The sequence below is a fragment of the Chiloscyllium plagiosum genome, unplaced genomic scaffold (assembly GCF_037043375.1).
Source record: "Chiloscyllium plagiosum isolate Xiang-an unplaced genomic scaffold, Cpla_swu_hap1 HiC_scaffold_8, whole genome shotgun sequence".
In the NCBI taxonomy this organism is placed as follows: Eukaryota; Metazoa; Chordata; class Chondrichthyes; order Orectolobiformes; family Hemiscylliidae; genus Chiloscyllium; species Chiloscyllium plagiosum.
In genome coordinates, this window is record NW_028270146.1 from 34,087,731 (window position 1) to 34,231,909 (window position 144,179).

The 144,179-nt window shown below is 42.9% G+C and overlaps 1 protein-coding gene across 1 annotated transcript; it reads right to left on the reverse strand.

Moving 5' to 3' along the window:
• Window positions 1-1,200: 1,200 nt before the first annotated feature.
• Window positions 1,201-116,625, reverse strand: rin3 (Ras and Rab interactor 3). Its single transcript, XM_043697207.2, has 10 exons — window positions 116,163-116,625; window positions 115,721-115,892; window positions 84,056-84,170; window positions 52,461-52,533; window positions 44,060-44,151; window positions 41,207-42,652; window positions 38,612-38,920; window positions 16,782-16,913; window positions 12,533-12,696; window positions 1,201-3,011 (listed from the first exon to the last, which is right to left on the reverse strand). The coding sequence occupies exons 1-10, from the start codon at window positions 116,210-116,212 to the stop codon at window positions 2,700-2,702; spliced, it is 2,865 nt and encodes a 954-aa protein (XP_043553142.1). The 5' UTR covers window positions 116,213-116,625; the 3' UTR covers window positions 1,201-2,699.
• Between the last annotated feature and the right edge of the window lie 27,554 nt (window positions 116,626-144,179).

Sequence of the window (144,179 nt, forward strand, 5' to 3'; positions counted from 1 at the left end):
CTCCCCTGTCGTGTACAGTATATACCCACCGCCCGTCATGTACAATATATACCCACTCCCCCGTGTACAGTGTATACCCCCCCGACGTGTACAGTATATACCCACTCCCCCGTCATATACAGTATATACCCACTCCCCCGTCATGTACAATATACACCCACTCCCCCATCGTGTATAGTATATACCCACTGCCCCTTCGTGTACAGTATACGCCCACTCCCCCGTCTGTACAGTATATACCCACACCCCTGTCATGTACTGTATATACCCACTCCCCCGTCGTGTACAATATACACCACTCCCCCGACGTGTACAGTATCTACCCACTTCCCCGTCGTGAACAGTATATACCCACTCCTCCGTCATGTATAATATACATCCACTCCTCCGTGTACAGTATATACCCACTCCCCCGTCATGTACAATATACACCCACTCCCCCGTCGTGTACAGTATACACCCAATGCCCCGTCATGTACAGTATATACCCACTCCCCTGTCATGTACAATATACACCCACTCCCCGTCGTGTACAGTATATACCCACTGCCCCGTCGTGTACAGTATATACCCACTCCCCGTCGTGTACAATATACACCCACTCCCCCGTTTTGTACAGTATATACCCACTGCCCCGTCGTGTACAGTATACACCCACTCCCCTGTCGTGTACAGTATATACATGCTGACCCGTCGTGTACAGTATATACCCACTCCCCCGTCACGTACAATATACACCCACTCCCGTCGTGTACAGTATACACCCACTCTCCATTGTGTGAAGTATATGATGTATGTCCCATGCCAACTGTTTATGTATTGCATAATCCTGTATTGTGAAATGCCCAGACTAGGATTGAGACTGATATTGATGCTCACGTCACTTTTGTTTGAACGTTTTCTTAATGATAGGGATTGATTGTAATTGCTGAAGTGGACATTAACTGTGCAGCAACAATCTCAAATCAGGTCTGACAACTTACCCTCCTGAATATTTTAGCCAGCACCATTCGAAAGAGGATCTCCTATGGTTGGTCAGAGTGCTGTCTGTCTCATGTGTGAAGTCTCTTTACAATGCACTTTGTGAAGTTTCTTGAGACAGCTAGATAGCTGACATGGTGAAAAGGTTATCCAAAGCCTATTCCACTCATCCCAGTAATTTGTATGTGTTAAAGGAAACAACAATAATCATATCAGAGAGTCATTTGATAATACTTTAATTTCAGGCAAAAAATGCCTCCTGATATTTACAATCCAATGTCATTAAGTGAAATACATAATTTTGCTAAGTGTGCAAGACCACCTTGTGTTGGTTTTTAAAAGTGAAGCTTTGGTCATTTCTTGTTCATAAACATGAGAAATACTGTAATAAAATGGAGTTTATAACAATTATCTCTATAACAATGGCCATTTCTGCTGTTTCAGTATATCTGCCACCTTCATTCAGGATTTAGTTAAACCCAGATTTGACCAATTCTCTCCTGACCAACCCTCCATCTTCCATGTTTCAAAACCCATATCTCGTTCAAATCTACATTCCCATACCTTGATCTGTTCACCCATGTGCATACAAGTCCACCAATGCCTCAATTTTTATTTCTGATCCTGTGGTTCAAATATATTTGTGGCTTTGGCGCCATTGTCTCTCTATCCATCTTTGGGATTACAATCGTTTAAGAACACAATGGGTCCTCCATACCTGGGCCCTTATTCATTCTTCCATAGACAGACGTCACTCCAGACATCTCTGTCCTAAGAAATTCCACCCTAACACTTTATCCAGCACTTCTCCTTGTTTAAAGATCTCCTCATAACTAACCTCTTTAACCAACCTGTTGCAATATACTTTGACCAGTAAAAGGTTTGTCTGATTTCAGTGGCTATGAAATCCCCCATTAGTATATCTTCCTGCTACAAAGTTACCATGGAACAAATGAAACATAGCAGGCTGTTGCTGTGCACCACTGTCTTTATCAAACTGTCCCCACTAAAGCTATGAATACTGGTGACGCACATTGCTAGCAGCAGACCACAAGGTACTTTCTTGTCTGGCCTATCAGCATCACTGATCAGCCAAACATGTCACCACTCAAACAAACAGGATCAGATAATGATTAACCACCTGAAGGTCACACAGCCATTCCCTTGTGTACCAACAATGACAGGACCAGAACTGCATATCCATCAGGGCCACAGAAAGTCACTTTACTGATGCTGTCATTATTTTGTGAGTGGACCATAATATTTGAGGCAACCATAAAGTTAGTTTTAAACACGTGTTCCTCACACCGTCCCTCAAGTCTACCTTTGACAAACTCTCAAACGCTCCCTTCGATGTGTCTCCATTTACAATAATGAAGGTGGAAAGCAGAGAAATACAACTCTAAAGACAAATGTGACCGTATAAAATGTATAAATAGTACTGGTTTAAAAACATTCCAAAATATCAAGGAAAAAATCCAGAAATATTTAATATTTCCTAAACTAATACGAAAATTAAGTTGAAGCTCTGATAAAGGGTCAGATTTGAAACATGAATCGAACTAACCCCTTTCAGATGCTCACTGGGCTACTGCGAATTTCCAGGATTTCTTGCTTTCACGTAGGACTCCAAGCATTTTCAAGCAAAATATTGCATCCTTTTCCTTCTCCTGATTCTCAGAAAATTAATGCAGCTCTATCACTTCATTGTTATAAAGTCAAAAGGTCGGGAGGTTCTTTATTGGAGGGTTTGTTGCTTGCTCCAACTGGTCGATCTGCTTGTATATAAAATAATAGTCCCTTTGTGGCTGGCTCTTGTGAAGGATGTTCTTGAGGCAGTGAGGCATCGCATCAGCAGCCAATTGCAGGCTCCTCTGCTCCACGACAAGATGCAAGCAGTAATCCTCGGTCTCTGAGATGCCAAACTTTTCAGCACACTGACTGGACAGCTTCTCTGCGGTTGTCTCTGAGCTTATGGCAAATGTTTTGACATTAGATTCAAGCTCTAAAAAGTGTATACTCAGGAAATCCTACAAAAAGACCAAAGGGATTATGTATAAATCACTGGAAACAAATGAAGGCATAATTGTAGCAAGCTGTTGCAGTTCTGACCAGCAGAGGGAGCCATACACCATAACTAGAATAGCATCTCATTAAAAAGGACTCTGGTGGAGCCCCTACCTCTGAGTTGGGGGTCCTCAGTTCAAGTCCTACTTGCACCTGAGGTGTGTAATATTGTACTTGGTCAGGCCTGATTAGAAATATCAACATCTTATAGAAATTTGTCTGCATTGAACATTCAGCATCATAGGACTGATCATTCATTCATTTTCAAAGAAAATCTACTTTTTTTTCCAAATTTGGCAAATGTTTGGATGAATATTGTTTGAGAGGGACAAAGGAAGACCTATTAGAATCGAGATAAGGAGAAACGTCTTCAGCCAGAGAGTGGTATATCGATGGAATGTATTGCCACAGAAGGCTGTGGAGGCCAGATTATTGAGTATATTTAAGACTGAGATAGATAGGTTCTTGAGTGTCAAGGGGATCAAGGGTTATGGGGAGAAAGTGGGAGAATGGGATTGAGAAACTTATCAGCCATACTTGAATGGTGGAGGAGACTTGATGGGCTGAGTGGCCTAATTTCTGCCCCTATGTCTTATGGTCTAAGTGAGAAGCTCTAAAAACAAGTAGGTGCTAGAGTCCAGAGGACATCTTTCTTGTCCAAGATCATGATGGGAGAGGCTGTTACCAATTTTACCCCTGTACCAAGTATGTTAACACTCCCTTTATTAACACACAGCAAACATTCCATGTTGCGACCTTGTGATCAGAAAGGCCACGGTAGACAATCTATCATACCACACAGTCAAGTGAACTGAAGTATGAAGGAACACATATGAGGAAGATAGGTTTGTCAGCTTGCAATGCTGCAAAGTAAAATGTAATTCTTGCCTCCTGCACAGACAGCTTTTCAGCAAAGGTTGAAAAGCTTACGTGGAATTGAATAGTTCCAAAACTCTGCCAAGAAAGCAATGCCTTTCTTACATAAGTGATTACAGCTGTTACACTTCAGGACCCCAGGGGAGTATTGACATGGTGCATATGCAGTGGAGGTGTCAAGGAAGTTGAAACTTTGAATGGGCTGATCTAATCTGTATATGATCCTCTGAAACCGTCTCTGAGCTCAGTGTTAGAGACTTGGATTTACTATGTGACACTTACCCCTGCAATTGTTACATTGCTCGATTGCTGGCGTGCCTCAGTGATTACGAGTGTAACTTGAACATGCTCCTTGTTCATATGTGTATAAAAGTAGGCCACTCTGCCCTTTTGAGCCTGCTCTGACATTTAACAAGATTGGGCAGATCTGATTTTAACCTGAACTGTACTTTTCTGCGTACCTCGATAACCTTCCCTCCCTTGGTAATTGAGGATCTATCTCCCTCTAAGGTAAAAACATTTAAATATTCTGCATCCACTCTTTTTGAGGAAGAGAATTACAAAGACTCACAACCCTCTGAGAGAATATTTCTTTCCTCATTTCTGTCTTAAATAGGTGACCCCTTAGTTTGAAACATAAGAATTAGGGGCGTTCCGCCTGTCAATTCTGCTGCTGCTCCATTTGATATGATCATGGCTGATCTCATCTCAGTCTCAACTCCACTCTCCTGCCTGCTCTCCATTACCCTTCACTCCATTACAAATACTGTTTATATTTACTCAAAGTCCCAGCATTCATCACACCCCCAGGGGTAATGAATTGCACAGATTTATGACTCTTTGAGAGAAGCAATTTCTCCTTATCTCATGTTTTAAATCTGTTATCACTTACCGTAAAACCATGATCTCTCGTTCTTGATTGCTGCAGATGAGAAAACATCCTTTCTATATCTACTTGGTCAATTCCTTTTAGCATCTTATATCCTTCATTAGGTCTACTCTCATTTTTCTCACCTCCAGAGGGTATAGGCTTAAATTGCTCCATCTCTCTTCATATAAGATAGACCCCTCATCACTGGAATCTCTGAACCTCTCGTTCTAGGATCTCTAACAAGAGGAAACAGCCTTTACACATCCACCCAGTCGAGTTACCTCAGGATCTCACATGTTTCAATTAGGTCACATCTGACTCTTCTAAACTGCAGAAGATACAGGATTTGCCTTTCATCATAAGGCAATCTGCCAGGTAATTGACCAGTAAAACATCTCTGAACTGCTTCCAACACATCAACAAGAGAGAACAGATAGACTGGGGTTGTTTTTCTGCGGCTTGAGACTGGAGGTGGGGTTTGAGCATGAGTGAAACGTATGAAATTATGAGGGGCATAGATAGGGTAGTCAGGAAGGCCCTTCTTCACTTGGTGGAGGGATCAATTACTGGGTAGCACAGATTTACTGTAAGGGGCAGGAGGGGATCTGAGAAAAATGCTTGGTTTTCCTTACCCAGAAGGTGGTGAGAATCATTGCCTGTAATAGCAGAAAGCCTCATTGTATTTAAAATGTATTTAGATGTGTACTTGCTCTGTAAAGTTATGCACTTTGCGAGGAAGAATAGAGGCATAGACTATTTTAGAGATGGGGAAAGGCTTCAGAAATCTGAAGCACAAAAGGGTCTTAAGATTCCTTGTTCAAGATTCTCTTAAGGATAACGTGTAGGCTCAGTTGACGGTTAGGAAGGCAAATGTAATGTTGGCGTTCATTTCAAGACGGCTAGAATACAAGAGAAGGAACGTACTGCTGAGGGTCTATAAGGCTCTGGTCAGACCGCATTTGGAATATTGTGAGCAGTTTTGGGTCCAGTATCTAAGGAAGAATGTGCTGATGTTGGAGGAGATCCAGAGGAAGTTCACAAGAGTGATCCTAATAATGAGGGCTTGTCATATGGAGGAGTGGTTCTGGTGGATCTGTACTCAGTGGAGTTTAGAAGGAGGAAGAGGAACCTCATTGAAATTTACAGAATACTGAGAAGGCTGGATAGAGTGGACATGGAGAAGATGTTTCTACTAGTAGGAGAGACTAGAACCCAAGGGCACAGCCTCAGAGTGAAGGGATGACGCTTTAGACTGAGATGAGGAGAATTTCTTTTCAGCCAGAGCGTGATGACTTTGTGGAATTCATTGCTGCAGAAGGCTGTGGAGGCCAAATTATTGAGTATATTGAAGACAGATAGGTAGGTCCTTGATTAGTAAGGGGATCAAGAGTTATAGGGAGAAGGCAGGAGAATGACGTTGAGAAACATAGTAGCTACGATCGTATGGTAGAACAATTTTGATGGTCTGAATGGCCTAATTCTATTTCCTTCTCTTATGGTCTATGGTAATGCCAATGCTATGGGCCAAGTGCTGGACATTGGGACTAGAACAGTGAGGTGGTTGTTTTTGACCAGTGCAGGTTTGATGGGCTGAAGGGTCATTTTCCATGCTGGAGATCATTATGACTCTATGACATCCTTCCGTACAGTAACTAGTGCTGTGCACGTTATTCCAGATGTGATCTCAAAATGCTCAACACACATGAAGCATAACCTCCTGACTCTTGCCTCAGTTCCCCTTGTAATAAAACACATCACTCAATTAACTTTCCTGATTTCTTTCTGCACTTGCACGCTTACCTTCTGCGATTCGTGCACCAGAACATGCAGGTCCCTCTGTATCTCAGAACTCTGCAACCTCTACTTTGATAATATGCTTTGTTTTCATTCTATCTGCAAAAACTTCCCATTTTCCCACATTATACTCTATTTGCCAGGTCTCTGCCCACTCACTTAATTAATCTATATCCCTTTGTAGGTTCCATGCAATTCTGTTTCCTACTTTGTGTCATCGGTGAATGTAGCAATGTTAACTTCAGTCCCTTCATCAAAGTCTTTTATATAAATTGAAAAGAGTTGAGGCCCCAATATAATTCTCATAACTCGTGATGCCCAGCCAGTCTGAGAAAGATCCATTGCTCAATCTCCCACATCCCGCATATAGGCTCCTACAACCTCAATCAGGCCCCCAAACAGATCACACTCCTGATGCAACTACTTAACCCATTGATCCTTCCTGACCTAACTACCTAACAACTGACTCCCTCTCAAACTGATGGCCCATCAATCAGAGTCCCCAACAGCTATCCAACTCCACCCCCTCGCCACCCCCAACCATATTCCCTAATGCGATTAACCCACAACCCCTTACTTAACATCCGCCAATGAGACCCCTCCAAACCACAACCTGCTGCAAACTCCTGACATGATTGTTCACCCGTGGGCACGACTGGCAACACCCTTCTGACATCTTTCAACTCTTTCCTGAATGCCAGAGCTGATGTGGTAATTAGAAGGGGTATGCCCTGTGTGCTCCTCCTCTTCACTATCCTTGCCCATGATAGCTGCATGGAAGCATCAATGCTACGGGTGAGACTGGAAAACCCAGCTGGATGCAAACGAAGCCTTCACAATTCGAGGCCCTGAACTGCTGCTGACTGGCAGATTAGGAGCAGCCAGATCTCACATTAAAATCATAACGTTCTGCAGTTACAGTCGATTGAATCTGCCTTAAATCCAACTCTGGAGTAAAGGCCTAGTTCAGTCTGGAGGCTGGTAGCCAGCATAGACTAGGTTCCAAGAAGTGTTATTCTATTTTCTAATTTCAAATTTATTTCTATGATTTTGAAAATTGGACTTTTTATTTCTTTAATTTTTCTATTCTTTTCCCAAAAAGGTTGCACTGAAGAATCTGTACCTAGGTACCTTATACCAAAGGTGGCACCGTGAATGGCAACTTATAAACGTTTCATTGTGCTGATGTGAGTACATGTGATAATAAAATTAATTAAATTAAATTCAATTCAAACACTCAAATTTTCCACATTGAGACTTCAATTGTTTCTTCAATAAATCTGCTGTTCATTATTTATAATAAGCAGGATATGACATGTACGTACATCCCTTGGATCGAATAAGTGATGTGCAGGATGCAACTATTTAGATATAATTGTGAGGCAGACCTAGCCACAAATCACTGTGTGTTACACTCAAGTCTTTTTCCCTCCTCAGCAAAAATCTTTCCATTTAAAGATCATCTGGGGATGATTTAACTACAGCGCCTAACGTTAACATTGTTTTTATGCTCATGCAGCACAGATTGGATTCAGCTATTGTCCCTGCCAACTTATTCAAGTTGTTTCTCGATTCTGACATTTGCCGTCTATCAAAGCTCTCCTCAGTGAGGGGGAAATGAGATAATAAATTAGCGGTAAGTACATCTAACCTTGAAATGGGTTGGCTTGAAAGCAGAGGGAAAGCTTCCTGCCAAAGTCAGCGTTGATTCTGAAGACTATCATTAAGATCACTCAAATGGGGGATTTCCTGTGTGGATCTTAAAGATCAATGGGTCTATCCACTACACTGCTTATTTGTCTCTGCTAGTTACTAGCAATTTAGAGTTCCTCCACTTAGTCAACCACCGTCCTTCAGTTCTCCGCAAAAGCTGTCAAGATTATAACTGGACAAGATGGACAATTACTAGGTTGAAATGAGGTAGGTCACTGTGAGGTTTCTGCGAAGATTAGAAGAATAGCAAGCCCTAGTGTCCACATCTTAGAATCCCATGACTGTATATTTGACATCTTAGTATTCCATTACAGCATCCATAAAATGTGCAGGATTACTTACACGGAGAATTGTATTTTCCCCTAGAGATGGGGAAACAGTACCCTATCTGATTAGAACATCTAAACTGTGTAATTAAAAAAGTTGTTTTGTCTCCTTATTTTGGTTTTGAACTGAGTTACTAATCATTTTAAATGCTTGCATCCTGAAATATCAATATAGTAAATTTTCACAAAAATATCTTTATTTCTTACAGTGAAACCTTAAAATTGCTTTGAAAAGTAACGCTGTACGTTATGTTGTGAATTGTGTGGTTATCCTCCATTTCATAGGATATGACACACGTGGCCATAAATACTGTGCTCACAGGAAACCTCTTGATGTAATCAACTGGTTTGATTGCTGCTTCAAAAATTGAGTTTAGCCCTTTGAGAGTTTAATTTGAGCTCACAACTGGGTTGGCAGACTCTGCTTTGTCTTGTGATTAAACTGAACTCTTGCCCAAATTTCCAGCAGTGTTTCATTACTGTGCATGGAGTTATAACTTGCAGATGTACGCAAGGCAGATAAATGTGCTCAGATTTAACTTTATGAGGCCTGGATCTGATGAAGAGATTTTCCTGCTTTCAGGAATGTTCAGTGCTCCGGTGCAGAGAGAACGGGGAGGAGAACCATTGTGTCAGTTCTCTACATACGGTGCACGATCCTTGGATGCCTGGAGCTCCCCCATGTAGGTTATAAAGGGGACTGACAGGAGCCAAAGTAGGTCACTCAGTCATCTGAGCCTGCATCGTTATTTGATAAAGCCAGACCTGATTAGATCTTAATCTTAACTCCATATTCCTGCCTACCCCGGTAATCTTTCACCCCTTTATTTATTAAGAAACTGTCTACCTTTGCCATAAAAATATTCCTGAAGAAGGGCTTATGCCCGAAACGTCGATTCTCCTGTTCCTTGGATGCTGCCTGACCTGCTGCGCTTTTCCAGCAACACATTTTCAGCTCTGATCTCCAGCATCTGCAGCCCTCACTTTCTCCATAAAAATATTCAACAATTTTGCCTCCACTGCCTCTTGAAGAAGAGAGTTCCAAAGACTCAGAACCCTCTGTGGGAAATAAATCTCCTTATTTCTGTCTTTGATGGGCGACTCCCAATTTTTAAATAATTACTCCTTGTTCCAGATTCTCCCATCAAGGGAAACATTGTTTCCACACCTACCCTGTCAAGTCTTCTCATGATCTTGAACTTTTCAATCGACTGCTGAACTCCTGCAGATGCAACCATAGCCAGTCCAGCCTTTCCTTAAAAGATGCAAATGCAAGTCAATGACCACCTCCAATAAGAGACAATCTAACCACCCCTCTTGACAGTCAATGGTGTTACCATCACTGAATTCCTCTGGATCAACATTCTGTGGTTACCACTAACCAGATACTCAACTGGACTTACCACATAAACACAGTGGCTACAACAATAGGTCAGATGCCCGAAATATTGTGGCAAGTAAATCACCCCCGGACTCTCCAATGCCTGTCCATAATTTAAAAGGCACGAGTTAAGAATGTATTGGAATACTCCCCGGTTGCCTGGAGGGATTTAGCTCCAACAACATTCAAGAAGCTTGACACCATCCAGGACAAAGCAGCTTGCTTGATTGGCACTGCATCCACTCCCTCCACCATCAATGCTCAATAGCAGCAATGTGTGCCTACAAGATGCACTGCATAAATTAACCACAGATCCTCAGACAGCACCTTTCAAACCCACAACCACTTACATCGAGAAGAACAAGGGCAGCAGACACATGGGAACATGACCATCTTCAAATTCCCCTCCAAGCCACTCACCATCCTGACTTGGAAATATATTGCCGTTCTTTCACGGTCACTGGATCAAAATCCTAGAATTCCCTCCCTAATTGCAGTGTGGATCAACCTACAGCATATGTTGGGGTTCAAGAAAGCAGCTCAGGGACAGTTAGGGATGGGCAATAAATGCTGGCCAGCCAGCAATGCCCATGTCCCATGAATGAATAAAAGAAACACCCTATTCCAAGTCAAAGTAAACATTCTCTAAACTGCCTCAATGCGTTCGTGTCCTTACTTAAAAAGGAAGACCAATACTGTGCACTGTACTGCAGATATGGTTTCAACAATGCCATGGATAACTGAAACGTTATCTGCACATATGTGAATTCAATTTCTTCCCATGAAAAATAGCATTCTACTTCATTTCTGAATTACATGCTATGCTTTCATTACTGACCCTTTGTGATACGTGCAAGAGGTCAGACAGATCCCTTGGTATCTCAGAGCTCTGCAATCTTCCCTATTTAGATAATAGGCACTAAAACAGTTTTTCGATGTTAAGTCCAAGCGGTTTTGAGTTTTCTGGGCAGATTTCTGCCATGAGGCCCAAATGTGGCATTACTCAGTCTTCAGAGCCTGCATCGTTATTTGATAAAGCCTAATTTTTAAACAATGACTCCTTGTTCCAGATTCTCCCATCAAGGGAAACACTGTTTCCACACCTACCCTGTCAAGTCTCCTTATGATCTTGAACTTTTCAATTGACTCCTGCAGAAGCAAACCTAGCCATTAACGACCTCCCCTGCCCCATCTCTCACACACTATTCTGGTTCCATCTCAGAACCTGCTATTCCCAGAGCAACCTACCACTCAGCGGATATCCGCCTAAAGACCCTTGCACCTGATGCTCAATATGCTGTGCATCTGGATGAGCACTGGCATTCTGAAACTATCCCCGCCCAGTCATGGCTGCTTATGGAAGACAACAGCAAAGGGGAAGATGGTACTATGACTGGGACCTGAGGTCATAGTTAGGGGGTAGTGCAAAGGGAGTTGTTCTCATTTTCTCAGGGGAAGAGCAGAGGAACACCTGAACCTGGCAGCCTGGTCACCAGCCAGGTCAGTGCCATCTCCAGTATACGGAGGAATGTCCTGTACTGCCAAACAATAGGCTGTGCCAAGTTAAGCACCAAGTTCTTCTCTGCTACCTCACACTCACTCCATCTCTGCTACTGCACCCAGCTGCCAACCAGATTCAGGCTCTTCCAAACTCTAGTCCTGCAACATCACCTTTTACCAGCTCTCACCCATCCCTCGACCTCCCCGTCACTAACTCTGGTATGGATTTTTCACTGTCTCCACACCCCTCTTAGAAAACCTCACCATTTTTCCCCTGCCTGCGCCTATAGGTACAGGTGTACTACCCGCCCTCATCTCACTCAACTCCTTCCTTTCTCTCCTTACATTAGAAGACAGTCTGTAACAGGACACAGTGAGTATGCAAGGGCAGAGGGGTGCATGAAATCAGGCTCCTCACCCCATGTGTGGAGAGAATCCTGGCCCCCACACATGAGGAGCTCCAGAACCACCTCCGTGGGGACACTGGAACATCCATGACCTGTCATCTCAGGACGACTCCTCATCCCTCTGCAAATTTCACATCAACACTACTGTCAATGTTATTCACTGCACATTACTTCTAACCACTGGCTGTGGCGATTTCTCTCTCCTTCTCCTTTGGTGCCACGAGCATATCCAAGCTCATGGAAAATGATCTGCCATCAACGAAATATTTTAAAGCACTGGCAAATGAAATTGCCCTTGGGGAAGTGCCGACAAGGTGGATTAAGCTGGTGACGGGATAATAGGGAGGTTGGTGAGTTTGGTTGGTTGGTTTCTGATGCAGAATGATGCCAACAGCGCAGGTTCATTTCCTGTACCTTCCTGACCCTGCTGGGGTATGGACAACCCTCAGGTTAAACTCAACAGTTGTCAAATCTCTCCAATGAGAGCGCGGTGCTCTAGGACAATGGCAAATTCACTTACAGGATAATGTACTCTACACTCATCATGATCTTAGATATATTCGACTTGTGATTCCTTTTACTTATAGATTTACCAGGCTTCTGTTATAACACTAACCTGCATGGATGACCTGGATGTTTGTTTCATGTTCAGAGTTCGTCTTCTGTGCCATTGGTGGATTGAGTCCTGGATCTCGTGACTAAGTTGGCGAGTGACAGTGTGTTTGTCATAGTGTTTGATATGTTCTAGGGCGCCATAGGTAGTTGTTAAGTAATAATAACCTGAAACAGAACAAAGTCCATTAACTCACAACAATATTTAGCTATATTAAAGGATGATTTATTGCTGGATATGATAATTGTATTATTTTTCATGATGTTATTTAACATGCGTGTTAACTACATTTAAAGCATATAGCTGTGAAAACTATCCATCATTTTAAATCAATAGTAGTGCAAGTCCATTAATTTCATTACTGCTCCTTGGTTGAATGAACTCTTTCACTCTAGCTACTTAAGTAAGTTCTATATATATTACATATCTGTGTTTACAGTCATCTGTCTCGATTTATTATTCGAGACAGATGACTGTAATATTATTCTTTAAATCTTATTGAAGTTTCATGTTATGTCCAGTTAAAAATCTATTCTTGAATCCTTGTTCCTTCAACTACTGTGATACCATCTTATTTATCTTTTAACCAAAGCTGTGTATCCATGTTTGTTTTTTGGCTGTCACTCTGGCTGAACAACCACTTCATGACTTCAGTGGGCTCTTCTACCTAATGCTAAAAGCAAAACCCCACAGCACATCCATTGCCAAGACCAGTTACTCCATCTCAGGAGTTTGTTCAGCTTTCTTGTCCACATCCTTGTCTTCCATAGTTCTGGCTCAGTTGGTAGGACTCTATTCCCTGATATTCTCATTTCAAGTCTCATTTGAGGATTTGAGCTTAAAAACCATGCTTTAACACCAGTGTAGTATTGAAAGAGTAATGCCCTGCTGAAGGTTCCTTCTTTTGGATGGGATGTTAAACTTCTGCTTGCTTGGATGTAAAAGATTTCATCGCATAATTGTGAAGAGGAATGGGGGACCTATCTCCTGTACCCTGATCATTGTTTGTGGGAATATACTTTGCACACATTGACTGCTGCATATCTTACATTACAACAGTAACTGCACTTCAAAAGTACATCACTGGAGGTATTTTGAGACATCTGGCTACAGCAAGAAGTATTGTATGAATGCAAATCTTTCTTTTGGCTTTTGTTGTTCTCTCCTACCCTTTTCAACTCTGCAACTAACCAGCATTAGGACTGGAGATTTGTGAATCTGTAAAATGGTGAAGGACATACAACATCTGTCAACTCTAAGGGTGGCTAGTTCCATAAACATAGCTGAATTTGCCAAATAGACACAGCTGAGTGGAATGATTTTTCGATTAGAAATGGAAACATTGTTGTTTCTTGTTTAATTTGGCGACAAATTATATTAACTGCTATAACTGGCTGCATGTTATAAATATTGACCTTTAACATGATGTTGCAATTGGAAGCTTTAAGTTTTCCACCCTTATAATTCTCACTTCTAATACCAATTGCTTTTTTTCTTTATTTGTTGATGGGATGTGGTGTCGCTTGCTGGGTCAGCATTGCCCATTCCTAATTGCCCTTGAACCAAATGGCTTGCGAGGTCATTTCAGAGGGCCACGTGGTCATATCTGCCATAGTTCGATTCAAACCCATATCCTCAGAACATTACCCTAAGGTTCTGGATTACTCGTCCAATGAGATTATCACTAGGGCACCCCTTCCCCATATCTGTCCACTCTCATTGTTGATGGGAAGAAATGAAAATACTAAAAACCAGACTTAATATTATTGAAGGAAAACAAATATTTCTGCATTTCTAAACGGCAAAATCTGAAAGAGTAGTGAATTGTGAACAGAATCACGATAGACTTCAAGAGGGCGTTGACAGGTTGGTGGAATGGACAGATGGTATTTAATGAAGCGAAGTGATTTTTCTTGGTAGTAAGCACGAGGTGAGGTAATGTAAAACAATCAGTAAAAAAAATCTAAAGCAGAGGCAGGAACAAAGAAACCTGGGGATATATGTGCAGAAGTTGTTGCAAGTGGCAAGGCAAGTTGAGAAAGTGGTTAACATTGCATTAGGCATTCTGTAGAAGCATAAAGATTAAAAACAAGTATAGTGAACTTCTAAAATCATCTGACCTTTCCTACAACTCTGGGCACCACATTAGAGGAAGGGGGTGAAGGTTGTAGGGAGGGCACAAAAAGATTTCTGGGAATAGTTTCAAGGATAAGGAGTTTTAGTGACATGGATGGATTGGAGAAGCTAAGTTTATTGCCTTAGAGAAATGACGGTTGAACAGAGATTTGATAGAGGTCTTAAAATCATGAGATGTCTAGCTACAGTAAATAGAGAGGTGCTGGTCCCATTAGTACAAGTGGGTTGGACTCAAATCACTGATTTAAGGAGTTTGACTAAAGCATCATGGATGGCTTGAAGTAAAATGTAGTGTATGGTTATGAACTAAATGCATTGCCTGAAAGTGTGGTGCAGGCAGATTCAACAATAATTTTCTAAAGAAGAACCGGAAAAGCACCTAAATGGAGATAGAAAACACTGGACTATTGGTGGGGGAATGGGACTGTCTAAGTTACTTTTGCAGAGAACTGTAACCATTTTCTGATAAATCTACAATTTTATTCACTGTGTTTCTTTTTCAAATTGCACGTAAAAACTAAGAAAAGGTAATCAAAATCTAACGCCATCCAAATTCAATTCCAATGTAGCCAATTATCGCCCCATCACTCTACTCGAAATCATCAGTAAAGTGATGAAAGGTGTCATCAACAGTGCTATCAAACGGTCCCTGCTCAGCAATAACCTGCTCAGAGATGCCCAGTTTGGGTTCCACCTGGGCCACTCAGCTCATTACATGGACAAAAGAGTTCATCTCCACAGGTAAGCTGTGAGTGACTGCCCTTGACATCAAGGCATCATTCAACTGGTTGTGGCATGGAAGAGCCTGAACAAAACTAGGATCAATGAGAATAAGAGGGGGAGCTCTCTGCTGGTTGAAGTCACACCTTCACAAAGCAAGATGATGTGGTTGTTCATCTTAGCACCAGGACATCTCTGCAGAGTTCCTCAGGATAGTGTCCTAGGCCCAACTATCTTCAAATGCTTCATCAATGACCTTCCCTCCATTACAAGGTCAAGAGTGAGTCTGTTTTCTGATGACTGCATAAGATTCAGTACCATTTGCAACTCCTCCAATTTTGAAGCAATCCATGGTCAACTGAAACAAGACCTGGACGATATTGAGTTTGGGCTGACAAGTGGCAAGTAAGTGTGAACCACACAAGTGACAGGCAATGACCATCTCCAACAAGAGAGAATTTAACCATCACTGCTTGGCATTTAATGGAATTAAGATCACTGAAACCCCTACTATCAACATCCTGGGTGTTACCGCGGACATTAAATCGGAACTAGAGCTGTCATATAAATACTGTGGCTATGACAACAGATCAGACAGAGGCTGTGAATCCTGCAGTGAGTAACTCACCATCTGGTTCCCCAAACCCTGTCCACATCTTCAAGGCGTATGTCATGAATGTAATGCAATATTTCCCACTTGCCTGTATGGGTGTAGCTCCAACAACACATAAGAAGATTGACACCGCTCAGGATAATCCCACTTGACTGGCACCACATTCACAAATATCCACCTCCTCCACTACTGATGCTTAGTAGCAGCAAGTACTATCTATAAACTGCACTGGAGGATTTCACCAAGTCTCCTTAGACAGCACCTTCTAAATCCACGACCTCAACCATCTTAAAGGACAAGTACAGTGAATACATGGGAATGCCACCCCTTATAACTTCCCTCCAGGCCACACTCCATCCTGACTTGGAAATATATTGCCATTCTTGCAGTGTCACTGGGTCAAAATCCTGGAACTCTCTCCCTTCCTAACACCGCCTTGACTTGAAACAGATCAAGAAGATGAATCATCACCACCAAGAAATGAGCGAATGTGGACAGACAGCAAATGCCAGTCTTGTGTGTGCCTACACCAAGTGGACTTCAAGAAGGCAGTTAGTTCACCACTAACTTTCTCCAAGGCAGTTAGCAATAGGCACTAAATACAGGCCCAGCCGTCAAAGCCCATCTCACCTGAATGAATAACAAAAAAGTATTTGTGTTATGAAGTCAAATTTAAAGTAAAGAAAGAATGAAGTCAATTTATTTAACATGTGTTCCTCACTAATCCCCATCAGGGAGTATAGTTGGCACACCATACTGCACTTTAAATGAGAGTAACGTTACCTTCTCCTAAGTGTAATGAAGGATCCAGCAGCTCCATCATATATTCCACATCCAGAAGCAATGACGTCAGGTTACTCCTTGCCAGCACGTACATTAACACAGGGAGGAAATCGTCAGCACCATATGGCTTTGCTAAAACAGAAGGAGATTTGGAAAGTGAATTAGCATCTTCTGTTAGTTCATAGAACTGTCAACAGATCGCTGCAGTGAAAGAGCAATGTTCAAAGAAAATGATATGTTTTGAAAGCGTTGCACTGCTTTTGGATTTATTTTATGTGCACGTTTGTATGTGTAAACAGACCTTCAGGAATTATCCCAGATAAAAATCCTCAGCATGCTGCCTATTACAGAATATGCTTGAATTTGATTTTCAATTTGCTGGCATTCTTCTCAAATTAAAATCTGCCATTGGTGACACACTAAAAACCCATTCTTCAAACAATCTGAAGGTGCCAATAAAATGCAAAACTTGAAGTCTGTCAATAAAGATGCAATTTATGTTAAATATTATCAACATAAATCAACTGTCTTATTCACCAAAGCTAGCTTCTAGGCAACACTGAGGAAACTATTCTGTATGTATTACCATAAACAGGTCGTTCTGCAATAATGTGGCAGTTCTGTTCCCCTGCAACCTCGCAGTATTGAGAATCACACTATGGAAAACACGCTATACCCATTCAGCAGAAAGTTTGTGTTATGCAAACAAATTTGATAATTAATCAATCGCATTGTAGCCAGGTCACACTGTCGGAACGTGCATTATAGCAGAACAATTTGTGCTTAACAATTTATTTTTATTACAAAATCTCATGTTAATGCTCATTAAATGTTATGGCCTTTCCTTAAATTCTTTCTTGAACACATTACTGTATAGGGTTTGTGATTGCAAATGGCACTGCTTCAAAGATGGGCCACAGGTGTGAATGTCAGTAGATCCATTAACTGTGGGGGCATCTCTCAGCCAAACCTGAACCTGTCCTTACCAACTTTCCTCCGTGTGATATCTCCATGAAGGAACAACTAGTGATCAAGCAAATGAGTACAAGTTGATTTTTGTTTTTGTCTCTTCTCCAAGGTTCCACCATGTGGTACCGTATAAAATGCAAGAGATTATTCTATTTACATGATGAAACTGACTGAAACGGGGCTGTCTTCTTATTAGGACAAAGTCTAATTGCTATTGTCGAGAGAAACTGGCAATCATTTGAAAATTTTCTGGGTTTGGATAATGAGGAACAACAATAAATAACTACTTTTGTCTCGTCATACTGGTGACAACTTGAAGACGGATGTCTGCACTGTGGAGGAAGAATGCTAGATATACTGGCCCGGATTTTGCTGTAGTAATGATAATGAAATTGTCAGTGTTTTCCTTTATTATGTCTCTAAAATTGACAGCAACGTCTGGAGTTTGTACACATGCTGCTCGTAGTTCTATCTTTCTCCAGAGGAGCAATGCTGAAGATCCCTCAGATTTCAATCAATTTGAAGTCACTGAACTGATAAGAACATGCTTTTCTACTTGATAATCCTCGATGTAGAAAGCATTGAAAAAGTTACACATTATTGAATGAGATTTTACATACCACACAACACTCATAATTACTGCTGGAAAATCTCCCTTGGCCTTGAAAAACTCTTCACAATCTTGGAATTTCAAATTTCCACAGCATGATTAAAAAAGTTATCAAAATATTGTTTAAAATGGTTGCTTTCTTCACCTTGTTTTAATTCTTTATTGCACTTTCTGCAAAATGTGACTGCAAGTGAAATAAGTGAGTGCATACTTTGGACTTCTGTGTGAATTTCTGCAGTGTGGTTGACTGCCCACCCCACTTGATGATATTACTATTGCTGGATGCTGGATCCTGTTGACTTAGCACCAGATTCAGACTGACATTGGGAAAGGGAGAATCCAAGCTAAGAGAGTGCTAGAGTTTTGTGAATAACTTCATTCAATTAAGCAGCAAGTGCTGCTCCTTCACCATTAACTGAGAAACCTGGACCATTTGCTAGACTTTCATGATTTTTTAAATAATAATATTTATGGAAAGGCTCACTGGCCCTAATGTAAGCTGCTTGGAGCACCTCACATTTGAAAGGACCAGTCGACAGTCAGAAAATTTTGAGAACCTTTGATTTTAATAATTAACTTAATGATTTCCTTAATGACTGCTCCACATAGCCGACAAAGAGACAGCCATAGTTAGCTCAGCTATCTCTCCATCCCCGAGGCTCCCAGCCTCATTCCTGATGAAGGGCTTTTTCCTGAAACATCTATTTTCCTGCTCCTCGGATGCTGCCTGACTTGCTGTGTGTTTCCAGCACCACTCTAATCTTGACTCTGATCTCCAGCATCTGCAGTACTCACTTTTGCCTTAATGATTTCCTTATCCATTCTAATATTACCTAAAAGGTATTATCCTAAATGTAAAAATGGAAGAAAATTGCTAACACAAAATTTATTCATCATTACGCGCTTAATTTGCATCTTCCGTCACATAAACAACAAAGCCCAGTGGAATTGTGAATGTGAATCGCAATATTATGGGTCCTCTTATTTAGAATGTTGACCTAAACCTCTCTAGGAAACTGAATAAATTTGAATAAGTTGCCTTACGGTCTGACTTGCCTATGCAGAAATAGAACATGTTTCAAACTACTGTGGTATCTTTTGGATTCTGCACCAACAGCCTGTAAGTGGTCCTATTCCTGTTGGTAAATCACATTTAGGCTACCTATTCAGAAATCTCACAGAAAACCAAGTATTTCAACAATAATTTACACTTAATTGCATTTAGCAACCAAACTAAGACCCCTCAAGTAAGAAAGTTAAACCTCACAACTCAACTTAGCTATTACCAGATTAATGATGGAATTTGGCTATGATTCCAAACAACAGTGTCTGTCTCTGGATGTATCCAGGGTTTGATCCTTGTGTCATGTTGTTGTCCAGAATTCTGCTAAGGGAGAGTTCTAGAATTGTCCTCTTATTCAGTTTTTTGTTCTTCAGGTACATGATGTGAAAGTATTGATGATTCTTTAGATTCCTTGCATCTAAAATACTGGACTGCAGCTTCCTTCCTTATCAGAAGTAGCTTCTTCATTCCTTGTTATATTTGGCCTTAAGTGTCTATTTGAAGACACAGCTTTCCCGTGATTAACTCCTTAAATTCCTCAGCAGGGCAGACATTTATCCTTGTGGTGTGAGGCATCCAGTTATCAAGCTGGTGTCAAAATAGTTTATGGAGCCACAACTCCTTTTTTTCTCAGACATGGCTAATTGTTTTCAATCTGTTTGTCCCTTAACAGCTTATTTCCGTGCAGAGTTATTGTTGCTTCTTTCCATGTATAACAGTTTATTCTTCAGTCTATGAACAGTTATTAAAGTTCTGAAATCTAAAATATCACACTACATTCCTTGTGCTCAGGAAGAAGTTTTTTGGCATCCAGATATTTGAACTCCTGCAGCAGTTTAATCCCCTTGCCTTCTATGAATTAAATGCTGTAATCTTGCACTTACAAACATATGCTAAATAACTTGCCCATCTGTGTTAAATATATTTATCTCCCCTCAGGCTATGCTCAGTCACATGCAACACATATCTTATGTGTTACATGTGACTTAACAATAATATAAACCAGACCAGCATCCTTCAAAAAAATGTTGATGAGATATATTGGACGTTATTCCTTTTAGAAACTGATCATATAGACTGGGTTGTAGCAAAGAATGACTCTTGGTTCAGTTAGATTCTAAGCCCCTGAGCTTGTGTGCATGCAAAGCTTTAACAAGCTTATTTACAGCTTCAGATTAACACGGCCAGTTAAAGATGTTTGGAAAAATGGCTTGTGTAAAATTAAGGTGTATGAGTGTGGCAGGGACTTGGAATGATTTGTGAGATGGTTGGTTGGACTATTGCATTAAATGAGCAGGTTGCTTTTGACATTTAGGATGAACTGAGACATTCTGCATTATATGTGACTACTACATTCATTCATAGCATGATACTCGAAGTGGCATCATTTATTAACAGACTGGATGCACTCCATTACAGTCTCCTTCACTTACTTTATCCATACTAATTTAGCAGAGTTACTAACAACAGGCACATAGCACGAAGCATCTGCCAGTATGTAAGGGTCAATTAGTACACATTACACATCAAACACTCTAGAGGTTTAGGATAGTTCTTTGTATCTCATTAATCACGCTCACAGTATTTCTTAACGTATGATCTTTAGAATTTATTTCTGATAAGTGACTATGGGTTTAATTTGCATTACTTCATACTTCTTTGGCAAATTATGCAGAGTGTTGGAAGCATTTTGGAGAATCATGAACACAGTTACACTTCTGCAATGAATGGATTTTTGAGTAGCATTTGAACCTAGAGCTTTTCAACTCAGAGGAATGAGCACTCCCAACTGAGACACTCAGGTCCCCAACCAATCCGAGGAAGTGTCTCTCCCACAATTTTCTCATCATGTCTCTTGCCGGTACTAGAAATCAGGGGATGCAGGATCTGACAGCAATCTTTCTTTAATGTGCTCATAAGATTGCTGCCTGGGCCAACATTCATTGCCCATCCCTAATTACCCTGGGGAAGGTGATAGTGAGCTGCCTTCTTAAACTGCTGCTACCAACACGGTGTCGATCCATCCACAGTTTTGTGAGAAGTAAATTTCAGGATTTTGACCCAGCAACAGTGAATAAGTCAGGATTTTGAGTGGCTTGGAAGGGAACTTGCAGGTGGTTGTAGTCCCTATGCATCTGCTGTCCTTATGACTTCTGCCATCTAGAAGGACAAGTTTGGAAGGTGCTGTCAAAGAAGGCTTGCTGAGTGACACATCATCTTGTAAATGGTTAACATTGGTACAGTGTGTAACAATGGTGAAAGGAGGTCAAATATGAAGATTGTGGATGTGGTGGTGCCAATTAAATGGGTTATTTTGCCTGGGTGGTGCAGTGCTTCTTAAGCGCTGTAGGTACTGCACTCATTTGTTGGACATCAAAAGGGTCTAAAGGTATCACAGCAGTGGAGATCAGGTTTACCATTCATTGTTTATAGTAAATAAATTACATTAGTGCTAATGCGGCCACTCCAAGCAGTGGGAATGATACAAATAACATCTGAGATATTGTATTACAGGTTGGGGCTCTCTCTGAGGCCTATACTAGATTGACACAAGATGTATTCTGCTAAGACTTGTTGTAGCTAATAGGGTCTAGCAATGAAGCCCAAGGACAAATGGAACTGGACCCTGAATAACCAGCATTAACTTTTGGCATTTAATAAGGCTTCGCAAGGCCTTAAACAGAGCAGTCTCCACAGACAGACTGTGAACTCATGAAGAAGGGTCACTGGACCCAAAATGTAAACTCTGCTTTCTCTTTACAGATGTTGCCAAAACAGCTGAGTTTTTCCAGCAATTTCTGATGTTGGTTTATACAGGGAACTCCCCCTGACTTGGCCTTATGTTGCGAAGATGGCTGGGAAGTCCCCCACTGCTATTTAATGGTTCAGCCTAAATGAGGTCCGGCCTGGCTGGCCCTGTGGGGTTTCCCTGTCGGTAGTACTGGGATTTCACCCCCAGGGATTTAGGTTCTTTGGTGTCTGGGTCCATTTATTAGATGCACCAGTTCTTTGTTCCAGCACAAGCTGTCTTTATTTCTCTGAACATGTTGGTGCCTCGTGCAGGATGGAGAAAGGCTACAACAAGGGTTGATGTTTGTGATTTCATATGGCAAGCTCCCAAATTCAGGCACACTGTCCATGAGAGGCAAAGCCTGTGCTCACAACATAAAAGAGAGAAATGATTGAAGACTTTTCAGACCAGCTCTGTTTTATTCTATTGGAGTTGGGGTGTGTGTATGTGTTTGTTGTGTCTGTGTGTTATGCATGTATGGTAAGTGTGTGTGTGTGTCTATGTGTATGTGTGTATGTGTATGTACATGTGAGTGTTTGTGTGTGTGTGTAAATGTATGTATCTGGGTGTATTTATGTGAGTATGTGCATGCATATAATGTATGTATGTGTGTGTGTGCGTGTGGTGTGTGTGTATGTGTGCCATCTAGAGACAGTTAAAAACTAACACTTAAAGCTGAGAGGAAAGAAACTGATAGGCTGAATTTTCTCATTGTGTCTGGGGAACAGAGATCAGCACTGAATCTGGATCGTGCACCTGACCCTGGGTTGGGTGTAACAGTTCACTTGCTGTAACATTGACCAGGCTACCCTCTTCATTGGCATGGAGCCAGTTTCTGTGAATAAGAAAAGACTGGCTGCAGGCTCTTGAGACTGAATGGCCCACCAGAAATGCTCCAACTTCAGAGCAGCACCTGACTCTAGTGCAAGATAAAAAGATACTCCCACATGAAAGTGCCTGCTTAACCACCTTTTCAAAAGTAAGTGTAAAGATAGAGAAAGCAGCCAGGTCCACCACCATGGAGTGAGACAGGTACCCCTTCTTTGGTCTGCACCTTCTTCACTGGGTACACTCCCCCAGGCCATTGACCTGCTACCTTGCCACATGGAGAGTCCCAGTTGGCTTTCTTAAGTTATCTTCAGCAAGTCCTTAAATGAACCTTATGTCACCCGGAGTGGGCAGCCCTGCCGCCCCTGAACCTGCCTTGGCCAAAATGGCCAGTGCCTAGACCGGAGCCAAGAAAGTGGCACAATGCTCACTTCAGATGTTTTTAACCCCAAGCCACCTGTGTTCCCAACATAATTGGCTGGGTCTGAAATTCTTGCCCAATGGCCAGCATTGCCCAGTGGCCAGTTTGGAAGTGACACTTCCTTTACAGTGTCTACGCGTAAGGAAAAATCTAAGTAAAGGGAAAAAACAAAATCAGAAAGTATGATGCTAAAATGCTAGCAGGTAAGTCATACAATTCCTACAATGTGGAAGCAGGCCATTCAGCCCATTGAGTCCACACCGAACCTCCAAAGAGCATCCAACTCAGACCCAGTGCCTTGCCCAATCCCTGTAACCCTGCATGCCCTATGGCTAACCCACTAGCCTGCACATTCCTCGAGACTATGGACAATTTAGCATGGCCAACCCATGTAACCTGCACATCTTTGGACCGTGGGAGGGAACCGGAGCACCCGGAGGAAATCCACATATACACAGGGAGGATGTGCAAACATCACAAAGATAGTTGCCTGAGGCCAGAATCAAACCTGGGTCACTCCCATTGTGAGGCAGCAGTGCTAACCATTCAGCCCTTGGTGTGGTAAAACAACTTAATGAACATCCTGGATCAATTCAATGACAGCAGGATGTCAGTAGTTTTGACATTAAAATTCCAAATGAGAACTTCAAGACAACTTTCCACAAGTTGAAGAATTCTGTTTGTATATTTAATCGTCAATCCTACAGCTGCCATTTCTGACTGTGGTAACTATCTGTTCCCAATGATGACCAAGCTAAAATTATGAAGGTCCTCCAAGTCTTTTGCAGGACAAGCTAACACAATGGAATTTGGGCAATTGGTTAGAAATAAATGATTCATTAGGCCACTCACAGCATATTAAATAATTTCCATTAATTCCAGGTATTTTCTTTGTGCTGAGCTCTAAATACAGATTGGGGGATTGCTTTTCTCTTTGAATGGACTTCTAATAGCATATTCTTTTGGTTAGCTTGTACAAAGTCTAATCTGAGTGGAAATGGTCAGCGTGCAGTGTTTGTAAATTGTTAGGGCTAATTAAAACAAATAGTCAGCTTGAGCATAGAAATTACAATACAGAAACAGGTAATCGACCCATTATCCACTTTCAATGAGAACTTACATATCTAATTACATGTATTTATCCTGTTCCCATGTAGCTTCAACCTCTTCTTCTTCACCCACTTATTAAATCTAAATATTTTTAATTGACCCATTCCGACATGGTCATGAGAAATCTCTGGGGCAGGTGGAACTTGAACCTGTGCCTTCTGTTCCAGAAGTAGAGACACTACCACTGCACATAAAAGCTCCACTTAACCTAATCTTGAAATTTAACATAGTTTCTGCCTCACAGCTGGAAGTGAATTCAACAGTCACATAATTCTCTGTAAAAACAGCATTCTCCTGCCTCAGTATAAAATCGTTTATTTTTAATTTGCAACCTATTTTTCCTTTACTGCTTCAAATTTCTCAACAATTGATACATTTTTGTAGTTTATCAAATTATATTTTATTAGAACATGACTTTAATAGCTCCAGCGTTGAAGATGTGAGGCATGTTTCTCAGTTCTCTGCCTGAAGTCAGCTACAAGGGGATCATTTGCCATACAAAGCAAAGTGCAATTATTTAAACTTATAGCAAGAAGTTATATGGAGTCTGAAGGTACAGCCTCAGTGTGGGTAGAGTTGAGGTACCACAAAGGTAAACAAGACCTTGATGAGAGGTATGTGCAGGCCACCTAACAATAGTCAGGATGTGTGGCAGAAAATAAATCAGGAGATAGAAAAGACATATAAAAATGGCAACATTACAATAATCAAGGGGGACTTCAAATAGCAGGTGGACTGTGAAAATCAGATTAGCAGCAAATCCCATGAAAAGAAATTAATGGAATATCTACAATATAGTTTTTTTTGAGCAGCTTGTGGTGGAGCCCAATAGAAAACAGGTTATTCTGGATTTGGTGAATGGGTAATAAGGCAGGCTTAATTAGGGAGCTAAGATGGAGGAACCCCTAGGTGGCAGTGCCCACACTATGATAGAATTCACCCTTCAATTTGAGATGAAGCAACTTGAATTAGATGTAACAGTCTTACAACTGAGTAAAGTTAACTACAAAGGCATGACAAAGGAACTGGCCAAAATTGATTGGAATGAAAGTTGAATAGGAAAGACAGAGAAACTGCAATGGCAGGAGGCACTGCAGAAATTCATTCAAAGGAAGAAAAAACATACTAAGGGGAGGGCGAGGCAACCAAGGTGGACAAGGGAAGTCAGGGACAGCGTAAAAGCAAAGGAAAAAAACATACAACATGGTGAAGATTAGTGGGAAGCTGGAGGATTGGGAAAAACCAGCAGCGGACAACATGAAAAGCAATATCTTAGGGAGAAGATGAAACGTGAGGGTAAGCTAGTTTGTAATATAAACAAAAGTTCCGTTTTTCGATATCTAAAAGGTAAGAGTGGGGCAGGTATTGATAGTGGACTACATGAAAATAAGGTTGGAGAAATAGTAATGGCAAGCAAAGAACTGGTGAAAGAACTGAATATGTACTTTACATCAGTTTTCCCAGTGGAAGACATGAGTAGCGTACCAGAACTTGAATAGTCAAAGGGACCATCACTAAGGAAAAGCGGCTGGGGAAGCTGAAAGATCAGGAGGTGGATAAGGCACCCAGACCAGATGAAGTACACATCAGGGTTCTGAAGGAGCTAGCTGAGGACATTGTCGCAGCATTGGCAGTGACCTTTCAAGTATCACTGGAGTAAGGGAGGATCCCAGAGTTTGGAAAATGGCTAATGTAACACCCCTGGGTAAGAAGAGAGGCTGGCAGAAAACAAGAAACTATAGGCCAGTTAGACTGACCTTGGTCATTGGCAAGGTTTTCGAGTTAATTATTAAGGATGAAATTGTGGAGTACTTGCAAGCGCATGGTAAAATAAGATGGAGTCAGCATGGCTTCATCATGGGGAGGTCACGCCTGACAAATCTGTTAATTCTTTGAGGAAGTAATGAACAAGTTAGACAAATGAGAGCAGTGAATGCAAGATAACAGCTCATGGTGTTAGGGGCTAGCACTGGCATGGATAGAGAACTGATTGCTGGGGATGTTGATAAAGGGTTATTTTTCAGGAATGCAGCTAGCGACTAGTGTAGTTTCACAGAATCAGTGTTGGGACCACAACTATTCATATTGTACATTAATGATCCGCATGAAGGAATTATGATCGAATGGTGGAGCAGAATCGATGAGCTAAACTAAATCAACTATATACTATGATGAATTATAAATGGCTTGCAGTGAATCCTGGACAATGTTTTGAAACTAAAATTCTATTGCTATTTCTAAACCACGTAATGCTTTCAAGGTGTATACTCTGAAAAAATTAATAAAGTTTCTGCCTTAACTTTCCCTGTAGCTCATCTGCACAGTAGTTCGAAAAGTATTTGATCCCGTGCCAGGAAGTGTTTTACTTTCTCCGACTGATGTAACTATGAGTCAGGTAGGTTAATTTCAGGAGCCAAGCAGAAAAAGATATCTCTGCCTTCTTAAATATTTTTCTTTCTCAGTAACATGAATCAGCTTATGTTGTAAAGTTTACAAAAGAAACTACAATACTTTTACTAACATTTTCTTTTAAAGTAGTCAGCTGTCTGTAGGCCTGAGCCGGGTGGGATGGCCAGTGGTCACAAGGCTGGAGGGGACTGGGGTAGTGAGCTGTTGGTAGGCGTGAGGTGAATGGGATGGCCAGTGGTCATGGTGCCAACTGTTGGTAGGGCTGAGCTGAGCGTGATGGCCAATAGTCACAGGGCTGGAGCAGAGTGGGATGGCCAGCGGTCACAGGGCTGGAGCAGAGTGGGATGGCCAGCGGTCACAGGGCTGGAGCAGAGTGGGATGGCTAGCGGTCACAGGGCTGGAGTGGAATGGCTGGTTGGCTAGGGACAGAGGGTTTGGGGCCCAGTGTGGTTAGCCTGTCACAGATCCTGAGCACGGCAGTGGGGGGAGGAAGAGTGAGACCTTGTGTAGAAAACCAACTGCATGGAGAGACTGCAAGCTTTCGGGACTGTAATGTTTCTCTCTGAACTTTATTTCTTTATCTTCCTAGTTTCTACTCTGATGGACTGTAATGTGGAACTTTTAGCTTTTCTCTTCATTTTTCTATTTTTGTACCTAATCTATTTTAGTACGTAAGATTTGGCACCATGTGTAGTGGCATTGTACACATTTCACTGTACTCCTGTACTTTGTAGTTGAGTACATGTGACAATAGCTCCCCCACATTCCTGATGAAGAGCTTAGGTTCGGAATGTCGACTCGTCTGCTCCTTGGATGCTGCCTGACCCGCTGTGCTTTTCCAGCACCACACATTTTGACTCTAATCTCCAGTATCTGCAGCCCTCGTTTCCTCTGAAATGTGACAATAAACCTCATTCTAATTCTAAAGAACCTGTGTTGCAATAATGCTGTCCACTGAGGCAAAGAAACTGAAATTTTAAGTTAATAAATACATTCTGCAGAGTAAGAGAGTGTGGCTGGGGTTTAGAGGCCAGCTTCTGTTGAGAAAAGTGACAGGTATTGGCTCATGTGTCAAAAAAATATGGTTTTCAACATATAGTGTAATTCGGTATAGATTAAAGCCGTGATCAAATACACCCTTGGGTTGAAAAAAAATTGCAACACTTATTTATGTTCCTCTATTAATTGCTCGGTTTAAAGCAAAAGGGGAACACATAATTTTTCTTCCCTCTTTGCATTCTTATCTATCACTTCAACAAGGACATTTTTCAAACATTTTAGAAAATCTATTTTGCCATTATGGAGCTGTTGTAGAGAGCATTGCATCGGGCAGTTTCATCCAATAGGTTTCTAGGTCATCCAGGGAATCAAAGGCTGCTTGTAATATTTGAGGGCTGCATTAATCCATGTTCCATGGGATATAAGAGATTCCAGTTCCACTTCTGTTATCAGAATGCACTGCCAATCAATTTCTGGCTATAGCTAAGTCACACTTCTGATATTTGACACCCAGAGTGTTGAGAGAGGTGGGAAGGTTGGAGGGTCTTTTGTGTTTAAAATCTTGGTCGAGTGGCCATTATTTGTCAACGACAGATACAGCCAGTGGGACTGGTCACTGGGGCAGCCTGACTCTCTTCTGTGGCTATGCCAGCACATGGTTAGCCCTAGTAACCCTAGATGAGATGCATGCAGAGTCTCTGAATAGAAAAGACAAGAAACTGGCAGATTCTCGAAGTCTGAATTAAAACAGAAAGCACTGTAGAGACTCAGCAGGTCTTGCAGCATCTGTGGAACAGGAAACAATTAATATTTTGAATCAAGTATAGGCTGGGGGTTGAAGAAGGGTCATTGGGCTTGAAACATTAATTCTGTTTCTCTCTCCACAGATGCTGCCAGAAGCGCAGAGATTCCTGCTACAGCAGATTTTGTAACCAATGGGCACTAGACAAATTATAACACACTGCAGTTATTGAAATAACATTCCCATTTATTTTAGTATGTCTGATTTTCTGAGGAGTGATAATTTCATGCAGATTACCACTCCACACTTTCATTTTACCAAAGTAGGAAGTTCTGGTCAGGGCTGCCTTAGAAATGCAGCGCTGCACTTCCATATTGACAGTTCTGTAGTGTAAGCCTTGCAGAGGGAGGCAAACCATGGCCCCCTTCCCCTCTTTCACAACTGTTAGCTGCTGTGGTCTGAAACTTTAAGCCACATTGGCAGCTGCTGTCACAGGAATATTATATACAGTAAGCATGATGCTCAGGTGCTTGGAGGAGGGTGCTCAGATGGACTCAGGGTAGGAGTGGGTGCCATGTATGTAGGGAGACAGCTGGGGAGAGTGTCAGGTGCCAGGTAGGTAGGGTGCTAGTCTAAATAGAGTATGAGCACAGGAGGGGATATAGTATCAGAAGTATAATGCCAGGTGAGTAGGGGGTAAGGTGCCAGACATAGGGTATCAGATGGGTAGTGAGTAGGTTGCCAGCCAAATAGGATGACAGTTGGTTAGGATGTGGTGGAAAGGATTGGCTGCCAAGTGGGAAGGTGCCAGGGTTGTGAGGTAAGTAATGCACTGATTCGGGTAGGTCAGGACTGGTAGGAGAACTCGGAACGTATAGCAGGGGGGGCAGTGTCGGTCCAGTCTGGTGGACGGAATGGGGTTGGGGGATGGTGTAGAGCCAGGTCCAGCAGGGTGGGAGAAAGGACAAGCCTGATGAGTGGGAGGGTAAATATATGGTATGTATGGGGTTATTTAATAGTTACTTTGGAGATAGGCGGTTTATTTAAAAGATTAACATTTCCTGCACTACTTCATTTCAGTGGATATCTTCGATTTAAATTTATTGCGGGTGTCTCTTTTTAATAGGACATTCTTATTCAAAGCTTGAGGAGCCATATGGTCTTTTTCTGCTCAACATTCTTTGTTAATTATGCTCTTAATATAAATAGGTTATCGCACAGTCTGTAAACTGTCCCAACTGTGAGTACATTGTATCATAAGCCTGACTTCGGACTTGCAGATAGTGGGCAGGCTTTGGGGAGTCAGAAGGCGAGGTACCACAGTTATACTCAGCGTCTGACCTCCTCTTGCAGCCACAGTATTTACATGGCAAGTCCAGATTTCCATTTCTGGTCAATGGTAACCCACAGGATGTTGATAGTGAAGAATTTGGCAATGGTTTTGGTAATAGATAAGAGTCATAGAGCTTTTTGCAACAGGGAGAAAAGCCCTTTGACCTATTGTGTCCATGTAGTCATCCAGCTCTTGGCACATTGCCTTTAATATGACAGGGCTTCAAATGCTCATCTAAATAGTTCTCAAAAGTTTTGATGGTTCCTGCCAATACCACCCTTTTAGGCAGTCTGTTCCAGTATTCACCATCCACAAAGTGAGGGCAAGGCTTTTCTCAAGTCCCCTCAAAACTACCTTAAAAGTGGACTTCCTGGTTATTGACTCATCTACTAAGAGCAGGGGTTGGGGGTGGGGGGGTGGGGGAAGGAGGGGGTTGCAGGGAACCATCTTTCTATCGAATCTACCTATGCCCCTCAGAGTTTATACGCCTCAATCAGGTCCTTCCTTGGCCTTCCCTGCTCTCAGAAATCATCCCCAATTGATCTCGCCTCTCTTCATAGCTGAATCACTCCAGCTCAGACAACACCCCATTGAATCGCTTCAGCATCCTCTTGTGCAATCACGCCCATCCTATAGTGTGGCCACTAGAACTGCACTAAGTACTGCAGTTGAGGCCTAATTAACATTACATACTTCTCCAACATAACCTCCTTGCCCTTGTATTCAATGCCTTGACTAATGAAGAGAAATAATTCCAGGAGCAGCAATTACTGTTTTATATGCTGTTGCATTGTTTTGGAAATTCGGAGAGAAAAAAAAAGTCAAAACAACAACACTTTTAAAAGGGAGAGGAACAGACAGAGCAGCACATGGTCAGGTCAGTGCAGGAGACAGAGAGAGAAAGAAACCCACACTGTTAACTGACACAGCTGTGAACCTGCACAGTTACTGCCTTGGCTGTTGAATTCATGTATCACTGGACATCGGAGTACATCTCGGAAAATTAACAAACAGTGAAATTCACAACTGATCTTGGAGAAACCTGTTTGGGAGAGGTCACAGCACAGAGACAGATAAATGAATAGTTTTAAATGTGGCTTTGGGGCCTTACCGTATGTCTGCAGTAGTGAATAGAGTGTGTTCCTTCTTGATTATATATCTCTTGATTAAACTTAAAAATATAAGCCATAAGTATTAAGTTAGCCTGGAACAGTGTTTTGTAGAGGAATAAGACGGTGCTATTTTCTGGGTCTGCAGATTGGAAGAAGCAAAAATGGCCTTTAGTAGAGTGATATATGTTTCTTGTCAGATGTGGGAGTTCAGGGAGAGTTTAGGTGTTACTGAGGATTATATCTGCAATAAATGCCATTGGTTGCGAATCCTATCAGATCGAATGGAAGAGTTGTAGCGACAGTTAGAGGCAATGAGGAATTTACAAGAGCAAGGGGGTGTGATGGATAGTAGTTATAGGAAGGGAGAAAAGCCACAGATATAGTCACATCGATAGGTTAACTCCAGGAAAGGTAAGAGAAGTAGGCAGGTAGTATAGGAGTCTTCTGTGGCTATCTCCATTTCAAATAAGTATGCCGTTTTGGAAAATGTAGGGGGTGATGGATTCTCAGGGGAATGTAGCACGAACAACCAAGTTTATGGTATCAAGACTGGCTCCAATGCAATGAGGGATACATCGGGTTCCAAGACATCAGTTGTGTTAGGGGACTCTCTAGTCCAAAGTACAGACAGAGGTTTCTGTGGCCAGCAGCAAAAAATCAGAGTGGTGTGTTGTTCCCCTGGTGTTTAAAAATGTGTTGCTGGAAAAGCGCAGCAGGTCAGGCAGCATCAAAGGAACAGGAGAATCGACGTTTCGGGCATAAGCCCTTCCTATGCCCGAAACGTCGATTCTCCTGTTCCTTTGATGCTGCCTGACCTGCTGCGCTTTTCCAGCAACACATTTTTAAGTTCTGATCTCCAGCATCTGCAGTCCTCACTTTCTCCTAGTTGTTTCCCTGGTGCCAGGATCAAGATGTCTCAGAGAGGATGCAGTATGTTCTCAAGGGGGAGAGGGGTCAGCAGGAGGTCATTGTACACATTGGAACCAATGACATAGGAAGGGAAAAGTTTGAGATTGTGAAGAGAGATTACAGAGAGTTAGGCAGGAATTTACAAAAGAGATTCGTGAGAGTAGTAATATCTGGATTACTCCCAGCGCTACAAGCTAGTGAGGGCAGGGATAGGAGGATAGAGCAGATGAATGTATGGCTGAGGAGCTGGTGTATGGGAGAAGGGTTCACATTTTTGGATCATGGGAAGCTCTTCTGGGGTAGAAGTGACCTGTACAAGAAGGACAGATTGCACCTGAATTGGAAGGGGACTAATATACCGGCAGGGAGATTTGCTTGAGCTGCTCGGGAGGATTCAAACTAGTAAGGTGGAGGGTTGGGACCCAGAGAGATAGTGAGGAAAGAGATCAATCTGAGACTGGTACAGTTGAGAAAACAAGCGAGTCAAACAGTCAGGGCAGGCAGGGACAAAGTAGAGAGCAAGGTAGGATTGATAAATGAAACTGCATTTATTTCAATGCAAGGGGCCGAAGAGGGAAGGCAGATGAACTCAGGGCATGGTTAGGAACATGCGACTGGGATATCATAGTTATTCTTTTTTATTCCTGATGAAGGGCTTTTGCTCGAAACGTCGATTTCGCTGCTCCTTGGATGCTGCCTGAACTGCTGTGCTCTTCCAGCACCACTAATCCAGTATCATAGTAATTACAGAAACATGGCTCAGGGATGGACAGGACTGGCAGCTTAATGTTCCAGGATACAAACGCTACAGGAAAGGAGGCAAGAGAGGACAGGGAGTGGTGTTTTTGATAAGGGATAGCATTACAGCTGTGCTGAGGGAGGATATTCCTGGAAATACATCCAGGGAAGTTATTTGGGTGGAACTGAGAAATAAGAAAGGGATGATCACCTTATTGGGGTTGTATTATAGACCCCCTAATAGTCAGAGAGAAATTGAGAAACAAATTTGTAAGAAGATCTCAGCTATCTGTAAGAATAATAGAGTGGGGGATTTTAACTTTCCAAACATAGACTGGGACTGCCATAGTGTTAAAGGTTTAGATGGAGAGGAATTTTGTAAGTGCGTACAATAATAATATCTGATTCATTATGTGGATGTACCTATTAGAGAAGGTGCAAAACTTGACCTACTGTTGGGAAATAAGGCAGGGCAGGTGACTGAGGTGTCAGTGGGGGAGTACTTTGGGGCCAGCAACCATAATTCTATTAGTTTTAAAATAGTGATGGAAAAGGATAGACCAGATCTAAAAGTTGAAGTTCTAAATTGGAGAAAGGCCATTTTTGACTGTATTAGGCAAAACTTACAAAAGCTGACTGGGGACAGATTTTCACAGGTAAAGGGACGGCTGGAAAATGGGAAACCTTCAGAAATGAGGTATCAAGAGTCCAGACACCGTATGTTCCTATTAGGGTGAAAGGAAAGGCTGGTAGGTGTAGGGAATGCTGGATGACTGAAGAAATTGAGGGTTTGGTTAAGAAAAAGAAGGAAGCATATGTCAGGTATAGACAGGATAGATCGAGTGAGTCCTTTGAAAAGTATAAAGGCAGTAGGAGTATACTTAAGAAAGAAATCAGGAGGGCAAAACTGAGACATGAGTTAGCTTTGGCAAATAGAGTTAAGGAGAATTCAAAGGGTTTTTATAAATACATTAGGGACAAAAGGGTAATTCGGGAGAGAATATGGCCCCTCAAAGATCAGCAAGGCAGCCTTTGTGTGGAGCTGCAGGAGATACTAAACGAGTATTTTGCATCAGTGTTTGCTGTGGAGAAGGACATGGAAGGTATATAATGTAGGGAAATAGTTGGTGACATCTTGAAAAATGTCCATATTACAGAGGAGGAAGTTTGGATGTCTTGAAATGCATAAAAGTGCAAAATTCCCCAGGACCTGACCTGATCAGGAATACCCTAGAACTCTGTGGGAAGCTAGGGAAGTAATTGCTGGGCCTCTTGCTGAGATATTTATATCATCGATAGTCACAGGTGAGGTGCTGGAAGACTGGAGATTGGCTAAGGTGTGCCAATATTTAAGAAAGGTAGTAAGGACAAATCCAGGAACTATAGAGCCTGACGTCAGTGGTGGGCAAGTTGTTGGAGAGAATCCTGAGGGACAGGACATACATGTATTTGGAAAGGCAAGGACTGATTAGGGATAGTCAACATTGCTTTGTGCATGGGAAATCATGACTCACAAACTTGATTGAGTTTTTTTGAAGAAGTAACAAAGAGGATTGATGAAGGCGGAGCGGTAGATGTGATCTTGATGGTCTTCAGTAAGGCATTCGATAAGGTTCCCCATGGGAGACTGGTTAGCAAGGTTAGATCTCATGGAATACAGGGAGAACTAGCCATTTGGATACAGAACTGGCTCCAAGGTAGAAGACAGAAACTGGTGGTGGAGGGTTGTTTTTCAGTTTGGGGGCCTGTCACCAGTGGACCCCACAAGGATCGGTGCTGGTCCACTACTATTCATCATTTATATAAATGATTTGGATGTGAGTATAAGAGGTACAGTTAGTAAGTTTGCAGGTGACATCAAAATTGGAGGTATAGTGGACTGCAAAGAAGGTTACCTCAGATTACAATGAGATCTTGATCAGATAGACCAATGGGCTGAGGAGTGGCAGTTGGATTTTAATTTAGATAAATGCGAGGTGCTGCATTTTGGGAAAGCAAACCTGAGCAGGATTTATACATTTAATGGTAAGGTCCTAGGGAGTAATGATGAACAGAGGGACCTTGGAGTGCAGCTTCATAGCTCCTTGAAAGTAGAGACACAGGTAGATAGGATAGTGAAGAAAGCATTTGGTATGCTTTCTTTTATTGGTCAGAGTATTGAGTACAGGAGTTGGGACATCATGTTGTGGCTGTACAGGACATTGGTTAGGCCACTGTTGGAATATTGCATGCAATTCTGGTCTCTTTCTTATCGGAAGGATTTCGTGAAACTTGAAAGCGTTCAGAAAAGATTTACAATCACCCTTTGTTTCTTGCTACTAAGCAAATTTTATATACAAATTGGCATACTTCCCTGGATCCCATGGGCTCTTCGGTTCTTAACCAGACCTTCATATGAGACCTTGTCAAAAATCTTATTTACTTCCACGTGGACTATATCAACAGCACTGCTGTTATCTACATACCTATTCTGATCCACAAAAATTGTATTTTTTATAGACATGGTCTCTTCTGAAAAAGCCATGCTGACTATCCTTGATTAATCTTTGTCTTTCCAAGTGATGATTAATTCTGTACCTAAGATTTCTTTCCAATACAGTTCCTCCTACAGATGTTAGATTTCCTGATTTATTCCTGCCACATCTTGAATAATCGTACCACATCTATTACCTCCGGTCCTCTGGACACCTCCTGTGGCCAGATGAGATTTGAAAATTAATGTCAGAGCCCCATGTACTCTCCTCCTTTGCCTCCCAAAGCAGCTGGGATACATCTCATTTGGGGTTTATCCACTGTCGGATCTGCTAAAAACATGAATGCCTCCTCCCTCTCAGTGATAATTTGTTCAAGTTAATTATAGTCCCTTTCCGGATTTCTAGACCTACATCATCCCTTTCTATTGAGAACGCAGATGCAAAGTACTCATTCAAAATCTCAGCTATGTCTTTGAGCTCTACACACAGATTACCACTTTGGTCCCTACTCTTTTCCTGGTATTGCCTCTGATATATTTCCAAAATGCTTTTGAATGATCATTAATGTTACCCACCAGTGTTTTCTTGTGTCCCTTCTTTGCTTTTCTGGTTTCGTTTGTATGTAACACTTTGCACTTCTATACTCCTCTAGTGCACCCACTGTTTTGATACCCACTTTGGTATCTGCCTTAAGTTCTTTTTTCCTTCCGTATCCAATCCTGTTCACTCCTTGACATCCAGGGTTCTCTGGACTTGTTGATCCCACCTTTCACCTTTACTGGAATATGTTGACTTTGCAAGCTCACAATTACCATTTTGAATATCTTTCACTGCTCTGTTGTATATTTTCATGCAAATAGATGTTCCCAGTCCACTTTGGTCAGATCCTGTCTCATCTTATTAATATCAGCTTTCCCCCAATTCAGAATCTTTACTGCAAGTCCATTATCCATAATTATCTTGAACCTTACTGAATTATGGTCAATATCACCGATATAGTCCCCAATATCTCTCACTTGCATGGCTTTTTTCCCTAAATTTAGGTCCAGTGCTACCCTTCCTGCTTCCTAGTTTTAAAAAATCTCCTGGACACATTTTAAGAATTCTGCAGCCCATGCCTCTCACACTTTGTCAATCCCACTGAACATTGAGGAAGTTGAAATCCCTGACTGGGATGATTGTTAGTTTTTACATTTTCCAAAGAATGTTGTTTTTGATATCACGTACAGTGAATTGAATTGGCTAAAGCCTGGCATCTGGGATGCTGGGGACAGCTGGAAGAGGCCGAGATGGATCATCCACTGATGTGATGGTCAGCCCCTACATTGAGAATGGGGATGCTTGTGGCACCTTCTCCTCCTATGAGTTATTCCATTTTCCACCACCATTCATGACTGGATGTGGCAGAACTGCACAGTTGTTTATGAGATCTCACAGCTCCTGCCTATCGCATGCTGCTTGCACTGCTTGGCACGCAGCACAGTGATGTACAGTTAGGAGGGAGTTGCCCCGCGAGTCCTGTTTTGGAGCTTCTGCAGGTTGACACCTCATACTCAGAAATGCCTGGTGTTGCTCCGGGCTCGCCTTTCTGCCCTCTCTATTGAATCAGGGTTGATCCCCTGGCTTGATTGTAATGGTAGAGTGGGGTATATGCTGGGCCATGAGGTTACAGATTGTGGTTGAATACAATTCTGTTGCTCATGGATTTAAGTTGCTAGATCTGTTCAAAACCTATCCCTTTTGGAATGGTGGTAAAGTCACACAATGTGATGGAGGGTATCCTCAGTGTGAAGGGAGAACTTTTATCTCTGAAAGGACTGTCCAGTTGCTAGTCCTACTGATACTGTCATGGACGGATTATAGCCACTGGACAGATTAATGTACAACAACTCATTTGGTGATGTCAAGATGGAGTAGGTTTTTCCATCACGTTGGTTCCCTCAACACCTTCTGCAGACCCAGTCTTATATCTATAACTTTTGGGACTTGGTAATGTATTTTGTATTGAAGTCCCTCACCTAAAATAAATTCTGTGCCTTCGCCCCGAGTCATGTTCAAAATGGAGGAGCACTCAGGGAGAGGAACGATTGTTGGTAATTAGCACTTTGTTTCCTTGTCCATGTTTGACCTGGTGCAAGAGATTTCATGTGGTCCAGAGTCAATGTTGAGGGGTCCCAGGGCAACTCCCTCCTAACTGTACATCACTGTGCTGCAATCTATGATAGATTTGTCATGTGGGTAGAACAGGACAAATCCAGGGATGTCTTGAATATTGAATGGCAAGTTCTGTGAGAATGTGTGTGATGGGCTGTTGGAGAAACTCAGCAGGTCTGGCAGCATCTTTGGAGAGAGAAAACAGAGTTAGCATTTCGAGTCTGTTTAGAAGAAGTCGGTTTCTTTCTCCACACTTGCTGCCAGACCCCTGATGAGTTTATTCAGCACTTTCTCTTTTCATTTCAGATTTCCAGCATCTGTAGTATTTCACTTTTATATATTAGCCTATTGCTTGATTAGTCTGTAGGGCAGCTCTCCCAATTTTGTTAATAATAAGCTCTGTGTGTCATTGAATTTAAGGACTTTTTGAAAGATCTTGTCAGACTATAACTCACAACAATTAACCTTCTCTGCCATTCAACAGGATCATGACTGATCTGACATTCCTCAAATCCACCTTTCTGCGTTATCTTCATAATCCTTGATTCCCCTAATGATCGAAACTTAAACTGCCCCACAGCTCTCTATTATAAGGAATTCCAAAGACTCACAATCCTCAGAGAAGAAATTCCTCCTCAACTCAGTCTTAAATTGGTGCTCCTGAATTCTGAGACTATGCCCTCTGGTCTTAGGTTCTCCCATGAGAGGAAACCTCCTTAACATTTACCTTGTCGTGCCCTTAACAATCCTGTACGTTCCAATGAGATCACTTCTCATTCTTCTAAACTCCAGTGTTTCGGACTGGGCTACTGAATGTCATAGAGATGAAGACTAACAAATGGTCAGTCAGAAAAAGCAAGCGTCATGTTCCGAGCAGAGGTGGGGCCAATCATTTTCAATATGGCTAATCAGCAATAATGTGATGGAGCAGAACTCCGCACCTCAGACCGTGCATCCCACATCTCCCCTGCCTCCAAACTGTTAGACAACCAATCTAAATTTCATCATACTGGAGTAAATGAAATAAAATGAAATCAGTATTATAATGGATGTAAAATTAGATGGCTAAGTTGAAACCTCCCTTGCAGAATTTCTATTTACATGTACAAAACAGTCCAAAGGTACTAAAACATATTTTCCATAAATGAGAAATTTTAAAAATGATTACCAGTATTTCCAACTGACATCGAATCATAAATCAGCTTGCAGGACTTGAGCAGATAGGTGACCTTCTTGTCTGGTGAATAAGCTTGGTGCATGGTACTGAGTTTCTGCTGTATTTTCTCCAAGACGCTAACTTCAGGTACACTGGTAGTTACACCCAAGTCGGTGGTAGTTGTGTTTTGCATAATCTGTTGGTTCTCTTTCAAAAGCTTCAGATTGCCATTTTTGGAATGAATTTCCTTTAGTTGCATGTTGATATGGTCTTTTAATGGTTTGAGAACACATTTACACAATGCTGATTCCACAACAGCTTCTAAAATAGATAAGAAGTTAGTTAAGCAACACACATTGCAAATAAAAATTGACAGAAGGATTAGAATTAATTGGTGTAATACATAAATTATATGAATTTTATTAAACTGCAACTAATCTCTCTGGCTCCATGTAGTGAACTTACTGAATGCCTCATAATTTGCTTTAAGTCCAATGGCTGTGAATTTAGGAAATCTGAGGCAATGTTTTTCCTGCTTTTCTGTTTTTGCATTGAGACTTCTTTCCTGTTTACTTTTCCTTTCTTATTAAATCCACCCTCTAGAAGATAACTTCTGTCTCTAGTCTAATTTTCACAAGGTACTGATTTACATTTGTGTATTTATAAGACATTCATTACAAAACTTCTTACTCCTTACAAGACTTTAATTAAGCCTCTGCTGTCATGTTGTGTTCAATTTTGTCTCCTCACATGGTCAAGATATTGAGACTTTGGAAAGAGTGCAGAGGAACATCAATAGATTAATCCTACTTTAAAAAAGCACAGATTCAGAGATGATTTGATTGATGATTATTAGATCACAGAGGACCAGATGGTGTCTGTATAACCAGATTATTTTTAAAGCATATATTAGAGTGGACCGGAAGGTAACCCCACAAATTACATGAGGGTTGAATTAGATATGATGCTAAAAGGGTTTTCTGTTCTCTTGAATAGCATGCAAGCTCATAAAACAAAGACTGAAATTGATTCCTTCAGCTGAGAGATAGACTTGCTTTTAATTGACACCGAGATCACTTCATACAACTTACATGTACTTTGTAACATTAATTAGGTTCAGTGTGGTCTCTGGACCAGAACTGATCACCTAAGGGTCAAATGATTTGTCCTGAAATTGTTTTCTTAATTGTTTTGGTTTTTAATCTATCTTTTGCTTTTTGCCTTTATCAGGAGAGTATCTAGCTCTGAGTGGGTTAAGGACTGGATGTATTGTGAAGCGCTGTCACAATGGTCAAAGTTCCCCTGGCTTCTGGAACTGTTGCATGCTTATCAAACACAATAGAATAATAGAATCCCTACATTGTGGAAAGACACCATTCAGCTCATCGAGTCCACAATGACCCTCCGAAGAGCATCACACCCAGACCCAGCCCTCCACTCTATCCTCAAAACCCCACATTTCCCATGGCTAATCCACCCAGCCTGCACATGCCCGGACACTATGGGAAATTTAGTATGGCCAATCCACCTAACCTACATGTCTTTGGACTGTAGGAGGTAAGTTGTGGGAGGGTCCCAGCCACTTTAAGGCAGCAGTGTTAACTGCTGAGCCCCTGTGAAATAGGTTTCAGCAAGCTTATGTCTCTTTAGTGGCCTAAATGGAGGTGAAGTGTGGTCTAATGTTGATCTGAAGTGTTTGCTGATCACCTCTCATCACCACAATCTCTAGGGATTTAATGTCACTCTAAATGCCCACATTCTCTGAATGCTAGTTGGTCTTTGGACATCTGCCTAGAAAAATGATCGAATACAAAAACAGGAATTACTGGAGAAACTCGGCAGGTCTGGCAGCATCTGTGGAGGGAAAAACAGAGTCAATGTTTCGGGTCCAGTGACCCTTCTTCAGAACTAAGAGTTGTGTTGACATTATTAACACACAAACCTCCTGCCTGCTTCTGACGGTGATTGTTTCAGGAAAGACATGGCAAGCACAAACAACCCAGAACCCAATGTTGCAAATCTTAATATCTAAGACCTGGTACTCAGAGGGCATTAGGCAGGTTTGTATTTACTACAAAACGGATTCCTGTTTCACTATCAACCAGATTTACTGCAAAGTCTTGACTGTACAATGTTAAAGGATGGATTTCCTACTCAAAAGTCAGAGGAGAGTCAAAAATAAAACATTGTCAATTCAGGTGCAAAGCTTCCTATTCGATAGCATTGTTCAATTCTTTGGAGGCAAGGCCTTTACCTCAGTTATCATTGAGCAAGAATTTCTTCCAGTAAGTAATGATAAATTCACAGACTGTACAGAAATATGATTTTCAGATCATAACATTTGTGCCATACTTTTTCACCATCTACAGTATTAATAATCTCACTCTCATGGACATTCCCTGCTGCAGCCTCCACCCCCACAGCTAGGAAAATCTCTTTTAAGAAACTTTGTCAACATGGTTTCAACAACTGTTCATGGTGCAGAATCCAATGTTATGACCATTACTGTGTAAAGAATCACTTTTCTAACCCCTCCTTAAATTCTTACAGTGGTCATCTTAACCTTGTGCCTCACAAATTAGAAATACAGCAAAAATCAATCTTTACCCAGTTTTTCTTCAGATTGGTAAGATGAATCCACCATTTGGGTCAACTCTGTACTTTGTAGTAAATAGCTCTTGAGCTGTGTCATCATCTGCCGAATCTCCTGCAACATTTCTGTGCTAGAGGTATGATTCTGCATCACTTCCATTGTGTATGCTTTGTAATCCTGAACCAGGTGACCAAAATATGACTCCTTCTCTTGAGCCAGTTCTGTTATTTTCTTCTGAATTTTTCTGTCTGTTGAACGGAAAGCATTCAAAACATTGCTTAATGTCACAATTGACAGTCTGTTTCTTGCTTTGTCCAACATCATAGAGTGCCGTTGCTTCCTAGTTCGTGAATGAGTGTGCACTGGATCTTGCTCTTCCTCTGTGCTGCTGGTGGAGTAAGAATCTGCTTCGGAAATGGGATTGGATATGTTCCCTTCAGGTGAGTACAACGACCCATCAGCTAGTTTCAAATCCGTGGAGTTACATGATTGCACACAATCGCTCTGCATTGAGGAGTCAGAGACATCTTCTGACTGATCCTTTATTGTAACTAACTTAACTATCTTTGACGCTTTGTTTTCCTGACCTCTGGTAGTGTGTTCTTGGTGGGTGTCTTTGCTGGCAATTTGGTTGGATAATTTTTTTCTTCTTGGAGGAGCAATAGGTGTAGACTGACCTAACTGTTTCCATTGCACAGTATTGGACATGCCTGAAGTGCTGTTATTCAAACCATCAATACTTTGCGATTTGTCACTCATCAATTCCTGCTGTTCATTTGCAGCCGATTTAATGGAGTCTTCAACCGGCAGCTTATCATTCCCTGTATTATCAATGCTTTGTTCAACTTCCTTAGCCTCCTTCCTTCTCTCCTCACTCTGGCTGCTGTCAATGTCTGCAGGTTGCTTTTCTGATGGCCGTCGTCTTGGTGGAACTGGTGGGAACTTATCGCGAATTGGAGTTCCTATATAGTCCACATTGTTTTCAATTTCTTTTCTGCCCTGTGGCAAGGCCTGAACCTGCTTGATTAAATTGTCATGCTCCCTTCCAATTTTAATTTCATCATCATTTTTCTTGAGCACTTTGTCGCACAGTGACTGGTTTCTATTTCCACAGCTATCAGACAGCACAGCAGTCAGTTCTGATGGCTTTGGTCGGGGAGGGAGTGGTGGGGGTCTCTTCACTTTCAGATCCATGTTATTTGTAGAGCTTGGGCGTTGGTCTGCTGATGGTTCTGTTGAAGGGCCAGTGCTGCAGCATTCTTTTATAAACACAGGATTGACAAACCACAATTTGTCATTTCCTGCTGACAACTCAACTTCGCATGAACATTGCCTTTTATCAGCAGATATGTTTGGAGTCATTTGATGGCCTTGAATCTGGTTGTTAATGGTATTCAAGTCTTTCAAAACTGAACGAGTTTCTTCCTGACTTGGTTTATTTAAATATGAACTCCAGAAATCTATCACAGAGGACACAATAAGCAGCAAAACATTTCAGTCAAAGAAGTACAACATAAATTGCAGAATAATAGCCAAAAGTAATCATGTGCTATACATTTTAAGTATTTTACATGTGATTATATGTGAGTCTAAATAGACACCTTCTATATGAAACTTTGCATTATATGCTTCATCATTTACATCTACGCAAACTGCAATATATCTCTTTGCTGAATTTGCAGCATACCATTTTGAAAGTGTTAAATCTAATTTGGTGGGCCTACTAATTGAATAAGTCCTGGTTGGGACCATTAGTTTGTGATGTTTCCAATTTCCCATCTTGTTAATGGCAAGGAAATGGGCTACACCCTGCACAGGGTGTACTAACCTTTGCGTGCCATTCCTCTTTCTTTAATAATATGCCCCCTAGTGCTTAACTCCCCCATTCTAGGAAAATGACCTTTGTTATTCCCCTCATGATTTTATAAACCACTGTAAGGTCACCCCTCATCCTCCTATGCTCCAGTGAAAACGTCTCAGCCTATTTTTATAACTCAAACCCTCCATTTCCGGCAACATCCTGATAAATCTTTTCTGAACTCTCTCCAATTTATTTATATCTTTCCTATAACAGGGTGGCGCGAACTGATTATGGTATTCCAGGCAGAGGCCTCACCAACGTACTGTACAAACACAACATGACGTCCCAACTCCTACTCTCCATGTTTCCCCAAATTTGATGCTGATGTCAGGGCTTCCCAAAGGGAATGGATCACAAACAGAAATTTGAGGGTTGCGAGGTCCAAGGCAATAATGGCTACCATTGAGCTCTGACTGAGTGAACCTCTGCTGTGAGACAGTTTAAGCCCTTGTATTTTTCACACGTAGAAATAGCTTAAATATCGTGAACCTCGTGTTCTGGCTCCTGAAGCTGTAAACATTGTGTACTTCAAAAACATTGAAATATCCTGATAACTCTCTGTATTCCACCTCACTACCTGCCCTCCTCGTCGTTCTCTCTCAGGGGGGTCATGCTAATTTTCCAGCCTTGAAAAAAAGAGAGAAATTTTGGGAACCACTGCATTACATGTCTTGGGGACCATTTGAAAGGTGTTTTTACTGAATCATTAACATCAAATAATTGCAAAGAATTTGAAATTAAATGGAATATTATTTTGTCTATTTCTCTTCACTGTGCGTTCTGAAAGAAATATATTTGTTCTGACACAAAGCCAATGATGTAATGGGGAGGAAATGGTTTGTGTATGTTGCTGGAAACAATAATGTGAAGGAGCCAGTGAAAATGTAATACTTCTGGATTGTGGAATGTTGTGCACATCCGTTGTAACAATACAGTCAGCTATCATTATTATTCAAGATGTCAAACACAGATTCTACAAAAGACAAAACTTTCCATCAGTGCATACCTATCCCCAGATGTGAAACAACTTGTAATTCTTCAGAATTTGTTGCTTCTGCTATTGCTTGTGGTAAAACCAGTGTCGATGGCAATATATCTCTGTACACAAAAAAAAGAATACAAGTAAGATCTTAAAAAAGTATACTCAAGATGAATGCCAGTCTGTTGAAAGATATTGTCATAATTGTCATAACTTTAAAATCTATATTATATTAGACATGCACCATTTTAATTTAAAAACTGCTCTCATTCTCACTGGTGAAGAGAATGTTAAGTGATGATTATATTTTCTCGATTATGAAGGGGAACATATCATTTAGATTAAGGCGAAATGAAGTAGGTAGGATGGTGTGGGACCAGAACTTTCACCACCCATCCCCTTCCTTCCTTTGCCTGAATTTGGTTTTGGGTGTGAAGGACCAGACTTTGCCTTTTTGTTGAGATCTTTAAGTGGTAACTGAATAAAATTTAAGGATTGTTTGCCTGTGAGATGCAATAATTTCCACTCCAGGCAGAATTGGAAAACATTGGCCTAATTGACTGGTAAAACAGCACAGGCAGGATGTCAGTTGAGGTGCACTTGGGTCTCTCAAATTACAGCTGAAGGACTGTTTATAGAGGATTGGCCACGAGGATTCCCATTACCCTTCTATCCCACCCCCTTGGCCCCTTTTTCCATGCCACCAGCACCCTGCACGATTCTCCCCTCACACCCTCAAAACAACATTTACCCTCTATTTTGGCAAGAGTGATCCCAATTCTGAGAGTTCCGATGGTGTTGTCCCAGCAGCAGCCATGACTCTGACAAGTTTCGGAGTTCTCAGCCTCCCACAGGCCAGCAGTGCTTTGTGGCCAGTATAACCTCATAGTATTGGCTAAAAGCCCATTGAAGCCAATCAGTGGACTCATTGCAGTAAGATCCAGCAAGCTTTCAAATCCTGCTATCCCGAAGGAAACACCAACAAAACTTACGAATGATCCATACCGGTCCAAACTTGTCTTATTTACTTCAAATACAGAGCTCCAGTATGGCCGGTAAGTTTAGTTACAGCTATTACGTTTATCGAAAGAAATTGTTTTTTTCACTTCTTGGGAGACTCTGAGTTTGGCTTGTGTAAAGTGCTGAGGGGAAAGCATTGTGTGGTCTCTTTAAGAGCTGTCAGGAGAATATGAAGAAGTAAAAAAAGGCTATTTTGAGTGCTCACGGATAGGTACCAGAAGCATATAGACAATGGTTCAGAAATGTAAGAAAGGAACCAGATCAGACCTATACTAAGTTTGAAAGAATTAAACAGAGCAATTTCGATAGCTGGATGACAGCATTCAAGATAGAAAATACATATGAGGCTCTTAGAGATATTTTCTGCTGGAGGAGTTGAAAAACTCACTTCCAGAAGTGATAAAAACTCGTGGCGAGGAAAAGAGAGTTTCAACAGTGAGAAGACTTACCAGGGGAAAGCAGTGGAGCACAGGACTCTGGCACAGAGTCTGTCCCTGCTACTCAGAAGGGAAGGGTGAAGAGAAGCAGAGCAGGACTCATTGGGGACTCCATAGTTAGGGGGACAGATAGGAGGTGCGGTGGGGACGAGAGAGACTCACGGTTGGTGTGTTGCCTCCCAGCTGCCAGGGTTCGTGATGTCTCTGATCATGTTTTTGGGATCCTTAAGGGGGAGCGGGAGCAGCCCCAAGTCGTGGTCCACATAGGCACCAACGACATAGGTATGAAGAGAGATGGGGATTTAAGGCAGAAATTCAGGGAGCTCAGATGGAAGCTTAGAGCTAGGACGAACAGAGTTGTTGTCTCTGGTTTGTTGCCTGTGCCACGTGCTAGTGAGGTGAGGAATAGGGAGAGAGAGGAGTTGAACATGTGGATTCTTGAATAATTGGGGCTCTTTCTGGGGTAGGTGGGACCTCTACAAGCAGGATGATCTTCATCTGAACCAGAGGGGTACCAATATCCAGGGGGGGAAATTTGCTAAGGCTATTGGGGTGGGTTTAAACTAATCCAGCAGGGGAATGGGAACCAAAATTGTAGTTTGAGTATAGAAAAGGTTGAGAGTAGGGAGGTCCGAAATCAAGTTTCAGGGACCGGCAAGCAAGAAGTTGGTTTGAAGTGTCAGGGGCAATGCCAGGAGCATCCGGAATAAAGTGGGTGAACTTGCAACATGGGTTGGTACCTGGGACTTTGATGTTCTGGCCATTTCGGAGACATGAATAGAGCAGGGACAGGAATGGTTGTTGCAGGTTCCAGGATTTAGATGTTTCAGCAAGAACAGAGAAGATGTAAAAGAGGGGGAGGTGTGGCATTGTTGGTCAAAAACAGTATTACAGTTGCAGAAAGGATGTTTGGGGACTCGTCAACTGAGGTAGTATGGGCTGCGGTTAGAAACAGGAAAGGAGAGGTCACCCTGTTGGGAGTCTTCTCCGAATAGCTCCAGAGATGTAGAGGAAAGGATAGCATAGATGATCCGCAATAGGAGTGAGAGAGACAGGGTAGTTGTCATGGGGGACTTCAAATTTCCAAATATTGACTGGGAACACTATAGTACGAGTACTATAGATGGGTCAGTTTTTGTCCAGTGTGTGCAGGAGGGCTTCCTGACACAGTATGTAGACAGGCCAACAAGGGGCGAAGACACATTAGATTTGGTACTGGGTAATGAGCCCGGTCAGGTGTTAGACTTGGAAGTAGGTGAGCACTTTAGTGATAGTGATCACAATTCTGATGTTTACTTTAGTGATAGAAAGGGATAGGTGTACCACTGGGCAAGAGTTACAGCTGGGGGAAAGGCATCTGAGAGGTGGCAAATGGAGTTTAATGCGGACAAGTGTGAGGTGATTCACTTTGGTCGGAGTAACCGGAATGCAAAGTACTGGGCTAATGGTAAGATTCTTGGTAGTGTAGATGAGCAGAGAGATCTTGGTGTAAACACAGATCCTTGAAAGTTGCCACCCAGGTTGACAGGGTTGTTAAGAAGGCATACAGTGTTTTAGCTTTTATTAATAGAGGAATCAAGTTCCGGAACCATGAGGTTATGCTACAGCTATACAAAACTCTGGTGCGGCCACACTTGGAGTATTGTGTACAGTTCTGGTCACTGCATTATGAGAAGAATGTGGAAGCTTTGGAAAGGGTGCAGAGGAGATTTACTAGCATGTTACCTGGTATGGAGGGAAGGTCTTACGAGGAAAGGCTGAGGGACTTGAGGCTGTTTTCGTTGGAGAGAAGAAGGTTGAGAGGTGACTTAATAGAGACATATAAGATAATCAGAGGATTAGATAGGGTGGACAGGGAGAGCCTTTTTCCAAGTATGTTGACAGCGAGCATGAAGGGGCATAGCTTTAAATCGAGGGGTGATAGATATAGGACAGATGTCAGAGGTAGTTACTTTACTCAGAGCGTAGTAAAGGTATGGAATGCTTTGCCTGCAACAGTAGTAGATTCGCCAACTTTAAGTACATTTAAGTCGTCATTGGACAAGCATATCGACGTGCATGAAATAGTGTAGGTTAGATGGGTTTCAGATTGGTATGACAGGTTGGCGCAACATCGAGGGCCAAAGGGCCTGTACTGCGCTGTAATGTTCTATGTTCTGTGTTCTATGACTCTGTGACCAGTTTTAGCCATGCCAAATTTCTTGAAACCCTTCAAAGCCATCATCAACGCAAGTGATGTTGGTGTTGGAGCTGTGTTGTTACAAGAGAATGAGTGTGGAATTGAAAGGTCAATCAATTATTTTTCAAAATAACTGAATATCCATGAGAAAAAATATTCAACCACTAAAACAGTGTTATTGAGTTTGGTACTGGCCTTACAACATTTGAATGTTTACATTGCAAACAATGCATCAGTGATGGTTGTGTATACTGATCACAATCCTTTGACATTTCTGGAAAGATTTAAGGACAAGAACACCAGATTAGTTTGTTGGAGTCTCAAGTAACAAACCTTTAATTTAACAGATTGTAACAGGTTGCCAAAATATTATTGTGGATGGTTTATTGCAAGTTTAAAAGGAAAATGCTTATGTAAGATAGAAACAGTAGTGTTCAATTTTATATATAGTATAAAATGTGTAACTCTAGATTCATGGATTTAGTAATATAATGGAGTTACGGTTTTAAAAGAAGAGTTTTTAAAAAAAAATTATGGTTCATTCTTTTCTTAAGGGGGAGGTGTTGCACATTTGGGTAGAGTATTTGTAGATTGGGATGCAGGAAGTTAGAATTTGGTGTTAGTAAAGTGCTGGTGGGAAATCATTGTGTGGCATTTTCTTTGTATGTAGAGATTTACAAAGGATGTCTTTGAGCAGTAGATCGCAAGTACACAGAGAACCTGAATTGAATCATTTGTATTGAAAGTCTGTATAGTTAGCAGACCAAGCAACAGTTTTTACCAAGACAACAGTCTTTTGAATTTAGCCAATCAATTTGAACCAAATACTTAGATATCAAAAAACTATTAAATTTAAATCTGATTTGATAACATAGGGATAATCCTATTGTACAAAATATTGATATGTCATCATGGGTAAAAAAGAAGGGGACCATTGGACAAAGACCACAGAGCTAACTGCCATCCACCAGAGCTAACGGCCTTCAGCTCTTAAGAGAGAATCGCTGTCTCTCACAGCCTCCTCTCTGTCTTAAAGAAAGCACTATCTAAATAATAACAATACTGACAACATGACTAGTGAATATTCCTGACAGAAAAAATGATGGATTAGGCATTCCTGACAGAAGGATCACAGGCGAAGGTATTCCTGATAGAAGAATCGATAGAGAAGGCACAGAACATTCTGGAAGACACGTAACCTGGCTGTAATTTTGAGAGTCAAAATTCTATCTTTTTGTTATATGAGTGGGACTTGTATTTATTGGAACAGCATACCATTAGAATCTTGTTTGGTTTGGGAATAGTTAGTAGTTAGAAGAGATTTATTTTGTTTGTTATAATTCAATTAATTTGTTCACTGTTAGAGTTAGATAAATAGATTGTTACTTGTTGATTTTCAAGCGAGTGTCAGGGATTTATTTTACTTAACCATGAGAAGTTGCTGAAAAGCAGGTTACACCACTTTTCACACTCTTTACAGATTATAAGGTGAGGTACTTCTCTTTGGGTGTTTCAGTTTTAGTGCTCGGGGGAGGGTCAACCTCCGCTTTATAACAACAACAATAAGAGGACAGGGATGATGAGATTTTTGTTTCTCTTAGACATTCTCTTCCAGGTCAACAGTTAAGGCTGGGTCAGTGAATTTACTTAAGGCTGAGTTGGATAGGGACAACAGCAGAAATTACTGGAAATGCTCAGCACGTCTGGCAGCATCTATGAAGAGAAAGCAGAGTTAACATTTTGAGCCCAGCACCCCTTTTTCCAAACATTATGGCCAGTGGACTTGAAATGTTAACTCTGCTTTCCCTCCACAGATGTTGCCAGACCTGCTGAAAGTCTCCAGCAGTTTCTGTTTTGTTTCAGATCTGCAGTTCCTTGTTTTAATTTATTTGAGTTAGTTAGAGCTTTAATAGAAAAGGAACTCTAGGATTATGGAGGCAAACAGGAAAGTCTTGTTGAGACCACAATCGGACTCGCCATGATTTTATTGAATGGTGGAGCTGGCCTGAAGGGTGGAATGGCCTTCTTCTCCTCTTAATTCCTCTGTATCTGTATTTTCAGGTCCCCTGAGAGGTTAGAATGCCAGCACTGTATCAAGATGAATGCTAAAGTTAATCAAATTTATCTGACAGGAAGGGCTTCAATGTTTATTAGTAATGTTATAAGATGATTGGTAATAATGTCGTTTCCAAGATGAACTAAAAGTTGAGGCTATTACTTTACTCCTGTTATAACTCATTTCTGGTTATCCATCATACATATTGTGGCTTTGCATTATTTCTGCCGATTCATGTGGCCTTTCACAATTGGAACCGCTTAACCCATTGGTATCAATTGGGCTATTGTTGCAAGCATGCTTGTTTCAACAAGTGAGTGACATAAGTTGTACATGTCAAGTGCGAGTCTTAAGATCATTTATCAGAGGTTGAATTTCTTGAGTTGGAACAGTGTGTGACAACAAATGAATATGGGTTCTCATCCTGAGAAAACATGACAATAAAGCTTAAATAAAATCAAAATTTACTGAAAAATGCAGAGCAATAAACAGTGACGCAAACTAAATACATTTTGTGCATTATCTTGCCAATATGCCCCAATATAGAGTCCATAATTATTTTAAAATAGAGATAGTTGAATGAAAAAGAAGAATTTGAGAGAGATCAGGAGAAGGATGTTAGCCTGGGTGTATGACATGGATGAAAGCATCATTTTGGACTCAAATGGCTGTTTCAATGTCTGATATGACATGACCCTATCAGGTCAATGTTTAGTTTACGGCCACAACAGGCAGTGAGCAAGGGAATTCTATGATTCTATGAAGGTGGGAATGGGGAACGGGGGTAGTTTGGGGAATGAGAGGCAAGAAAATATGATTTGTTTTTGTGTTCCTATTCCAAGAAAGTTTTCAGAGAGTCACTTAAGGAATCCTGGTTAGGTTGCTGAAAATTAGTGCAAAAGGAACAGAGCTGTACAACCCATTTATAACTAAGGCTTATAACCAGGATCGTAGCTACATGACTGGACCCTGATTACATGCAATCCCATCCCTCATTTGAAACTGGAGTGGATTCGAATGCCCTTTTTCAAATAATATGCAACAGGGTCATAAATATCATAACTATAGTAATAGCTACTTACCCATCTGCACAGTGGCAGTACTTAAAATTGTTTTGTGTTGCTCTTGCACTAGAGTTGGTGCCTGGAACCAAACCTTTTGGCAGCAGAAATTCAAAGTGCAGAGAACAAATGCGACTTTGTACTGACCATCAAATGGAGTACAGCAGTACACATATTCATTAATGAGAGCAGTATCATTGTTCTTGAAGCCTGAGCACTCAGTGCTGAAGAAGTGCCTTAGTAGATAGCCCTTTACATTGGTTTTGTGCGGGGTGGTTTATGGTAAATTTCTAAACGCAGATTGTGAAATATCATGCTTGCAATGCAATTTGTGCATACTGATTCTCAAGTAAAGTCTAAGCAGTATTTTGCACAGGGCACATTATGATGTTAACAGGTTGGTTATATTCCTTCAATCAGTTTTTAGTCTCCCTGAATTTTCTTGCTCAGGGAATTTTCTTGAAGTGGACGCTGAAGAGATCTCTATATTTAGGCATCATTTGAATGGCAGGCCACATTGGACTAGATTTGTCCTGGCTCCAGTTCTAAGGAGGCAGTTTCCAACATTTGTTTAAAATGGGTTCAATGGAGTATCAACACTTCCTGCCCAATGCCACTGGAACAGACTCAAACCAATTTCAGATTCAGAATTCAATTTGTTGGACCTAAATGGGTATGGTCACATGATTCTTCTTGTAAAATTGTTCACTCAGGGGATATGTGTGCTATTGACAAGGCCAATAGTTATTGCCCATCCCTAACTGGGCTGAAAAGGACTGGCTTGCTGGGCCATTTCAAAGGACAGTTAAGATCGAACCACATTACAGTGGGTCAGGAGTCACATATAGGCCAGACCAGGCAAGGATGGCAGATTTCCTTCCCTAAAGGGCTTTAATGAATGAGCTGGGTTCTTACAACAATAGGTAATGGTTATATGGCCAGCATTAGGTTAGTTCTTAATTCCAGATTGTTATTAAATTTAAAAGAAACCGAAAACATTATTTTCAAGAAAAGGGCTACATCTAATTGCTAGGAAAATTGCAGCCTTCCATTAATCTGTGCAGTGCAATTAATTTGGAGATTCCAAATCCAAAGAAAAGCCAATGCAGCAGCAGTGGTGGCATCAAATATAGAATGGGTCCTATTTGGGTTATGATGCATTTAGAAAGAGGAACTCTCTGTTTACTATACAGTGATACTAACGAATCATGGTTTCTGCTGTAACATAGTTATTCGTCATTATTACAAGAAATACTCACTCACTTAGAATCCTGATGATAGGCACATGGCTCCTACTAAACTCATAGCAGAAATATTGTGCAACCAACCTCTAACTGTGAAGAGTTAGATGATGTCAATCCATAGCTTTCTCATACAATTCCTAAAGCCTCCATGTTGAAAATTATTGCTGTGAAGTCTCACTTGAAAATGGGCTCATACTGTTTACTTAAGGATAACAATGGACAAACGGCTGGTCCACCCAACTGAGAAACAGCAGCATAAGCATAAGCAACATATCAAGGCAGCAGATTTTGTTAAGAAGTGGAAAAAATAATCACATTAAACACACAACATAGTTTTTATTATGACATAGCACTGAGCACATTGGGATTCTGGGAACAGATAGTAAAAACTTGCATTGCACACCATATGGATCAGTCAAACATTAACTTACCTGCTCACACAATAGAATGCCACCATTTTGAAGATATCTTCAAAAACCAATAAAGAGCCATCCAAATACATAACTGAAAGGAAAGAATAAAATAATTGAGAGCTTCAGTAACCCTGAATTAATGGTGTTATATTTGTAAACAGCCAGGAACTATTTGTTTTGTGAATATATTTCCAAGATTGCCACATGTTAAACAGACGTCATGTGATGAGCACAAATGTCTATCAGTCCGCCAACCACAGAGACACTGCAAGAAATACATCCTTCCCTTTGCTGAAATCAGGTACTGACTGCCTTTAGCCAAGGGCTCCCCTCCATCCAGTAGCTCTTGAATGACCCCATTGAGTGAACCACCCTCCTGCTGCTGACTCAATATTAGTGGTTGAACAATTAACTATTTTTCTAGCTGATTAAATGACACCTGCCATCAAACTTGTCACAAGGGAGGACACAAGATTTGATCTGATGAGAGCACTGTGGGCATAGAAACCCCAACACTGCATGCAATGGCTGGGTGTGTCAGCTTCACAGAACCATTCAGATCAGCAAGAGGCTGCTTTATAAACCTGCAATCATAAATCTGAAGCTGCAGCTTCATGAATTGAACAGATAGTTTGCATTGGTCTTCACTATTGGAGGATACAAGTAATATTCTGGAAATAACTGTAATTCAGGAAATGGAAGGGAGAGACAAATGCAGGAGAATTACAATCACCAGGGAAGTAGTACAGATTCCATCTGAGCACATTGCTGGAGCTATGGCCTGTGAAGTCCCTGAGTCCTGATGAACTTCAGCTTTGGTTCTTAAAGTAGTGACTGGTGAGACAGTTGATACGTGACCTTAATTTTCCACACTTGCCCACTTTTGGGAAAGGTTCAATTAGACTGGGACATAGTGAATAATGATTTAATTTGCAAAGAGAGGGAGCCATCAAACAGGAAACTACAGGTCAGTCAGCTTAACATCTGTCACATTGAAAATGTTAGAAGCTTATATTGCAGAAACTATAGCAGAGCCACTGAGAAAAGTTCAAGGTAATCACACAGAGTTACATTAAAGTCAAAGAGTGGGGTGCTGGAAAAGCACAGCCGGTCAGGTGGCATCCAAGCAGCAGGAGATCAAGATTCCTGATGAAGCGTTTATGTTGGAAATGTCGACTCTCCTGCTCCTTGATGTTGCCTGACCTGCTGTGCTTTTCCAGCACCACACTCTTTTACTCTGATCTCCAGCATCTGCAGTCCTCACTTTTTCCTAGATGGTTATATTAAAGGATAATTATGTTGAACCAATTTATTGGAGATCTTTTTGGAATTAAAATATGCTGTGAATTATGGAGAATTGCATTGTATTTAGATTTCCAAAAAGCATGGAGTGATAAGGTGGCTTATTAAAGATTATAATGGAGAATGAACTGTGAAACATTTGGCATTTGGATAGAACTCTGCCTAGCTAACAGGAAACAAAACAGTCATAAAATGGTCATTTTCAGGTTGGCAAGATGTAATGAATAGCGTCATAGGGATCATTGTTAGGAGCTCAACAGTTTACAATCTCTATGTAAAATGAGATAGTAATTTTCATTATGGTTGCTAATTTTGCTAATGACAAGAGGAGAAAGACTTTAACACTAATTCATTATAAACCTACTTCATATGGGGTTATTACACAAAGTATGAGGCTACCTGACAGAAACATTATTGCTCTTCTCTCTCTGGAAAAACCCATATAAAGTCTCTAAAAATGTTAAAGTCTCCTAGTTTCGACTTCTATAATGATATTCCGGAGTTGACTTATACTCTGTCATCTACACAAGTGTCTCATAAAGGCTAACAAATAACTCCAAGCTTGAGGTAAACTAAAAGTGATGGATAGGGGAAGTAGTCACATTTTGGGTACCTGACCTGTGGCCGTGAACCAGAAGTATTTGAATAAGTGACTGATACAGGGAAAACAGCTCCTAGAAATGAAGTTTACCAACAGATGCAAGGAGGCAGGGGACAGTCCTCACCAGGCAGCTGCCATTTTCTGATTGAGGAAGCTGAAAATGTGTTGCTGGAAAAGCGCAGCAGGTCAGGCAGCATCCAAGGAACAGGAGAATCGACGTTTCGGGCATAAGCCCTTCCTGGATGCTGCCTGACCTGCTGCGCTTTTCCAGCAACACATTTTCAGCTCTGATCTCCAACATCTGCAGACCTCACTTTCTCCTCTGATTGAGGAAGACCTGGGAATGTAGAGGAAGACTGGACAAAACATTTGTTAACATTTTGGCTACAGAACAGAAGGCTGCTTCACTCTGCGCTATGTGTCCTTTTGTCCTCCGGCTTGTAACTATTATATGCTTTTCCTATTTATACAGCTTATGCCTTATGTCTGACTGAGCCTTTACGAGACTTACTTGAAATGACTAATGAGTTCTGTACTGAAGTTCTGTACTTATAATGGAGAACGAAGCATGCAGTGTATTGTGAAACATTTGGCATTTTGATAGAACTCTGCATTGAAAGCTAGGCTTTCAGAATGATAACAGTTTACAGCCACTGTTTTGTCATATAGTTACCACCATCTACCCACCATTCATATTCAACAGATGCCATCACCAAACACGTCTTCACAGCATGTCCCAAAACCCCTTCGCCATTTGGGTGATGTGTGACTCCCAAATCTTACCAACAATCCTTACCTACAACTCCAGTCTAAAAAGAAGAAGTGGTGAGTTAATGTCTGATATTGTTGAACTCAATGTAAAGTAGGTTGGATTGTGAGTTTACGAAATTAAAAGGATTGCAAGCAAATCACTGTTTCACTTTGAGGGAGTCAATGGGAAGAAAGAATCTAAAAAAGCAGGTGCTGTATCTCTTGTACTTGCAGAGGAAAATGTCGTGAGATGAGAATGGAAAATTGAGGTTTTCCGAGTTGTCAGAGTTTTAGGGAGGGAATAATCCATTTGGAATGACGAAGGGGTTTTGGGACATGCTGTGAAGATGCGTTTGGTGATGGCATCTGTTGAATACGAATGGTGGGTAGATGGTGGTAACTATATAACAAAACAGTGGCTGTAAACTGTATCATTCTGAAAGTTTAGCTTTCAATGCTTTTTAACAACAGAGGCATAGAGTACAAAAGCAAAGCAAGTTTGCTGAACTTATACAGAACAGTTGCTGTCACATCTGATCTTAATTCTGGCAACTCTTGGAGAGGAAAGCTCTGTAGTGGGTTAAGAAGACTTACTAGAATAGCTCTGGACTTGATGGACTACAGAGAATCTGGAGTTGTTGACATGAGACCAAAAGACAAAGAGAAATAGGATTTGGCATTTGGTCCCTTGAGCCTGATCCACCACCCAACAGGATCATGACTGATCCAATGCTCATCATGTCTGCTTTCCTGCCCTTTCCCCATAACCCTTGATTCCCAACTGACCAAAAATCTATCTCAGTCTCAATTATACACAAGGACTCTATCCCACAGCTCCGTGAGGCAAGGAATTGCAAAGACTCACAACCATTTGAGAGAAGAAATTCCTCATCACCTCCATCTTAAATTGCCGCCCCTTTATTCTGTGACTATGCCTGTTGGTCCTAAACTCACCCATGAGAGGAAATATCCTCTCAGCATTTAGCCTGTCAAGCCCCTTAAGAATCAAATATGTTTTAATTGATCACCTCTCATTCTTCTAAAGTCCAATGAGTAGAGTTCCCAAACTTTAACCTTTGATCAGAAGACAATCCCTCCATACCAAGGACTGTCCTAGGAAACTTTCTCTGAGCTGCCTCCATTGAAATAATATTTTTTTTTTAATAAAGTTACCAAAACTCACCAGCACTTTCTACAATTGCAGTAAGACTTCTCTAATCTTATACTCTAACCCCCTAGAGATAATGGCCAACATTCCATGAGGCTTTCTGATTACTTGATGCACCTGTGTGCTCACTTTCTGCGCTTCATGTACAAATAAGTGGAAGTCCCTTTATGTGGTCATTTCCTGCAGCTTTCTCTATTTAAATAATACTGTTCTTTTGGTCTCCCTTCCCAAATGATCAACTTCGCATTTTCCCACTTTATATTCCATTTGCCAACTTCTTACACACTTACTTAACCTATCAATGTCTCTCTGTAAACTTTCTGTATCCCTCTCTCTACCTACCTTTCCACCTCAATATTTTCTGCAAATGTGGCTACAGTTTATTTGCTTCCTTCATTGAAGTCATTAAAATATATTAAAAGCAGTAACAGTTCCAGCACTGATCACTGTGGAACTCCACCAGTTACAGACAGAAAATTACTTCCTGCCCATTCATCAATTCTTAATCCATGCCAATATACCATCTCCAACACCATGGGCTCTCATCTCAGCCAAGAAGCCTGAAGAATTTGATGGAGGTGTACAACTTTAGGAAGGATCCGATAGAATAAATAGAAACTGCTTCTAATGGCTGAAGGTTCAATTAATCAGATGACTCATTTAATTTTATTAAATTTGATTGGCAAAAGAACTAAAGGCAACTTGAGGAAAAGCCCTTCCCCAAACAGTGGTCAGGATTTGGATTGTACCTCACCTCCAGATATTGTTATGGATATGGATTAAATTAGGGTTTGAAAGAAAATTGGTCTAACGTTTGGAGAAAGCGAGGACTGCAGATGCTGGAGATCAGAGTCGAGAGTGTGTTGCTGGAAAAGCACAGCAGGTCAGGCAGCATCCGAGGAGCAGGAGAATCGACGTTTTGGGCAGAAGAGCGTCATAGGCTGCGGGGTGACCTTATAGAGGTTTATTAAATCATGGGAAATCTGAAATAAGAACAGAAATTGCTGAAAACACTCTAAGTCTGGCAGCATTTGTGGCGAGAGAAACAGGATTCACCTTTGAGACTGATGACCTTTTCATCAGAACAGGAAGAAAGTGGAGACGGAGATTTAATAGAGGTGGGATCACAATGGAAGTACAACAGGAATATCTGTAGAGGGCAGGAGAAGCAAAAAGAAGAAAAGAGATGATGGTGCAAGGCAAAAAAAGATAATAATGAGACAAGTAAAGAAACAAAGACTGGATCCAGAAGAGAGGTAAACAGGACAGGAGAAACTGACTAGCGAAAGCGCAGTCAAATAGAACAAAGAACTGCAGATACTGGAGATCTGAATATAAACAGAAATAGAAGGAGAAACTCAGCAGCAGCTCAGATTTGGTTTGGACACCCAACAGCCTTTAGGACTCAACATCGAGCTCAATAACTGTTTCTGTCCTTCCATGATTTTTCACCCACGCCCAAACCCTGGTCCTTAATGACGTGGATTGCTTTCAGGACAGCCTGATGGTTCTCTCCTTCTCTCAGCTCAATCGGCTTCACTTCTGTCCTGTCTTATTATCAACAATGTCCTTTCATATCTCTCTGTCTGGGTTCTGTCTCCACCTATCCACTCACCTCATCAGGCCATGACACCTCCCGCCCAGCTTCGACATAAATACTACTTTTCCTAGCTGATATCAGTTCTGATGAAGAGTCACTAGACTAAAAGTATTAACTCTACTTCTTCCCCACAGATACTGCCTGGAATGTTGTCAGTGCCCATAGCTGTTGCACTACCCAGTGCCTCCAACCGTTTCTTGATATCACGTGGAGTAAACCGAATTGGTTTCAGACTGGTATCTGTGATGCTGAGGAGTACTGGAGGAGGCTGAGATAGATCATCCACTTGGCACTTCTAGCTCAAGATTGCTGCGAAAGCTTCAGCCTTATCTTTTGCACTGATGTGCTAGGCTCTTCCATTATTGAGACTTGGGATATTTGTGGAGCCTCCTCCTTCAGTGAGATTTTTAATTGCCTACCATGATTCATGACTGGGCGTGGCAGTACTGCAGAGTTTGGATCTGATCCGATCACTCAGCTCTGTCTATCATGTGCGGCTGATGGTGGTTGTATTAAAAAGCTGATTCCTTTTTTCCACAAGCTGTTCCTTGATATTTTTTTTCAGAGGGGTCATAAATGGGCTAGGCTCTAATTAAACTAGCTTGGTACAGGGATGAAGAGGATTTTGAAAGGGTTTTTGTTTATATGTAAACTGATGAGATTTCAGGTCAAAGTGGTCATGTTTTAAATGTGACCTGTATAATGAAGGGGAGCGGTCAGCTCTCTCGCTGAGCAGTTCTGTCCAGACCTAGTTGGGAGTTCAACAGTAAGCTGTGTGAAAATAGTCTGTTTTTCTCTCTCTCTCTCTCTTCTTCTGCCCTTCTAACTTCAACCTGTAAGCATCTGTTCCATTTTTTAAATTGTGTTTCAACAGGGTTTGCTTAGTGGGTCTGTTGTGTCTATTTGGAGCAGCATAATTAAGTCTAGTTTGGATAGACAGGGTTCTGTAGAGATTCTTTATTCTGTTCTTTTGTTTCATTGTGTAATTTTGTTAATAAATTTTTGTCTGTTTTAAACCCTGGTAGCCAACTTTGCTAACTTAATCCGGGTAATTTTCACTGTGCACTTTGTGAAACAAATTGCAAAGTTATGGTCTGAGTTACCTGCCTAAGAGTGTCTTGAGTGGTCCGGCCTAGATCATTACAGTTGGCATGCAAGTAGTACTGTTTGATAGTTTCAACAGGTTGAGACCTCATTTTCAGGTATGCCTAGTGCTGTTCCTGGCACGGTCTCCTGCACTCTGCATTGAACCAGGATTATTCCCCTGGCTTTACAGTTATGGTTGAGTGGAAGACATGCTGGGCCATGTAGCTACAGATTGTGCTGGAGTACATTCTGCTGCTGATGGCCCAAAGCACCTCATGGATGCCCAGTCTTGATTTGCTACATCTGTTTGAAGTCTGTCCTATTTAATATGGTGATCGTGCAACACAACATAATGGAGGACACAATGCTGCAGTCCCAGTCATAGAGTCATAGAGATATACAGCATGGAAACAGACCCTTCGGTCCAACCTGTCCATGCCGACCAGATACCCCAACCCAATCTAGTCCCACCTGCCAGCAGCTGGCCCATATCCCTCCAAACCCTTCTTATTCATATACCCAACCAAATGCCTCTTAAATGTTGCAATTGTACCAGGCTCCACCACTTCATCTGGCAGCTCATTACATACACGTACCACCCTGTATGAAAAAGTTGCCCTGTAGGTCTCTTTTATATCTTTCCCATCTCACCCTAAACCTATGCCCTCTAATTCTGGACTCCCCCACCCCAGGGAAAAGACTTTACCTAATTATCCTATCCATGCCCCTCATAATTTTGTAAACCTCTATAAGGTCACCCCTCAGCCTCTGACGCTCCAGGGAAAACAGCCCCAGCCTGTTCAGCCTCTCCCTATAGCTCAAATTCTCCATCCTTGTAAATCTTTTCTGAGCCCTTTCAAGTTTCACAACATCTTTCCGACTGGAAGGAGACCAGAAATGCACGCAATATTCCAACAGTGGCCTAACCAATGTCCTGTACTGCCGCAACATGACCTCCCAACTCCTGTACTCAATACACTGACCAATAAACGAAAGCATACCAAATGCCTTCTTTACTATCCTATCTACTTGCGACTCTACTCTCAAGGAGCTATGTACCTGCACTCCAAGGTCTCTTTGTTCAGCAACACTCCCTAGGATCTTATCATTAAGAGTATAAGTCCTGCTAAGATTTGCTTTCCCAAAATGCAGCACCTCGCATTTATCCGAATTAAACTCCATCTGCCACTTCTCAGCCCATTGGCCCATCTGGTCAAGATCCTGTTGTAATCTGAGGTAACCCTCTTCACTGTCCACTACATCTCCAATTTTGGTGTCATCTACAAACTTAATAACTGTATCTTTTATGCTCGCATCCAAATCATTTATGTAAATGACAAAAAGTAGAGGACCCAGCACCGATCCTTGTGGCACTCCACTGGTCAGCTACTTTATCTACTTTACTAACTTCTTGTTACACCTTCAGGTTGACCCCTCATTATGATTCATGTTTCATTAAAAAAAATTTCCTGAAAGCGAGTTTGCCATTATAGCATCCATTGGTGGCATATAGAGAATGGAACATACAGTTTCTTTTTTTGCACACCGTTTGGCACAATCATTGGCATAAAACAAGTATTTTACCTTCATTGAAACCCAACACAGTACTCAGAATAATAGTTCAGCCTTTATCCTTAGGCACTAACAGTAAGAGAGGAATAATATCTGACCTTTTCACTTCACCCTTGAATGACTTCACTGTGCAATTTTATTATGGCTATGTGGGCACCATCTAGTCAAAGAGCAGCAGATCATAATGCCAATCCAGTGAAGAAGAATCAGCCCTTCTGAATGAAATGAGAGACAAAAAACACAGATTTGGCTGTGCAAGATCCTTCCAGACTGTTACGCTTGCCTGAAGGGAGCTGTCACTCATCAACAAGGTACTAGCCCAGTGCAGAAAATAATCAATTAAATTCAAAATGGCTGGCAAGGTCATGTTAAGACCTAGAGAACTGATACGTTGTTATTGCTGTAGGTTGGTAGCAGATTGAATGAATGTCGCCATTTGCACACGGGGGAGAAGGAGATCAAGGTGAGGTATCAACATTAAACTGAGTTCTGCAAAACCATTAATGCAACACTCAGTGGAGATTCCTCTGAGTGTACATCACTCTGATGGTCTGCCTCCAGTATCTTCGATTCACCTGGGAAATGATATCTGCATCAATCAGATCAAAGTGCAGTACCTCCTGAATTATGAAGTTCAGAAAGTTAAAAATCACACAACACCAGGTTATAGTCAAACAGGTTTAATTGGAAGCACACTAGCTTTCGGAGCGACGCTCCTTCATCAGGTGAGCGTCGCTCCGAAAGCTAGTGTGCTTCCAATGAAACCTGTTGGACTATAACCTGGTGTTGTGTGATTTTTAACTTTGTACACCCCAGTCCAACACCGGCATCTCCGAATCAGAAGTTCAGAAAGGAACTGTAAGGTATTGTTATTTCTCTGAAGGCTGAATGCAGATTCTTGATTTGAGCAATAATATGCTTTGATCGCACTCATTGTTCATCTCTTCTACAGTTACTGCAGCTTCTATATTTTGGGTCACTAAGTGTGCAGACGGAAGGCTTTGAATAGCTTTGTCTCTATCAAGAGGTCAGGGAGGGGCCATTGCCAAGGGATGAAGCCTCATCGGCCACTTTTTGATTGCTGCTACATGCTTGCTCTTCACATTGCCTGAGAGAACACTTCATGTTACACATCAATTCGACCTTGGAGTTTAGAGAAAGCAGCAATTCCATAAGATAGAGCTATAGAGTCCTTTCTCACAAAGACAGGCCTCTTGGTCCAAACTGGTCCATGCTAACCAAAATGTCCATCTATGCTAACAGCATTTCCTTGCATTTAGCCCATATCCTACTAAACCTTTCTATCCATGTATTTGGCCAAATGCCTTTTAAATGTTGTTAATGTAGCCGCCTCAACCAATTCCACTGGCAGCTTATTCCATATGCATACCAGCCTCTGTGTAAAAAGGTTGCCCCTCAGGTTCCCTTTTATTCTTTCCCCTCTCACCTTAAAATGATGCCCTCCAGTCCTTGATTCCCCATCCTTGGGAAAAAGACTTGAGTGCATTCACCCTATCCATGCCTCTCATGATCTTACACACTTCTATAAGATACCCCTTCAGTCACCTATGCTCTAAAGAAAAAAGTCCTAGCTTGTCCAGCCTCTCCCAATAACTCAGTCCCTTGAGTCCTGGCAACATCCTTGTAAATATCTTCTGCACTCTTTCCAGTTTAATAACAGCCTTCCTATAGCAAGATGACCAAAAATGAACACAATACTTCAAATGCAACCCCATCAATGTTCTGTACAACTGCAACATTACTTCCCAACTTCTTTATTCAATAAAGGTCAGTGTGCCAAAGGACTTCTTCACTGCCCTGTCTACCTGTGACTCACTTTCAGAGAACTGTGCACCTGAACTCCCAGGTCCCTCTGTTCCACTAAACTCCTTAAGGCCCTACCATTCACCATGAAACTCCTACCTTGATTTGACTTTCCACAAGGTAACACCTCACACTTACCTATATTAAACTCCATTTGCCATTTCTTAGCCCATTTCCCCAGCTGATCAAGATCCTGCTGTAATTCCTGACAACCTTCCTCCCTGTCCACAAGACCACCGATTTTAGTGTCATCAGTAAATTTACTAATCATGCCTTGTGCATTTTCATCTAAATCATTGATAGAGATAGCAAACAGCAATGTACCCAGCATTAACCCCTGAGGCACTCCAGTCCAACAAGCATCCTTCCACTATCACCCTCTGCTTCCTCCCATCAAAACCAATTATGTATGCAATTTTCAGCTTCCCCTGGATTCCATACAATCTAACCTTCCACAGCAGCCTAACATGTGGAACCTTATCAAATGCCCTCCTGAAATCCATATAGACTATGTCTACTGCCCTGCCTTCATCTACCCTCCTGGTCACTTCATCAAAGAATCCTAACAAATCTGTGAGGCATGATACGCAACGCACAAAGCCATGCTGACGACTCCTAATCAAACCCTGTCTTTCCAAATGGAAATACTTCAGAATCTCCTCAAGTAACTTACCCACCACAGATATTAGGCTTACTGGTCTTTAGTTCCAAGGTTGCCAAGATCCTGTGGCTCTAGTGTTCTACTATCTAGGTCCAATTTCTAAACTTGTAAACTGGGTTAGCCTTGTGCAAAACAGCATGACAAATTTATGCTTGAATTCTGTCCGGTTAATAGAACATAGAATACAGAACAATACAGCGCAGAAAAGGCCCTTCGTCCCTTGATGTTGCACTGACCTGTGAACTAATCTAAGCCCATCCCCCTACACTATCCCATCATCATCCATGTGCTTATCCAGGGTTGTTTAAATGCCCCTAATGTGGCTGAGTTAACTACATTGGCAGCAGGGCATTCCACGCCCTTACCAGTCTCTGAATAAAGAACCTGTTTTTGACATCTATCTTAAATCTATCACCCCTCAACTTGTAGCTATGCCCCCTCATACAAGCTGACATCATCATCCAAGGAAAAAGACTCTCACTGTCCACCCTATCTAATCCTCTGATCATCTTGTATGTCTCTATCAAATCCCCTCTTAGCTGTCTTCTCTCCAATGAGAACAGACCCAAGTTCCTCAGCCTTTCCTCATAAGACTTTCTCTCCAGACCAGGCAACATCCTGGTAAATCTCCTCGGCACCCTTTTCCAATCCTTCCTGTAATGGTGCGACCAGAACTGCACACAATACTCCAAGTGAGGCCACACTGGCATTTTGTACAGATGTAGCATGACATCGTGGCTCCGGAACTCAATCCCTCTACCAATAAAACTTAACACACCGTATGCCTTCTTAACAGCACTATGAACCTGGGTGGCAACTTTCAGGGATCTATGTACATGAACACGAAGATCCCTCTGCACATCCGTATTACCAAGTATTTTCCCATTGACCAAGTATTCTGTCTTCCTGTTATTCCTCCCAAGAATAAATGAATCACCTCACATTTATCTGCATTGAACTCCATTTGCCACCTTTCAGCTCAATTCTGCAGTTTATCAAAGTCTCCCTGCAACCCATAACATTCGACCACACTGTCCACTACTCCACTGACTTTGGTATCATCTGCAAACTTACTAACCCATCCACCTATGCCTGCGTCCAAGTCATTTATAGAAATGACAAACAGCTATGGTCCCAAAACAGATTCTTGAGGCATACCACCAGTAACCGGACTCCAGGCTGAATACTTTCCTTCAACCACAACTCGTTGCCTTCTTACAGAAAGCCAGTTTCTAATCCAAACTGCTAAGTCACCTTCAATCCCATGACTCCGCATTTTCTCCAAAAGCCTACCATGTGGAATCTTGTCAAAGGCTTTACTGGAGTCCATGTACACTATGAGGAGAAAGTGAGGACTGCAGATGCTAGAGATCAGAGCTGAAAATGTGTTGCTGGTAAAGCGCAGCAGGTCAGGCAGCATCCAAGGAGCAGGGGAATCGACGTTTCGGGCAAGGGCTCATGCCCGAAACGTCGATTCTCCTGCTCCTTGGATGCTGCCTGACCTGCTGCGCTTTTCCAGCAATACATTTTCAGCTCCATGTACACTACGTCAACTGCCCTACCCTCATCCACATGTTTGGTTTGTGAGATAGGACCTGCTCTTGATGAATCTATGTTGACTATTTTCAATCAAATTGTTGCTTGCTAGATGATTATAAATCCTATCTCTTATAATCCTTTCCAAAACGTTTCCAACAATAGGCTCACTGGTCGATAATTACCTGGGTCATCTCTGCTGTCCTTTTTGAACAAGGGCACAATATTTGCAATCCTCCAGTCCTCAGAGACTAAACCTGTACACAATGATGACTCAAAGGTCAAGGCCAAAGGCTCAGCCATCTCCTCCTTCCCAGAGAATTCTTGGAAAAATCCCAACTGGCTCAGGGGACTTATCTACTTTCACTCCTTCTCCTCCTTACTAACCTCAATCCTTTCAAGTCTAATAGCCCGTATCTCAGTCTTCTCCTCAACAATGTTTTCCTTTTCCTGAGTGAAAACAGCTGAGAAATAGTCGTTCAGCACATCTCCGATCTCCACAGGGTCCACACACAACTTCCCACTTTGGTCTTTGACTGACCCTATACCTACCCTAGTCATCCTTTTATTCCTCACATACCTATAGAAAGCTTTAGGGTTCTCCTTTATTCTACCTGCTAAAGACTGCTCATGTCCCCTCCTTGCTTTTCTTAATTTTTTCTTTAAATCCTTCCTAGCTACTCTTTAACTCTCCATCACCTCATTTGAACCACCTCATCTCAAAGTAATAAGCCTCCCACTTCCGCTTAACAAGAGATACAATTTGTTTTGTAAACCACGGTTCCCTTACCTTATCACTTGCTCCCTGCCTGCGAGGAACATACCTATCAAAGACACACAATATCTGTTCCTTAAACCAGCTCCACATTTCGATTGACCCCATCCCCTGCATTTTGCTGCCCCATTCTATGCCTCTAAAATCTTACCTCATCGCATATTAATTGCCCTTCCCCCATTTATAACTCTTGCCTTGTGGCATGTATGTATTCCTTTCCATCATTAAACTAAACAGAACTGAATTATGGTCACTCTCTCCAAAGTGCTCACCTACCACTAAATTCATTACCAAGCACCAGATCCAGTGTGGCCTCTCCTCTTGTCTGTCCTTTGACATACTGTGTCAGGAAACCCTCCTGCACACATTGGACAAAAACTGATCCATCCAACGTACTTGAGTTATAACATTTCCAGTCAATGTTGGGGAAGTTAAAGTCCCCCTTAATGACCACGCTGTTCCTTTCACTCCTACCCAGAATCGATTTGCCAATCCTCTCCTCCACATCCCTGGAACTTTGCGGAGGCGTATAAAAACCTCCCAGCAATTTGACCTCTCCTCTCTTGTTTCTAACCTCAGCCCATACCACCTCAGTAGACGAGTCCTCTTCAAATGTTCTTTCAGCCACTGTTATACCGTCCTTGACTAACAAAGCCACATCTCCCCCTCTTTTACCACCTTCCCTGATCTTAATGAAATATCTCAACCCTGGAACATGCAACATCCATTCCTGACCTTCCTCCACTCATGTCTCAGAAATGGCCACAACATCAAAGTCCCAGGTACCTATCCATGCTGTGAGCTCACCTACGTTATTCCGGATATTCCTGGCGTTGAAGCAGACACACTTCAAACCAGCTTGCTGTCTGCCAACACACTCCTGTGACCGTGAAATCCTGTCTATGTCCTCCCTACTCTCATCGCCCTGCATACTGGAACTACCACAACTTCCCATCCCCCTGCTGAGCTAGTTTAAACCCACCCGAACAGCACCAGCAAATTTCCAACCCAGGATATTAGAGCCGCCCTGGTTCAAGTGATGGCCACTTGTTTGTAGAGGTCCCATCTTCCCCAGAATGAGCCCCAATTATCCACAAACCTGAAACCCTTCCTCCTGCACCATCCCTGCAGCCACATGTTCAGCTGATATTGCTCCCTGTTCCTCACGTTGTTATCATGTGGCACGGGTAACAAATCAGAGATAACAACTTTCTTTGTTCTCGCTTTTAGCTTCTACCCTGGCTCCCTGAAATCCTGCCTTACATCCTATCCCTCTTTATACCTCGGTAGTTTTTAACCTATGTGGACTACAACTTGGAGCTGGTCACGGGGCACACCTTAATACTAAACAGAACTGAATTATGGTCACTCTCTCCAAAGTGCTCACCTACCACTAAATTCATTACCAAGCACCAGATCCAGTGTGGCCTCTCCTCTTGTCTGTCCTTTGACATACTGTGTCAGGAAACCCTCCTGCAAACATTGGACAAAAACTGATCCATCCATCCATTTCCAGTTATAACTTAATACTAGCGACGCTATGAAAGCACAGGTCCAGAGGTTCCTCTGAGAGGTTCCCTTCAGGACCCCAAAGACATGATCTGAGACATCACAGACCCTGGCACCTGGGAGGCAACACACCAACTTCTGAGTCTCTTTTGTTCCCAACAAGCCTTCTACCTGACCCTCTAACTATTGAGTCCCCAATGAATAACGTTGCAAATGCTGCAAACATCTACCTGTGGTTACGCAAATGTATCCTGTTCAGTAGATGTTTTAAGCCGTGGTCAATTCAATAGCATTTGAAGGCATAGCACAGGCAGACTAGTGTGGTTACATGTCATATGTAAAAGATCACGTAGATATCTAATTGTCTCTGTGGTATATAAACTCTTCTTTCACCATGCTGACACATCCTACTGGTGTAGGGAGGAAGGGAGTTGAGGCTTTTTTTATTCATTCATAAGATGTGGGCATTGCTGGCTGAATCGACATTTATTACCCATCAACCATTATCTTTGTCCACCCAAGTTTGGATATTCTCCAGATCTTGCTGCATTTGAACATGGACTGCTTCAGCATCTGAGGTGTTGTGAATGGTGCAGATCATTACGCAATCATTGGCAAGCTTCCCCACTTCTGCCCTAATAGAGGGAAGGTCATTGATGAAGCAGCTGTAGATGGTTGGACATAGGACACTACAAGAGGTACTCCTGCAGAGAAGAACTGAGATGACTGACCTCCAAAAACCATAACCATTTTCCTTTGTGCCAGGTATGACTCTAACCAACAGAGAGGTTTTCCTTGATTTCCAGTGACACCATTGATGGGAATGACTGAACAGATTGGATTTGACCTGCTTTAGGTGTATAGGACACACCTGCGCAATTTCCCACATTGTTGGGTAGATCCAGTGTTGTAGCTGTACTGGAACAACTTGGCAAGGGGAGATACAAGTTCTGGAGCACAAATCTTCTGTACTATTGCCAGAATGTTGTCAGTGCCCTTTGCAGTATTCAGTGTCTCCAACTGCTTCTTGCTATCATATGGAGTGAATTGAATTGGCCAAAGATTGGTATCTGTGATGCTGGGGCCCACTGGAAGAGGCCAAGATGGATCATCCACTCAGCACTTCTGAATGAAGATTGCTGTGAATGCTTCAGCCTTATCATTTACACTGATGTGCTGGGCTCTTCCCTCATAGAGGATTGGGATATTTGTGGAGCTTTCTCCTCCAATGAGTTGTTTAATTGTCCACCACCATTCACTATGAGATGTGGCAGGAATAAAGAACTTAGATTTGACCCAATGATTGTAGGATCACCCAGGTTTGTCTATCATTTGTTTCTTATGCTGCTTGGCACGCAAGTAGTCTTATTTTGTAGCTTGACAGGTTGATGCCCCATTTTTCGGTATGCCTGCCGCTGTATCTGGTTTGCACAACGAAAAATGCTGGAAACCACAGCAGGTCAGGCATCATCTGTGGAGAGGGTACAAGCTAATGTTTTGAGTCTAGATGACTCTTCATCGGACCTGACATGATGTGTGGAGGGGGCTGCATTGATTTTGTGTGTGCGTGTGTGCAGAATGTTCATGGTTCAGAGTAAGTGATAGGAATGTGAGAATGGCAGAACACAACTGCCAGACTGGAAGGTACAGATGGTCTTTCTGTGGGGAGAGGGAAGAGAGAACATGGTAACAGACATTGCATCAAGTTAAGCTAAAATAAATGGAAGGAATGGGAGTGAGTTTACAATCTGAATGTGTTGAACTCAATCTGAAGTCCATAAGGTTATATAGTATATTCTGGCTACTGCATTATTAATTTAAGATAATGCCTGACTCTCAATAATTCCACCCTTTCCCACTACTGTTTTTCTATGATAATAACCATCTGAAAATCTTTCCTGGCTCCTGTGATGCCATGACTCTGCATGTCTGAGAAGAGTGAATGGACTGGCAGTGAAAAAAAAAAATCCTGATATATCCAGGAAAACAGACTGAAAAGCTCTTCCAAATTATAAGCTTAAACTCTCAAATCCCTTCAACTTCACAAAGCCCTGCCTTGATCAGATGATTGTAGCAGCAGCTTGGCTTGATGTAACTTACCCTGGAAAATTTAACAGCAAGAATTTAACTAAAAACTGAACAAAGTCTATTAAATCTCCCAAGCAAAGAAACAAACATCTACTAATCTAAAAAAATTGAAGTAAAACAATTGCCAAATTCAGATTAAGACTCCTAAATTAAAATGCCGATTACCTACTGGAGCTGTCTTCTGAGTATATGTTTAGCTTGCAACCAAAGGTTGGGAGGTACTTTCAAAAGACTGAAGCTGTTCATTTGCATGCACAAAAAAGTAATAATTTTCAAATGTATTTACAAACCCTCTTCAATTAAATGTGAGAGAAGTGAATTTAGAGAATTCAACTTTGACAGACATGTGTTAACACAGGTAAAGTTGTCATCATCTGAGAGGAGTCAAGAGTGAATACTGACTGAAGTCAGAGTGAAGTCAGGAATCGAGAGTGATTCCTGACTGAATCAGGAATGCTGTTCCTGATGAAGGGCTTTTGCCCAAAACATCGATTCTCCTGCTCCTTGGATGCTGCCTGACCTGCTGTGCTTTTCCAGCACCCCATTCTCGACTCTAATCTCCACTATCTGCAGTCCTCACTTTCGCTCCTCATCTGAGAGAGCCATAGGGCTATTCTCTCATTGATTTGTAAGTTTAAATTGAGGGTTACTATGCCTCAGGCAAGGGCTAAAGTTGAGAAGGTTGGTCCTTCAGGGTGACCTTAGCCAGTCCAGGATGCTGGTATCACTCTTCTTGAACCAGCCTGCCAGCCAGCCAACTGAACTAAACTGGCATCATTGGTCTTAACAGCAGATTTACAATGTAATTCTGGCTTGTGTTCGGTGGCTGCAAGTTTGTATTGCAGCAAGGTTGAAGTGTGCTTGTATGCTGTCTGACTGAAACTTTGCAAAGCATTAGGAATCAAAGTCATACCTGTGTGGTTAATAAGATTTATGTAAATCATAATGCCATAATTGATCATATAACTCTGATGCCTGTAAGAGAGAAGGCCCAATTTGAGAGTGAGCATGTAAAGAAATAGGTCTTAGACAAGAGAGATATATTTGATAAACTATTATGTACAGAAGGAAATATTAGGAGTGTTACAGTACAAAAAGAGTTAAGAACCTTTGTGATCAGGAGCAAGCAGCCTCAGAATCAGGTACGTGCTTGCACCAACAGCCCAGAGATGCTTTGGACCAGTATTTCAATGTGCAGTTAGCAGTGCTGGCTTAAAGCACAAGATACAACAGCTGTAGTCTTCATTGACTGTACTCCTATTCTTGGTGGTGGCTGGGTGGTGACAGGAAGGATATTGAATCTCTCCAACGTCACTTAAATGCAGTGGACACCTCTTAAAAGGAATGTGCCCACCCCTTTGATTATAGAAGAACAGCTACATTTGAATGGAGCAGAAAATTTGCCAGAACTGCAGATTTTGCCCATGGTTTCAGGAATGCTACCTTTGGGTTGCTATCCAGATGTTGCTAAGGATGGGGACAGGAATCCCTTCACATTTTAACTCTGCTGGCAGTGGGAAAAGATGGAACAGGGAGTGAATGTCAGGAGCTTAGGCTGAAATGCCAGTTCATTGTCAGCAGAATTGTCAAGGTAATAGTGCTCTCTTACCCTATGCATAGCTCCACTACTTCTAGCCTCACTACTCAATAGATTCCCCTAACTGCTTGCATTCACTCACCCACTAGATGCCTTATTCTCTTTTTTCCCTTTGTTCTATTTGACCCTACTCAGTCAATGAGCTGAGCAGAGCATGGATTGTTCTGTGCAACATGGACCAAGTGGTCCAATCCATGAATGCAGCAGTGGCCCCCTGAATACTAGAGCCTTGGCTGACAGTTCTGAAAGCTTCTAGGCCTATCATCATTGGAGTTGTCTCTGACAATTACTGTGGCAGCTCACATCTGCTACTGAACCATAGACAACTACCATCTTGGCTCTGGGTGCCAGTATTGACAGGGGTCTGCAAGGAACAGAGGGCACTAATTTATTTCAGACATTTATTCCTTTCAATATGATTACCGTGTGCTTCTAATGCCATGTGCAAAGTTTGAATCAACATGACAGGCAGGAGAGTGTTCCAGCTAGAAATGAACATGCAATTTCAGACAGCCTTATTACAAACCTAAGAAGTCAATTAACACCCAAAATGGGCAGTACGTAACCTAACTTTTGGAAAATACATTTATGTTGAGGTAGAGTAGGTTTAAAAGTTCCCAATGTCTCCAATACTTCAAAATACCTGAATAATTTGTAACTCAGCTTTGACCTCACTCTGGACTTAAATGTTGCAATGCTAACTGAAGTGAAACTGACCCTACTCGAGTAAGTCTCACATTAGTCTGCTGCAGAATCAGGCCAAACGTTAAGTAGTGTTATAATTGATGGCCATGTCTCTCTATTTTAGTGTCCTCCTAGTCTCAACATTATGTGAATCAGTTGTTCCCAAAAGAGAGCCCATTCTATTCTATATCTATTATTTTGCTGAACTCACGAAAGCTCAGTCCATGTGAAACTATTTGTCAGCAAATGTGTTGGCATGTGGTTTACAGATGTCACAGTTTGGCGACTAATTTACAGGATATATGCTGACACAGCCTGGAAAAAGTCAGTTCTCATGCAAGACCATTTCCCAGGGATGTAGTGAAGAATAAATAGAAAGGAGAAATAAAACTGTTGGTGGCATCAGCGGAACCCACACAGAAAAGAAACTTCTAGTGCGCGTAATCTACATTTTGTAAAACACAACTTGCTGAACAATTTGCTTCTGTAAGACCTGCCCCCACATCACTGTGTCGTACTGTGGTTTTCACACTGTTAGAACATCCGTATTTGTCGTCATGGTAACTCAGCAGTGGTCACTGAGAGCCGAACTAATTATAAGTTTTATTTTTTAAGGAAGTTAACGGAGTTATTTGTTTGCACTTTTGTTCTGTTTTTTTCAGTGATTTGTCATTTTATATAATAGCTTTTATAATTCTTGACTTGGCAGCAACAGAATCAAGACCAATTAGCTGATAATTCCTATTGCAAAAGGTGAATTACGCCCGCATTGCGATTTTGTTAATAGACTGGAAATACCTCCGAACACATGGAGCTCACTTGGCTGACTGTACTAACCCATTCTTGTGACTTGATTCATTATACTACTCTTATCTAGTTGATAGATCATCACAACACTGAAGTATTAACAGTGCTTTTCTTTGGTTGAGATATCCACTCAACTCCTCCCTCTCTGAACACTTTATTAGATGGAATAATAGCATTATGGGGAGGCAATGACCTAGTGGTATTATCACTAGACTGTTAATCCAAGAGATCCAGGTAATGTTCTGGGGCCTGAGTTTGAATCCTGCCATAGGAAATGATGGGATTTGAATTCACTAAAACGAAAATCTGGAATTACACCTCTAATGAGGACCACTGTCAGGTAAAACCCATCTGGTTCATGAATGGCCTTGAGAGAAGGAAACTCCATGCGGTCTCGTCTGGCCTACATGTGACTCCAGACCCACAGCAATGTAGTTGACTCCTAACTGTCAATGGGCATTTAGGGATGGGCTGGCCTAGTCAGCGATGCCCACAATGTTTAAAAAAAGAGAAGTTTTTCCAACACCAACATTTATTTAACAACCTAACACCACCAAAAAAAAGAGAATGATCCAAACATTACCATTTTGCTATTGGTTAATCATGTTGTGTACATACTGGCTGCAGGAAGAAACAACTTTGAAAGAAATTTTGGACAATTTTCCAGGTTAGCTGAAGCTTTTTATTTCCAACTTGTGGGAGGAGGAGCCACAAACAGGCAGGGCATTAGGCATGGAGCAACAGTGTGATACATCAGGATTCAGTTCAGGACCTTCAAGAGTTAGATGGGAGGCACGGTGACTCAGTGGTAAGCACTGCTGCCTCACAGCGCCAGAGACCTAGGATCAATTCCCGCCTCGGGTGACTGTCAGTGTGGAGTTTGCACATTCTCCCCGTGTCTGCGTGGGTTTCCTTTGGGTGCTCCGGTTTTCTCCCACAGTCCAAAAATGTGCAGGTTAGGTGAATTGGCCATGCTAAAATGCCCGTAGTGTTAGGTGAAGGGGTAAATGTAGGAGAATGGGTCGAGGTGGTTGCACTTCGGCGGGTTGGTGTGGACTTGTTGGGCCGAAGGGCCTGTTTCCACAATGTAACTAATCTAAAAAAAGTAGCAAAGGTTCTCTCTATCAGTAACACGTGCAATACAACCATGTCTCTCCTGAACATCCACCGCCTTCCTGCATCTTTAACCAATCCTTTCCCTTTATCACCAAGCACAGGGACACTTTAGGCCACTTCTCATTCCCATTACATTCAACACTTTATTCCTAATTCAGCAATGGGTGATGTCTCAGAATTAATGCTTTGTGACTGCTGCCAGCAAAATCTGCTGCAGATACCTGTGATGATCACACATCAGTTGAACATTGTGGGGTAAGAGCAATCTTTACTGCTGGAACCTAACTGTTTACAATAGAATCAATAAATTCAGTAATGCTAGCGCACGTTATGGAAAACTGGAACCAAATAATAAATAAAAGACACATGCTACATCGTGCAGTTCAGTTTGATCTATTTCTGTATATTTGAATGTGATGGGGAACAGGGCATAAATTCAACAGATTATTGATGTGTAACCACAACTCCAATGCCAACATCAAGCAACATACAGATGTGGTGTGAAATCTGGAACCGTGGATTAGCACATGGTTGTGTTTCATGCCAGCACTATCGAGGAAAATGTTCCAAATCCTCTCATCCCTGCACTCAGCCAAGGCCCCTCACATCAAGTCGAGCTATTTTCATACTATCTTACTTTCTGCCTCTTGACTCAGCTGAAATTGAAATAATTCCACAGGGGCCATTTCCCAGGGGCACTCCACGGATAGAAAAATATCTATGCCCACTGGGGCTTTAATTGCCAATTCCATCGTGGAGGCAGCAATTCTGAATCAGCTGCCCCACAATTTTCCTGGACCCCTGCCAACATCCCTGCCCCCATGGAGCTGGAAAGATCCATCACACAGATTCTGTATTAATTAGTATCACCAAAAATTGGCACACTTGTTGCTGAGATGCAGCATGTGCTTGGGAAATTGGAGGGGATTCAAGGACATGTCCTTTTCCTGATGGAAAAAATGTAGATGGAGAAGTTATTGCAACTGATTCTCTGGTTATGATTCCATACATAGAAATGGACCAAGTGAGAGCACACTCACCCAGTTGGACAACAGTGAACAGGTATTGTAGGAGGATGTTGTAGTTAACTGTGACAAAAAATGTAGTGAGTTAGTGAAGAATGTGAAAGACAATTAACTTTGTCTTTGGTGCATAGGATTCCATTCATGACTTTGATAAGAGCTGTTTTTATTTTGAGGCAGATAATAAAATCTGGAGAGATACAAACCAGAAAGATGGGCACTGATATGGTAGCTAAGAAAACTTCTGAGGATTTGGAGAGAAAAGGGAGTTTGGAGTTGGGTGGTATTTGCAAAGACAATGGCATCATGGAAATGTTTTGGAGAAGGTGATGACAATCTCAAATGTGAAGGATAGAGGGACAGTGCCTACGCAGGGAGGATCATCATTAATATTGGTTAACAATATTGGTGAAATGGAGAGGATGTTGGGTGGAAGTCAGCAATTTATTGTGAATAGAGTCACAGGAATGGGAAACTAGAGCAAGAACAAGAATATAATAAATAAGAACAATGGGAGAACACATGGGCCCCAAAGCCACCTATACCATTTAATATAATCATCACCCCTTTTGGGCTTTGACTGTCCTGACTACTCTGCATATCACTTGATTCACTAAGCGACCAAAACTCCATCTCTCTCAGTCTTGAATATAAAGTAAGATGCCATAGGCCCAGAGGGCTGTTCTCTCATTAGAGAGAGATGACTGGTGGTGAGTTTAGTCTAAGGGTCATCACACCTCAGGTGAAGGGCAAGATTGAGAAGGCAGGACCTCCACTATTGTAGGAAGTATACCATGGCACCGCTCTGCATTTTAAATCAGTCAATTCAGTGAACCTATCCTCCACTGTGTATGGGCAGGAGCAGAGCACCCACAAACCACTAGGGTGGAAATTCCAAAGATTTGCAATCCTTTGACTGAAGTCATTTCTCCTCATCTCTGTCCTAAATGATTGGTTTCTTATTCTAAAAATGTGCCTCCATTGTTTTAGATTCCCTGGTCAGAATAAACAATTCCCCACAATCTACACAACCAAATATCTTCAAAATCTTATACAGGTAGACAACCCTTTATCCAAAATCCCAAAATCTGAAAAGCTCCGAAATCCGTGGGACTTTTCGTGAAGTTTTTTTCTCATCAGCAATGCTGTTTGGCATGCAAACAGTTAGCCCAACTCCATACCCACTCGATGCGTGTCACTCCGATGCGACGTGTGGATCCATGGCCCAGCACTGGCAGGCCTCAATCCTGTGTTAGGGCCTGTAGTACTCACAGTGCATCAGCTGGTGGTAAGATTTTTAAACATTTCCCCATTAAGTGACACTTATTCTGAAATTTGAAAAATTCTGAATTCCGAAAACCAGTTAGTCTCGAGCATTTTGGATAAAGAATTGTGCACCTGTACTTTTTTAATAATCACTTCTCATTCCTCGAAACTCCAGAGAATATAGATGTAATTTAGATAAGATTACTTACCGTGTGGAAACAGGCCCTTCGGCCCATGAAGTCCACACCAACACGCAACCCACCCAGACCTATTCCCCTACATTTACCCTTCGCCTAACACTACGGGCAATTTAGCATGGCCAATTCACCTAACTTGCACGTTTTTGGACTGTGGAAGGAAACTGGAGCACCCGGAGGAAACCCACGCAGACACGGGGAGAATGTGTGAACTCCACACAGTCAGTCGCCTGAGGTGGGAATTGAACCCAGAATCCCACTGCTGTGAGGCAGCAGTGCTAACCACTGTGCCACCGTGCCACCCATAGGACTCTCATAGGACAGCCCTGTCATTCCAGGGACCAAGTTAGTGAACCTTTCCTGTACTGTTTCCAATGCAAGAGGAATGTTGTGAAACTTTAAAGGATTCAGAAAAGATTTAGAAGGATGTTGCCAGGTTTGGAGGATTTGAGCTACATGGAGAAGCTGAATAGGCTGGGGCTGTTTTCCATGGGGCATTAGAGGCTGAGAAAATCATGAGGGGGATGGATGTGGTAAATCGATGAGGTATTTTCCCTGGAGTGGGGGATTCCAGATCTAGAGGGCATAGGTTTAGGGTGAGAGGGGAAAAATTTAAAAGGGACCCAAGTGGCAACTTTTTCACACAGAGCATGGTGCTCGTATGGAATGAATTACCAGAGGAAGTGGTGCAGGCTTGTACAATTACAACATTTAAAAGGTATCTAGATGGGTATATGAATAGGAAGGGTTTGGAGGGATATGGGCCTAGTGATGGCAAATGAGACTAGATTAAGTTAGGATAACTGGTCGGCATGGATGAGTTGGACCGAAGTGTCTGTTTCTGTGCTGTACTTCTCTGACTCTATGCAAGACAAGCTCAGAGAGGGCATGATGGCAGACTGGACAGGAACTAAGGCAGATCAGAGTTCAGGACAACGGCAGAGGGAAGACTTACAGGAGGCGTGGCATAGTGGAAGTGAGAAAACAGCAAAGGCCACTGAGCAGTTAGTCTCAAACAGGCCTAACCACAACTCCAGGCCCCACCCTGCCTCCTGGTTACAGACATCCCTTCCATCTCTTGCCATGGGTTGCCCCACTTGCCTCATAACCTGGCCTCCAATGCCAATTCCTGGGGCCAGGCAATTCTTGGAAGTGGAACATCCTCCCAAATGGGGACAACCTTAGTCAATTAATTCTTCGACAACCATCAAATACAATCATGGCTTCCTGACCTGGTGGAGACAAGCTCAGCCCTGAATTATCAGCCATTGGGACCAATGTCGCTGCAGAAAAGCTATGGCCACCAGTTCAAATCCCATAATGGTAGCTAAGGAAGCTACCATATGTACCTAAGAAATGGTTTATCACTATGAAAGTCAACTTCTGGCTTTTGGCTAAATATCTTTAATGTTTTGTACACCATAGTTTAGGGCAAAGAGCTATCTGTATGATATTTAAAATGGCATGACCCTTCCCTTTCCTACCCTTACCCTGACCCATGGGCTGCCCTGAAACTGCAAGCCCAGTCAATGCCACCTGTTGTCCTGTGGGGGTTAGGAGAGACTTGTGTTTCAGAAATTGGACTTTTGCACAAGTAAATATAGTAAGTTCAATTTTAAACTTTGAATAAAAATCTCGTAGTCATGAAAGTACTGGATGTTCGTAAAAACCCATCTGGTTGCCTATTCTGCTTTGCAGAACGAAATCTGGTATTCTTACTCATTCTGGCCTCTGTGCGACTCTAGACCCACAGTCATGTCACAGACTTTTAACTTCCCTCTTAAATAGATTACTTAACCAGTTACATCAAAACTCTGTGGAAAGATGAAGTGGGAGTAAAACTGGATCAACCAGCTAGCAAGGGTAAAGTTACCAGAGTCTTATTAGAGAATGATGACTAGTAATTTAGCCTAAGTGTCACCATGTCTCAGGCAAGATGTTACGAATGAGAATCTGTCATGCTAACCTCCAATAGACATAGGAATTGAACCCCTGCTGTTGGCTTCACTCAGTGTTAGAACCTGTGCTATCCAGCCAACTGAGCTAAACCAACACCTTTCCAGCTTGTATCAGCACAGGCAATGTTGAAGACACACTCTCCCTAGTTAACCCCACAAAGGCTTATTCACCAACTTCTTGGGACTTGTGCCAAATTTGGAACTGCTCCCTAGATGAGTCATGCAGCAACAACCTGGCACTTTCATGAATCGTTCCTTACAGCCAATGTCCCAGGCTAATCCATATGGGATAAATCACACATTAACATTTCAGTCATGACAGAATTTCCCCACTATCAACATCCTGGGAGTTAAAATTGACTAGTAACTTAACTAGTCCAGTCACAGGTCAAGAGACTAAGTCACCAGTAGTGAGTAACTCACCTCCTGAATCTTAAATTCTATCCAACACCTACAAGGCACAAGTCAGGAATGTGATGGGATATTCTACATTAGCCTGTATGAATACAGCTGCAATAAATTCAAAAAAGCCTGACATCTACCTAAGACAAAACAGCCTACTTGATCAGCAGTCAAACCTTAAGCATTAATTTCTTCCACAAGCAACAAACTGTGCATTCAATGTGTATCACCCACAAGATGCATTGCGGAAGCTCACCAAGACTCCATCAACAGCACCTTCCAAGTCTGTGATCTATATCACATGGAGGGACAAGATCAGCAAGTGCATGGGAACACTAATACTACAAGTTATCCTCCAAGTTACTTCAACTTTGAAATATATCACTGTTACTTCATGTCATTATATCATGGTATTCTCTGCCTGACCCGCTGTGGGAATACCTACATAGATGGAACACAGATGTTCAAGGTTTTCTGCCACACATGCAAGGGCAATTAGAGATTGGGAACAATTATTGGTCATTTACTTCATTCCCATATCCCAGGAACAAACAAAAAACAAAAAAAAAGCATGACATCAATGTTGCTCTCTCTCTACTTCTCCTAAATGTTCTTCTGATGCTGGCTTTCTCATTGAGCAAACAGTCTGCTTTTCAAAACATGCTCAATGTCAGGCAGGAATTCGATAGGAAAATATTTAAAAGACATCCTGTTGTTAAAAGGTACAGGATATTCAGAACATCTGAACTTCTAGGTATCCCATCTGTAATCCCTCTTCTTCTGGACCTATCACTCCTCAGTGATCATTTTGTTTCCCACTGTTTTAAAAAAAGATTTGGTGCCTGTGTGGAACTCGTACTGTGTGTGACCTTAGTTAAGAGGTCAATGAAACCCAGCTTTTGTTACATTGAGGACATGGGGAATCATTGTTAAGCCAACATCTCCTCAGGGCAGCTAGAGTACCAGATGATTAGAAGGTTTCCCAGTAAAAGCTTGATATTTCATTAAATCAATTGAAATGAACAATGCATTAAATATGGCTTTGTATATTTCCAAATGTGACCTAAATCACCGAGCTTTCTCAAGCTTTAATTTTTCTACTTCCCAACAATTTCCTCAGGATACCTTAGGTTACCAAGCATTAACCTCAACTGCTGAAAAATCACATACTACTTTGTATGTTTTGATAATCATAAAGCAACCTATTGTAGATCCCCTATTCCAGTGTGGAAGTAGGCCATTTGGCCCATCGAGTCCACATCGACCCTCTGAAGAACATCCCATCCAGACCCACTCCCATACTGTATCACCTTGCCTTTCACATGCTTAGTCCACCTAGCCTGTACATCCCTGGACACTATGGATAATTTAGCACAGCCAGACAACCTAACCTGCATGTCTTAGGACTGTGGGAGGAAACTGGAGCACCCTGGAGGAACTCCATGCAGACACAGGGAGAACATGCAAACTCCACATGGACAGTTGCCCAAGGATGGAATCAAATCTAGGTCCCTGGCACTGTGAGGCAGCAGTGCTCACCACTGTGTCTCCATGCCACCCAGCTGACTTATTGTAAGTAATGCAAGAGGATGTCTACCAGTAAGTATAAAACAAGGAACATTAATGTGAAGGTGGAGGTGGGGGGGGGGGGGGGGGGAAGTATATTAAAAAATATTATCATGATAAGAGATTGATAGAATAGGGAATATTAAATTAATATGGAATTACAATAAAGGAAGGAAGACATAGATTTTATTTCAGAGCTACCTTGCATGTAGTGAATCCAAATTGTAGGCACAAATTTCCAAGCGGAATTATGATGTTGTGGCAATAGTAGAGAAATGGCTCAATGAAGAACAGGAGTGAGTATTAAAAATTGTTACATGGTGTTCACAGAAAATAGGAAAGGAAACAAAAAGGTGCGTGGCAGATCGGTTAAAGAGAAACGTATAGTGCTACAAAAAAAGAGAATGCCCCGGGGGATTCAAAGACAGAGTGGATTTGGTGACCTACAGACACAATGGGTGTAATTACACCACTCAGGGTGGTCTAGAGAGCACCAGCAGGGATGTAAAACATCATCGATTAGTAATAACCAGGACTTAAATTACATTGGAATATATACTCAAAGTGATAGCCAAAAAGGCAGAAGGAAAGTTGTGTTCACAAGAATTTTGGACATTCAGAAGAATGTTTCTGGTCCAACACAAAAAATAGGCACTGCTAGAACAGCATCTTGGGAATTAGGATAGGACAAACAGAGCAAGTATCAATGGGGAGCATTTACGGCACAGTGATCATTGTATTGAGGAAAAAGGTGGAAAAGGACAAAGGATGATGCAGAATAAGAATAATTAAATGGGGGAAGAGCTTACTTCAATGGAGCAAGAGCAGAGCTGGGCCACATAGACTGGCTCCATAGGTTGGTGGAAAAAGAGTAGAAAATGCAGTTTGTGAAAAAATCTAGCAGCGCACATAAAGGGAAATCCTTAAGTTTTCTATAGGCATATTAGATTAGATTACTTACTGTGTGGAAACAGGCCCTTCGGCCCAACAGGTCCACACCGCCCCGCCGAAGCACAACCCACCCATACCCCTAACCTAACACTACGGGCAATTTAGTATGGCCAATTCACCTGACCTGCACATCTTTGGACTGTGGGAGGAAACCGAAGCACCCGGAGGAAACCCACGCAGACACGGGGAGAACGTGCAAACTCCACACAGTCAGTCGCCTGAGGCGGGAATTGAACCCGGGTCTCTGGCGCTGTGAGGCAGCAGTGCTAACCACTGTGCCACCGTGCCACCCACATATAAACTGCACAAATCTGGTAATAGGCCAATTAGTGACCAAAAAAGAGGATTTAACACAAGGAGATAAGAGTGTTACGGAAGTCTTACATGCCTACTTTGCATTTGTCTTTCTGAAGGAAGGAGATGTTACCCAGGCCATGATGTCAAAGGAGGAAACACAGTCACAAGAAAGATTTAAAATTGATAAAAAGAAAGTATTGAATAAACTGTCAGTATTTAATTTGAAAAGACAGTGTAACCAGACGCAATACTTCCAAGGAAGGATATGATCATTTCAATTGAAGGAAGGGAGAGTGGAAAATGCAGAAGCAATGGTAATTTCTTTTCAATCTTCCTTCGACTTAGGGTAGTTTCAGAGGACTGGAAAAATACAAAGTAACACTTTTGTCCAAAAACACTAAGGATAAGCCCAGCAAATGCAGATCAGACAGTTTAACTTACAATGGTGGGGAAACTTCTTGAAACAACTACTCTGGTAACATTAATGGTCAAAATGGAAAAATATGGGTTAATTAGGGAAAGCCAGCATGGAATTCTAAGGAGAAAATTAAATTTAACTAATTTGTTGGAGTATTTTGAAGAAGTAACAGAGAAACCTGATGAGGGAAGGCTGTTGATGTGTTAGATATGGATTTCCAAAAGGTATTCAACATATTGCCATACAACAGATATTTAGGAAAGTTATTGGTCATGGAATGAAGGAGACAGTAGCAACAAAGATACAAAATTGGCTGAGAGATATGAAACAAAGAGTATTGTTTAATAAATATCTTTCAGACTGCAGGAAGGCTTATGGTGGAGTTCCCCAGGAAAAAGACCTTGGTGTGCTGGAGACACAAGTTTACAGATGATACAAAACTCAGAAGCATTGTCAACAATGAGGAAGACAATGTAAACATTTAAAAGGATATTGACAAATTGCTGAAATGGTTGGATAGGTGGCAGATGAATTTCGTTACAGACAGTGTGAAATAATGTCAGCTGGAGTATTCTGCACAGTTCTAGGTGCCATATTTTAGTAAAAATGTACATGCTCTGTAGAGAGTACAGAAGAGATTTACAAAATGGATTCAGGGATGAGAAACTTCAGTTATGATAGATTGGAGAGGTTGCAACTGTTTTCCGTGAAGGAGAAAAGGTGAAGAGAAGATTTGACAGAAGTTTTCAAAATTATGACGGTCTAGTCAGATTAGATCAGGAGAAACCATTCCCACTCACAAAAGAATTGTGATTGAGAGGGTGCAAGTATAAGGTAATTTGCAAAAGAAGCAAATGTGACCTGTGAAAATTTTTTTCACAGAGCACGTAGTTAGGGTTCAGAATGCACAGCTTGGAATTATGGTGAAGATAGGTTCAACTGAAGTATGCAAGAGGACATTAAACAGTTATTTAAATGGAAAGAACATTCACAGAATTGTGAAAAGGCATCAGAATGGCACAGAGTCACAATGCTCCTTCAGATGGTCAATGCAGACAAAAAGGCTCAATGGCTTCCTTCTGTACCATAACAATTATGTGTGAACTTGTATCCTACATTGCTATTATGGGAAGTAGATGATGATCTTGGAAGTCAATGCTTCCCAAAAAGGACAAGGAGCATGCAGCATGCAAGATAGCAAATCAATTGCATTTGGATCCAATCGTCTATTGCAAACACAATCCTATTCTTTCAACGTATCATGAGGGGCATGGACAGGACAAATAGACAAAGTCTTTTCCCTGGGCTGGTGGGAGTCCAGAACTAGAGGGCATAGGCTTAGGATGAGAGGGGAATGATATAAAAGAGACCCAAGGGGTAACGGTTTCACACAGAGAGTGGTGCATATATGGAATGAGCTGCCAGAAAAAGTGGTGGAGGCTGGTACAATTGCAACATTTACAAGGCATCTGGATAGATATATGAATAGGAAGGGTTTGGAGGAATATGGGCCGGATGCTGGCAGGTGGGACTAGGTTAGATTGGGATATCTGATTGGCATGGAGGAGTTGGACTGGAGGGTCTGTTTCCATGCTGTACGTCTCTACGACTATGACTCTAGAATCTGAAACATTGCTCTAGTATTCAGTGTCACAAGATTCAATATACGTTCAGTAGACAGATCACATGGAAGCAGATCACAAATCACTAGAACCGATTCAGCACAAACCACTGACAAGTGCATGTCCAGCCTGCACAAATTCTAGAAAAAGTGCAGGGACATGATTTGATGCCTGCTACTTAACTGGTTCTAAAATAGCTACACAACAGCACAGGGACTAATTGTCACTAGCAGAGATTGTGTTTGAAAGACAAGTTAGACAGACACAGCCAAGTCATCACCTTACCATATTTTCAGGCTTATTTAAAAACAAGAGGAAATTAAGATGGTGCATGACCGATGTGCAGTTCTGCCCAATCTGTGCATAGGACAGCACATAGTCATAGTGGTATACAACACATATAAAAGCCCTTTGGCCCATCAAGGTCAGAGATTCACATCCCACACAGAGAGCATGGCCACATGCAGAGTTACCCAAAGTTTGAACAACAATGAAGCAACATTGCAAACATAGGAAAACCAACTCAGTGAATTGTACAATGTTCCACTTCTGCATAAATCACACAAAAAGTGCTTGGATAATGAAGGTGAGGAAGACCCATGAAGACAACAATTAACACATTAATAACATGCACGATTCCGACATATCTACAAAATGAGAACATCAAAGTGTGCAGTTTCAATCTCTGGAAGGTTATACAATCACAAGATCCAGAATGATTGTAAAATTGATTCCTTATTCTTCAATGTTTCAATTATTACTTCTGTTTTGAAAATACTCCAATGTCCACATTTTTCATTCTTAGTTTTATCTTGTGGAAAAAAAAGGGTGATAATGTTATTGATTTCAGAGTTGTGTTACTTTAAGAGCTAGATATGTGAATGAGTCAAGGAGCAAGATGAAACCACATGACCAAGTACTATGTGCGGTCCAGCAGCATCAAGATAGAGGTGGATACATACACAGTTATCCATAACTGCAACTTGCAGTCTGAGCTCTTAAGTAGATCAGTAAAACAATCCGTGCTCCATAATCTGTTACTTACTGATAACACAAGAAATACAACAAGTAGAGTACTATTTCTTGAATGTACTATAATTAGTTCACTATGCTGAAATGTAAAGTGTTTGTGGTTATTTAGCTGTTCCAGTGACCAGATCTTGCAACATGATAAAAAGATCTAGTTATTTGTCATTATCATAGCAAGCAACCTGAACAGATAGAGAAAGGATACTCACTCGTTTTATCTTCTTTTATTGAGTAATCTTGAATATTAGGCATTCCACCAAGTCCAGGAAAATTGACTGAAAGTACCATATTTGAGAGGGAGCAATCTTTCCTCACCATGAATCTCTGGAAATAGGAATGAATTATGCTAAATTGTAGTAATTGGGTGATAGGAAATAAGGCACAAATAGAATAATCAGTCAGTACTTAAGTCAAGCTGAACTGGTTAAAAAAACCCAGAAAGCTAAGTTTTGGAAAATCTGCCCAAGTCACCATCCATTTCATGTGTATATTGATGTGTAGTATCAGTGAACATAATTCCAAAAAGGTCAGATGTACAGCATAATTACGAAAAAACAATATCCATCTGTCAAGTGCTGAGTTGTGCATGAGTGGTTCCATTTGAAAGAGCTCTGCATCACTGGATTAGAAATGGAGCATGACAATTGCAGCTAACACCTATTTTTCTGTAAACTGAAACAGATCGCTCAGTGTTGCTTTCCAAGAAGAATTTGCAGGTATAACAAAGTGGGGAATACAATTTGGTCTATTTAAACTAAGGGGAGAATTCAAGAAGTGGAATAGGGTTTAAACACAAGGCATGGACTTTGATGTAGGAGTATTTTGTGTCCATTGGTATAACACCTGGTAGTACATGATTATGTGCCACCTGCTGATTTCAATATTTTAGTGTCTAGCCAATCCCATAATTACTTGGATGAGTGCATGGCAGGCAAAATTGTGAATGATTCGCACAACTTAAAGGATAGGCATATTGAGGCTGCAGCATGCACTAACAGTTGTGTAAGAATGTGTGCTGGAAACCTTTCAAAAATACTACAACACAGGAGAAGAGTGGGTTTCAAATGTTTTGGACGCTGCACTGAATGAGATGACAGGAGGGAATGAAGGGAGAGAAATGCTTGTATTCATCAGAAACCGCAGAGTCGAAGGTTATTGAGGGTAGGCAGGTAGGGAAGTTGAGGCCACAGTCAGATCAGGCATTTACTTATTGAAATCCCAGCAGACTTGTGGGGATGAATGGCCTACTCCTGCTCCTAATTTATAACTCAATCAAATTTGTCAAAATTTGGCTTTATCAAATCTGTGCTTTCATTTATTGACCCATCCATTTCCTCGTGCCAATTCATTTCATCCTCGATCATTATCTCTACATATTTCCTCATCACCAACATTAGGCTAATTGTGTGGTCTGTCAATTCCATGTCCAGCATTTTTCAAACAGGGGTGTGTAATTCTCCATAGCTGATGATACCAACCCCATATCCACTGAGAGGATTGTGGCCAGAGACTCTCCAGAGGCCTCCGTACTTCCTCTGGGAACCTAGAATCTGGATTTAAGTGATCATTCTATTTTTGAGTACTGCCAACCTTTCAAGTACCATGGCAGTGACCAAACTACATTGCAGCATCCTCTTCTCTAATGGAGCCAACTGCTAATTAATTACTTAGTGCCTTAGCCATGCCTACATTAAAAAAATCTCTTCAGTCCATAATCAGCTAAACCCTCCCTTTGACTCCTCATTCACTATATATGTTTATAAAAGGCTTTTGTGTTTTCTTTTATAATCTATTTTCATAATCTCTTTGGCTTCTGACTCCTTTTTGTTTTAGACGTCCTCTGTACTTCATTCTCCAATCATCTTGGCCTTTTCCTACTATGCATTTACACATGTTTTCTCTGCCCCATTTCAACCTTTGTAACTTTTGTCATTTGGCAGCATTAACTTTGCAAGTCTTTCCTTCTCATGGGAGTATATCTACTCTGTACCCATTCAGTCTCCTGTTTGAAGGCATTCCAATGTCCAATTACTGCTTGTCTACCAAATTCAGGAGTAAGAGTCAAAATCTATGATTAAGCTGCATTCAAAGTAATGCAGACAGAAAGCAAACTTCCTGCTGCCTGCTAATTATCTGGATGATGCTGATGAATGGCGCCAGATCTCAGCAGGAGACGCAAGGCTGTCTGAGGTCAGCATCACTTAAAGCTAGCCTGCATCATTAAACTGCACCTTTTAAGAATTTAGCATAGTCTAGCTGTAGCTGGGATCAGAAATCATGAAAGAGGAGCTGGAGATTAGGGAGAAATAGTTCAACAAGTTAACAAATCTGCACCTTGGTTTTCCAAGACAATGCCAGAAATGCATGAAGAAGACAGTAGAAGCGGGTGATTGTCATTATCGACATCAACAGAAGAACCACATGGAACTGGAGGAAGTGCCACAGGTTTAGTGACCTTATCGGAGTTGTCTAGTTCAACCCAGCAACTGTAGAGAGTGAATCAGATTGGAACCTTCCACTGCCCTTGAAGGCTTCAGCCTTAAATACAGGCACGCAACAGACAGACCAATGACAGACACAGTGGCTCAGTGTTTAGTACTGCTACCTCCCAGCACTAGGCATCCATGTTCAATTCCTACCTTGGGCTGATGCATTGCTTACTGTATGCTGTTCACCAGTCTATCAATAATCTTGATCAAACACAACTCATACCTCAGTCCTATTCTTATTTAACTTTTACCAATTTAGCATAGATATCTCACAGCTATTTGATCATGGCATGCACTTCACCAAACCACACTGCACAAAACTCACTGACACACTTCCCTTTCTTTTGCAGGACAAGTTGAAGGCAGTGGAATTTCACTAACGGAGGACTGATACTGTTGCATGTCTCTGCCTCTGTGGAGGAAACACTGCTGGGAATCATTAGAATCCCTCCATGTAGAATCAGACCATTTGGTCCATTGAGTCCACACTGATCCTCCAAACCGTATCCCACCCAGACCCACACGCTCCTACTCTACAATCATGCATTGCCCATGGCTAATCCAACTAGCCTGCACACTCCTGGACACAATGGGCAATTTAGCATGACCAATCCACCTAACATGCACATCTTTGGGCTGTGGGAGGAAACTGAATCTCCTGGAGGAAGCCCACGTAGATATGGGGAGAATGTTCAAACTCCACACAGACAGTCACTCCAAGGGTGGATTGAACAAGGGTCCCTAGCACTGTGAGGCAGCAGTGCTAACCACTGAGCAACCATGCCGCCCATTGGTGTATCTATGGTTGCCTGTGACTAAGGCTGAAGCCATCAAGGGCAATGAAAAGTTCTTATCTGATCCACCCTCTTATGTCCTACTCCCCACCTCTGCCCACAATCTCTATTAGCTACAAGCTGGAGGTGGTGTACCTGTGGACTGCTTACAATTTTCTACTTCCCCTCAGAGTCTGACCCTGTGCCTTCCTTTCTGATTTGGAACTGGGTCAGGCAGTGGCAGGGAGGTGTGAAGTCTCAGAGAGCAGGAGGTTGGTCACAACAAAACATGGCCAGTTGGTCTCACACCGACAACCATCGGCTCAGACACTTCCTGTTGTTTGCAGAGGAACAGAACTGGGATTATGGCGTTACGAGTCTTCAGTGGGCTGCAGCTACAATGTGGGAAGAGGTATCAGTCCCCTCAGATGGCAAGATCATATGCTGCAGAGGGCTTTGATGGGACTAGCCTGAGAGCGAAAGCCCAGTAGGTCATTGTCAAGGAGAATGGAAGATTCTGGCATCAACCTGAAACAGGGTTTTGCACAGAGTCTGGAGTGCATCCTTTATGCATGAGAATGCATGCGGGATCAATCATGATACAATGACTCACTGTGTGTTTCAGCAATAGCTCAGTTGCTTGTTCTCCTGCCTCTGAGTCAGAAGGTCCCACTCACGGAGCCCACAACCTGAGGCTGACATTTCAATGCTGTACTGTGGAACCACTGCTCAGTCAGCGGGGCTGCCTTTTGGATAAGACCCCAGCTGCCTGCTGGGGGAGATGGAAAACATTCCATGGCACTCCTTCAAAGAAAAGCAGGCAAGGTGTCCCCAAAACCTAGCCAATATCTATCCCTCAATCAACATCGCAACAAATTGATTATCTCGCCATCACCACACTGCTGGTGTGCTAGTCTGCAAAATGGGTCTCGCATTTCCTGCATCACAACTGTGATTACACTTAGGTGACACAAGAAAACCCGTTCAATGTAAAGTATTTTGAGATATTTTTTGGTCACTAAAGGTGCTACACAAATAAGAGCTGTTCTTTCTCCATCATTATGTTTCAGCTTCCATTGCAGCACACCCAGACTTAATGCCTTATTGCCACAATGAGAGATCAGGCTTCCACAAACTTGCCTGAAAGCACTCAGGCAGCTGTCTTCCTGGCTACGAGTATCGAAATTCCTACCGACAACATCTATAATTCATTCATGGCCTCTTTTACTTTGTGTTTAAAGCTATTATTATATTACTAGAAATAACTCTTCAGAGGCTGGCATCCCTCACAGTTCCAGGTACCCGGGTTCGATTCTAGTATCAGGCGACTGTCTTTGTGCAGTTTACACATTCTCCCTGTGTCTGCCTGGGTTTCCTCCGGGTGCTCTTGTTTCCTCCCACAGTCCAAAGATGTGCAGATTAGGTAAACTGGTCATGCTAAATTGCCCATAGTGTTCAGGGATGTGTAGGTTAACTAATTAGTCAGGGGAAATGTAAATAGTAGTGGAATGGGTCTGGGTGGGTTATGCTTCAGAGGGTTGATGTGAAGTTCGTTGAGCCAAATGGCCTGTTTCCACACTGTCGGGATTCTATGATTCACCAACAACAAGACGCAAGTCAGGAGTGTGATGGAATACTCCCCACTTGCCTGGATGGGTGCAGCTCCAACAACTCTCGAGAAGCTTGACACCATCCAAGACACTGAATCCACAAGCATCCACTCCCTCCGCCATCAACACTGAGTGGGAGCAGTGTGTACTATCTATACAGTGCGCTGCAAAAACTTACTTAGATCCTCAGACAGCACCTTTCAAACCCACGACAACTTCGGTCTATAAGCACAAAGGTAGCAGACATATGGGAATGCCACCACCTTCAAGGTCCCCTCCAAGCCACTCACCATCTTGACTTGGAAATATATCACCATTCCTTCACGGTGACTGGGTCAAAATCCTGGAATTCCCTCCTTAATAGCATTGTGAATCAATCCACAGCAGTTCAAGAAGGCAGCTCACCACCACTTTCTCGATGGCAGCTAGGGACGGGTGATAAATGCCGGCCAGCCAGCGATGCCCACATCCCAAAAATGATTTTTTTAAAAAACCAATCACCCTTCATTTACAAATGCATAGCCTTTGGCAACAGCACTGTCTTTCACTGAGTCAAGCATTCAGGGGGTCCAATATACCTGACAGTCACCATTTTATGTCAGCCAGATTGGACTAGATTAACAGCCCCAATAGGAGAACTCATACTCTACGATTAGTATATTGCTTCCAATACAAGTGAATAGTTGACTTTTGTATCCAAGACTGTTTTTATGAGGGGATGAGAGGGGATGAGAGCAGTTGCATCCTTCTTCCACCCCCACCTCTGAAGGAAAGTAGGCTGGAATGCATGTTCCAGGGACAGGGTTTTGAATCACACAATAGCAGATGGTGACATTTTATTTCAATAAAAACCTGGAATAAAAAGCTAGCCTAATATGACACAGTCAATTGTTGTAAAAACCCATATCCTCATTCCATGAACAACCTTTTAAAAAGCTTGCTACCAAATTTAAATATCATATAATTACTTACTTCAGTAGGGTATGTGGGCTGCTAATTTCAGAGTGCTCCCATCTACCATTTGCAAGGGATGCTTAGGGACAGGTAAGATGATGGTGGGCATGTCTCTCACCCAACTGATGATCATGACCATGCCAAAAATATACCTGGTTGAGGTACACAGAATCAGACACCTTCTGGAAATAAAGAGTGCTTTCAAAGCCCTTGCCTTCCTACGTGCAACTCCAGACCCTGTACAGACATTTCTAACTGTAGCCAACATCTTAGAACACCTATACCATAGCATAAACCTAAGTTGAGATTAATACAAGTTGCTGATCACCCCTTTCAATAGCTCTGTTAGTGGGAGGCTCCTTCATGCAGTTGAATGGTTGTTTGGCTGTACATGCCTAAGCAAAGGTGTTAACTACAGCAGTGAGGTACGAAATGGAAATGTTCATCTCACATTCACATTAGACACTGATAGATGTTGGGATCGGCCTACCCTGCATACTTTCATTGCATGCTCACATCTTTCGCACTATACCTTCATTGAGATGGCATTTGACATAGGATGCCAGAGGACAGCAGATTTAGCACAGACACCATTTTCATAACACACAAAGCATTGACACTACTGGTGCTATAGAGCGGAATTGCTCCCATTGAAAGTAATCTTCCGTCAGTTAAGTATCTTTATGCTTTATTGTTCCTGTTCTTTCAGAGCCTGCGTTGTAGAGTCATATAGTCATACAGCAAGAAAACAAATCCATCGGTCCAAACAGTTCATGTTGATCATGCACCCAAACTAAATTAGTCCCACTTGCCTGGGCTTGGCCCATACCCTTCTCAACATTTCTTATTTGTGTACATATCCAAATGTCTTTTAAACATCGTAACTGTATCCATATCCACCACGTTGAAAGTTCATTCCGCACATGAACCATTCTCCATGTAAAAAGGTTACCCCTCATAACTTTTTAAAAATCTTTCTCCTCTAACCTTAAAATATGCTGCCTGTCTTAAAATCCCCAACCCTAGAAAAAACACATTTGCTATTCACCTTACCTATACCCTTCATGATTTTATAAACTCCTATAAGGTCATCCCTAACCTCCTACGCTGCAGTGAAAAGAGCTCCAGTCTCTCCATTATCTCCTTATAACTCAAACCATCCATTCCTGGCAACATCCTGTTAAATCTTTTCTGAACCTTCTCTAGCTTAGTAATATCCTAGTTATTATCCTTATTTCTAAACCCAGTTTGAACCTCAGCTGAAAATAAACTTTTAAATCCCAATCGCTTATCATTGTTGTATTTTGGAAACGGTCTGCCAGCCATCTTCAGTTCCTGTTAGACTCAAGAGAAAACTGTGAAACAATCACTGCTTCCTCTTTATAACCATTCACAAGCATGACTGTGTGCTCTAAAAATAACAGTAGTGTTATGTTAATAGGAACAGGGTGGTGTTTATTGTAGTATTTACAAAATGTTAGCTGAACAAAGGAATATTAAAATCAATAGCAATTGCCTTCATCTGTTCATGTATGTCTGATCTTGGGTTTGAATTATTTCAGATTTGTTTTGTGTTTTTCGGTAAATTAGTGGGTGTGTGTTTTCCTGTGTATGCATGAGTGCACGTGGCTTCTTTTAAAACTCATTCATGGGAGATAGGGATTGCGGGCTGGGCCAGGGCTAGGTACTACTGCCTATCCCTAGTTACTCTTGAGAAAGTGGTGGTGAGATGCCTTCTACAACCACTGCAGGCTATTTCATGTAGGTAGCCCCATGAAACTCCCCATGAGGGAGTTCCATGACAATGAAGAATGAAAGATAAGTCTGCATCGTGAATGGCTTGCAGTGGAAGTTAGAGGGGGTGGTGTTCCTATGTGTTGCTGTCTTTGTCCTTATGTATTTGGAAAGTGCTTTCTAAGGAGCCTTAGTGAATTCTGCAGTGCACTTGGATACAATGCACACTGTTGTATTGAGCATGGTGGGGTTTATGTTTGTGGATATGGGGCTAATCAAACAGACTGCTTTGTCCTGGATGGTGCCGAGCCTCATGATGCAGTTGGAGCTGCAAGTGTTTAGTTTTCCATCACACTCCTGACTTGTGCTTGTAGACAGTGGGCAAGCTTTGGAGAGTCAGGAGGGGACTTATTTACTGCCAGATTCTTAGCCTCTGATGTGCTCTTGTAGCCGTTGTATTAATATAAAACCAGTTCAATTTCTGGTCAATGGTGATTCGCATCGAATGTCAAAGGGTAATGGTTAGATTCTCTCTTTTTGAAGATAGTAATTGCCCGGCATGAACCTGCTTGTGTGTCTTTTTGATCCTATGTTTGTTTGCAATTGTCTGCTTACCTCGCACTGTGTATATCTATCCCAAATTATCAGACCAAATGTTATGTAGCTGCATTCACAAATCATTACAGCTACCTATGTCGAATGGCATAGGCTGACTTGTCTAACTGTCGTGATTTGATGCTACACAATTTCTTAAATGTATCATGCTCCAGCAGTTACAATGAAAATAACACAAAATAACTCTTTGTGTCATGAGAGAATCCCCACTAATGAAGCTATTAGATTTTAGCAAAGGTTTGTAGTTTATCACGGTTGATAGAAGGAATTTCCTCAGTCAAGTGAAATGGAAATTAGAGCTGTCTATAAAAGGGCAATTTTTTGATAAGAAGCAGTCACGTAAACTGTTTAGATAATGCTACTTTTTTAATACTGAAGTGCTAGTAAAAACTGTAAGATAAATTGGCTGGTTGTGGTTATTTTTAGTACTAGGGCCAACTATTTTAATAGATTTACTTTTTAACTATTTTGTGGGCGGCACGGTGGCACAGTGGTTAGCACTGCTGCCTCACAGCGCCATGAGACCCGGGTTCAATTCCCGACTCAGGCGACTGACTGTGTGGAGTTTGCACATTCTCCCCGTGTCTGCGTGGGTTTCCTCCGGGTGCTCCGGTTTCCTCCCACAGTCCAAAGATGTGCAGGTCAGGTGAATTGGCCATGCTAAATTGCCAGTAGTGTTAGGTAAGGGGTAAATGTCGGGGTATGGGTGGGTTTCGCTTCGGCGGGTCAGTGTGGACTTGTTGGGCCGAAGGGCCTGTTTCCACACTGTAAGTAATCTAAAAAAAAACTATGAAGAGTCTCATGACACTGGTACTGGTCAGATTAAAATGTAATGGAAAGTAGCATTTGTGAAATAGTAAATAACTAACGCACATGCTAAAATAACCAATAAACTAGATTCAAGATACAATATTTAACAATATGCAATAGCATTATTTTGAACAAATTTGTGCTTCATTTCTTCTATTCATTAAAGAACACATGCAACTCTACTTATAGTGTAAAATGCAATCAACATCCTGGGGCTTACCATGGACCAGAAAATGAAGTGGGTCAACCACATAAATAGTCTGGCTACAAGAGCAGGTCAAAGGCTGACAAGTTTGTGGCAAGTAACTCATCTCTTGTTTCCCTAATGCCTACAAGGAATAAATTAGGAACATGATGGAACGCTCTTCACTTCCCTGGATTGCTGCATCTCCAACAACAGTTAAAAAGCCTAGCAGCACACAAACATACAAGATACAGAAATATGAAAGAAGAGATGCAACTGAACATTTCACCCCTCAAACCTGCTCCACCATTCAATTGAATCATGGCTGACCTGTTTGTGTTTCAAATTCCACATTCTGATCTAAGCCGGATAACCGTTTGATTCCCTGCCCAACTAGAACCTATCTAACTCTATCTTAAAATTATTCAATGACTATAGTAGGCAATAGACGAAATGCAGGTATATGGGGTTAGTTTAATTTGGGGTTTGATGACTCTGTGATTCTGTGATCCCACTTCCTTTACTTTCTGAGGCAGAGTTCCAGAGTCACACAACCCTCTCACAGAAAACAGGTGTCCTTATCTCTGTCCTAAAAGGGTGACCCCTAATTTTAAAACCATGTCCCCTACATTTAGAATGACCCACCAAAGCAAACATCCTTAAATTGTCCTTCTTGTCAAGAGTATTCTTATACACTTTAATTAGATTGCTCCTGCTCTTCTAAACTCCAGAAAAACAAGCTTGGACTATCACTTCATATCAGGTGTCAGTCTAGTAATCACCCTCTGAATCACCTCCAATGGCACTTACATCCTTTCTTGAATAACCGAACCAGTATTTGAGATGTGGCCTTATCATAGCCTGCTTAAAGCATAACATATTTACTTTGGTATTTCAATTTTAACACCTTCTCCATGACAGATGTCAAGCTAACTTATCTGTCATTTCTTGTTTTCTGCCTCCCTCCCTTCTTGAATAGAGGGATTATATTTGCTGCTTTCCAGTCTGATGGAAATGAATCTAGGGAATTTTGGAAAATTAACACCAATGCATCTGCTACTTTATTAGCAATCTCTTCTAAGACACTTGGATGAAGTTCTTCTGGTCCCAGAGACTTGTCAGCTGCAGTTCCATCAGTTTGCTTACTACCACTTATCTTGTGATTACAATTTCACATAGGTCCACTCTCCCTTCTATCTCCTGATTCACAGTTATTACTAGAACATTTTGTGTATTTACGTAGTGAAGATAATAGTAAAATATTTGTTCATCTCATCTGTAATTTTGTTATTATCTACAAATAATCCCATTCTCTTTCTCTAGATGACCAACACTAACTTAACTTACTCTTTTTCCTTTTGAATAACAGTAGAAATTGCTGCTATCCATTTTTTTTTTGCAATCGTAGCTGTCTTCCTTTCATATTCAAATGTAATCTCCTGATTAATCTTTTAGTGATGCCCTATTGTTCTTCATATTCTGACCAATCATCTATCTGTCACCCATCTTTGTAAAGTTATATAGTTTTTCTTTGTAAAGTTATATAGTTTTTCTTTGGTATGATGCTTTTGCTAACTTCTTTAGTAAACCATGGATGGCGGATTCTTCATTTAGAATTTTTGCTTTTGGTAGGAATGTTAACTATCTGTATACTTATTCTGAAATGGTCCCTTAAACATGTGCCGCTACATCTTTACTGCTTTATCCCCTAGCCAAGTATACCAGTTCATTTCAGCTATCAAAATGTTCATGCCTACATTATTGCTCTTAGAGTCATAGAAATGTACAGCATGGAAACAGACCCTTCGGTCCAACCCGTCCATGCCGACCAGATATCCCAACCCAATCTAGGCCCACCTGCCAGTCCTAGGTCCAATCTTCCCTGTCAAGAAAAATGTAAAATTCAATCATGTCGTGGTTGCTACTACCTGCTAGTGCTTTACTCTGAATTAATGAATTATTCCTGTCACACTGTATGATGTAATCTGTCCTTTGGTTGGTTCCATGATGTGCTGCTTTAAGGAACTATCCTGAAAGCATTTTAGGACCTCCTCATCAAGGCTACCATGACCAATCAGACTTTTCCAGTTTATCTGCAGTTGTGGTAGCACAGTGGTTTGCACTACTGCCTCAAAGCACCAGGGACTTGGGTTCAATTCCAGTCTTGGGAGACTGGCTGTGTGGAGTCTGAATGTTTTCCGTATGTCCGTGGTGGGGGGGATTCCGCTAGGTACCTTGGTTTCCTTCCACATTCCAAAGATATGTGGATTGGCCATGATAAATTGTCTTGTAGATTCCAGGGATTAGCCATGGTAAATGCAGGGTAGGGTGGGTGGTGTTGGTTTGGGTGGGATACCTTTCCTGCAGACTCGATGGGCTGAATGGCCTCTGCCTGCACTTTAGAAATTCTATGATTAAAGTTGCCCATGATTATTGGTGTCCCTTTAGCACAAGCATCCAATATTTCTCCGTATGTACTTTGTTTCCATTGAGGTTCTGTTAAGAGTATCAGTAGACCACTTTCATAAATGACAAAAACTGATCATACATCCTGATCTTCTGAATAAAAGTGACCTCTAACAACTGGACAAATACTGTCCTTGATTATCAGTGCCACTACTCTTCTTTTGCTCAGCTTTCTAATCTTCTTGAATATGATATGCCCCTCATTATGTAAGAAGTAATTCTTGCTATCCTGTAGCTACTTCTCTGTAATGGCTGTTGAATCATATCTATTTACCTGAAAGAGAGTTAATAAATGTGTTTACATTGTTATGTATGCTACATACATTCAGATACAGACACTTTAATGTTGTCACTTTTTATCTTTGTTACATTCCCCAAAGCTTGAACGTTGGTGTAATCCTCGATTTTTCTTCATCCCTTACTGCCATTCTCTGAATCTCTCTTCCCACATTGCTACTTTCCTCTTATATATCTCTAACCTTCAATGTACCATATTCTTTTACACATTTAACCTCTTGACCACACAGTCTAGTATACAGCTCTCTTTTTGCGAAAACACAACCCAGAGCAAAACATGCTATCTGGTATACCATCGACCAACTTCAATATATACCTTCAAGCTTCACAGTTGCAGCAGTGTGTTTCATCTACCAAGGCTGCTTAGACAGCACCTTCCAAATCCATGACCTCTATCACCGAGAATGACAAGGGCAGTAAATCCATGGGACCACTATCATTTACAGTTGCCTCTCCAATCTACTCACCATCCTGACTTGGAAATATATTGCTGTTTCTTCACTGTTGCTGAATCAAAATCCTGGGAACTCTCTTCATTACACCCCTTTGATGTCCCTACATCCAAGAATTGCAGCAGTTCCAAAAAACTCAGCTCAATAGCAACTTCACAAGGGCAGTTAGGGATGGAGAATATAAACTGGCCGAGACAAGAACACCCACGTCCCATCCTCTCAATGAGTGAATAAAAAAAAGACACGAGGTCAATCAAATAACTTTTTGGAATTTTGTGTGCTATCATTCAGTATAAATATTTACCACTGGTTTTGTAATAGTAAAAGGATAATTAATAAAACAAGAATGGCATGATTAATTTTAGTAACTTTTAGAAATGCTGAACAATCTGGAAAAGGGGTGGAACAAAATGGTTGACTATGATACACCTTTGACCCTCATTACCACTCACTGCATTAGTCTGACTTTGCAAGTTTGGCACATTTTGTTTAAATATTATCATATTGATAAGAAATCATGTAAATCAAGTGGGAATCCCCTAGGATTGTTACTGACTAATTCTGTCTGAAAGAGAGTTGTAGGTTGATCTTCTACTCAGAATGATGGGGCCCCATCTGCTGAATTCATCTAGATAAATTAGACAAATCCTTAAAAAAAAAGAAATGTCCTTAGTTTAAAAACTAAGCTAATTTTAGTATTTTTAATAGTGGTATTGTTGCCAAAATTAATGACTATCTGTTTCTCTCCCGTGTTACAGTGACAATTGGTGTATGTCCACCAATTCCTTCCCTTTACCTGGACCTTCTAATCTGCGGGGCACTTGATTTATTGTAGCAGGTACTCCTCCCAATGTCTTAGCCATTACTATAGCCTGCAGGCTGGTTGTATGTCTCCTTTAAGTTGACTTACTACAGTTATTCTTTGCACTTCCTAAAGTGAAAACAAAAGATTGTTAAATAGGGTTTGTGTATCTGAACAGTTGTAGCCAATATCACGGTCGACCTTCCAAATCTCCAACAGCACAACCTTCAAGGCTTCTGCCTCCCTGCTGTGCAGTCCAGGGGCACCAATAATGTATTTGGAACTCAGTGGCTTGATAATAATTATTGTATAAGGAAAGGAAAAAAATTACTGTTCATGTTACATTGTGCTCTGCCCAATCTGATGATGGCACACTATCTTTGGGTGGAGATGGTTCCAAATGAATACCTAAAGGGAGCAGATGTATCCTGTAAGCTTCTGCAGGTCAACAGAATTATACCTAGCAAGTTAATGTAACCTGTACCTATTGCTATGATTCAATAAACTATCCTATTTTGTAAGTCAATAAGCTTTTCTGTTTGCGATTACTAGTGGTCCATTGCCTACCACTGATGATTAGTCAGGGTCTAAATTCAGTGGAGAGAATTGTTGGTTGCAAAATACCCAGATCAGAAATGGACAGGTTGGTGGAAATGATATTTGAAATGTCATTATGCTGCTAGTGGTGGGATTGTGAAACATGGCTGAGTTCCTTGATAAAACAACAAGGAAGCCTTAAGGTCCAATGATCGGTGCTAGTGCACCTTGAGCTGATCAATGCACATTGCTCCCTGAGCTCAGGTCTACCCTTCCCTGAGTCCTAACCTCCCATCTGTCTGTTTCAGACACAAACAAATTTCTTCCATCTTGATTTATCTAGCCTTCTTGGTCAGTCCTGATTAAATCATGCATCTCCAAGGATTTTGTAATTTATTTGTCCTAATATAGGATGAACCTAATTTCTTGACTTATCTCTATGCCTTCTTGAGGAGCATTGGATTTTCTACACATCAATCTACTGGCACAATTTTGACTTTAAATGAATTCTGGAAAATGACTGAACCACTATTACTTCGTCCTAACTTTCCTCAGAGCCGTCATATTCAAAGCATCAAATCTTGGTGAATGTAGATCATATACATAAAATAAAATTCATCATCGAGGCATATGTTTTTAGTGCCTCTACCCACAGGCTATTTCAGTAACAGTGCTATGGTGGAATAGAGGGGCACTCATAGTGAATTCTTCCTCATAGCCCATGAGAATAAATCAGGTGAGCACTGAGTGCCATTCAGACACTCTCATGCAATTTTCCTCTTCATGCTGTTGAAATTTCAGGCAAGTATGAGGCCGAAAGATAAATCTAGGGACAGGCTGAGGGCAACTCTGGGAAAAAAAACCCCAGCAAACCTGCCATTCTTTTGCAGAGCTAGGAGAAATATGCTAGCTCCTTCTAATTCTGCAAGATACATCACAAGAGACAATCTACAACACATTTACTTACTTTTGGTTCCATTATTTTCAGCAGAATTCATTAAGAATCGAAGTTAAATGGTGCTGTTATTTAAGAACTCCCTCCGATAATTCCCCCACCCCATTTGAAGGTGGTGAGTGTGTAATGGGAAGGGTGTAAATAAAATTGTGGCCTTCTTTGTGTCTTCCAATCTGTCCCCCATGTTACAGTGGGTGGGTAACACACCAGGCAGGTAATCCACCCATGGGCCTATTGATGGCCATCTACTTAATGACTACTTAGGGTTTTTTTTGATTAGATTAGATTCCCCAGTGTGGAAACAGGCCCTTCGGCCCAACAAGTCCACACCGATGAGTAACCCACCCAGACCCATTTCCCTCTGACCAATGCACCTAACACTATGGGCAATTTAGCATGGCCAATTCACCTGACCTGCACATCTTTGGACTGTGGGAGGAAACCCATGCAAACACAGGGAGAGTGTGCAAACTCCACACAGACAGTTGCCCAAGGCTGGAATTGAACCTAGGTCCCTGGTGCTGTGAGGCAGCAGTGCTAACCACTGAGGCACCATCCTGACCATTATAGAGTCATAGAAATGTACAGCACAAAAACAGACCCTTCAGTCCAACTCATCCACGCCGATCAGATATCCTAACCTAATCTAGTCCCATTTGCCAGTACTTGGCCCATATCCCTCTAAACCTTTCCCATTCATATACCCACCTAGATGCCTTTGAAATGTTGTAAATGTACCAGCCTCCACCACTTCCTCTGGCAGCTCATTCCATATACTCACCACCCTCTGCATGAAGCAGTTGCCCTTTAGGTCCTTTTTAAATCTTTCCCCTCTCACCCTAAATCCTCTAGTTCTGGACTCTCCAACCCCAGGGAAAAGACCTTGTCTATTTACCTGATCCATGCTCATGATTTTATAAACCTCTACAAGGTCACCCCCTCAGCCTCTTAAAAGCATAATTCTACCCCTGCTGCTAAAACATCAAGTAGGGGAAGGCAGAAGCGAGGTGGGTCGCCAACAGTTTGCAATGCACGGGCAGGAAGATGGATATCTCCTCTGGAAGGGATCTCCTCCGCCAGTTGCAGGCAAATCCCACTCCCCAATCCCCCAGCAAGATTGCAGCTCCCATTGAAACCTGCCCTCCCAGCTTCGAAAACACAGACCACCTCCCCTCCACCCCACCCTGCCTCTCCAACCCTCTGGGGTGTGCCAAGTTGACCCAGTCATGTTTCCAAAACTGGGCAGAAGTCCACGATCCAGACGTCTTCTTCACTGGGAACTGCTTGTGGTCACAACAGTGGGCCATTATTTGATCCTGGTGCTGCTGGGTCTGGCTAAACTCTGTGGGGTGAGGATTCCTCTCAGATGGGAATAGATGTTCCAGTTTGATTTAATCAGGGTTACCCCCAGCCTAATATTACTGCAGGACGGCAGAGTTTCAGGTGGGCCATGGAGCTTTTGGTTAACGCACTTCACCTGCTTTGTGTAACCCACCCCATTGTTTCACATCTACCAACAAAGCTATTGAGACTTCCACATAAATCAAAGCTATTCAACCAATCTGTGCCAATTGTGACTTTTGCAGCAGATCACACCATTTCATCTCATTCCCAGGCAGCAGGATCAGTGCCACAGACCAGGCTGTAGGAATCAGCATATCTTGTTGCAAATCCGAGAATGAACATAGGGACACACGTTATTTATCATGCTTGTACTGTAACAGTTATACTGTCGGAATTCTAAACTGCAGTATCAACTCCTTCTTTGGGAAGTATATCTGCATCATTCCCGTCTCATCCCAGGCGCATAACAGAATAGACTACACGCATTGCACTGGGCGAGCCATATCACAATGCTGAAGAATTCATCAATAGATGGTATCAATAGTGATCTGTAAAATGCTTGTCGTTTAAGATGCAAGCAGCTTTTTTTCGTATGAGAGAAGGAGATGCAAGCTCTGTTGTTTTGATTTCTGTTCAATTTTGGTTCCTGTGAAAAAATGTTTATGCTATGCCTTGTTTGATGGCCTCCCTCTCTGTGATGGTCCTACAGTGAACAATGATGAGATGTTGGGCTCCAGTGGGCATTGCACACAGAATACTGATAGAGAAGACTCGGAGACTACAGACTGGTGAGGCACATAGCCTGGTGTTTAAACAGCGATTGGGGTAGGTCATGTCCAAGCAAGTGTCAGCTGTGCCACCTCAGTGCCTTGAGTAGCATTGGGTGATGGCTGCTGTGCCACTATATTGATGGTGAATGGCAATTCTGGGATTGCCAGCACTTGACTGGGTGTACGGTCTGGGTTTCAAATGGTGCTACATCCAGGGGTGAGAATCTATTCCAGGATATCCCAACAGTAGCCAGTTCATCAGCTATGGTGAGTGGGAGAATTGAGCTAGCTTTGGAGGAGAGGGGCACCACATGCTTTGGACAGTTAATAAGTCGAATTTGTACAAATTGCATGAGTAAACCTATTAGGCCTCATGGAGTGAAACATCAATAAATTCAACAAAAAATGACACAGCCAAAATAAGGTGTGATTCAATCCTTTGTTTTCTTTTCCACAGACGCTGCCAGACTTGCTGAAATTCACACAGCCTAAGAATTGCCAGTATCTTATTACAGCCCAAAAATCTACTCTCTTTAATAGCTCATTAGATATTTTACCAAATGATTTGCACTTTTAGGACAATGCCCAGAATGATACTCAGTACCCACAAGGTCAACCTGCACTCTACAAAGTCCAGCATTTGTTTCCTGTGCTCTTTCTTTGACTGTAACCAGAAGAACAGCTTATCATTGTTGCATTATTTCTGTACTAAAGTTGATAATGTGCCATATGCCAGTACTCCCACATCCTGCCAGCTCTGGCCAATCACAGGCAGTAATAAGTAGATGCTCATGGTGCAGATAGACTTCCCATAGAAGGAGTTGATACTAAAATTTAGAGTTCCTACAATATAACTAGCATGGTAAATAATGCAAGTCCCTATGCTCATTCTAGGATTTGCAACTAGATATGCAGAAGTCCTAGCCCACCACATTGCCACAAATACAGCAGAGCTTCTGTAATCTCTCCCCTTGTGCTTTTGACAAGCCATGATTGGAATTTGCCTCCTTCAGACTTGCTGCATATGTCTATCATTGGCTTGTAAGTTTGGAGACAGACTAGTTAAAGCCATAAAACACAGATATTGACTCAATGTAACTTGGCTGTTTTGGAGATTAAGCATCTTTGCAAACTTCCTTCTTTTCTTCACATGATTTATTGCCTTCCGCCCTTAGTCATCAGGATAATTTAGTAACTGCCATGTGCAAATAAAAGACAGCAAAAAATGCCTCATGGATTTTTCATGAGAGTTTTAATTTAAGGTCTGCTGCTTGTTTGGGTGAATATAAAAAGTCCTGTGACACTATTTACAGGAAATGATTTATTGTTTATTGCCATATATTCATATCTCAACCTACACCATAAAATCTTCCACTCATCTCAGTGGGAATGTCAACTGCTTGAGATATGCCAACCAACAAAATTTCCAACCAAAAAATGATTAACCTCATTTCAACCAGACCAGGATTCCAGTGGGAGATAAATTAACAGAGAGATTTGAGCTGTAATCATAACTAGGGCTGAAATCAACACCAATTAATTTACAATTTGGCTTCTGTCCGACCTGCTTTTATCTTTATTTAAATGAGCAGTCACTTAGTCTCATTTTTGTGTTAATTTTAAAAGAAACATTTTGCATAATTAATGTAGTTTGAATTATTTTATTGCATATTTAATAGCAAGGAAGACTTTCTAACTAATGGTTGCGACCACCTTAGAATCATTAAATCACCTTTGGTACCTGCTTCATATCATAATTCATCCCAAAATGACTTTGCCCGTTCTTTTGATAATTTTTGTAGGTTTGTGCTGTTTGTGCAGACACAAGGTGTTGGAGTATTGCTTCTGTGAACGTGTTAATCAAAACAATATTTTATTAAAAGACTTGGAATCAAAAAGCAGTATTTTTCTTACTCATAGTGGCATTCTTCCTCCATGAGTCTTGTCATGGAAATAGATCATTACTCCAATTTACTTATGGATATACTGAACTCCTAAGTACAACATGTGTTTATTTAGAAAGATCTACAAGCCAAAAGATGGCTGAAGTTGTCAATTCTTTGGCTGTTGAAAATTGCTGCGTGGATTACAGTGAATCCAAGAGGAATCATGGAATGTTACATTTGAAGTCTGTGCTCTGTGTGAAACACATGTTTGTGTTTTATCATTCCAGGAGCACATAACAAAGAGGGTTAAAAACCAAATTGCAGCCTCTGGTCTCCGTATGCTGGCAGGCTCATTTGCTAGCTTGTGTATCCATTGTACTCAAGTCTGCAGTGAAGGGGCATAGCTGGGAATTTCTGCTAAACAACCCTGAGTATGTAGCTAAAAAGAAATAAAGTCACTTTTATTGCTGAAAATAAATCGTCAGCAAAATCATTGCTGAAGGAACTTGACCATCTCTGTTCAGCAAGTGACGGAAACAAGAATCTCTAAATAATCACTCGACTGCCAAGGTCAGTACAGTACTAGTACGATTCTTCAGTTTAATAGACGCAATATTTTGCAATCCATTCATCATGGGAAGGCCAAAGTCTGACTTGAATACTCAGGTTTCTTTTAACTTCTGTTTTTTTTATTTCCCCTCATATTTCTAACCTGTGTATGCGTGTCATGTTTCATTATCTTTCTCGCATTTTGTTAGGTTAAAAAAATCACTTTTTCTTTAACTCAAGAAAACTTAGTTAAATTGGATTTTTTTCAGAAGATTAATATATTTGGATTGGGGAAAGGTATCCATGAGAGAAGGACTTCTTTTTTATATCCACCTTGTTGCAGACAACTGAGCGAAGAGTTGCATAAAGAAATGAAGTCAATTGTTGCTCCTCATGCACGAGCTTATCCATTTATGAGTATCCCCATCCCATTCGGAATTGTAATTAGTGAGGGATACTTGCCTGGGGTCCCATTAAAGCAGGCACCTCGTGGAACCAGGGTACCTTTGGATTTCATCTAACATTTCCCACAACCCACATATGAAACTGTTTAATTTAGTGAACAATACAATTTGCTGTACATTTTTATTTTGCTGGGTAATATTGTGTCCCCATTTATGTTAGCACAATATGCAAGCAGCAGAAAGATATGGGTTGTTACTTTTTTTAAAACAACCCGGAAGGAAATATTATTAAAATAAGCATAGAGACTCATTTCCAGCTCATCTTGTACACGTCAGAAAGCACCTTTATGGCCAGCATGTTAATTTCCAAACACAACAGGTTTATTACTGGTTTTGCCATGGCGTAATATTTTTTTCTAGTCAATTCTGGGTTATTAGCAAAAGGGAAAAAAATGTTCATTTTAAAAAATGAGTAATTCTTGAGCAAGTGATTTCAGTAGGGTCACCAAACGGAAAGTTTATCACTTCTATTACAGAGATAGGATTTAATGATAAGCCTCTGAGGTACACTCTGACACAACCGAGATGCCAGTTGTCATGTGCTAGGAGTCTGCAGGAAGGTAGTAATTGGAGCAGCACGGGGCACAGATGTAGAAGAAACTCAGGTATCAAGTGTAAATAAATAACTCTTTGAACAAAAATCTTGGTGTCTGGCCTGGGTCTATCTGAAAGAGAACCCTTAATAACGCAAGTATGATTTCTCTCACATTCTCTGCATATGTCACATTTTTTCACAGATCACACATTCCTTTTTGATGGCTGCTTGTTGGTTTTACTCACAAATAAAACAGCTAACTAATAGATAGAAGATTCCTATGGACAGCAGTGAGATAGACACTCATCTTGGTCTCTTTGGAGGGTTATGGTGAGGATAGGCTACAAGAGAACTCCTTGTTCATCTTCAACACAGAGGACACTTGACTTCACCTGAACAGGGAGAAGGGATTTAAATGCCTCATTGAAAGACATTATCTCTAAAATTACAGTAATTTCCTATATGGCTGCCTTGGCTAGGCACTTACCACTCTAGAATGGTACTTTGATCATGACCTTCTGACTCATGGGCGAGAGGGCTCTACTGAATGGCTGGTAAGTTATATGAGAAAAGGAAATGCAAAAGTACTAACTAATCATAATGTTTCTGGAATGATTTGGAGATGCTGGTGTTGGACTGGGGTGTACAAAGTAAAAAAAAATCACACAACACCAGGTTATAGTCCAACAGGTTTAATTGGAAGCACTAGCTTTCGGAGCGCCAATTAGTGCTCCCAATTAAACCTGTTGGACTATAACCTAGTGTTATGTGATTTTTAACTTTGTTTCTGGAAGAACTTTCTTTACTGACTCTTGAGCAACTTGTGAACTAGTTGGTGCCTTAAAAACCAATGGAGATTGTAAATTTTAAACTGCGATATCGTTCAACAGGAGGCCACAAACTGCCAATTTACTAGCCAGGCTCAGCACATTTGGATAATCTCTACAATAATGTATTACAAAAGATATTTTGTGAATGAAGGGAGGAGGATGCCCTCTCTCTCAATACATAAAGATTGTGATAATTATAGGAGTACATGATGGAGACTGTAAATGGCGTAGGAAGTGTATCAGGAACCAAATAATTTACAAGAAGTACGCCCAGGTGTTCTAGACCCTTACGAGAAAGCAGCAACTCTATTCGGATTAGAAAGTAATAGTTAAAAAAACTGTGGTTCAAATGCTAAAAACATTTGAAACAAGCATTGCGCTTCAGTGAGATCAGCATGGTTATGCAAATTATCTCATACACTATCTCAAAGAATTAAAAAAAAGAAGTTTATAAAAAAGGCCCCTGGGGCTCAGCTCACTGCGTATCAGTCACCACTATTCTTACACTCAAAGACAAAATTAATCCTAGGATAAAGCTGGTGGCCTTCCACCCTGGGGATGCACTGATTCTATCTGAACAAACTGCTGTCAATGGTGTCTCAAGTCAAAGCCTGGAAGACAGATAGAAACTGAAGGATTGTTCTGAACCTTTTGTGTATTCAATGCTTTAGTGTCTTCCAAGTTTTCTGTGGCTTGTATGATATATCACACGACTGTCTACAGACATAGAGATTCTATTCGACCATATTGAGCATCTAATGAGAGTGCAGTGCCACTTGGTGATACTTGTTTAGTTATACTACAATCAGATAGCAAATAGAAAATGCTAACCCTGTATCTGAAAGTGAAAAGCCATGTTTCAAATTAGCTACCACAAAATACGGACTTCTGAAAAAGTAAGTGGCAATTCAGAATGAATCACAGGGTGAGGCACCAAACCTCCAGTTGAGAAAGCATAGGTATGTGTCTCCTGAACTGCACAAGGGTAGAGGCGACAGTAGGGTCAAAATGGAAAGTGCTGTAGTACCCAACATACTGCTGTGTCTCAAATAAATGATGTTTTGGAGCCACAGTTTGCATCTGTTACCTGTCATTGTGCAAAGACCCATTTCATATGGAGAATGGCTACAAGCAAATGTCAGGCTTCAACTACAAGAGCCCAGAATTGCCTCTGGTGACGAAACTCATTCAAATAAGTAGGAATAGCAAGTAAATGTCCTCCAAGTAAGGCATATCTGGAATACTGTAAATATTGATGAAGTCAGATTGTGTATGTGGACTTTAGCAAAGCCTTTGACAAGATTCCACGTGGTAGATGCATTAATAAAGTTAGATCACATGGGAATCACTGTGAGCTGCCAATTGGATACAAAATTGGCTCAATGATAGGAGATAGAGGGTGGTGGTGGAGGGATGTGTTTCGGACTAGTACGGTGTTCATTAGGATTGGTAACGGGTCCAGTTTTGTTTGTTATGTATATAAATGACTTAGATGAGAACATAGTAGGCATAGTAGGTTTGCAGATGATACCAATGTTGACGGTATAGTGGACAGTGAAGAAGTTATGGGAGAAAGTGAGGACTGCAGATGCTGGAGATCAGAGCTGAAAAATGTGTTGCTGGAAAAGCGCAGCAGGTCAGGCAGCATCCAAGGAGCAGGAGAATCGATGTTTCGGGCATAAGCCCAAAGGGCTTATGCTCGAAACATCGATTCTCCTGCTCCTTGGATGCTGCCTGACCTGCTGCGCTTTTCCAGTAACATATTTTTCAGTGAAGAAGTTATCTAAGATTACAAAGGGATCATGATCCCTTGGGTCAATGGGCTGAGGAGTGGCAGATGGAGTTTAATTTGGATAAAAGTAAGGTATTAAATTTTGGTAAAACAAACAAGAGCATAGAACAAAGAACAATACAGTGCAGTACAGGCCCTTCGGCCCTCGATGCTGCACCGACCTGTGAAAACGTTCTGAAGCCCTTCTAACCTACACTATTCCATTATCATCCATATATTTATCCAATGACCATTTAAATGCCCTTAAAGTTGGCGAGTCTACTACTGTTGCAGGCAGGGCTTTCCACGCCCTTACTACTCTCTAAGTAAAGAACCTACCTCTGACATCTCTCCTATATCTACCACCCCTCAGTTTAAAGCTAAGTCGCCTCATGCTAGCCATCACCAACCCAGTAAAAAGGCTCTCACTGTCCACCCTATCTAATCGCCTGGTCATCTTCTATTTCTCTATTGGCTCATCTCTTACTCTTCTTCTCTCTAATGAAAACAGCCTCAAGTCCCTCAGCCTTTCCTCATAAGACCTTCCCTCCATAGCATGCAACATCCTAGGGAATCTCCTCTGCATCTTTTCCAAATGCTTCCACGATCTTCCTATAATGCAGTGACCAGAATTTTACACAATACTCCAAGTGCGGCTGCACCAGAGTTTTGTACAGCTGCAACATGACTTCATGGCTCCGTAACTCAATTCCTCCACCAATAAAAGCCAACACACCGAATGCCTTCTTAACAATCCTATCAACTGGGTGGCAACTTTCAGGGATCTATGCATGTGGATACAGAGATCTCTCTGCTCATCCACATTACCAAGAATCTTACAATTAACCCAGTGCTCTTTGTTCCTGTTATTCCTCCCGAAGTGAATCACCTCACATATTTCTACATTAAACTCCATTTGCCACCTCTCAACCCAGCTCTGCAGCTTATCTGTGTCCCTCTGTAACCTGCAACATCCTTTGGCACAGTCCACAACTTCACCGACTTCAGTGTCATCCATACATTTACTAACCGATTCTTCTACGCCCTTATCCAGATCATTTTTAAAAATGAAAAACAGCAATGACCCCAAAGCAGATCCCTGTGGTACACCACTCGTAACTGAACTCCAGGATGAACATTTCCCACCAACCACCACCCTCTGTTTTCTTTAAGCTAGCCAATTCCTGATCCAAATCATTAAAAAACCTTCAATCCCATGCTTCCGTATTTTTTGCAATAGCCTACCATGAGGAACCTTATCAAATGCTTTACTGAAATCCATATACATCACATCAACTGCTTTATCCTCATCCACCTGTTTGGTCACTTTCTCAAAGAACTCAATAAGGTTTGTGAGGCACGACTTACCCTTCACAAAACCGTGTTGACTATCCCTAATCAAATTATTACTTTCTAGATTATTATAATTCCTATCTCTATAACACTTTCCAACACCTTACCAACAATGAAGTAAGGCTCACTGATCTATACCAGGGTTGTCTCTACTCCCCTTCTTGAACAAGGGAACAACATTTGCTATCCTCCAGTCTTCTGGCACTATCTCGTCACTGTCTATAGGAATAAAGATCAAAGCCAAAGGCTCTGCAATCTCCTCCCTAGCTTCCCAGAGAATCCTAGGATGAATCCCATTCAGCCCAGGGGGGTTAACTATTTTCACACTTTCCAGAATTGCTAACACCTGTGTGTTGCCTGTGTGAATACTGATGAAAATTATTCATTAGCGCTTCTCCTATCTCTTTGGACTCAACACACAACTTCACACTACTATCCTTGACAGAATCTAATCTTTCTCTAGTCATTCTTTTATTCCTGACATACCTATAGAAAGCTTTAGGGTATTCCTTCATCCTACTTGTCAACGATTTCTCATGTCCCCTCCTGGCTCTTAACTCTCACTTTAGGTCCTTCTTGGCTAACGTGAAAAATTCACGCTAACTGAGCCTTCACGCCTCATCTTTACATCAGCCTCCTTGTTCCTCTTGACAAGAGATTCAACTTCTTTAGTAAATCACGGTTCCCTCACTCGACCATTTACTCCCAGCCTGACAGGTACATACTTACCAAGGACACACAGTAGCTATTCCTTGAATAAACTCCACATTTCAATTGTGCCCATCCCTTGCAATTTTCTTTCCCAACCAATGCATCCTAAATCTTGTCTAATTGCCTCATAATTGCCTTTCCCCCAGCTATAACTCTTGCCCTGCGGTTTATACCTATCCCTTTCCATTGCTAAAGTAAACATAACTGAATTGTGGTCACTATCACCAAAGTGCTCATCTACCTCCAAATCTAACATCTGGCTGAGACCATCACCCAGTACCAAATCCAATATGGCCTCGCCCCTTGTTGGCCTGTCTACATACTGTGTTAGGGAACTCTCCTGCACACATTGGACAAAAACTGACCCATCTAAGGTATTCGAACTATAGCATTTCCAGTCGATATTAGGAAAGTTAAAGGACCCCATGCCTTATTACTTTCGCTCCTATCCAGAATCATCTTTGCAATCCGTTCCTCTACATCTCGGGAACTTTTTGGAGGCCTATAGAAAATTCTCAACAGGGTGACCTCTCCTTTCTTTTTTCTAACCTATTATCTCAGTAGACAAGTCCTCATCAAATGTCCTTCCTCCACCGTAATACTGTCCTTGACTAACAATACCACATCTTCCCCTCTTTTACCACCTTGCCTATTCTTACTGAAACTTCTAAACCCTGGAACCTGCAACAACCATTCCTATCCCTGCTCTATTCATGTCTCCAAAATGGCCACAACGTCAAAGTTTCAGGTACCAACTCATGCTGCAAGTTCACCCACCTTATTCTGGATGTTCCTGGTATTGAAGTAGACACACTTCAAACAACCTTCCTGTCTGCTGGTACACTCCTGTGACCTTGAAATCTTATTCATGACCTCACTACTCTCAACCTCTTGTACACTGGAGCTACATTCAAGTTCACATCCCTCTGCTGAATTAGTTTAAATCCTCCCGAAGAGCATTAGCAAAACTCTCCCCCAAGATACTGGTACCCCTCTGGTTCAGGTGTAGACCATCTCATTTGTAGAGGTATCACCTATCCCAGAATGAGCCCAATTATCCAGGCATCTGAATCCCTCCCTCCTGTAGCAGCACTGTAACCACATGTTTAACTGCTCTCTCTATCGCTATTCCTTGCCTCACTAACACGTGGCATGAGTAATAAACTAGAGATAACAATTCTGTTTGTTCTAGCTCTAAGCTTCCGCCCTAGCTTCTTGAATTTCTGTCTGACATTCCCATCCCTTTTCCTACCTATGTTGTTGGTGCCTATGTGGACCACAACTTGGAGCTGCTCCCGCTCCTCCTCAAGGATCCGTAAACATGATCTGTTCTATGTTCTATATTCAAGCAGGAGGTTGGAAGAACACAGCAAGCCAGGCAGCATCAGGAGGTGGAGAAGTCAATGTTTCAGGTGTAACCCTTCTTCAGGACTGGAGTGGGTGCAGAGGGAGCTGCAGATAAAGGGGGTGGGGGAGGGATTTGGGTGAGGAGAGGGGCAGGGTGCTGAGGTAGTGATAGGTGAACACAGGTAGAAAGTACGAACTGGTTGGACTATGGGAGGAATGAATCCAGTTGGTACCTGGAAGGAAGGGTCAATGAGAAGAATGGAATGGAGAGGGTGGGGCTGGGAAGGAAGGTTATTTGAAATTGGAGAACTCAATGTTGAGTCTCAACGCTGTAGGCTGCCCAGGCGGAAGACAAAGTGTTGTTCCTCCAATTTGTGGTTTGATTTATTGTGGTAATGGAGGAGGCAAATGATGGTTACGTTGGAGAGGGAGTGGGAAAGGAAATTAAAATGGGCAGTGACAGGGATGTCAGGTCACTCCCTGCGGGCACAGCGGGGTAGAGAAGACCACATTGGGAGCACCGGATATAATAAACTAAGTTGAAGGACCGCATCGATTTTCCTGCTCCTCAGGTGCTGTCTGACCTGCTATGCTTTTCCAGCACAACTCTAATCTAGACTCTAACAAAGAGGATTGATGAAAGCAGAGCGGTAGATGTGATCTATACAGATTTCAGTAAGGCGTTTGACAAGGTTCCCCATGGGAGACTAATTAGCAAGGTTAGATCTCATGGAATACAGGGAGAACTAGCCATTTGGATTCAGAACTGGCTCAAAGGTAGAAGACACGGTGGTGGTGGAGGGTAGTTTTTCAGATTGGAGGCCTGTGACCAGTGGAGTGCCACAAGGATCGGTGCTGGGTCCTCTACATTTTGTCATTTACATAAATGATTTGGATGCGAGCATAAGAGGTACAGTTAGTAAGTTTGCAGATTATACCAAAATTGGAGGTGTAGTGGACAGCGAAGAGGGTTACCTCAGATTACAACAGAATCTTGATCAGATGGGCGAATGGGCTGAGAAGTGGCAGATGGAGTTTAGTTTAGATAAATGCGAGGTGCTGCATTTTGGGAAAGCAAATCTTAGCAGGACTTAGACACTTAATGGTAAGGTCCTAGGGAGTGTTGCTGAACAAAGAGACCTTGGAGTGCAGGTTCATAGCTCCTTGAAAGTGGAGTCGCAGGTAGATAGGATAGTGAAGAAGGCGTTTGGTATGCTTTCCTTTATTGGTCAGAGTATTGACTACAGGAGTTGGGAGGTCATGTTGCGGCTGTACAGGATATTGGTTAGGCCACTGTTGAAATATTGCATGCAATTCTGGTCTCCTTCCTAGTGGAAAGATGTTGTGAATCTTGAAAGGGTTCAGAAAAGATTTACAAGGATGTTGCCAGGGTTGGAGGATTTGAGCTATGGGAAGAGGCTGAACAGGCTGGGGCTATTTTCCCTGGAGCGGAGGCTGAGGGGTGACCTTATAGAGGTTTACAAAATTATGAGGGGCATGGATAGGGTAAATAGCCAAAGTCTTTTCCCTGGGGTGGGGGGGTTCAGAACTAGAGGGCATAGGTTTAGGGTGAGAAGGGAAAGATATCAAAGAGACCTAAGGGGCAACTTTTTCATGCAGAGGGTGGTACGTGTATGGAATGAGCTGCCAGAGGAAGTGTTGGAGGCTGGTACAATTGCAACATACTGTACATCTCTATGAATCTATCTGCAGTCCTCACTTATGCCTAAGTTGAAGGAGTCGCAAGTGAATCTCTGTCTCACCTGGAAGGACTGTTTTGAGCCCTGGGTGGAGGTGAAGGGGGTGGTGTACTGGCAAGTTTTACCCTTTCTGTCATCCAGACAGCTCTCCACCACATCTCCTCCATTCCCTGCTCCACTGCTCTAAATGCCCCCCACCTCTAAACAAAATAAAGACAGAGTCCCACTTGCCCTCACCAACCACCCCACCAGTCTCCGCATCCAACGTATTATCCTTAAATATTTCTGCCAACTCCAACTAGACCTGACCACCAAGAACATCTTCTCCTTCCCACCCCTCTCTGCCTTCCCACCCCTCTTTGCCAATCCTTGGTTCAGGATTAGAATGGTGCTGAAAAAACACAGCAGGTCAGGCACCATCCGAGGAGCAGGAAAATTGACGTATCGGCAAAAGCCCTTCATCAGGATCAGCTCTTCCTAATGAAGGACTTTTGCCCATAACATCGATTTTTCTGCTCCTCGGATGCTACATGGCATGATGTGCCTTTCCAGCACCACTCTAATCTTGACTCTAATCTCCAGCATCTGCAGTACCCACTTTAACCCAATCTTTGGTTCACGCCACTCTCCCCACTGACTCCCCTGAATCCCACGAACCTACCCCGCAACTGGAAAAGATGCAAAACCTGCCGATACACCACCTCCCTCACCTCCATCCAGGGCCCCAAACAGAGATTCGCCTGCCTCTCCTCCAATCTAGTTTACTGTATCTGGTACTCCCAATGTGATCTTCCCTACACAGGGGAGACCAAACATAAATTAAGGAAACAGTTTGGCGAGAATCTCAGTCAGGCCCACAGGGGCTGACCTGACCTCCCAGTCACTGTCCATTTTAACTTCCCTTCTCACTCCCTCTCCGACATGACCACCCTCGGCCTTCTCCATTGCCACAGTGAATCACACCACAATTTAAAGGAGCAAGGCCTCACCTTCCGCCTGGGCAGCTGACAGCCCAAAGGACTCAACATTGAGTTCTCCAATTTCAAATAACCTCCCTTCCCATCTCCGACTCCCTTTCCAGCCCCAGCCCCTTCCCCTCCCTTCCATTACTTTGATAGACCCTTCCTTCCAGCTACTAACCAGATTCATTCCTCCCATTGACCAACTAGGTCATACCTTCTATCTGTGTTCACCTATCACTAACTCAGCAACCTCCCCTTCCCCACCCAAAACCCTCTCCCAACTGCCCCCCATTATCTGCAGCTCCCCTTACACCAACTCCCACTCCTGAAGAAGGGTTACACCCAAAATGTTGACTTCTCCACCTCCTGATGCTGCCTGGTTTGCTGTATTCTTCCAGCCTCCTGTTTCTGAACCTTGGGTTAAGGCATTTAACATGCTTGCCTTCATTGCTCAGATCTGTGAGTATAGAGTTGGAATGTCATGTTGAGGTTGGTGATGCCTCTTCTGGAGTACTGTGTGCAGTTCTGGTCGCCCTCCTGTAGGAAGGGGGTATTATTATATTGGAGAGGGTTCAGAAAATATTGCTGAGAATGGAGGGCTTGAATTATAAAAATAGGCTGGGACTTTTTTCACTGGAGCATAGAAGTTAGGAGTGACCTTATAGAGGTTTGTAATATCAAGAGGGGCATAGATAAGGTGAGTAGGTCTTGTGAGTAGGTTTCCTGATGAAGGGCTTTTGCCCGAAATGTCGATTTTGCTGCTCGTCGGATGCTGCCTGAATTGCTGTGCTCTTCCAGCACCACTGATCCAGAATCTGGTTTCCAGCATCTGCAGTCATTGTTTTTACCTGAGTAGGTCTTGTCCCTAGCATGGGAGAATGCAAAATTAGGGGACCTATTTTCAAAGTGAGAGGAGAAAGCTTTAAAAGAACGTGAGGGGCAACTTTTTTATACAGAGAATGGTTTGTGTGTGGAACGAAATGCCAGAGGAAGTAACGGGAGAAGGCACAGTAACAACATTTAAAAGATATTTGGATAAACATGAATAGGAAAGGTTTGGAAGAATATGGGCCAAATGCAGCAAGTCAGATTAGTTTAGTTTGGGAACATGATCGATGTGGACTAGTTGGACTGAAGGGTCTGTTTCTGTGCTGTATGGCTCTATGTAAATAATCGTATTAAGAATACAGGTACAGCAGGCAGTGAAGAAAGCTAATGGCATGCTAGCCTTCATAGCAAGACGAATTAAGTATAGGAGCAAAGAAGTCGTTCTGCAGCTGTACAGGGCCCTAGTGAGACTGCACCTGGAATTTTGTGTGCAGTTTTGGTCTCCAACTTTGAGGAAGGACATTCTGGCTATTGAGGGAGGGCAGCGTAGGTTCACGAGGTCAATTCCCAGAATGGCGGGACTATCATATGTTGAAAGATTGGAGTGACTGGGCTTGTCTTTACTTGAGTTTAGAAGGATGAGAGGGGATCTGATTGAATTGTATAAGATTATTAAAGGACTGGACCCTCTGGACGCAGGAAGTATGTTTCCACTGATGGATGAGTCCAGAGCCAGAGGACACAGTTTAAAAATAAAGGGTAGGCCATTTAGAACAGAGTTGAGGGGAAATTTCTTCACCTAGAGAGTGGTGGATATATGAAATGCTCTGCCCCAGAAGGCAGTCGAGACCACATCTCTGGATACTTTCAAGAAATAGATGGATAGATCTCTTAAAGATAAGGGCGGCACGATGGTACAGTGGTTAGCACTGCTGCCTCACAGCGCCAGAGACCCGGGTTCAATTCCCACCTCAGGCGACTGACTGTGTGGAGTTTGCACATTCTCCCCGTGTCTGCGTGGGTTTCCTCCGGGTGCTCCAGTTTCCTCCCACAGTCCAAAAATGTGCAGGTCAGGTGAATTGGCCATGCTAAATTGCCCGTAGTGTTAGGTAAAGGGTAAATGTAGGTGTATGGGTGGGTTGCGCTTCGGCGGGTCGGTGTGGGCTTGTTGGGCCGAAGGGCCTGTTTCCACACTGTAATCTAATCTAATCTAATAGTGGAATCAAGGGCTATAGGGATAAGGCAGGAACAGGATACTGACTGTGGATGATCAGCCATGATCATAATGAATGGTGGTGCTGGCTCGAAGGGCCAAATGGCTTATTCTTACACCTATTGTCTATTCATATCACGGAGTATTTTTTGCTAATACCCAATCATACATTTGTAATACTGTATTTCTAAAAGTAAGGAGTCACCAAGATTTCAGGGAAGAAGACTGCTGCTGCTGCACTATTGTTAGACTGATATTGGATCTTTCACATCAATTACAGTCCACCAGCTGGTAATGCAGTTAACCACCAGAGCCATTTATTCAACTCGGACAGACAGAGCAGTAAAACACTGAACACAGCAGTGTTCACCACAAGCAAAAGGCAAATGCGTCAGTGAAGCATGCAAACTGCCCCCATGCAATGATGTCCACTTTGATCACTTTTACTGGCTTGGCAATTTATTCATTATAGAGAAAAGTTGAAGAAGTATTTAAATTGCTGGCTCCTAACATGTTCTCTGTCGGTGCTTGGGTTAGCTGCCGCTTGGAGGAGCCATTTAGGCTGTTCGAAGAATAATCTTAAATGATAAGTGAACGGGATCGAGCGTTTGCAACAAAATACCGAACAAGGTAAAAAGGAATTTCCAAAAGAACGACCACTTTCAAATAGTTTAGACAACACAATCTGACCCACTGGCATAGCTGACCCAGAGACTTAAAAAAATCCAAGTCTAATCCACAAAGGGTCTGACTTCAAACCTTCCGCTAAAGACTGTAATGAGTGAACGAAACTTTAGTCAAATAAAAGTTGAAATCTAAACATTTCCTCTTTGTGTTTTTTTATAGCTCGATGGGGAGTGAATGTTTTTAATAGGAGTAGCCCCCACCCACTGCTCGGACTTGACCTGACCACAGCGGCTGAAACACACTTACCCCGGGCGGCTCCCGGTGGAGTATTTCCGTGACTTTTTCTTTCCTGGTGTTGAGTTGAAGCCACACTGGACAAGTCCTGATGAGTTTATCCGGAATGCTGATGCCTGGAAACGGCGAAGGGACAGTGGCGGTGGCAGGCTGTCCACATTCATCTTTCGCCCCTAGCAGTGAACTAAAGGGACACAGAACATAACCTGGCTGCATTATAGATAAGAGTTAGAATTTACGTGGCAATGGGACCGGCCACACTAATAACAATGTTGACAGATTATTTGACACAACAGTACGAGTGAAGTCAGACTTTGCAAAGTTGAATTTGCATGTTAATGCACAAACTTGTGAAGTGCATTAGGAGAAAGCTCCTGGGATAGTAAGATGCTTTGTTTTGTTAAAATAAAAAACCCTGAGCAATAACCAGTCTGTTCAATGTTAAGCTACATACCCTGGCCTGTCTCCAGTTTCCACTTCTTGTCCAGATGTTCTCTCCATCATCGCTTCGCTCGATCAGCCCCACTGTGCAGACCCATTTAAAGAAATATGCTGACTTCAGCACTGTCGTTTCCAAACTGAGCAATAACTCCACATTTTAGTAAGAAGAATAACGCACTTTGCCTCTCAGTCAGAAAGATGGCGTTGGATTGAGCAGACTTTGAACACTAATAGACGTAGAAATGCAGGAAGGCGTGCGCTGTGGGTTTTCTCTCTCTGACTTCCTGTATTGTGTGAACAAACGGGGGGGATCTGAGGAAGAGGCAGCTCGAAATGGTCAAGCTTTCAGTATCACTAACTCAAAGCTTTCCCTGCCTTGGAATTTTACACGGTGTGTGGGAGGAGCACTGACATCATCTGGCAAGTTGTGGAGCCAAATCCACTTCAAATCTGGCCGAAGCGCTCCAAGTTAAATAAGTAAATGTCTTATTTTTGTTTGCAGATGTGGCTGCATTGCTTTGACTATTCTGGTGCCTTTAAGGGTGAGTAAGCTCTTTATCCACCCGCCCCCTTCCCCACCCTTACACTCCAAACAGAGCTTTTCCTAAATAAGACCAGACGGTTCCCTACACTTATAGCATGTTCCAATCAAACCTAGGCAGTGGAAGTCTGTAAAGTTTTGCAACTGCTTAATTTGATTCAGCGGCGCAGAAAGGAGAGCTGCATCAGCGCATTTCCCAAGAACAAACCCAAACAAAGTTTATGTGGGGAGACAAAAGGTTTTCAAAACATGTTAGAAGATAAAAATGATCGGCTACAAAATATTCTGAGCAGAAAGAATGTGATTTACTTGAAAAATAGTTCAGACCTTTTGGCGTCTTGGGTGATGGAAACGAAGTATCCTTTGCACAAACAGCTCAAGGCAACATCTGTTTCCAGAACTAAGCAAGCTGAATTCCTTAAATGCTGTGCTACAGAAATGACTGACTTCCATTTCTTATATTGTTAAACCTCAACAGCTTAGACATAAATAAAGGAACTGATTTAAAGCTTCTCTTTAAAGAAACGAATCACTCTAATTTTTGATCACTGATTGAATATTCATTTTTATGATTCATTATTTTTATTCACTACCTGCAAAGTTAAGTTTAAAATTCCGAGCATATTTTATGCCCGACTTCAAATTGATTTTTGACAGTAACTGCAGTTTTAAAGTTCAGAAATAGCCTTTTTCTCTCCACGGCTACCTCAGTGCTAGGGACCCGGGTTCAATTCCAGCCTCAGGTGGCTGCCTGTGTGGAGTTTGCACAATCTCCCCATGCCCGCGTGGGTTTGCTCAGATGTGCAGGTCAGGTGAATTGGCTGGGCTAAATTGCCTGTAGGGATGTGTAGGTTAGGCGCATTAGTTAGGGGCCAATATAGGAGTGGGTCAGGGTGGGTAACTCTTCAGAGGGTTGGTGTTGGGCCAAAGGGCCTGTTTCCACAATGCAGGGGTTCAAATTCTTCTTAAAATCAGTATTGATCACACAAGAAAGATTTTCGGCTGTAACTATGCTTTCAAATCAAAACTAAATCAATTCTGTCGTGAACTGGAGCTCCAACCCTCACATCAGTGGTCAAGAACATAGAAAAAGGACCCTTAACCCATTGTGTTCTTGCTGGCCAAAAACAAGCTCCTAGGTATTCAAATCCCATTTTCCAGCACTTAGCCAATAGCCTTGTATGTTGAAACTTTATTGCTGGAACAGCACAGCAGGTCAGGCAGCATCCAGGGAACAGGAGATTCGACGTTTCGGGCACAGGCCCTTCTTCAGGAATCCTGTGCCCGAAACGTCGAATCTCCTGTTCCCTGGATGCTGCCTGACCTGCTGTGCTGTTCCAGCAATAAAGTTTCAACTTTGATCTCCAGCATCTGCAGACCTCACTTTCTCCTCAATAGCCTTGTATGCCTTGGCATCATAAGTGCACATCCAAATACTACCAGCATCTTATGAGGGTTTCTGCCTCTATCACCCTTACAGCAGTGAGGCAGATTCCCACAGTCCTGGAGAGAAAAAAAAGTTTTTCTTCATATCTCCTCTAAATCTTCTACCCTTTAATTCAAACCCCTGCTCCCTGGCCATTCATCCCTCCAACAAGGAATCATAACTTAATACATCTCCATCATGTCCCCTCTCAATCTCCTTTGCTGTAAGGAAAATAATCCCAGTCTATAAAATCTCTCTTCAGAACTGAATCTCTCCGGCCCAAGCAACATCCTAGTAAATCTGCTCTGCACCCTCTCTAGTACTGTCACATCTCCTATAATGTGAAGTCCAGAGCTGCATCTAATACAATTTACCTGTGGTGTAAATAACATTTATACAAGTCCAGAATAAGCTCGCTACTCTATGTCTCAACTAATAAAGGAAAGTATATGATGTGCCTTCTTAACCACTTTATCCGCCTGTCTGGATACCTTAAGGGACTGGTGTACATGCACAACAAGGTTCCTCTGATCTTCGGTGCTTCCCAAACTGTACTGTTTATCATGTATTCCGTTAGGAGAAAGTGAGGACTGCAGATGCTGGAGATCAGAGCTGAAAAATGTGTTGCTGGAAAAGTGCAGCAGGAAGGGCTTATGCCCGAAACATCGATTCTCCTGCTCCTTGGATGCTGCCTGACCTGCTGCGCTTTTCCAGCAACATATGTTTCAGCTCATGCATTCCGTTGCCATGTTTGTTTTGCCCAAATGCATCATCTCACGCTTTTTCGTTTGCCACTGATCAGCCCATCTGACCAGCTTTTGTCCACGACGGTCAAAATCTCTAACATCACTTGGTCTGACCTGTGTCATTTGTATGCGTGGACAGTGCCATTTGTGCGAAAAGGATGCACATTTTCCATCTGTCACCTGGACCTTTATATGGGCTTGAACATTTTTAATTAACCTGTTCAGATATATTATAACACAACTCTGTTGTATGTGGGACTTAAACCTGGTCGTTCTGGCCCAGAGGTATGGATGCTACCACTACACCACCAGAGCTCTATCCCTTTGAGCCACCTTGTTATAGAACAGACGATTATAGAAACAAACTGCATTTAATGGAGATGAAAATTGGGCAGTTTCTGTATTAAGCATCAAGCCATTTTTGTATTCAGAAGGTAAGTTGAGCAATTATCTTGACACAAATCTTGCTAATGAACAGGATAAGTAATCTATACCTCAGCTTGATGGTGAAAAAAATACACCATTGAATGATCAACACATTCTTTTCAGTGACTTTTGTTTCTAGTCAAAGTTCTGTTTTTACTGCAATGAGTCACACAGTCACAGTTAAAAGAGGAAAGATGAATTCTGTGTAGCTTTTAATTCTGAATATACATTGGCTCATTGGTCTGTGGGAGAGAGTGCAGACTGCAGATGTTGGAGATCAGAATCAAAGAATGTGTTGCTGGAAAAGCACAGCAGGTCAGGCAGCGTCTGAGGAGCAGGAGAATCGATGTTTCGTGCATGAGCCCTCCCTACTCATTGGTCTGTGGCAGGAAAACAGCCCATTAGTTTTCCAGCGTGGATTAGTAACTTGCCCTGCAGGTGGTTTGGAAGCGGGGAGGAGGGGGTCATTTCTTTAGTTTGTGGGATGTGGGCATCACTGTCAAGGCTGGCATTTGCTGCCATCTCTACTGCTCCCTATTGCTGGGGAGAACAGCCAGTAGTAGCTTAGGTATTTTCTAATCAGCCTGTTCAGAGATGTTAATACACACTTCAGGAGCAGGTGGGACCTGAACGCAGGCCTTCTGTACTACAAGAGCACTCTCTCAGAGTTAAGAGTGTGGTGCTGGAAAAGCACAGAGGTTAGGCAGCATCCGAGGAGCAGGAGAGTCATATCACAAATGGGCACTAGCTACGAGTGGTTGAAAGCCATATGGATGGCTGATTTCACCAGGGAACAAAACCAGGTCGAAACAGTCAGAGGACTGAGCTGAAGACTTTTTTTAGAATAATGTATGCGAAGTGAACCACCAAACTGTGACAACATTGCCACAGAGCTGAGAGGATAGAGCAGACTTCCTGTAGGTGTGCTGCTTTGATGCCAAGTGTGACGTCCTCAGCCATCTATCTATCTTCTGTGGAATATGTAGCAAGATCTGCAATGCAAGATCCCGAATCAGCAGCTTTGACTGAAGGTCAAATAGAATCAAAACATTATAGAGTTTTTACAGAATGGAAAGAGTCTATTTGCCCATCATGTCATCAAGTATCCATCTATTTTAATGGCATTTTCCAGCACGTGGCTTGTCGTCTTGTATGCTATGGCATTTTAAATGCTCATCTGAGTAGTCTTTAAATTTCTTGAGGGTCCTTGCCTCTACCACCCTTTAAAAAAGTGAGTTCCAGGTATCCACAATCTCTGAAGCAATTTATTTTTTTCAAATTCCCTTTGAATCTCCTGCTCCTTCCCTTAAACCCATATGCACTGGCTATTGGCCCCTCTACTAAGAGTAAATAAAGGTTTCTCCCTATCTGCCCTGTTTATGTTACTCAAAACTCTGCACACATCAGTCAGACAGTCAGATCTCCCATCAGTCTTCTTGGCTTGAAGGAAAATGACCCCAATCCATCTAGTTTTAACCACTTATCTACCTGTCCTGCTGTCTTGAAGGGATCTATGGACATGCATTCCAAGATCCCTCAATCTTCTGCATTTCCTACATCCTGTCATTCAACTTGTACTTCCCTACCTTGTTCGTCCTCCAAAATGCAAGATTTCTGATGAAGGGCTCATGCCCAAAAACTTGATTCTCCTGCTCCTTGGATGCTGCCTGACTTGCTGTGCTTTTCCAATTCCACACTCTCGACTCTGAGCTCCAGCATCTGCAGTCCTCATTTTCGCTTCCCAAAATGCATCACTCATACTCATCAGAATTAAATTCCATTTGACATTCTACAGGCCATCTGCTCAACCCATCTACATCATTCTGCAGTCTAAGGCTTACCTCCTCACTATTTACCACATCACCAATTTTTGTGTCATCTGTAAATTTATTGATCATACCTCCTACATTCATGTCTTGATCATTAATGTACACAAGAAACTGCAAGGGATCTAGCACCAAACCCTGTCGTACACCACAAGACACAAGCCATCCAGATAGAAAAACATCCTTCAACATTCCCTCTAATAAGGAAATTTTGGATCCAATTTGCCAAATTGCCCTGGATCTCAAGGGCTGTTAGATTCTGAAACAGTCTGCTATGCAAACCTTGTCAAAACTCTTAATGACAGCTAAATAGACCATAATCAACTGGCAGAAAGAAAAAGAGATCATCTGCAGTCCCCTCGTTCTCCTCTGTATAGAATATCTCAGGTACATGGCCCTCATCTACACACCTAGTGATCTACTCAAGGAATTCATCAAATTTGTTTGACATGATCTCCCTCTCAAAAAGCCATGTTGACTATCCTTGATTAATCCTCTTAGAATGTTTCCCTACCACAGATATCAGACTCATTACCCTAATTTCCTGGTTAATCTCTGCCACCCTTCTTGAAATGGCACCACATTGGTTGTCTTTCAGTTCTCTGGCAACCCTCGTGCGGTCAGAGAGGATTGAAAAGCTAATATCAGAGCCCCTGCAATTTCTGTTCCAGACGGTCAATTGGTACAATTGACAGGCTCCTCCAAAAGGTTCATGAGATGTAGATAACGACTAGAGGGCACAGATTGAAAGTTATTGATTCAAGGATTGAAGTGGAGATATGAACAGGTTTTTTTTTATTCAGAGAGTGGTATTGGTCACTTATTGTCATCTGCGTCATTAATACCTTTGGTGGATATCTATCAATCTAAAAGTCTCCCTCTGCTCTGCAACTCTGTTTAGCACAATTTAATTTGCAGAAATATTCTTCAGTGCAGTTTCCATTTCAGAGCACCAGCCTGCCTTTAGAAAGGAGAGGCTGAATGTACTACGTAGTTTGTGAGCAATGCTTTTGCACTTCCCTCCAGAGCACAAAGGCAACTGACAATGTTAAGAAGTAGGAAGGAGCTTGAAATTGACAGAAAAATTAAACATTGTAGGAATAACTTTGCATAGTCCCACAACAATGGCCGTCTTTCCCTCCGCCAACCCCCAAACTTCCCCTTATTTTCTATGGGTGGAGTCAAGAGTAGCTTTATTTGTCATTTCCACCAAATACAACACATACAGTAAAAACGAGACACCGTTCCTCCAGGACCAAGGTGCTACACGGACAGCACAAACTACACGATCATGCACAGGGCAGCATAAAGTGCATAAGAAGTGCAAATTGCACATGACAGCACAGTAATTCCTGACATGTCAAGACAATAGGCACAGTGGTGTACAAATTACAGTGTAATAAATGAATAAATTAATAAAGCATTGTTCTAGCAGCAATTCGGAGCCATGCAAAGAGTTTCAGATGGAATAGAGTGTGACCATATAGTGTTAAGCAGCCTGATGGCCCAGGGAAAGAAACAATTGCACAGTCTGGCCGTGAGAGACCGAATGCTGATATCTTCTGCCAGATGGCAGGAGGGAGAAGGGTTTGAGTGAGGGGGGTGTCGGGTCTTCCACAATGTTCTTAGCCTTTCGGATGCAGTGTGTGGTGTAAATATCTGTAATGGCAGACAGACCAATGGCAAGTTAGTCAACGAGATGTCTAACAAGCATTAATCCTCTTGCACTAGTTAACTCAATACTTATTAGTGTGAATTGGCCATGCTAAATTGCCTGTAGTGTTAGGTGAAGGGGTAAATGTAGGAGAACGGGTCTGGGTGGGTTACGCTTCGGCGGGTCAGTGTGGACTTGTTGGGCCGAAGGGCCTGTTTCCACACTAAGTAATCTAATCTAATCAATACTTATTAGTAAGAATCTCACTACACTGCCTGTGAAAAGCATGAATAATGACATGAGATGATCTTGACATTTAGATGGGCATCATCCGAATTCTTGTCTGATTTAAAAGACATCTGGAAGGGTTCAGTGAGGGAAATGCTGGCAAATGGACTAGATTAGGTTATGACATCTGGTCGGCATGGACAAGTTGGACTGAAGGGTTTGTTTCCATGCTGTACATCTCTATGACTCTAAATAAGAACACGCAAACGATACAAAAAAGCTGATAAATCTCAATCAATGCTGCAATGAATATATTTTTAAGTTGTCTACACAAGTGATATAAATACTTATGTGTCTCTGGATGTTCACTGTACAATCACTGTTTCCATGGTATCATTTCAGGTGAATTAATTGAGGGGGGTATAAAACCTTAAGATTGGATGAGTTGGTGGCAGATGTGAAGATAAAAATCTATGACCCACATTAATCTAATGTCTATACTGTTGTCAGGAGGCAGGCGAGTGAGGTGTTGCTCCTACAGTTCACATTGAGCCTCACTTATTTCCTGTTGCAGCATGAGGCCGAAATGTTGGCAGGGCAGCACAATGGTGTTCATTGGCAGGCAATTTGAAGCTTGGGTTCTGAGCTTTCTGTCCAGACTTCTGAGGTGGGAGCCTTCATAACGAATGAAGGCCATCCAGCAAACCAAACAGGCAACAGTGGAATGAATCATTGCAGAAACCACACCTCCATGGATAGCCATGACTGGAGGTGTTGGTCTGGGGTGGACAAAGTCAGAAGTCACATGACACCAGGTTATAGCCCAACAGTTTGAAATCGCAAGCTTTTGGAGTGCTGCTCCTTCATCGGTTGAAATGGAGGGAAACGCATAGATTTTACAGGCGGTGGGATCATTGCAAGTATACCAAGTATTTAAGAGTGTTAAAAGATATTACAGATGGTGTGAGTGCGGTGTAGACAGACTGAATAATAAGTCTTTGGTCAAAAGTCTCAGATGGTTTGAGTAAAGTGTCAACTGCTGAATAGCAAGTGAAGGGATGACCTATGATCCAATTAGTTAAAACAGAGAGATAATTACAAATAATCAAAAATAAGATAGTGCTGGGAACAAACCAAATGGCTGGAATAACTTGGTAGGTACAAGAGTCGCACAATGTGGGTCTAACCAAAGTAACAAGTAATCCAAAACTGTAAAAATTAATTAAGATAGAGAGATCATAACAAGTTATCAAGATGATTGTGTCAAAACAGAACAGTAAGGAAGATTTTACAGATACAGAAGAATATGGTGGGGTTACATGTAGTGCGACATGAATCCAAGATTGCGGTTCAGGCCATCTTCATGAGTTTTCACTTGGCCATGAGTTTCTGCTCGGCGATTCTGCATTGTTGTGTTTCTCAAAGGGCACTTTGCAGGACATTTACTGGAAGATTGGAGGCAGAATGCTCTTGACTGCTGAAGTGTTCCCCAACTGGGAGGGAACATTTCTGTCTGGCGATCTCTCTGCCTATAAATCCTGTGCCTGTGTGCTTCCCTCCACTTCACCTGATGAAGAAGCAGTGCTCCAAAAGTTTGTGGTTTCAAATATACCTGTTGGATTATAGCCTGATGTTGTGCGACTTCTGATTTTGTCCCCTTTACAGCAGTAGCTGCAGTATTCCTTGCTTAATGGTTTCAAAGCTACCTTGAGAGTGAAATCAGGGAAATGTTTACGTGAGAGTAGGGTGTTATGTAGGTGAGGGTTAGGATGCCAGGTGGCTGGGGATGGGGAGGGGTAAGATACCAAGTGGATTGGAGTTTCATTTGGCAGATAATTGAGTGACTGGCCACAGTGGGTCATGTGTTTAATGTTGTGCATTTGTGTACCCAGGACAGGTGGAGGTGGTGAGATTTTGGCGTTGTCTGTAGGGATATTAGTCAAGTGTCTGTATATAGGAGGTGTGAAGGTTGAAGGTCATGTTGTGGCTGTACAGGACCACTGTTGGAATATTGTGTCCAGTTTTGGTCTCCTTCCTTTCGGAAAGGTGTTGTGAATCTTGAAAGGGTTCAGAAAAGATTTACAAGGATGTTGCCAGGGTTGGAGAATTTTAGCTTTAGGGAGAGGCTGGGGCTGTTTTCCCTGGAGTGTTGGAGGCTGAGGGGTGACCTTATAGAGGTTTACAAAATTATGAGAGGCATGGATGGGGTAAATAGGCAAAGTCTTTTCCCTGGGGTTGGGGAGTCCAGAACTAGAGGGCATAGGTTTGGGGTGAGAGGGGAAAGTTATCAAAGAGACCCATGGGGAAACTTTTTCACGCAGAGAGTGGTACGTGTATGGAATGAGCTGCCAGAGGAAGTGATGGAGGCTAGTACAATTGCAACATTTAAAAGGTATTTGGATGGGTATATGAATAGGAAGGGTTTGGAGGGATATGGGCCGGGTGCTGGCAGGTGGGACTAGATTGAGTTGGGATATTTGGTCGGCATGGATGAGTTGGACTGAAGGGTCTGTTTCCGTGCTGTACGTCTCTATGACTCTGTGACTCTATGAGTGTGTAAGCAGAAGGAGTCAGGTAGTCATTGTCTATGTCGAGGAAGTGTTAGATGATTCTTGGTAATGGAGAGGATTAAGTGTACAGTGAATGGGCAAGTGTCTGGGAGAGGGGGTTTGGCTATTTGTAGTGGAGAGCAATGGGGATTTGGGTAAACAAATGGTGCTATGATGAGGTTCAGGTTTCCAAAGTGAATGGCGGTTGGATATCAATGATGAAGTGGGTCTGGGGTGGAGGTTGGTTGGGTGACTGAGGAGTATGGTTTGGGTGTTCATTCGAGGAGCTAAGTGAGGACTGCAGTTGCTGGAGAATAGAGTTAAAACGTGTGGTGCTTGAAAAGCACAGCTGGTCAGGCAGCATCCGAGGAGCAGGAAAGTTGACGTTTCAAGCATAAGCTCTTCAGGAATATTGGGGGGGGGGGTGGATCAAGGGTGCTGAGAGATAAATGGGAGGAGAGTGGGGCTGAGGTGGTGGGAACTATGGGAGCAGAAGTGATGTGATGGGCATTCCTGGCAGTGGTTTTGGCAGCAGTGGTTCTGGTGGTGATCGCGGAGGTGGTTGAGTTGGCATTGGCTGTGATCTGTGGGATGGCGGGAGTGGAAGTGACATCATCGTTTGCCATAGTGGTGGTGGCTGTAGCGGCTGTGTGGCTAACGGCATCCGAGTAGTTCCTGAGCTGGGAGAAGGTGCTGGAATGATCGAGGAATTCCAAGTTTGGAGGTAAGTAGATGTAAGTTTGGTGTATTTACATTCCTTGATGTCCAATATGCTGAAGAAATGGGGGAGTGAGGACACGTCTTCTATAATAGGTGCTGTGGGTAGGATCCGTGTGAGTAACTGGAGTAGACAGTGGGGAGATGGTTGTTGGAGGGGTTCTGCCTTTTCAGCAATAGCCACAGCATTCTATTTCCAAGCTGTTTAGACAGTGACTGAGAGGACCTAAATATATAAGCTGAGTGAGGGGGGACAGTCTGGCAGCTGTGTCAGGGATACAGGTGCTAGATGAGTAGGAGATACAGGTACCAGATTGGTGGCTGAGAAGATGGGTTGGGTCAGGTTGGGTGCATGCTTTTAGGACTGGGTTGGGGTGGGGGTGTTTGCAGCTCAAGGAATTTCAGCCAGGAGACCACAGAACTGTTTACAGGGGATGGATTAATGGATCAGTTAAATGTCGGAGGGGGAGCAAATTACTGCAGATGCTGGAATCTGTACTGCAAACAAGAGAAGCTAGAAATCACAGTGGGTCAGGCAGCATCCGTGCAGGCAGAGCAAGCTAATGTTTCGAATCTAGGTGACTCTTCATCAGAGCTAACATGAAGTGTGGACCCGTCGGTTTCTCCACCGCCTGAGGCTGACTGGCTTGCTGTGTTCAACCAGCCTCTTCCCTGTCTTCTTTGAATTCCAGCATCCGCAGTGTTTTTTGTCTCTAATGATGTGTGGAGGGGTCAGCATTTATGCTATAGTGTGGGGGTGGAGAGCTGGGGGAGAAAGGATGTTGATAGTTCAGATTAAGTGATCAGAATGTGAGAATGGCAGAACAATGGTGTGTTCTTTGCTGTTTGGCAGTTAAAATACACTGTGGTTCTGCCATTCTCACATTCTGATCACTTAATCTGAACTATCAACATCTTTTCTCCCTCAGCACTCGGCCCACATACCATAGAATGAATGCTATCCCCGCCACACTTCACACCAGCACTGATGAAGGCTCACCTTGACTCGAAACATTAGTTTGTTCTGTCTACATGGATGCTGTCTGACCCACAATGTTTGGTGCTGAAGGCTGGTTTTCCTGTTTACCCTGATACACTGATCACTCCGGATCAATCCCCCACAATGTGGTGCTGAAGGCTGGTTTTCCTGTTTACCCTGATACACTGATCACTCCGGATCAATCCCCCACAATGTGGTGCTGAAGGCTGGTTTTCCTGTTTAACCTGGGGCACTGATCACTCCGGATCAATCACTCACAATGTGGTGCTGAAGGCTGGGTTTCCTGTTTACCCTGCGGCACTGATCACTCCGGATCAATCTCCCACAATGTGCTGCTGAAGGCTGGGTTTCCTGTTTACCCTGGGGCACTGATCACTCCGGATCAATCTCCCACAATGTGCTGCTGAAGGCTGGGTTTCCTGTTTACCCAGATACACTGATCACTCCGGATCAATCCCCCACAATGTGCTGCTGAAGGCTGGGTTTCCTGTTTACCCAGATACACTGATCACTCCGGATCAATCCCCCACAATGTGCTGCTGAAGTCTGGGTTTCCTGTTTACCCTGGGGCACTGATCACTCCGGATCAATCCCTCACAATGTGGTGCTGAAGGCTGGTTTTCCTATTTTCCCTGATACACTGATCACTCCGGATCAATCCCTCACAATGTGGTGCTGAAAGCTGGTTTTCCTGTTTACCCTGATACACTGATCACTCCGGATCAATCCCCCACAATGTGGTGCTTTAGGTTGGTTTTCCAGTTTACACCGATACACTGATCACTCCGGATCAATCCCCCACAATGTGGTGCTGAAGGCTGGTTTTCCTGTTTACCCTGATATACTGATCACTCCGGATCAATCCCCCACAATGTGGTGCTGAAGGCTGGTTTTCCTGTTTACCCTGGGGCACTGATCACTCCGGAACAATCCCCCACAATGTGATGCTGAATGCTGGTTTTCCTGTTTACCCTGGGGCACTGATCACTCCGGATCAATCCCCCACAATGTGATGCTGAAGGCTGGTTTTCCTGATAAACCTGATACACTGATCACTCCGGATCAATCCCCCACAATGTAGTGCTGAAGCTCGTTTTCTTGTTTACCCTGGGGCACTGATCACTCCGGATCAATCACTCACAATGTGGTGCTGAAGGCTGGTTTTCCTGTTTACCCTGATACACTGATCACTCCGGATCAATCACTCACAATGTGGTGCTGAAGGCTGGTTTTCCTGTTTACCCTGATAGACTGATCACTCCGGATCAATCACTCACAATGTGGTGCTGAAGGCTGGTTTTCCTGTTTACCCTGATACACTGATCACTCCAGATCAATCCCCCACAATGTGGTGCTGAAGGCTGGTTTTCCTGTTTAACCTGGGGCACTGATCACTCCGGATCAATCACTCACAATGTGGTGCTGAAGGCTGGGTTTCCTGTTTACCCTGCGGCACTGATCACTCCGGATCAATCTCCCACAATGTGCTGCTGAAGGCTGGGTTTCCTGTTTACCCTGGGGCACTGATCACTCCGGATCAATCCCCCACAATGTGGTGCTGAAGGCTGGTTTTCCTGTTTACCCTGATACACTGATCACTCCGGATCAATCCCCCACAATGTGGTGCTTTAGGTTGGTTTTCCTGTTTACACCGATACACTGATCACTCCGGATCAATCCCCCACAATGTGGTGCTGAAGGCTGGTTTTCCTGTTTACCCTGATAGACTGATCACTCCGGATCAATCACTCACAATGTGGTGCTGAAGGCTGGTTTTCCTGTTTACCCTGATACACTGATCACTCCGGATCAATCCCCCACAATGTGGTGCTGAAGGCTGGTTTTCCTGTTTAACCTGGGGCACTGATCACTCCAGATCAATCCCCCACAATGTGGTGCTGAAGGCTGGTTTTCCTGTTTACCCTGGGGCACTGATCACTCCGGAACAATCCCCCACTATGTGATGCTGAATGCTGGTTTTCCTGTTTACCCTGGGGCACTGATCACTCCGGATCAATCCCCCACAATGTGATGCTGAAGGCTGGTTTTCCTGATAAACCTGATACACTGATCACTCCGGATCAATCCCCCACAATGTGGTGCTGAAGCTCATTTTCTTGTTTACCCTGGGGCACTGATCACTCCGGATCAATCACTCACAATGTGGTGCTGAAGGCTGGTTTTCCTGTTTACCCTGATAGACTGATCACTCCGGATCAATCACTCACAATGTGGTGCTGAAGGCTGGTTTTCCTGTTTACCCTGATACGGTGGCACAGTGGTTAGCACTGCTGCCTCGCAGCGCCAGAGACCCGGGTTCAATTCCCGACTCAGGCGACTGACTGTGTGGAGTTTGCACGATCTCCCCGTGTCTGCGTGGGTTTCCTCCGGGGGCTCCGGTTTCCTCCCACAGTCCAAAGATGTGCAAGTCAGGTGAATTGGCCATGCTAAATTGCCCGTAGTGTTAGGTAAAGGGGTAAATGTAGGGGTATGGGTGGGTTACGCTTCGGCGGGTCGGTGTGGACTTGTTGGGCCGAAGGGCCTGTTTCCACACTGTAAGTAATCTAATCTAATCGAATCTAATCAATCCCCCACAATGTGGTACTGAAGGCTGGGTTTCCTGTTTACCCTGATACACTGATCACTCCGGATCAATCACCCCACAATGTGGTGCTGAAGGCTGGTTTTCCTGTTTACCCTGATACACTGATCACTCCGGATCAATCACTCACAATGTGGTGCTGAAGGCTGGTTTTCCTGTTTACCCTGATACACTGATCACTCCGGATCAATCACTCACAATGTGGTGCTGAAGGCTGGTTTTCCTGTTTACCCTGATACACTGATCACTCCGGATCAATCACTCCCAAAGTGGTGCTGAAGGCTGGTTTTCCTGTTTACCCTGATACACTGATCACTCCAGATCAATCCCTGACAACGTGGTGCCGAAGACTGGTTTTCCTGTTTACGCTGATACACTGATCACTCCAGACCAATTCCCGAAATCGTGGTGCCGAAGACTGGTTTTCCTGTTAACCCTGATATACTGATCACTCCGGATCCATCCCACACAATGTGGGGCTGAAGGCTGGTTTTCCTGTTTACCCTGATACACTGATCACTCCGGATCAATCACTCACAATGTGGTGCTGAAGACTGGTTTTCCTGTTAACCCTGATATACTGATCACTCCGGATCAATCCCCCACAATGTGGTACTGAAGGCTGGTTTTCCTGTTTACCCTGATACACTGATCACTCCGGATCAATCCCCCACAATGTGGTGCTGAAGGCTGGTTTTCCTGTTTACCCGGATAGACAGATCACTCCAGATCAATCCTCGACAACGTGGTGCCGAAGACTGGTTATTCCTGTTTACCCTGATACACTGATCACTCCGGATCAATCCCCCACAATGTGATGCTGAAGGCTGTTTTTCCTATTTACCCAGATACACTGATCACACTGGATCAATCTCCCACAATGTGGTGCTGAAGGCTGGTTTTCCTGTTTACCCTGATACACTGATCACTCCGGATCAATCCCCCACAATGTGGTGCTGAAGGCTGGTTTTCCTGTTTACCCGGATAGACTGATCACTCCAGATCAATCCTCGACAACGTGGTGCCGAAGACTGGTTTTCCTGTTAACCCTGATACACTGATCACTCCAGATCAATCCCCGACAACGTGGTGCCGAAGACTGGTTTTCCTGTTTACCTTGATACACTGCTCACTCCGGATTATTCCCCCACAATGTGATGCTGAAGGCTGGTTTTCCTGTTTACCCTGATACACTGATCACTCCGGATCAATCCCCCACAATGTGAATGTGAAGGCTGGTTTTCCTGTTTACCCTGATACACTGATCACTCCGGATCAATCCCCCACAATGTGGTGCTGAAGGCTGGTTTTCCTGTTTACCCTGGGGCACTGATCAATCCGGATCAATCCCCCACAATGTGGTGCTGAAGGCTGGTTTTCCTGTTTACCCTGATACACTGATCACTCCGGATCAATCCCCCACAATGTGGTGCTGAAGGCTGGTTTTCCTGTTTACCCTGGGGCACTGATCACTCCGGATCAATCCCCCACAATGTGGTGCAGAAGCTGGTTTTCCTGTTTACCCTGATACACTGATCACTCCGGATCAATCCCCCACAATGTGGTGCAGAAGCTGGTTTTCCTGTTTACCCTGATACACTGATCACTCCGGATCAATCACTCACAATGTGGTGCTGAAGGCTGGTTTTCCTGTTTACCCTGATAGACTGATCACTCCGGATCAATCACTCACAATGTGAATGTGAAGGCTGGTTTTCCTGTTTACCCTGATACACTGATCACTCCAGAACAATTCCCGAAAACGTGGTGCCGAAGACTGGTTTTCCTGTTAACCCTGATATACTGATCACTCCGGATCAATCCCCCACAATGTGATGCTGAAGGCTGGTTTTCCTGTTTACCCTGATATACTGATCACTCCGGATTATTCCCCCACAATGTGAATGTGAAGGCTGGTTTTCCTGTTTACCCTGATACACTGATCACTCCGGATCAATCCCCCACAATGTGGTGCTGAAGGCTGGTTTTCCTGTTTACCCTGATACACTGATCACTCCGGATCAATCCCCCACAATGTGGTGCTGAAGGCTGGTTTTCCTGTTTACCCTGATACACTGATCACTCCAGATCAATCCCCGAAAACGTGGTGCCGAAGACTGGTTTTCCTGTTAACCCTGATATACTGATCACTCCGGATTATTCCCCCACAATGTGAATGTGAAGGCTGGTTTTCCTGTTTACCCTGATACACTGATCACACCGGATCAATCTCCCACAATGTGGTGCTGAAGGCTGGTTTTCCTGTTTACCCTGATACACTGATCACTCCGGATCAATCCCCCACAATGTGGTGCTGAAGGCTGGTTTTCCTGTTTACCCTGATACACTGATCACTCCAGATCAATCCCCGACAACGTGGTGCCGAAGACTGGTTTTCCTGTTTACCTTGATACACTGATCACTCCGGATTATTCCCCCACAATGTGAATGTGAAGGCTGGTTTTCCTGTTTACCCTGATACACTGATCACTCCGGATCAATCCCCCACAATGTGGTGCTGAAGGCTGGTTTTCCTGTTTACCCTGGGGCACTGATCACTCCGGATCAATCCCCCACAATGTGGTGCTGAAGGCTGGTTTTCCTGTTTACCCTGATACACTGATCACTCCGGATCAATCAGTCCCAATGTGGTGCTGAAGGCTGGTTTTCCTGTTTACCCGGATAGACTGATCACTCCAGATCAATCCTCGACAACGTGGTGCCGAAGACTGGTTTTCCTGTTAACCCTGATACACTGATCACTCCAGATCAATCCCCGACAACGTGGTGCCGAAGACTGGTTTTCCTGTTTACCTTGATACACTGCTCACTCCGGATTATTCCCCCACAATGTGATGCTGAAGGCTGGTTTTCCTGTTTACCCTGATACACTGATCACTCCGGATCAATCCCCCACAATGTGAATGTGAAGGCTGGTTTTCCTGTTTACCCTGATACACTGATCACTCCGGATCAATCCCCCACAATGTGGTGCTGAAGGCTGGTTTTCCTGTTTACCCTGGGGCACTGATCAATCCGGATCAATCCCCCACAATGTGGTGCTGAAGGCTGGTTTTCCTGTTTACCCTGATACACTGATCACTCCGGATCAATCCCCCACAATGTGGTGCTGAAGGCTGGTTTTCCTGTTTACCCTGGGGCACTGATCACTCCGGATCAATCCCCCACAATGTGGTGCAGAAGCTGGTTTTCCTGTTTACCCTGATACACTGATCACTCCGGATCAATCCCCCACAATGTGGTGCAGAAGCTGGTTTTCCTGTTTACCCTGATACACTGATCACTCCGGATCAATCACTCACAATGTGGTGCTGAAGGCTGGTTTTCCTGTTTACCCTGATAGACTGATCACTCCGGATCAATCACTCACAATGTGAATGTGAAGGCTGGTTTTCCTGTTTACCCTGATACACTGATCACTCCAGAACAATTCCCGAAAACGTGGTGCCGAAGACTGGTTTTCCTGTTAACCCTGATATACTGATCACTCCGGATCAATCCCCCACAATGTGATGCTGAAGGCTGGTTTTCCTGTTTACCCTGATATACTGATCACTCCGGATTATTCCCCCACAATGTGAATGTGAAGGCTGGTTTTCCTGTTTACCCTGATACACTGATCACTCCGGATCAATCCCCCACAATGTGGTGCTGAAGGCTGGTTTTCCTGTTTACCCTGATACACTGATCACTCCGGATCAATCCCCCACAATGTGGTGCTGAAGGCTGGTTTTCCTGTTTACCCTGATACACTGATCACTCCAGATCAATCCCCGAAAACGTGGTGCCGAAGACTGGTTTTCCTGTTAACCCTGATATACTGATCACTCCGGATTATTCCCCCACAATGTGAATGTGAAGGCTGGTTTTCCTGTTTACCCTGATACACTGATCACACCGGATCAATCTCCCACAATGTGGTGCTGAAGGCTGGTTTTCCTGTTTACCCTGATACACTGATCACTCCGGATCAATCCCCCACAATGTGGTGCTGAAGGCTGGTTTTCCTGTTTACCCTGATACACTGATCACTCCAGATCAATCCCCGACAACGTGGTGCCGAAGACTGGTTTTCCTGTTTACCTTGATACACTGATCACTCCGGATTATTCCCCCACAATGTGAATGTGAAGGCTGGTTTTCCTGTTTACCCTGATACACTGATCACTCCGGATCAATCCCCCACAATGTGGTGCTGAAGGCTGGTTTTCCTGTTTACCCTGGGGCACTGATCACTCCGGATCAATCCCCCACAATGTGGTGCTGAAGGCTGGTTTTCCTGTTTACCCTGATACACTGATCACTCCGGATCAATCCCCCACAATGTGGTGCTGAAGGCTGGTTTTCCTGTTTACCCTGGGGCACTGATCACTCCGGATCAATCCCCCACAATGTGGTGCAGAAGCTGGTTTTCCTGTTTACCCTGATACACTGATCACTCCGGATCAATCCCCCACAATGTGGTGCTGAAGGTTGGTTTTCCTGTTTACCCCGATACACTGATCACTCCAGATCAATACCCAACAATGTGGTGCTGAAGGCTGGTTTTCCTGTTTACCCTGATACACTGATCACTCCGGATCAATCACCCACAATGTGGTGCTGAAGGTTGGTTTTCCTGTTTACCCTGGGGCACTGATCACTCCGGATCAATCACCCACAATGTGGTGCTGACGGTTGGTTTTCCTGTTTACCCTGATACACTGCTCACTCCGGATCAATCACTCACAATGTGGCGCTTAAGGCTGGTTTTCCTGTTCACCCTGATACACTGATCACTCCGGATCAATCAGTCCCAAAGTGGTGCTGAAGACTGGTTTTCCTGTTAACCCTGATACACTGATCACTCTGGATCAATCACTCACAATGTGGTGCTGAAGGCTGGTTTTCCTGTTTCCCCTGATACACTGATCACTCCGGATCAATCACTCACAATGTGGTGCTGAAGGCTGGTTTTCCTGTTTACCCTGATACACTGATCACTCCGGATCAATCACTCACAATGTGGCGCTCAAGGCTGGTTTTCCTGTTCACCCTGATACACTGATCACTCCGGATCAATCACTCCCAAAGTGGCGCTCAAGGCTGGTTTTCCTGTTTACCCTGATACACTGATCACTCCGGATCAATCACTCACAATGTGATGCTGAAGGCTGGTTTTCCTGTTTACCCTGGGGCAGTGATCTCTCCGGATCAATCCCCCACAATGTGGTGCTGAAGGCTGGTTTTCCTGTTTACCCTGGGGCACTGATCACTCCGGATCAATCACTCCCAAAGTGGTGCTGAAGGCTGGTTTTCCTGTTAACCCTGATACACTGATCACTCCAGATCAATCCCCGACAACGTGGTGCCGAAGACTGGTTTTCCTGTTAACCTTGATACACTGATCACTCCGGATTATTCCCCCACAATGAGATGCTGAAGGCTGGTTTTCCTGTTTACCCTGATACACTGATCACTCCGGATCAATCCCCCACAATGTGAATGTGAAGGCTGGTTTTCCTGTTTACCCTGATACACTGATCACTCCGGATCAATCCCCCACAATGTGGTGCTGAAGGCTGGTTTTCCTGTTTACCCTGGGGCACTGATCACTCCAGATCAGTCCCCCACAATGTGGTGCTGAAGGCTGGTTTTCCTGTTTACCCTGGGGCACTGATCACTCCGGATCAATCCCCCACAATGTGGTGCAGAAGCTGGTTTTCCTGTTTACCCTGATACACTGATCACTCCGGATCAATCACCCACAATGTGGTGCTGAAGGCTGGTTATTCCTGTTTACCCTGATACACTGATCACTCCAGTTTATTCTCCCACAATGTGTTGCTGAAGGCTGGTTTTCCTGTTTACCCTGATACACTGCTCACTCCGGATCACTCACTCACAATGTGGTGCTGAAGGTTGGTTTTCCTGTTTACCCTGATACACTGATCACTCCGGATCAATCCCCCACAATGTGGTGCTGAAGGCTGGTTTTCCTGTTTACCCTGATACACTGATCACTCCGGATCAATCCCCCACAATGTGCTGCTGGAGGTTGGTTTTCCTGTTTACCCCGATACACTGATCACTCCGGATCAATCCCCCACAATGTGGTGCTGAAGGTTGGTTTTCCTGTTTACCCCGATACACTGATCACTCCGGATCAATCCCCCACAATTTGGTGCTGAAGGCTGGTTTTCCTGTTTACCCTGATACACTGATCACTCCGGATCAATCCCCCACAATGTGGTGCTGAAGGCTGGTTTTCCTGTTTACCCTGATACACTGATCACTCCGGATCAATCACCCACAATGTGGTGCTGAAGGTTGGTTTTCCTGTTTACCCTGGGGCACTGATCACTCCGGATCAATCCCCCACAATGTGGTGCTGAAGGTTGGTTTTCCTGTTTACCCTGATACACTGATCACTCCGGATCAATCACTCACAATGTGGCGCTTAAGGCTGGTTTTCCTTTTCACCCTGATACACTGATCACTCCGGATCAATCAGTCCCAAAGTGGTGCCGAAGACTGGTTTTCCTGTTAACCCTGATACACTGATCACTCCGGATTAATTCCCCACAATGTGGTGCTGAAGGCTGGTTTTCTTGTTTACCCTGATACACTGATCACTCCGGATCAATCCCCCACAATGTGGTGCTGAAGGCCGGTTTTCCTGTTTACCCTGATACACTGATCACTCCGGATGAATCACTCACAATGTGGTGCTGAAGGCTGGTTTTCCTGTTTACCCTGATACACTGATCACTCCGGATCAATCACTCACAATGTGGTGCTGAAGGCTGGTTTTCCTGTTTACCCTGATACACTGATCACTCCGGATCAATCCCCCACAATGTGGTGTTGAAGGCTGGTTATTCCTGTTCACCCTGATACACTGATCACTCTGGATCAATCACTCACAATGTGGCGCTCAAGGCTGGTTTTCCTGTTCACCCTGATACACTGATGACTCCGGATCAATCACTCCCAAAGTGGCGCTCAAGGCTGGTTTTCCTGTTTACCCTGATACACTGATCACTCCGGATCAATCACTCACAATGTGATGCTGAAGGCTGGTTTTCCTGTTTACCCTGGGGCACTGATCACTCCGGATCAATCACTCCCAAAGTGGTGCTGAAGGCTGGTTTCCCTGTTTACCCTGGGGCACTGATCACTCCGGATCAATCACTCCCAAAGTGGTGCTGAAGGCTGGTTTTCCTGTTGACCCTGATACACTGATCACTCCGGATCAATCACTCACAATGTGCTGCTGAAGGCTGGTTTTCCTGTTGACCCTGATACACTGATCATTCCGGATCAATCACTCCCAAAGTGGTGCTGAAGGCTGGTTTTCCTGTTTACCCTGATACACTGATCACTCCGGATTAATCACCCACAATGTGGTGCTGAAGGCTGGCTTTCCTGTTTACCCTGATACACTGATCACTCCGGGTTAATCACCCACCATGTGGTACTGAAGGCTGGTTTTCCTGTTTACCCTGATACACTGATCACTCCGGATTATTCCACCATAATGTGGTACTGAAGGCTGGTTTTCCTGTTTACCCTGATACACTGATCACTCTGGATCAATCCCCCACAATGTCGTGCTGAAGGCTGGTTTTCCTGTTTACCCTGATACACTGATCACTCCGGATCAATCCCCCACAATGTGCTGCTGAAGGCTGGGTTTTCTGTTTACCCAGATACACTGATCACTCCGGATCAATCCCCCACAATGTGCTGCTGAAGGCTGGGTTTCCTGTTTACCCTGGGGCACTGATTACTCCGGATCAATCCCCCACAATGTGGTGCTGAAGGCTGGTTTTCCTGTTTTCCCTGATACACTGATCACTCCGGATCAATACCCCACAATGTGGTGCTGAAGGCTGGTTTTCCTGTTTACCCTGATACACTGATCACTCCGGATCAATCCCCAACAATGTGGTGCTGAAGGTTGGTTTTCCTGTTTACCCCGATACACTGATCACTCCGGAACAATCCCCCACAATGTGATGCTGAAGCTGGTTTTCCTGTTTACCCTGGGGCACGGATCACTCCGGATCAATCACTCACAATGTGGTGCTGAAGGCTGGTTTTCCTGTTTACCCTGATACACTGATCACTCCGGATCAATCACTCACAATGTGGTGCTGAAGGCTGGTTTTCCTGTTTACCCTGATACACTGATCATTCCGGATCAATCCCCCACAATTTGGTACCAAAGGCTGGTTTTCCTGTTTACCCTGATACACTGATCACTAAGGATCAATCCCCCACAATGTGGTGCTTAAGGCTGGTTTTCCTGTTTCCCCTGATACACTGATCACTCCGGATCAATCCCCCACAATGTGGTGCTGAAGGCCGGTTTTCCTGTTTACCCTGATACACTGATCACTCCGGATCAATCACTCACAATGTGGTGCTGAAGGCTGGTTTTCCTGTTTACCCTGATACACTGATCACTCCGGATCAATCCCCCACAATGTGGTGCTGAAGGCTGGTTATTCCTGTTTACCCTGATACACTGATCACTCCGGATCAATCCCCCACAATGTGGTGCTTAAGGCTGGTTTTTCTGTTTCCCCTGATACACTGATCACTCCGGATCAATCCCCCACAATGTGGGTACTGAAGGCTGGGTTTCCAGTTTACCCTGATACACTGATCACTCCGGATCAATCACTCCCAAAGTGGTGCTGAAGGCTGGTTTTCCTGTTTACCCTGATACACTGATCATTCCGGATCAATCCCCCACAATTTGGTACCAAAGGCTGGTTTTCCTGTTTACCCTGATACACCGATCACTCCGGATCAATCCCCCACAATGTGGGTACTGAAGGCTGGGTTTCCAGTTTACCCTGATACACTGATCACTCTGGATCAATCGCTCCCAAAGTGGTCCTGAAGGCTGGTTTTCCTGTTTACCCCGATACACTGATCTCTCCGGATCAATCCCCCACAATGTGATGCTGTAGGCTGGTTTTCCTGTTTACCCTGGGGCACTGATCTCTCCGGATCAATCCCCCACAATGTGGTGCTGAAGGCCGGTTTTCCTGTTTACCCTGATACACTGATCACTCCGGATCAATCCCCCACAATGTGGTGCTGAAGGCCGGTTTTCCAGTTTACCCTGATACACTGATCACTCCGGATCAATCCCCCACAATGTGGTGCTGAAGGCTGGTTTTCCTGTTTACCCTGATACACTGATCACTCCAGATCAATCCTCCACAATGTGGTACTGAAGGCTGGTTTTCCTGTTTACCCTGGGGCACTGATCAGTCCGGATCAATCACTCACAATGTGGTACTGACGGCTGGTTTTCCTGTTTACACTGATACGCTGATCACTCCGGATCAATCCCCCATAATTTGGTACCAAAGGCTTGTTTTCCTGTTTACCCTGATACGCTGATCACTCCGGATCAATCACTCACAATGTGGTGCTGAAGGCTGGTTTTCCTGTTTACCCTGGGGCACTGACACTCCGGATTATTCCCCCACAATGTGGTGCTGAAGGCTGGTTTTCCTGTTAACCCTGATACACTGATCACTCCGGATCAATCCCCCACAATGTGATGCAGAAGCTGGTTTTCCTGTTTACCCTGATACACTGATCACTCCGGATCAATCACCCACAATGTGGTGCTGAAGGCTGGTTATTCCTGTTTACCCTGATACACTGATCACTCCAGTTTATTCTCCCACAATGTGTTGCTGAAGGCTGGTTTTCCTGTTTACCCTGATACACTTCTCACTCCGGATCAATCACTCACAATGTGGTGCTGAAGGCTGGTTTTCCTGTTTACCCTGATACACTGATCACTCCGGATCAATCCCCCACAATGTGGTGCTGAAGGCTGGTTTTCCTGTTTACCCTGATACACTGATCACTCCGGATCAATCCCCCACAATGTGGTGCTGGAGGTTGGTTTTCCTGTTTACCCCGATACACTGATCACTCCGGATCAATCCCCCACAATGTGGTGCTGAAGGTTGGTTTTCCTGTTTACCCCGATACACTGATCACTCCGGATCAATCCCCCACAATGTGGTGCTGAAGGTTGGCTTTCCAGTTTACCCCGATACACTGATCACTCCGGATCAATCCCCAACAATGTGGTGCTGAAGGCTGGTTTTCCTGTTTACCCTGATACACTGATCACTCCGGATCAATCCCCCACAATGTGGTGCTGAAGGCTGGTTATTCCTGTTCACCCTGATACACTGATCACTCCGGATCAATCACTCACAATGTGGCGCTCAAGGCTGGTTTTCCTGTTCACCCTGATACACTGATCACTCCGGATCAATCACTCCCAAAGTGGCGCTCAAGGCTGGTTTTCCTGTTTACCCTGGGGCACTGATCACTCCGGATCAATCACTCCCAAAGTGGTGCTGAAGGCTGGTTTCCCTGTTTACCCTGGGGCACTGATCACTCCGGATCAATCACTCCCAAAGTGGTGCTGACGGCTGGTTTTCCTGTTGACCCTGATACACTGATCACTCCGGATCAATCACTCACAATGTGCTGCTGAAGGCTGGTTTTCCTGTTGACCCTGATACACTGATCATTCCGGATCAATCACTCCCAAAGTGGTGCTGAAGGCTGGTTTCCCTGTTTACCCTGATACACTGATCACTCCGGATTAATCACCCACAATGTGGTGCTGAAGGCTGGCTTTCCTGTTTACCCTGATACACTGATCACTCCGGATTAATCACCCACAATGTGGTACTGAAGGCTGGTTTTCCTGTTTACCCTGATACACTGATCACTCCGGATTATTCCACCATAATGTGGTGCTGAAGGCTGGTTTTCCTGTTTACCCTGATACACTGATCACTCTGGATCAATCCCCCACAATGTCGTGCTGAAGGCTGGTTTTCCTGTTCACCCTGATACACTGATCACTCCGGATCAATCCCCCACAATGTGCTGCTGAAGGCTGGGTTTTCTGTTTACCCAGATACACTGATCACTCCGGATCAATCCCCCATAATGTGCTGCTGAAGGCTGGGTTTCCTGTTTACCCTGGGGCACTGATTACTCCGGATCAATCCCCCACAATGTGGTGCTGAAGGCTGGTTTTCCTGTTTACCCTGGGGCACTGATCACTCCGGATCAATCCCCCACAAGGTGGTGCTGAAGGCTGGTTTTCCTGTTTACCCTGATACACTGATCACTCCGGATCAATCCCCCACAATGTGGTGCTGAAGGTTGGTTTTCCTGTTTACCCCGATACACTGATCACTCCGGAACAATCCCCCACAATGTGATGCTGAAGCTGGTTTTCCTGTTTACCCTGGGGCACTGATCACTCCGGATCAATCACTCACAATGTGGTACTGAAGGCTGGGTTTCCAGTTTACCCTGATACACTGATCACTCCGGATCAATCACTCCCAAAGTGGTGCTGAAGGCTGGTTTTCCTGTTTACCCTGATACACTGATCATTCCGGATCAATCCCCCACAATTTGGTCCCAAAGGCTGGTTTTCCTGTTTACCCTGATACACTGATCACTCCGGATCAATTCCCCACAATGTGGTGCTTAAGGCTGGTTTTCCTGTTTCCCCTGATACACTGATCACTCCGGATCAATCCCCCACAATGTGGTGCTGAAGGCCGGTTTTCCTGTTTACCCTGATACACTGATCACTCCGGATCAATCCCCGACAATGTGGTGCTGAAGCTGGTTTTCCTGTTTACCCTGATACACTGATCACTCCGGATCAATCACTCACAATGTGGTGCTGAAGGCTGGTTTTCCTGTTTACCCTGATACACTGATCACTCCGGATCAATCCCCCACAATGTGGTGCTGAAGGCTGGTTATTCCTGTTTACCCTGATACACTGATCACTCCGGATCAATCCCCCACAATGTGGTGCTGAAGGCTGGTTATTCCTGTTCACCCTGATACACTGATCACTCCGGATCAATCACTCACAATGTGGCGCTCAAGGCTGGTTTTCCTGTTCACCCTGATACACTGATCACTCCGGATCAATCACTCCCAAAGTGGTGCAGAAGGCTGGTTTTCCTGTTTACCCTGATACACTGATCACTCCGGATCAATCACTCCCAAAGTGGTGCTGAAGGCTGGTTTTCCTGTTTACCCTGATACACTGATCACTCCGGATCAATCCCCCACAATGTGCTGCTGAAGGCTGGGTTTCCTGTTTACCTTGGGGCACTGATTACTCCGGATCAATCCCCCACAATGTGGTGCTGAAGGCTGGTTTTCCTGTTTACCCTGGGGCACTGACACTCCGGATTATTCCCCCACAATGTGGTGCTGAAGGCTGGTTTTCCTGTTAACCCTGATACACTGATCACTCCGGATTATTCCCCCACAATGTGGTGCTGAAGGCTGGTTTTCCTGTTAACCCTGATACACTGATCACTCCGGATCAATCCCCCACAATGTGATGCTGAAGGCTGGTTATTCCTGTTTACCCTGATACACTGATCACTCCGGATCAATCCCCCACAATGTGGTGCTGAAGGCTGGTTTTCCTGTTTACCCTGATACACTGATCACTCCAGATCAATCCCCCACAATGTGGTGCTGAAGGTTGGTTTTGTGTTTACCCGGATAGACTGATTACTCCAGATCAATCCCCGACAACGTGGTGCCGAAGACTGGTTTTCCTGTTTACCCTGATACACTGATCACTCCGGATCAATCCCCCTCAATGTGGTGCTGAAGGCTAGTTTTCCTGTTTACCCAGATACACTGATCACTCCGGATTATTCCCCCACAATGTGGTGCTGAAGGCTGGTTTTCCTGTTTACCCTGATAGACTGATCACTCCGGATTAATCCCCCATAATGTGGTGCTGAAGGCTGGTTTTCCTGTTTACCCTGGGGCACTGATCAATCCGGATCAATCCCCCACAATGTGGTGCTGAAGGCTGGTTTTCCTGTTTACCCTGATACACTGATCACTCCGGATCAATCCCCCACAATGTGGTGCTGAAGGCTGGTTTTCCTGTTTACCCTGGGGCACTGATCACTCCGGATCAATCCCCCACAATGTGGTGCAGAAGCTGGTTTTCCTGTTTACCCTGATACACTGATCACTCCGGATCAATCCCCCACAATGTGGTGCAGAAGCTGGTTTTCCTGTTTACCCTGATACACTGATCACTCCGGATCAATCACTCACAATGTGGTGCTGAAGGCTGGTTTTCCTGTTTACCCTGATAGACTGATCACTCCGGATCAATCACTCACAATGTGAATGTGAAGGCTGGTTTTCCTGTTTACCCTGATACACTGATCACTCCAGAACAATTCCCGAAAACGTGGTGCCGAAGACTGGTTTTCCTGTTAACCCTGATATACTGATCACTCCGGATCAATCCCCCACAATGTGATGCTGAAGGCTGGTTTTCCTGTTTACCCTGATATACTGATCACTCCGGATTATTCCCCCACAATGTGAATGTGAAGGCTGGTTTTCCTGTTTACCCTGATACACTGATCACTCCGGATCAATCCCCCACAATGTGGTGCTGAAGGCTGGTTTTCCTGTTTACCCTGATACACTGATCACTCCGGATCAATCCCCCACAATGTGGTGCTGAAGGCTGGTTTTCCTGTTTACCCTGATACACTGATCACTCCAGATCAATCCCCGAAAACGTGGTGCCGAAGACTGGTTTTCCTGTTAACCCTGATATACTGATCACTCCGGATTATTCCCCCACAATGTGAATGTGAAGGCTGGTTTTCCTGTTTACCCTGATACACTGATCACACCGGATCAATCTCCCACAATGTGGTGCTGAAGGCTGGTTTTCCTGTTTACCCTGATACACTGATCACTCCGGATCAATCCCCCACAATGTGGTGCTGAAGGCTGGTTTTCCTGTTTACCCTGATACACTGATCACTCCAGATCAATCCCCGACAACGTGGTGCCGAAGACTGGTTTTCCTGTTTACCTTGATACACTGATCACTCCGGATTATTCCCCCACAATGTGAATGTGAAGGCTGGTTTTCCTGTTTACCCTGATACACTGATCACTCCGGATCAATCCCCCACAATGTGGTGCTGAAGGCTGGTTTTCCTGTTTACCCTGGGGCACTGATCACTCCGGATCAATCCCCCACAATGTGGTGCTGAAGGCTGGTTTTCCTGTTTACCCTGATACACTGATCACTCCGGATCAATCCCCCACAATGTGGTGCTGAAGGCTGGTTTTCCTGTTTACCCTGGGGCACTGATCACTCCGGATCAATCCCCCACAATGTGGTGCAGAAGCTGGTTTTCCTGTTTACCCTGATACACTGA

What these genes read in the sequence shown, in the direction of transcription:
- rin3 (XM_043697207.2), bottom strand. Translation starts at nt 116,212, where the DNA reads ATGATGGAGAGAACATCTGGACAAGAAGTGGAAACTGGAGACAGGCCA. An exon ending in GATGTCAGTTGGAAATACTG is followed by an intron (nt 16,914 to 38,611) that starts GTAATCATTTTT and finishes CTTCTGTTTTAG; the next exon opens with CAAAGCCATATGGTGCTGAC. An exon ending in TTCATTACACTTAGGAGAAG is followed by an intron (nt 12,697 to 16,781) that starts GTAACGTTACTC and finishes GTTCTGTTTCAG; the next exon opens with GTTATTATTACTTAACAACT.